Source organism: Balaenoptera physalus (assembly GCF_965194825.1).
Source record: "Balaenoptera physalus genome assembly, chromosome: 2".
Classification (NCBI taxonomy): domain Eukaryota; kingdom Metazoa; phylum Chordata; class Mammalia; order Artiodactyla; family Balaenopteridae; genus Balaenoptera; species Balaenoptera physalus.
Window position 1 is genome coordinate 160,687,995 of NC_138883.1, and position 144,179 is coordinate 160,832,173.

The 144,179-nt window shown below is 43.5% G+C and overlaps 1 protein-coding gene and 2 pseudogenes across 4 annotated transcripts; 2 read left to right on the plus strand and 1 right to left on the minus strand.

Annotated features, from left to right (window-relative positions):
- Positions 1-2,737: 2,737 nt before the first annotated feature.
- On the minus strand, positions 2,738-106,880 carry LOC309655005 (coiled-coil domain-containing protein 3). Of its 2 annotated transcripts, XM_082449884.1 has the most exons (4): positions 106,256-106,880; positions 102,100-102,274; positions 67,870-67,929; positions 2,738-4,657 (listed from the first exon to the last, which is right to left on the minus strand). In XM_082449884.1, exons 1-4 carry the CDS (start codon positions 106,627-106,629, stop codon positions 4,382-4,384), a joined length of 885 nt encoding a protein of 294 aa, XP_082306010.1. In that variant the 5' UTR covers positions 106,630-106,880; the 3' UTR covers positions 2,738-4,381. The 2 variants fall into 2 exon arrangements, with proteins under 2 accessions (XP_082306010.1, XP_082306011.1); XM_082449885.1 differs by lacking the exon at positions 67,870-67,929 and having other exon boundaries at positions 106,256-106,876.
- On the plus strand, positions 17,621-24,473 carry LOC309655082 (histone chaperone ASF1 pseudogene; annotated as a pseudogene). The gene has a single exon. The product of its transcript is annotated as a histone chaperone ASF1 pseudogene (transcript).
- On the plus strand, positions 79,792-84,366 carry LOC309655015 (large ribosomal subunit protein uL24 pseudogene; annotated as a pseudogene). Its single transcript has one exon. The product of its transcript is annotated as a large ribosomal subunit protein uL24 pseudogene (transcript).
- Positions 106,881-144,179: the final 37,299 nt, after the last annotated feature.

Genomic DNA, 144,179 nt, shown 5'->3' on the forward strand with positions numbered 1-144,179 from the left:
TTAGAAGCCTGACCCTCAGGCAGCAGCTTTTAAAGTATCCAAGTAGACCCCATTCAGGGAAAGACTGGGAGGTGAGCGTTTTTTGCCTGCTCCCTCTGCACTGACCCCGAGGCGATGGCTGAAGTGAGTGCTTGTGCCCTTTAACAACTGCTTCTTCTTTTGCTATAGTCTGTGGATCTCATGGACGCAAACCCCATTGGCTTTCAGAGCTAGGTGTTTGGAGGCCCACCGCTCGGGCAGGAGTCTTAAAACCTGCGGGTTGTAGATGTGGGGTCCAAACCCTTCACCCCTCAAGAAGAAGCTGGCATTCGGGGATTTCCTTCCAACTGTACAGTCTGTGCCGGGGCTGGGGTTTATGGCAACAGCATGTCTCAGCCTTTCCTACTCATACATAGGAAAGACATAGGTGTTTTCTTGGTCCCTCATCGTATAAGAGGTCCTTAGCCAGTTTGAGTTTCTTTCAGAGGGAGTTGCTCTGTGTGTAGCTGTTCACTAGGTGTGTCTGTTGGAGGAGCGGGGTCCAGGAGCCTTCTGTGTCACCATCTTTAAAGACAGCCTCAATACCTTCTAAACTGTTTTGTTTTGTTTTCTCCTGGGATGGATAAATCTGAGCACGGCTGGAGGATAAGGGCAGGATTCCCCAACGAAGAAAAGATTTATGATAAAAGAGGGAACATTGGTGGAGCCAGGTTTTGAGAGGAGCGATATGAACTCAGGATAACAGGGCAGGGGTTTGACCCTGGATGTGGCTCAGAGGGATGAGCCTTCCTTTGAGTTGGAAGGGAGGAGAGAAGGGGGCAAACTAGACAGAGTGAGTGACAAGCTAGTGTGGATGAAGAATGTCCCCTGCCATATCAGTAAACAAAGGATGTTGCGACCATCAAGCCATCGGCCATTGCAGCGGCCCTGACTGTGCACCCTGAGGGGATTCAGGATGGAGAAAAACAGGATACTGGCCCTAGCTAGTTAAGATGCATATCAAAGGAATGACTTCAATAAGCCCAGACTCTCGCATCTTCCCATACGTAGAAAAGCCCTCAGTTCGTGAACTTGAGATGTCTGTTTTTTTTCTTTAATTAACCGCCATCTTTCAGTGTCCTATCTGGTTGTGTTTTGCTCTGTTTCTGCAAAAGCTCCTATGTATTCTGGCTCCCATTCACCTCTTCAGAGCAGCCCCTCAGAGCGACCTGAGAGGCCCGTCCCGGGCTGAAGTCCTCAGTATGTCCACCGAGTAAAACGTAATTCTCAACTTTTAGGTTGTGCATTTTTTAAGTCGACCCTAGGAAGGTGAGCCAACATATTTCTGATGGACTATATTTTCTTGGTAAATTTGAAGGAACAACCAACTACTGAATGTGAAAGAAAAGGAGGTAGTTCAGAAATAAGGAAAATGGAAAGGAGCTGGAATATTGTATGGCAATTGGACAAGAAAATTACATGGAATCCCACCAAACACTCTGATTTCTGACATGCATTGGGCCTTTCTGGTGAGTACTTATCAATATAATATAGATGATGATTATGAGTAATATTATTGAGTACGTGTGGGGTGTCAGGTATCACGCTAAGCATCTGTATGAGTAATTTCAGTCCTCCTCACAGCCTTTACAGTAGGAATGATTATCTCCATTCTACAGGTGAGCAGGTGCAAAGAGAAAAGAAATAGGGTTGGAGGCTTGACTGGCCACCTGTCCTAGTTGCGTACACTGGGCAAGTTAATCTCTTGAAGCCCCAGATTCCTCTTGGAAAATGGCAGTCAGAATCACTGTTTATGAAATTATTAGGAATATTAAATGAGATGTGTGTGCGAGAGCCTAAAGCATTCTGGGTACTTAGTTTTCTTTTTTTTTTAAACCATCATAGAATGTGGGCATTGCTGAGCCAACAGCTGATCCATAGTCGTTGTGATTGGATTTTGCGTTCTCTCTCCCCAAAGGAAGATGAGGATTTGCACCACAGAAGCGGGAATCCCTGTTAACTTCTGCTGCCAGGCAGGTACCACAAATGCGTGATGTGTTTTAAAAAAAAAAAAAAAACCCAAACGGGGGTGGGTGCGATAGTAGCAGAGGCAGCGGCCTGAACCGTAGTCCAGGGAAGGCTGGCATTCAAACGCAGAAACCTCATCCCCACATGCGGTGTGGCCCACATGCCACCAGTTTGTAACTCCTGGGGACCCTGGTTTAAAGATGCTAGATTCTATCAGCCTCTTGCTTATTATATGACTTTGGTAAAGTCACTTAGCCTCCTTGAACCGCCGAATGGAACTAAACCATGGCCCACAGCTCAGAGATAGTGCTACGACAGGTCGGCCAATGTGTGTCAAGTTCTGAGCAATTCTTGGGTTTTACTTGCATGAACAATTCCTACTAGTACGAGCGGGTGGCGAGGGCTGCCATAAGATGACAACGTAGCAGATAATGGGGACCTGGGAGTTCCTGTTGGCACAGATCCTAATGTACTTTTGAAGACGTTGATTAATGAAGCTGCGTGTCCCTCGTGAGGTGAGGCCAGGATAACACTGCTCGTCTGCAGGTGTGTTGAGAGATGGGAACCCGGGGAGAGACAGGGTTGGCCTCATCCCAACGGGGAAAGCAGAGGAGGCTTGAGCTCAATCTCCTAAATGCCTCAGGTGTGACCCACAGATGCTTCCCCCAGAGGATCTAAATGGCCTTTTCAGGCCAAAGCTGGAAATCCTGCAGGCCTCCTGCTCCGAAAGAAACACGCATTGCTTTACTGCTGTGGCTGAACTATTGCTCATGTTTATTGAAAAGGCAGAACATAATGCATCCGAAGAGATCCAGCTTCCACAGTCCTCCAAACGCTGGCTGTAAATCACTGTTAGGCTTGTCATTCCCTTGGGTGGCAGCAAAACTGCTGTAATGAAACGTCCCTGGGAAGAATAAACCACAAGATGTGCCTTCTATTGTACCAGACCATGAAGATTACAGCTGATGAAGTGCTGGCAGAAGCTTAGCAGTAAAGAGCCCTTGGGCAAAAGTCCCCATGCTGTGCAGTCCAGGGCGTTGACTTCTCCTCTGAGGCCATCGCCTACCATCAAGACCCAAGTCTCACAAGGCTCAGGCCCCAGACGCGCTACCAGAGCAAGAAGGACATGGTTTTTCTAAAGGCAGTGGATGGAAATCTGACCCTCACTGCCATTTCCAATGGAGAGGACGGCATTGTCGGGCCCTCCTGTATCTGGGGTGGTAAAGGGGCAGCTTCTACCTAAAATAGCAGGGAAGGGACACTGGTTGGTTTGGAGAACCATCATCAGAAGATAACCAAGGGATGGGTACTTCTCAGTCACACAGCTGGGACGTGATCACATGTGGCTAAGGGAAGGGCTCAAGTGTTAGGTATTGTGAATATCTTTTACTTGCAATACTCTCTCTAGAGGTTTCTTCCCAAAGAAGGTGAAGCGATCGTACAGAGGATCTAATGCAGTGAGAAGCGGGCTGATGTGCAGACACTGCTCCCAGGGTCTGCCTGGACAGTCCAGGTGGGTGGAAAGCATTTGCATAAAGAAGCCAAGATCGGAATGCCCTCAACAAGCCCTCTTGGGAGCAGAGCCTGGATAGCAACGAGGCAAGGTCCCCTGACCCCAGTAGGTAAGGAGGTGTCTTTGCACAACAGAAGTTCACAACATATTGGGTCAGCTCGCCTCGAATTCAGAGAAGTTGGACGTAATCACTGAGCAAACAAACAGTAAGTTAGAATTTAGCAGGGGCTGAGATACTGTTTGAGCTCTTCCAACTTAGAAATGTGCTTTGATGAAACAGGACAGGCCCATAAAGGCAATTCCCCTTTAAAGTGGCCCATGGGAAACCTCTGTAACTCTGGATAGCTGAGGTTGGAAATCAGGTATAATTCTTCTTACTTAATTACCTGCCACCTCTAGCTCCACTCCCTGACTTGTGATGAGCTCCCTAAGTCTTAATGACACCAGAAGATTCCACGACCTATCACTCCTTCAAACTGACGGTTGTCCTGCTCAGAGCTGGGACCACGCTGCCTTTCTTCAGAAATGGAGGCTGAACCCCTTGAGTTCTTGTACCTGTAGAGATTCTAAAATGTTCTTTCCCTAATAAGTGCACTTTTTCCAAGCTGCTCCTGGAAGCCAGGGACAGGCCCCAGGCAAGCACATGGCACTGCCGGCATCAGAGCACTGGGTGTGGGACAAGGCCAGGGAAGGGCAGGAGGCCGGCAGCCAAGGAGATAGGAGACTTGCCCTGTAAACCAACTAGACGCTACCAAATGCACAGTAAAAATATCATCATCTACAAGAGTTCTTGAGCTATGTGCGCGTATAAGCCCAGTGTCCTTTTCCACTCCCTGCGAGAGGCCTCAGCGGGTACCAGGTGAGGCCAAGGCTCCATCCCTGCTACCCCCGCAGGTAGGCGGCGCCCGCGGGCTCGCGGCCCAGCGCGTTGATGTGCGGGAGCGCGCCTGCCGCGGCCGCCAGCTTCTCGCTCAGCTTCTGGTTCAGCAGCTCCAGGTGGCGGCCGTTCTTCCGCGCCTGCCGCAGGGACCTCTTGACCTTCTTCACCCGGTCCCGCAGCTGCTTGTTCCGCTTCTCCAGGGTGGCCACCTTCTGCTGCAGCTTCTTGACGTGGTCCTCCTCCTCAAACAGGGCCTTCTGCACCGAGGAACACATGAGCTGGGGAGGAAACACCAGGAGACGCAGGTGAGTTTCAGAAAACCTCCCCAGGTAAGCTTCCTGGTGCTGCCAGCCCGGCAACACCGACCCCGATGTCACCCATGGCCCCAGCCCGGGATAAGGACAGCCCTCATGCCCCCTTCGTGCTTTCACCCTGTGGACCCCAAATGCAGAGGCCCCCTCTTTTGATTTCTGTGTTTGGGTACCCTAGATAATTTTGTTTTAAAAAGATACTCCATGGTTTTGTCTTCTTACGTGCCTATTGATTTGCATCCTATTGAGTCCCTGTTGGAGCAGGTCACTCTTCAGTTTTTGCTCTCATTCAGCAGTTTTGCCTGTTCAATTCTAATCTGGCTCTAGAACATTTTACAGTAAAGCCAAAGCTTGAGGATCACCCACTTGGAAGCGAAACGGGATCCACAGAGGGCCTTCAGCGTATTTCCACGAAAGGGCTTTGCCTGCACTGAGACGCAAATACCCTCATTCTGGAAACCTTTCTAGTCATCGTGGGATGGGCTGGAAGTGAGTGTCTCTTTTGAAAAATTGAGTTTTTGTTTCTAACCTAAGCCACCTTGGTTTCTTACAGGAAAAAAAAGATATTCTAAATATGTCACTCTAGCAAAAAGGACAGAGCTCAAGTGACCCAAGAAGTAAAAGAACAAAACCCGAAACAGAAAGATGCACAGAGAATATGAATAGTCTACAGGAAAGGTAATATACAAATATCTCTTAAACATATGAAAAACTTAGCCCTACTCTTAATAAGATAAATGCAACGTAGATCCACAATGGATTGCTTTTTTTTAACAAAATGAAATTTTGATTTTACCCTTTGGTAAAATCAGAGTCAGCATTTGGGGAAATAGGCATTCTCATATACTGTGGGTAGAGTGTAAACTTCTATAAAGAGCAATCTGTGTCAAAATGAAAATTGCATATACCCTTTGATCTAGTCATTCTGGGACTTCATCTGATAGAAACACTCCCATATGTGCAAATATATATTTATATATTATATATAGTATAATTATAATTATAATATGTATTTATATATATACACACACACACACACACATAAAACAACTAACACTGTTATAAGAAGGTTGAGGAATGACATTGGCATCATGGCCATATGAGACATCCCTCTTCCCACTCCCAACAAAAATGGCATCGATCCATGAACAAAAGTGACTTTAAGAGAACTGGGATCCACCAAGGGACCCAGGAGGAGTCTTGCCCACCCATTGCATCTATGCATGCCTATCTTTCTGATTGCTTGCCTGTCTCTAGTATTCTATTGTGTCCACAGAACCTATTTTTCCCTGTATATGCAAATTGTATGTTTATAAGTGATAATGTTAATACATTAAATGATTGTTCATTTTAAAGCATAAAAAAAAAGAAACATCAGTCCTGGCTGTGGACCGTTCAGTGGTCGTGAGCTTCCTCCAGCCCCTCTCAGGCAAAGAACCTCAACAGATATTTCTCCAAAGATATACAAATGGCCAACCAGTATATGAGAAGGTGCTAGACATCACACATCATCAGGAAAATACAACTCAAAACCACAATGAGCAGCAGGCAAGCAAAGGAACCTGTTGTTTGTTCTCACTACACGCCCCCACCCCCTACCCCCGCTCCGCTGCAGCAGGGGTCCCAGTAAAGCCTTGACTGAATTCGGCCTCTGATCAATTTCTATTGATTTTAGGAGGCCAAGAACCCTAGTTGGTAACATATTTTGTGGTGCCTAACGCGGGGCTTGTCCCTTCTGGGGAGAGGATCTGGGCACCTCCGGGACCACCGAACGCAGCTTCCCCGTGGGTGACAAGCGGCTACCTGAACCTCTTGTTTCAGCATCACCTCGTTTGGTAAGTCTGCCTTTCTGGCCCCCGAGGGGCCTCAGTACACTCATTCAGGCAACGCTTCTCCCCTCCCCTTTGTCCCTCACCATTTTTCCCTTTCCCTCTCCTGAAATCTCTGTACTTCTCTCTCTGTCCTCTCCTCCTTCTGTCCTGTCCTTCCAAGAGAGTGGATGTCGGGCAAGCTACAGCTCTCTCTGGCCGGCAATGGCTCACCTTGATGGGTGACAAGCAGAGGTGGGAGAGGCTCCCTTCACACCTTGCAGACCTTGGTCCAGCGGGCTCTCCCTGACTGGAGATTTATGAGAGTGATAGAGGTTCAAACCTCATATCGTGTAGTGGGCTGTAAGTCCGATCGTCCCAATAGTCTCACCTTTATTTTCCTGCCGCCAAGAGAAGTCCCGCTGGGAACGAGCTGAAGCGGCAGATTGCTATATACTGGTGCATGCGTGGGTGAGAGTCCCACCTGTGGGTCGGGGACCCACAGACGACGTACAACTGGCTGGTTTCCGGGCTTGATCACCCCGCTGGGCGGTGGACAGTGTGCTCCCTCCTTCACTGGCCCTTTCTGGAAGCGTGCAGATTGGTACCTGAATAGACAGCCGCAGGGGCCGGGCTCAAAAGGCAATCTCTCCGTTTCTTTTTCAGTCTTTTCTGTCCCTCCTCCCTTTACCTCTCCCTTGGTCCTTACCCCTACCCTCCCATCCCCTTAATCCTGAAAACTTCTTGTTTGTGTCTTTAAGTTTTGCGATTGGTATCTTTGTGACGTAGTTTTTGTCTGTCCAGCTGTTCCTGCAAGTCTCTGCCGACATTGTGAGTGAGTACATACAAACACAGCCCACGTTGCCTGAGACTCCAGCCCTGGGTTACTTAGTGGGATTTTAAAGAACAGAAAGAAAAGACAGGAGCTTGCATCTCTCTCTCCTCTGCACTTGCAATGTCACTATTCTGCCTGAGCTCAAGGGGCTTGCATCTCTCTCCTCTGCCTTTGCAATGTAACTCTTCTGCCTGGGCTCTCAGGAACTACCTGATTCATCTGTAGTCCCCCAGACTGAGGGGGAAAAAAAGGCCATTTTAAATTCAAACGGGAAAACTATGAGATCTCTGCTTCTATAGAAATTAACTTGTCTAGCTTAAGCTGTGGGTTTAATTAATTAATACAGACCCATCTTTAGAGTCATCAACATTAAGTACAGTACCTTCGTTGTATCTAGGGTTACTGGAGGTCTGTAAGTGCATATTGTTCCTGTTATAAAAATCTGTCACCAGGGATAATAACCTGATATGATTAAATTTTTAAGTAAATGTAACAGGGATAAGAACTCTTTGCTAAACTACATAGGAATAAAAACGTCCATCTAAAACAGTCTCTCCAATTTTTGGTAAATTTGAAGCTAAAGAAGTAATTAAGATAGAAATTAATTGTATATTCAGGCCATTTCAAATAAGATAAACTATTGGAACATTAATTGCTAAACAGGTCTAAATTTACCTACTTTTGTCTTCTTGTGAGAGAGAAATTAAGCTGTTTGGTGCCACCTTGAGATGTTCGCTACCAATTTATGGAATGCTAATGTGAAAGACAGTTCATGGCTGCTTAAGGAAAGTAGGATGCGTAAGAAAAGAAGGTATGAGGAATGGAAATATATTTTGTTGAAAGGAAAAAGGATGACTTTGTCCTAGAGCTGGCTGTTTCTGAATGGGGAAAGAATAAGGGACAAAGTATGGCTACAGAAAGTTGCAGGTTTGCGGAAGAGGAACATTAGGAACTTTGTATGTGGTCAGGATTTTCTAAGGTTGGATTAAATTTAATTAGGTAAATGGATTTTAAGAGTAGGTTGATGCAAGACTGGCCTTGGTTTCTCTGTTCTCTTACGAGAGAAAGTTTTCCCAGGATCAGGTTCAAAGTCAGCCCCCACCTTTCCCCCCTTCGGGAAGTAGCAATGGCAACGGAGGGATGATTAGAGCGCACAGCCCCTTCTCAATGGGAGACTTAGGAGCCCGTAAGGAGAGGTTTGGCAGGTTCTCAGAGAATGCTGACAAATTTAGGGATGAATTTATCAGGCTGGGGTTGACATTCTCTCTCACCTGGCAGGACATCATGTTTATTCTGGCCCACTGCTGCACCCCAGATGAAAAGGAGCGCATAACTGAGAAAGGCCAGGGAACACGCAGATGGCCGACTGGCCACCAATCCACACGGCCAAATTTATCAGGTGGGTGGGACGCAATCCCAGAACATGACCCACACTGGGACTGTGAAAGATCGTGTAGGCCAGGCTAGGATGAGACATTATATTACTTGTCTATCAGAAAGAATGAAAAGGTGTATGGTGAAGCCAGTAAATTACGATAAGGTCTGAGAGGCTACACAGGAAGAAGGTGAAAGCCCAGCAGGCTTCCTGAGCCGGGTGACAGAGGCATTCAGGAAGTACACCAATACAGACCCTGAGTCCGCAGAAGGGAGGACACTCTTGGCCATGCATTTTATCACCAAGGCTACTCCTGATATCTGGAGACAGTTACAGAAGCTTGCGGCTGGGCCCCAAGCCCCACTGTCCACCCTGAGGAGGCCTTCAAGGTCTGTAACAACCGAGACTTAACAGAAGAGGCCGATAAGGATAAGAGGCTAAGAAAGAAAACGCAGCTTCTGGCTGCTCTGATTCACCCACCACCTTGAGGGGACCCTGGAGGGCTGAGAAGGCTGGACAGACCACTAAGAAGCCCCTTGGACCCAAACCAGTGTGCCTTTTGTCGGAAAGGGGGGCACTGGAAGGCGGAATGTCCTGGGCGCCCAAGGGGCAGCCCCAACCGGCCCCAGTTCCTTGCAAACCTCTCGGATGAGAGATTCCCGCGCACCAGCTGAAGGGGCCCGAGCACCTGCTCGGGTCACCCTTGATGTGGCAGGTAAGCGAACTGAATTTCTTGTAGACGCTGGCGCCGCCTGTTCTGCTCTGACTTGGCCAACTGGCCCCCTCTCCAGCCATGACTGTGCTGTGACGGGAGTCGATGGACAGCCAAAGGAAAGGCGATTTACATCCCCTCTTGCCTGTGGAATTGGGTCCATTATTATTACTCACTCCTTTTTGTACATGACAGAATGCCCTGTCCCTTTCCTCGGGAGAGATTTGCTAAATAAGTTAGGAGCTAGTATATTCTTAGGTCAGGGTGAAGTCCAAGAAGGTAATCTGAACGGAGAATGCATATATTAGTAGTCCCAGATGACCCACCTGTTGGGCATCAAAATATGCCCCAAGACAGACATCCCCCGAGAAATTACAGAACAGGTAGATCCTGCAGTTTGGGATACCTCGGTGCCAGGAAGGGCAAAACGTGTTCCCCCAATAAAAATAAGGTTAAGCCTGGGGAAAAATACCCCTGGAAGAGACAATATCCTTTAAAGCCTGAGGCCCTGAGAGGAATCCAACTGCTGCTCAGCAGATTCCTGAAACACGGACTCATTAGGCCCTGCCAATCCCCTTGTAGCACCCCCATCCTCCCCGTACAGAAGCCTAACGGGGAGTGTCAGTTTGTGCAAGACTTACGAGCATTAATGAGAGCTTTGCAATTAGGGAAGGATAAGAAATTAAATATTTTCACTGACTCTAAATATGGGTTCCACGTGCTACATGCTCATGTTGCCATATGGAAAGAAAGAGGCATGTTAACCACTAGAAGTTCCCCCATAAAACATAAAGATTTGATTCTGGTCTGTTAGAAGCAGTGTAGCTTCCTACCCAGGTAGCAGTAATCCACTGCAGGGGCCATCAGAGGGATGGATCTTTTGTGATCTTTTGTGAGCCAAGGGAACAGCAAAGCTGATCGAATTGCAAAACAGGCAGCTGAATTGCAGGAACCTGAACAAGTTAAGGCTCTAGTGATTGGCCCCCCCCGAACTCCCTAGCCTTCCCCAGTTTTCCCCACAGGAATAAGAAAATGCTGAGAAACGGAGCTATGAGAAGGGAAGCACAGGCTGGTATAAAAAGGAGGATAAGGTTCTAATCCCTGAAGCCCAACAATGGAAACTCACCAAGAGCTTACATGACGCCACCCACTACGGGAAGGATGTACTATGGGACTTGATGCAAAAGGCTTTTTCAGGAAAGGGGCTTAAGAGAACAATAAAACAAGTAACGCTTGCCTCGCCTGTAATAACCCACAGGCCCATCCAATGCCCCCTTCGTTACTCAGGCCAATTCAACGCCAAGGGACATACCCGGGGGAAGACTGGCAGTTAGATTTCACCCAAATGCCCCCACGATCAGGATATAAATACCTTCTGGTGTTTGTTGATACTTTCACAGGATGGGTTAAAGCCTTCCCCACCCGATCTGAAAATGCCATGGAAGTCTGTAAGTCCCTTTTGAAAGAAATAATTCCTTGGTTTGGACTTCCAAAGTCCCTGCAGAGCGATAACGGGCCCTCTTTTATAGCCAAAACCACACAGGGGCTCACAACAGCCCTAGGGCTAGACTACAAGCTACACACCTCTTGGCACCCCCAGTCTTCAGGGAAGGTAGAGAAAATGAACCATCCTTTCAAGAAAACCTTAGCAAAGCTCCGCGCAGAGACTCATGCACCCTGGACCACCCTGCCTCTTACTGTACTCCTCAGGGTCCGTGTAGCCCCCAGGAGTGGTCTGAAACTTAGTCCACTTGAAATGACCTACGGGAGGCCTTTTCTTACTACTGACATTCTACTGGATGAGGAAGTGAACCAGACCCTGAGATATATTATTCTAGGACAAGTTCAGAAAGCAATCCAGGACTATGCTTACAAGGCACTGCCAGCTCCCACTGAAAATACAGAGGAAGGAGCAGTTCCTTCACAAATAAACCCTGGGGACCCAAGTTCTTCGCAACACCTGGAAAGAGGGATCCCCCAAAGACCAACTATTGCCAAAATGGAAGGACAACTATGAAGTAATTTTAACCACCACCACTGCTGTCAAACTGCAAGGGGTATCTGTTGGGTACATCTGTCCAGACTAAAGCTTTTACTTCCAGAAACCCCACGGGTCACAACAGAAGAACAATGCACCTGTGAGCCAGCGGAAGCTCTGAGATACCTATTCCAAAGACAGGTACCATCAACACGTAAGTAAAATGATGTAGTGAGTTGGCTCCTATTTGAAGCCTTAATGGGACTTGGGACCTCTCTTGTTTCCTTGGCTGATGTGGTTCTTGACAATCGTCTGGCCCTTGAGTACCTTCTGGCAGAGCAAGGCAGAGTTTGTGCGATACCTAATACTTCCCGCTGCACTTGGATCAATGCAACAGGACAGGTAAAAGTTAATATTCAGGAAATATAAGCTCAGGCAGCGTGGCTTCATAATTTTGGCAGGGGTGATATCGCCTTCCTTGTCTGGTCAACAGTCAAGGAAGCCCAAAGTTAGCCTGGTTCCTTCCCTTTCTAGGCCCTTTAATGGCGATTGTTGTTCTCCTTTTTAGCCTTTGTTTGTTTAACCTTTTGGTTAAGTTTGTGTCTTTTAGGCTCCAACAGTTTGAAGTAAGGCTCATGATGGCTCAAGAAATTCAGCCCATTCCAGCAGAAAGTGGCCCAGGTCCCTACAGGTCCTTGGAACATTCAGCGAGGGACTTCTCCTCTAGGGTAGGGTAGGGTCTGTGGCCCCTGTACAGCAGGAGGAAGTTTCACAAGAAGAGACCTTCAGCCTCTTACCCCTTAATAAATGTGTAGAGTCTCTCAGGGGGGAATGAGACAGGCTGGGACCTGGGACCCTGTACTGCGGTGCTGCAATGCTTGCACCTGGACACACCTCTCCTCAAGCAATAAACTAAAAGAAACTGTATGGGACTAAAAATTACCGCGTGCATGCTCAGTTGGGGAAAATTCTAGACAAAAGATACAAAGAGACCAAAAAAACCCAACTGCCATTTTGAGGAGCCTGGAGCAAAAGCAGGGGGTCTGGAGCAAAAGCAGGGTACTTGTGCATGCCCCCTGCACACAACACCACCTAAGGGGTGGGCAAAACACCTAAGCTACCCCTTCGGCCCAACCCCTGGACACACCCCTACCCTCACCCCATATAAGGAACAAGCTCGCCCCCTCTCAGGGGGTGGGCAAGCACGGGAACCTGTTGTTTGTTCTCGCTCCCCCCTGCTGCAGCAGGGGCCCCAATAAAGCCTTGCCTGAAAAAACCAACCAAACAAAACCCACAGTGAGGTATCACTCACACCTGTCATCAAAAAGACAAGAAATATGGTTCCAGTTCAAGATGGTGACATAAGAGGATTCTGAGCTCACCTCCCACCATGGACATACCGAATCTACAGCTACATACAGAACATCTTCCCCTGAAAGAAACCCCAAAACTATGAGTGACCCCTACATACCAGGCAACCGAGAAAAAAACGCACATTGAAGCAGGTAGGAGAGGCTGAGACAATCTCATCTTAAACCCAGTGCAGCAACCTGCAATCAAGAGGGAACTGACAACTGAGCTTATCCCTGAGGAGCAAAGGGGTTGAACCCCACATCTGGCACCCCAACTTTTAAGACCTGCACCTGAGAGACGAGCCCCTGAAACTTCCAGGTTTGAAAGCCACCAGGGCTTGCCTCCCTGAGACCCACAGGCTATGAGTGAACTGAGAACAGTTCTTAAAGGGCTCACACAGACTCACCTAGCTACCCAGCACCAGGGCCCAGTGCAGAGGCAGCCAACTGAAAAGCACCCGATTCGCTTATCTGAAAGCTTTGGCCTGAGCGGCAGGCTTCTCATTGAACACACAACTAAAGGCCAACTGAAATACTCGACAAAGACTATGGCCTTCGGGAGGCACTGTCATGCTTCCCCTCTGCTCCACCCTAGGTTGTGGTGTTTCCGAGAAAGGGGCTTATGTGTACACATCTGACACCCTAGCTCTTGTGTCTGCCACCCAGAGAACACATCCCTTGATGGCGTGGCTCTGGTGGCCAGTGGGGCTTGTGTTCATGGGTTCATCAGGATGGTAGCAAACAAAGAAATAGTTCTTAACTGGCTATTACCACAGGGTTCGAGGCAGAGGGAGCAGACAGAAATGCCCATCTCCCAGTCTTCTCCTAAAAGAGGTATTTGCAAACTGTAAAAGCCTCTACATGAGGGCTTGGCTTCCAATCAGCCTGAATCTAGGTGCTGACTGAAATCCTCCCGACAGGTCTTGGCACACCCTCAACTACTGCGAGCCACTAAGAATAAAGTAGGCTTCTTGGACAATCAATCACAAAGGTTTGAGAGCTATCCAAGAGCTAGGGCAGAGTTGAGCGATAAGGTTCATCTCCTACACAAAGCCACTCCTTCAAGACTGGGAGAGGTAGTTGTTTCATCTAACGCATATAAGCCATAGATTGTCAAGGAAAAATGAAGAAACAGAGGAATATTTCCAAAGGAAAGAATAAGATAAAACCTCAGGAAAAGACCTTAATGAAATGGAGATGAGTAATTTGCCTGATAATAAAGAGCTCAAAAGAATGGTGATAAAGATGCTCACTGAGCTCAGGAGGAAAATGCATGCATAAAATGAGAATTTCAACAGAGATCAAAAATATAAGAAAGTACCAAAATAGAAGTGACAGAGCTGAAGAATACAATAACTGAACTGAAAAACACAATAGAGGTGTTCAACAGCAGACCGGATGAAGCAGAAAAAAAGGATCACTGAACTCAAAGACAGAGCAGTGGAACTCATCCAATCAGAACAGCAAAAAGAAAAGAGAATGAAGAAGAGTGAAGATAGCCTAAGGGACTTACGAGACAACATCAAGCAAAAGGGGTCCCTAAAGAGGAAGAGAGAAAGGGGCAGAAAACTTAATTGAAGAAATAATGGCTGAAAACTTCCCTAACCTAGATCCAGATCCAGGAAACCCAGAGAGTATTAAATAAGATGAACCCAAAGAGACCCACACCAAGATACATTGTAATTCAAGTATCAACAGTTAAAGACAAGGAGAGACTCTTAAAAGCAACAAGAGAAAAATAACTTGTTATGTACAAGGGGAACCTACAAGACTATCAGCAGATTTTTCAGCAGAAACTTTGCAGGTCAGAGGGAGTGGCATGATATATAAAGAGCTGAAAGGAAAAAAAAAAAACTGCCAACTAAGAATACTCTACCCTGGAAAACGGTCCTTCAGAACTGAAGGAGAGAGAAAGAATTTTCTAGACAAGCAAAAGCAAAAGAATTTCATCACTAGACCAGCCTTACAAGAAATGTTAAAGGGAGTTATTCAAGCTGAATAGAGAAGGTGCTAATTAGTAATAAGAAAACATTAAAAAGTATGAATCTCACTGGTAAAGGTAAATATATAGTAAAATTCAGAATAATGTCATAAAGGCAGTGGGTTAATCACTTGTAAAACCAGTATGAAGGTTAAAAGATAAAAGTAGAAAAATAACTATATAATTTGTTACTGGATACACAAGATAAAAAGATGTATTTGTGACATCAAAAGCATTGGAAAATAAGTTATTAACTTAAAATGGACTGTTACAAGTTGTTTTACATAAACCTCATGGTAACTACAAAGCAAAAACCTATAGTAGATAAACAAAATATAAAGAGAAAGGACTCTACCACTACAGAAAATCATCAAACAAACAACACAGAGCAAGAGAAGAGAAAGGAACAGAGGAATTACAAAACAACCAGAAAGAAATTAACAAAATGGTAATAAGTACATACCTATAAGTAATTACATTAAATGTAAATGGACTATCTCCAATCAAAAGACAGAGTGGCGGGACTTCCCTGGTGGCACAGTGGTTAAGAATCTGCCTGCCAATGCAGGGGACACGGGTTCGAGCCCTGGTCCAGGAAGATCCCACATGCCGCGGAGCAACTAAGACCATGTGCCGCAACTACTGAAGCTTGCGTGCCACAACTACTGAAGCCCGCACACCTAGAGCCCACGCTCCACAAGAGAAGCCACCGCGATGAGAAGCCCATGCACCACAACGAAGAGTAGCCCCCGCTCGCTGCAGCTAGAAAAAGCCCACGTGCAGCAATGAAGACCCAACACAGCCAAAAATAAATAAGTAAATAAATAAAGACAGAGTGGCTGAATGGATATACAATATGATCCATCTATATGCTGCCTAAAAGAGACTCACTTCAGCTTTAAGGACACACAGAGACTGAAAGTAAAGGGATGGAAAATGATATTCCATGCAAATGGAAACCAAAAGCAAGCTGGGGTAGATGTACTTATACTGTAAGACAAACTATAATAAGAAACAAAGGTCATTATTATAATGATAAAGGGATCAATTCATCAAGAGGATATAACATTTGTAAATATTTATGCACTCAACATAGGAGCATCTAAATATATAAAGCAAATATTACCAGACCTAAAAGGAGAAATAGACAGCAATACAATAATAGTAGGGGACTTCAGTATCCCCCATCAATAATAAATAGATCATACAGACCGAAAAATAAGGAAACATTAGACTTAAACTATATGTTAGACCAGATAGACTTAACATTTACAGAACATTCAATCTAAAAGCAACAGAACACGGATTCTTCTCATACGCACAGGAAACATTCTCCAGGATAGATAATATGTTCGGTTCCAAAACAAGTCTTAATAAATTAGAACGCTGAAATCTTATCAAGCAGCTTTTCTGACCACAATGGTATAAAAGTAGAAATCAATTATAGAATAAAACTGGAAGATTCAAAAATACGTGGAGATTAAACATGCTCCTGAACAACAAAAGGGTCAAAAGAGAAAATCAAGAAATAAAACATAACTTGTGGGATGCAATAACATCAGTTGTAAGAGGGAAGTTCATAGTGATAAATGCCTACATGATGAAACAAGAAAGATCTCAAACAACCTAACTTTACACCTCAAGGACCTAGAAAAAGAAAAAATAAAGCCCAAATTTAGTAGAAGGACTAAAAGCTGGTTTTCTGAAAAAAACAGTAATCCTCGGCTAGATTCGGCAAGAAGAAAAGAGACATAATAAATAAAATCAGAAATGAAAGGAGGTATTACACCTATTACAGCAGATCATAAGAGACTATGAACAATTATACACCACCAAACTGGACAATTTGAAGAAATGGATAAATTCCTAGAAACATACAACCTACCCACACTAAATCAGAAAATAAATAGAAAATCTGAACAGACCAAGTACTAGTAAAGAGATTGAATCAGTAAGTAAAGAGATTGAATCAGTAATCAAAAACTTCCCAAGAAACAGAAGTCCAGGACCAGATGGCTTCAGTGGTGAATTCTACCAAACGTTTAAAGAAAAATTAATACCAATCCTTCTCAAACTCTTCCAAAAAATAGAAGAGAGAACACTTCCAAACTCATTTTACAAGGGCAGTATTACCTTAATACCGAAACCAGACAAGGACACCACATAAACCACAAGCCAGTACCCCTGATGAATACAGATGCAAAGATCCTCAACAAAACATTAGCAAACTCTTTCCAACAATATATTAATAGAACCATATACCATAATCAAGTGGCATTTATTTCCGGGGTGCAAAGATGGTTCAACATCTGCAAATCAGTTAATGTGCTACACCACATTAATAAAATGAAGGATAAAAATCCTATCAATAAATGCAGAAAAAGCATTTGACAAAATTCAACATCCATTTATGATAGAAACTTTGGTGGGGGATTAGGCCTTGAGGGCAGAGCTCTCATGAATGGGATTAATGTCCTTAGAAAGGAGGCCTGAGAGCTCCCTTGCCCCCTCTGCCATGTGAAGATACAAGAAGAAGTCTGTGACCTGGCAGAGGGCCCTCACCTGTCCATGCCAGCTCCCTGACCTTGGACTTCCAGCCTCTAGAACCTTGAGAAAAAAATTTCTGTTGTTTATATAAGTCCCCCAGTAAGTGGAATTTTGTTACGGCAGCCCAAACAGACTAAGACCTCCTGGTACATAGTAAATGTCCACTAAATGTTGGTCATTATTATGGTATAGAGTTCAATCTCTTAAAACCCTTAAGACCTTTGTGACTGGACCCAGCCTGCATCTCCAGCCTTACTTATCATCCTTCTGTTCACACACTTTATGCCCAAAGCATCCTGGCTCTAGTTGTCCCCCAGTATGTCTTGTTCTTTCCCATCTCTGGGCCTCTGTGTGCCCTTCCTTCCTCCTGGAGGGCTGGTCGACCCCAGCTCTGTCTGGCAGTCCTAGAACCATTCTGCAGGTCCACCCCCACGACACTTTCCATAGGTGTCTCTCCAATTACACATAACGTTTCCTACTCCCCCATCTCCATAGCACGCAGAGCTAGTCATACAGCACACACCAAGCACCACACAGCCCCGGGGGTACGTGCACTGCCCTCGTCACATCGCAAACTACCGAAGGCCTATTTCACCATGGTCTTTGTAGCCTTGTTGCCCTGGCCATCTTAGGCATACACTAAAACATCTGAATCAAGTTAAGTGTTCCAAAAGTACCTGTCATTTAACAAAGAGCTTTTGCCACTGTTAAGGGGGTTGGGGGGAGGGAACATGTGCCACACTGCCCTCTTCTGGCCAAAACGAGCCCCTCGACGAGAAGGTGCCACAGGAGACTCTAGAGAACTCATTATTTATATAGTATATGACCAGATATCATCTATATAACTTTCTGACAGTTTAATATGGCCACATACTAGGCTCAGCACTTTATAGCCACTCTCACTAAGTCATGATCGTTCTCTAAGTTATGACAGATCCTTGAACCAAGAACAAGATAAAAGAATCCAAGCAAAATCTATTAAAAGAAGAGGACTGGGTTTTGGGGGGGATCGACATGTACACACTGCTGTATTTAAAATGGATAACCGGAAATAGGAAAGCTGCAAAACACTGTGGAGTGTTCCCGTGTAAATAAAAAGAGGAAAAAAAAGTTTCTCAAGTCACCGCTGCACGACGTCGGGCCGGCGCCGGGGCGGGGGTCTGCGCTCTCCCGAGCGGCCGCGCGCTGGACTTTACTGTGCCGCAACAAGCCCCCGTTCCCATTGTTTGTGTTTTTTTCAAAATATGGCAAAGGTTCAGGTGAACAATGTAGTGGTGCTGGATAACCCTTCTCCTTTCTACAACCCATTCCAGTTCGAGATCACCTTCGAGTGCATCGAGGACCTGTCTGAAGACCTGGAATGGAAAATTATCTATGTGGGCTCCGCAGAAAGTGAAGAATACGATCAAGCTTTAGACTCTGGTTTAGTGGGCCCTGTTCCTGCAGGAAGGCGTATGTTTGTATTTCAGGCTGATGCACCTAATCCGGGACTCATTCCAGATGCAGATGCAGTAGGTGTAACAGTTGTGCTAATTACATGCACCTATCGAGGTCAAGAATTTATTAGAGTTGGTTATTATGTAAATAATGAATATACTGAGACAGAATTAAGGGAAAATCCGCCAGTAGAACCAGACTTTTCTAAGCTTCAAAGGAACATTTTGGCATCCAATCCCAGAGTCACTAGATTCCACATTAATTGGGAAGATAACACAGAAAAACTGGAAGACGCAGAGAGCAGTAATCCAAATCTACAATCACTTCTTTCAACAGATGCATTACCTTCAGCATCAAAGGGATGGTCCACATCAGAAAACTCACTAAATGTCATGTTAGAATCCCACATGGACTGCATGTGACCACCTGCCATCCCTATAGTACAAATTAAGCTATAAAAACACACAGAACTATTTCCCTGAAATTCCGTAAGTACATAGTCAAGATACAATGTGAAGAATTTGTTTAAAAAACATCCTGTAGAAAGTGTATAAGAAAACCAGTATTTGAGCAAATTGTGGAATATAAATACAACTATTTTTAAGTAATTTTTTTCTCTAATGTGTTATTTGTTCTGAAACTAATCTGATTAAAACATACATATTATTTTCTTTTCCTCTATATGTAATTAAAGCATTTATAAAGAAAAATGAATCATTAGACCAGGTTGTAAAGATGTCTCAGCCTCTTGGACAATAATCTTTGGACCACTATTTTACTAATCTTTGAAAGAACAAAGTTAACTTCAACTAAAATGTGTCTTCCTGTGATAACACATAACTTGGTTTGATTTAATGGGCAAGTTTTCATTCTTTTTATGGCATGCCCTTAAAGAACGGATTTGAAGTCAACTGTATGCTACCAAGAACTCTAGGATCTGATTTTCCAGGCCACCTTGAAGCCTCTTATGGCTACTGTTCAGTTCATATAATGTTAGACAGCACTCAGTTTGGTTTCTAAGACAACAAATGTGGTTAATTGTTTATAAGGTCCTCTGGCTATGATTTTTGTTTTTATAACAGTTCAGGACATCAGAACACTCCTTGAATCATACATCATTATTACCCAGTGAATTCAGCAGGTCAAGAGCAGATACAAACTCCCTAAGTTTAAGAACAGGAGAGTATAATGACTCCGTTCCGTTCGTTAGATGTATAATACTATGAACTTAACTCTTTAAAACTTTTGCTAGGTCATCTGTTGTTGGCAGCATTTATATAAAAACTGGATTTGGAAAGATATATTTAGCTTTATCATAATAGATAAGTTACTATTTTGGAACTATATGTATTTTCACATGTAGTACTCTTCTCCATATCCCCTGACACTCATGCACAATAAGATTAGGCATATTTGTGGTGGACATATGTTAGATAGCTTTTCCAGGTAAGTTTTTTAAAAGCAGTCTTGGAAAGGAATGCATTAACTAAATGGGCCAAAAAGTTCTTTTTCTTTGATGAGAGCTAGGTCCTTCCTCAAAAAGTTTCTTATGCTCCAGTAAATTAAATGTAGAATATTCTCATTACTCTTGCTGCTAAGCAAGACATTAGCCATATAATGCAGAGTTATGCAGTGCCTTCATATCTAAAACTTTTATACTGCACTTTTTAAAGCTTTTATTTTGAGAAAGGGAAAGGGGCATTTGTCTGAATATGGATTCTAAGTTGTATATATTTCCTGTCATTCTAAAAAGTGACTTTGTGGAGCAAAATTTTGCTAAATGTTAAACTTTGAAATTTAATATACCAGATAATTAAAATACTGTCCCCTAACTAGTTCATAGACTTTAAAAGTAAAATACATCCGGCTGTTAAAACAATATGAAGAAAATTTCACTCTTGTCTAATTGCAATTAAAAGAAAATGTTAAAATATTAAAGTGAAAATAAAAGTAATACTTTCCAACCAAAAAATAAATAAATAAAAAATAAAATGGATAACCAACAAGGTATTGCACGGGGAGCTCTGCTCGATATTACGTAACAACCTAAGATACATGTATATGTATAACTGAATCACTTTGCTGTACACCTGAAACTAACCCAACATTGTTAATCAACTAGACTCCAATATAAAATGAAAAGTTAAAAAGGAGGACTGGGTTTTAATATGGCCGGCTGTTCATTTTGAAAGGACAGAATCCAATTGTGGGTTGGAACATAACATCAAAGAGAAGGCTGAGTTACATTTTATGACGTTCTTCACACGCTGCATTTTAAAATAATAAATGAGAGCAAACATGGTGGGATGCAACAAGCTCTGTGCTCTTGGTGGAACGTTGGTGCACATCTAAGACATCAACACTCTTCGCAGGCATCCCTCAGACCCAGGGGCCAGCTGTTCCCTACTCTAGGGGGCTAGAGCAAGAGGAAGACCACCTTGACAATGGCCTGAAGAAACCAAGATGGAGCAAAGGGACAGCTGGAAAGTGTGTCTGTGTGTGTGGGGCGGGGGTGGGGGGTAGTTATTAACATGGGATGAATGGGATGACTGGAGTTCCTTGGTGAATAAGTCACTCTCAATCCCTTAGCCTCTCTTTGACATGGGTAGGGTTTGAGCTGGAGCAGAAAGACATAGAAGGACTCTTGTCCAATGTCACCAATAGCAAAGCTGTGACCCAGGACCCCTTACCAAGCAGAAGGTCTTTATCTCTGTGGAAAGTGGGCTCTGCCTGCAAATAGGGAGGGCTTAGGCCCTAGAAATAAGAGGCTAACCCCATAAAATGAAGAAGCCATTGTCACAAGTGTCTCAAGCAGGCCTCCTGAATCCTGGCCTTCACCTCTTGAGAAAGCATGAATTTCTACGCAAGACCTGTGCTTTCAAATATATGTTTCTTTAAGAAACTATCCTTTCTCTGGAATGCTTTCCAAATGAAAGCAATCTCTTTAGAAACTGCTTTTAAAATATACATATAAAAGGTCAACACACTTGCTCATTTAATTTTGTGTGCTTTATAAGAGGCTGAGAAGAGGAGGGGGAAAGGCCAGACCAAGAGGAAACACATATTGCCACGTGTTCTTTGAAGAAAAACCAAAGAGAAGCAAATGATCATTTGGGGCAACCCCCAAGCAAATGATTCCTAATGGGCAGCCCCATCCTCAGGACCACATCACACCAGCTCTGATTGGCTACAGAGGAGAAAGCCCTTGCCTGTCAGATGTCTAAGCCCCCAGCATCTACCTGTGGCTGAGTCGCTTTTCTCTAGAAAGCTCCACTGCTTCAGGGTGGACAGGAAGGCTGTCATAGGGGAGCCTGCCCTTTTATTCTCAGACAAAAGGTAGGCTGGGATACCCATTCTTTGCCTTCTTTTTAAAGTAACGTCTTTTTAAACTATAAAAGCAACATTTTATTGTAGAAAAACTTTTTCAAATTGAGACCAAAAAAAAGACAATTAAGATCATCTGTAATTCTGTTGCACTGAGATAGCCACTGTTGACATTTTAATACATCTCTTCCTAGGATTGTTTCTATTGGTATACGTAAATATTTAAACAAAGTTGGACTCATGCCATTATTAGACTTTCTGATGTAACTTTTTCCCTTTGCTATTTTATCATGATTATTTTCTGGACACTTGTACATTTCCATTGAGCATTTCGATGGAAGCTGGGGGAGGGGGAGTCAGGTGGTTCTGCCCAGCTGCCATGAACTGCAAAACTCATCACTAGTTGTTAATCCTCCTCCATCCTTATAACCACAGGCCGACAGGGAAGGATGCCAAGATGTGCGTTTTTGCATCTGTGGGGCTGAATGATCTTAGGGTGGCCTTTCGGGTTGTCACCAGCCTCCAATGACAAGACAAACCCATGAGAGTTTCTCACCTGTGCTCTACCTAAAACCTTCCCATGTGTTCTCTGCTGTCCCCAGGAATCTCAGGTGCTGTGGGAAAGTTTCGCAATCAAGATCTTGAAGGGATAAGGAATTGAAGCCATGTTACCATATAGAATCCATATACAATACAGAATCACCTCTAAATGATTAAAGAAATCATTTCTAAATGGTTTACACTTCCATATGTTCATTCATTCCAGCAAGAAGCATTTATTATACCATGCCTGGCACCGTACGGTGCAGAAGGTTCTCCCTGAATTATTCCGCAATATACCACTAAGCTCTGTATCTACTTAACAAAAAGACAGTGCATTAAAAATTACTATTTCATGGCAGCAGACATATCAAAAGCTCCCTGAGAGGATTCTTGCCTTCACAGCTGCTTTCAATTTAAATAACCCTATACAGACAAGGCAAAATGTACTTTCTGAAATGTTAAAAATGAGGCAAGTCCCAAAGTGGTAACACTGACCAACAGCTTGCCTTTTTAACACTTCGCTCCTGTTCTTGAGATTCAAAAAAGAGAAAGGAAAAAAAAAGAAGAGAATTAAAATCTAGAACAGAGGCCAGCAAACTATGGCTTGTGGACCCGATCCGGCCCACCACCTGTTTTTGCTAATGAAGTTTTATTGGAACACTGCCACGTTCCTTTGTTTACATATGGTCTGTGGCTCCTTTCCCACTACAATGGCAGAGTAGTTGCGACATAGACTGTGTGGTCCAAAAAGTCTAAAATGTTTAGTACCTAGCCCCTTGTAGGAGAAAATTCTGGAACCCTCATCTTGAGAGAAGCTCAAGGCAAACGGAGATGCAAAGGCAACAGCTGACAACTGGATGAGTTTGGAGGGAAAACAGCCAATAAAGAATGGAGGAGGGCAAAGGATGGAAAAAGCATCGGGTCCCAGAGTTTGCCAAGAGCCTCACTGCCCACCCTTCACCCTTTTCACACCATTTTTGAACACCGATGTGCAATCACTGCTTTGGGCTGCCAGGTCGCAGCTCAAGTTCTCAGTGATTCTTGTCAAGGAGCCTTTGACTCTCAGCAGACTGCTGCCAATTTCAAACCTCCAGATGGAAGTTCACAAAAGAGCTCTTTCCAAAATGGTTATCCCACTGTTTCTAAAGTGCTTCCCCAGCGACACTGGAAAGATACGCTTTCTGGAACCTACCCATGTGCACTGCCCAGAAGCAGCCACTCTCAGGGTGAGAGGCACTCTGAAGTGGGTCGCTGGTCACACAATCTGTCAGTTCTGAGAAGCTTAGACTGCATGGTGCCTTCTGACCCAGTCACGGCCAGAGGCCAAGACTCCTTCATTCTCCGTGTGATGCAGGAACTCGTGGAGGGTTGATGGTGAGCCCACAGGCCTCAACCCAAGTTCTTGCCAGTTCTCTCTCACCCTGTCTCTTCGTTCCACCACTGTTTTAAGCCTCTTAGAGACAGAGGGATGAGGAGGCGAGCAGCAGAGTCAAGTCAAAGCAGAATGGTTTCCTAAATGATTCGACAGTAACAGTTTGGATGACACCCAGCACTACTGAGAAAACTCCCAAGCCACAGAAGCGACAACAGGGTGGTTCTTCTGCGGACTCTCTGGAGAAACAACCTGAGGTTCCTATGACTGTATTTGACTTGGCATCTGGTCCTTCCTCTGCTCCACCCAAAGTCAAAAGCGTTGTCTCCCTGTGCCAGGAACCCAGCAGAAGGGAAAGCAGATGCCCCAGACAGGCTGTGGCTGAAGGCGAGGGGCGCGGAGAATGGGCAAGTGGAGGTGGGAGCAGGCAGGCGGGGGGTCAGGGGACAGAGCTGGGGCAGGAGCACCCTCCCCACTGGGCAGCACTGGGCCAAGGGCTCCCCAACCCTCCCTTCCTGCTCCCTTCCCCCCACCCTCCCCAGACAAGCCAAGGCTGTCTGGCATCCTGGGCAGTACTGGGCCAAGGGCTCCCCAACCCTCCCTTCCTGCTCCCTTCCCCCCACCCTCCCCAGACAAGCCAAGGCTGTCTGGCATCCTGGGCAGCACTGGCTCACGGGCTCCCCCAACCCTCCCTTCCTGCTCCCTTCCCCCCACCCTCCCCAGACAAGCCAAGGCTGTCTGGCATCCTGGGTAGGAGCCTGGGCTTCAGAACCAGGCAAAACTGGGATTGCCTCCTGGCTGCTCCTTCATCCTATGGCAGGGCCCCCTCGCCTGCATCAATGAAGCTGCCTTCGTTCACTCTCCTCATTTACACAACGGGGGTAATAATGCCTCCACCATCGACTTGCTTGGAGGATTAAAATCAGATAACAGATGTAAAAGCATCTGACATAGCACCTGACATACAGTAAACATACAGTAAATGAATCTTTATGACTGTTCCTCACCTGAACTTGAGCTTTCCTGATTGAACTACTCCTTCATAACCACAATGGGCTCCCTCAAATATCTATGCCTTTGCACGTGTAGTTCCTTCTGCTTAGAAAATCTCCACCAACTACCCGCCACATCCTTATCCAACTGACGAAATTCTACTTATTCTCCAGGCCTGGGTTCAAGGGTCACCTCCTCTGTGAAGCCTTCCCTGGTTCCTCCAGAAAGAGCCATGTAATCTTTCCCCAATTCTATTGTCAAGTTTATCCCACTGTGAGTCTGACTCTCTCCTGGACAGTCAAAGCCCCTCAAATGCAAGGGTTCCATCTTTTCATCTTTGTATCCAGGACCTGTCATGGAATAAAGCACTTAATGAAGGAAGGGATGCAGGTTGAAATAAAAACAAGTTCAGTGACTTAAAAATGAGCAACAAACGGAGAAGCAGGAAAGTAGGTGCTGGGTTCATTGTGATCCTTGTGAAGTCCTATCCCAAGTCTGTTCTGACTCCCTGTTCTGGTAAGATCAGGAACTGGCTTTAATGATCCCTGAAGTTAATGCATTTTCTTTTCTGATTCTCTCCCAGGCCCAGCTGACTAGGTTATTTTGTGTATCCTATACCAAATCCATAAGAGCTGCAGGACATAATGGAGGTGAGAAAAGACTGAATTTTCACGGGGAGATGCTGGGTTACAGGAAGCCCAGGTAAATTTAGGACACAGATCATGTTTCAGAAAGACTCCACAGATGGCGGAAGAAGAGGACAGGGTCTTCAAAGGCCAGGGCTTAACTCTTGAATCGACCATGATTAAAATCAGGAGAGACTGCGCCGCCTTGGGTCCATTCTGTGCCATCACAGAAAGGGAAGTTTACCGATTAAGTTCAGTTACAGAGAGATAAAGGTAAATCTTCAGATAAATGCACTAGAAAGCACTGCCAAGGTGAGGTCTACATAATGCTCATCTCATGATGCTCGCATGGGGACAAAAGGGGGTTTTTTGGTCAAATAAAGTTCAAAAATTCTGCATATTATGTCTCCCTCTTTGATATGATACACATTAACCTATCAACCATACACGTTGGTCCTGCATTAAATCAACCTCCATAAATGTTTTACACCCATTCTCATTTGACTATGGCAGAGCCCTCCAACAGGCAACAAGAACTGATTTCACGTGTTGGGGGGATGTCCGTCTTCTCAGGCCTGGAGGCAGCCAGTCCGCTCAGCTATGAGCAGCCTGCTGCATTGTCCTCAGGGCTTTTTTTATCAATGTCCATTACAAACATCCTTTACTGTTATGGTTGGAAAAGGCGTCATGGGTCTAGGAGTTGAGTAATTTTTAAAATAAATTTTGAAGATAATTAATGATATTTTAATTACCACTCATACATAAATGAATAAATGTCCTCATTGCATCCCACTACACACACTCTCTCTATATATATATCTATATAGAGATAGAGACATATATCTCTATAAAGAGAGAAAGAATATAAATCACTCAATTGTATGCATGTGGACCTTGCTGATGGGAACTGAACTTGTTCCATTCTGTGACACTTCGATCTAGGTTCTAAGCTTCTCGCGGGGGAAATCTGTATCTCCCCAGGGAGTTTTGCAAACATCATTTTCTACTGTCCATGATGGAAGGAGGACTGGGAAGCACTAGGTCATGGAAGACTGATTCCAACCCCCAAGGCTTTTCTAGACCTACCAAGGGAGGTAAAACTGAAACCACAGATCCTTGCGTGAGAAGGCTGCTAGCAGCTCTTACTCAGTTCCGAGCACTTTCCATGGTGCAAGGGAGAAAAGACTCCCCGGTAAAGTGGAAAGGAGGGTGTGATATTTTTAGGTTCCCAGAAATTCATTCCAGACAATTGGCATCACAGTAGAAGGATGGGCACCTCCATCTAGTCCCAATCCTGCCATTGATGAGTTGGTGACTTTGGCGAGTCATGGTCCTCCCTGAACCTCAGTTATAGCCTCAAAGACATCTTCCAATGCCTTTGAATGTTTGGTCAAAGCCTCCTTGGGCATTTTAGTCCCTAGTTGTCCAGTTCTGGCCGGGGCTGGGATTCTCTCCCATGAAAACAGTGGGAGGAAAACAGACCCACAGTAGACTTGCCAATGCAGGAATTCCCTTGGGAGGCATGGGTGCTATTCATGGTCACTGGGATCTCAGAATTTTATTTAAAGATCTGACCACTGGCCTTCTGAGGTGCGTGCTCAGCTTTCATGGCATCTCGGGCTATGGGAGAGGAAGAATGAAAGGGCCTGATGGTGTGGGCACCTCCAAACCCAGCGGTTGACAGATGTGCGACTACTGGCGATGGGGGCCAAGTTCATTCCTGCCCCAGCCCTGGGTGTGCGGAACACTGCTGAGTGGGGCTCACGGAGCCACCGACTGGCTCCTTAAGCTCCAGGCCTCGGGTCACTGCTGTTGCCCAAGGGAACAGCAGGCCAAGGTGAAGCTTCGCCCTCGCCCTGTGGACCTCTGAACTCGGTCCAAGGTGACCTAAAGGTAGCCCCTCTGATTTCAGGGCATCCGGGTAAGGCTGCTGAGAGTAGGAAGGCTGAACCATGGACCACGGGGGGCCCACCAGGGAGGGGAAGCCTAGAGCAGAAACTGCCCCAGAGGCAAGCCAGCCCGCTCTGCCCCTGCTCTCTCTCCAAAGGCATCACTGGCCTGACCCATCTGGGTCCGAGGCTCATTTCCCTGGGGCCTTTCACACTCACAGGTTTCAAACATTCAGTATTGTCTCCAGCCCTTCTGAAAAGGGCACCTAAGGACCAGGCTCTACTTTTCCTCCTGATGTGTGGTGTATTTTCCTGGCATCATCAGTACTGGCTGAAAAACCCAAAGGGTTCCCGCCACCAGCCCAGCCCAACTGGGAAATGCAACAAAGATTTATAAGCTGTGAGCATGCTCTTATTTACTTCCCAGAGACTGATGACTGGTCCACGGCCACATCCAGGGTCTGACTCAGTCCAAAGTCTGTTTGCTTGGGAGAGTTTATCAAACCCAGATACTGGACTTCCTGCTACTGAATCAAGACAGGTAGCCTCGGAGCCACCTCTCCTTAGAGGAGAAAGAGCTGGGGGTGGGATTCAGTGAGAGCTAGCTTCAAACTTAGCTCAGGCTACGCAGCTATTTTTTCTTCTTTCAGAAAGTGGAGATACAGATAATGGTGAGACTGTGCATGGTGGTATTTGGGAAGCTGTCCATCCACTAAATGTTGACCATTATAATTACATACAGGCTCGGTCCATAACCTCATGTCCCAGAATCAGTTCTCAGCTAATATTTTAATAGGTAAAAATATTATTGGAAAATCCTTAAACCCACAAACAGATGACAAACAGATACTCAAGCACAGTGATGTGTTTCTGCCAACTTTCAAGGGCCGTCCTTCCTGCCTTGGTATCTGGCACAAGTCCCTGCAAACTTGAAAGCTTCAATAACATGGTCAGGGCAAATTTTACATGTGAAAGGCATTAGGTTACAGAATCCTACCCACTGCATGGTTATGGCCAGATTCTATGACAAATGAAAAAGGAATATTAGCTCGGAGAAGAAAATTTAAATATGCCTTAATTATTGTCCCATTATACAAACAACCAGAGTTATTCCTAGCCACCTCTTTAACAATTTGCTGTTCCACCTTCCTGAAATGCTGTTCCATGACTCTGCACATCAGGCTCATTGTCATCCCTCTGGTTCCTGTGTCACCGCCTCAGATGTCTTTCCTTACCACCTTGTAAGTAACCTCCCCTAATGACTACCTCAGCAACCTGCTCGTGCCCCTAATAGCATGATCAGTTGACTAAATAATGATTATCTCTTTCTTCCATTACACTATAAAACAGGGACTCTGTCTCTCATTTTTACTGCTATGACCCTAGTGCAGTTATTACCCTAATACAGTGCCTGGCATACAGTAAGTGCTCAAAAGAGTTTTGACTGAAATAACGAATTATAAAGCTATTACATGCTAATTATTTAAAAAACTGGAAACTACTTCAAAGCAGAAAAAAACAAAGTCACCACTCAAAAACGACTTCTTTTACTGGCATCATTTTTTTTTTTAACCTGGTTATAAACTACACTGTATTTTCAATTTTGAATTTGGCTTTCTCAAGCTTTCATTTCATAAAGACCTTACAATCTGAGAATTTCGTTATACTGATGGTTGAATCTATTTCATTATAAGATTACTCTTTAATTTATTTAGATATATTCCTTTGATTGGGCACACAGGCTGTTTCTAAACATTGTACTATTTTAAATAATGTTCAAGAAAATAACACGCCACATTTTTCTTTATCAGGATTATTTCTTTAGGGCTGACACTTGAAAGTGAAATTCTTAGGTTATTAGACTGGAAGTAATGGACATTTCTAAGAATTGTGCTCTATGTTGCCAAATTGTTTTCTAAGAGTATTATACTGATTTAAGGTTTAATTTTTCATATTTCTTTCTTTGATTTACCTAGAATCTATTTGGGTATATGGTATGATGGGAGTATATAAATACATTTTTTTCCAAAAAGCAAATCAATTATTCTCCCACATTTTATTAAATACTCCTCCCTTAAGCTGGGGGGTGGGGGGTGTGATGAATTGGGAGACTGGGATTGACATATATACACTAATATGTATAAAATAGATAACTGATAAGAACCTACTGTATAAAAAATAAAATAAAATCCAAAATAAATAAATACTCCTCCCTTTCCCACAGATTATATTACCTCCTTCCTCAGGATTCTAACTTATACTAAGGTCCGATTGGACCTACTTCGACCTGTTTAGCTGTGGGTTGGTACACCAGTCTCATGGGGCTTTTATAGTATATCATGTGATAGGATATTCCTCTTCTTTTTCAAAAAGTCCTTGGCTAAACTTTTAAAATCAGATGGATTCTATAAGGATCTTAAAATACAGTATGAACCCATACAGCTCTATACATATTTTGAGTGTATCAAAAACTACAGACTAGTATTTATTACCTACCTTTAAAAACTGCTTCAAAGTATATGCTTTTCTGATCTGTCTCCCTGCCCATTATTTTTTCTTAAATACACCCTTGATTCATCTGTCTTATTCTTACTCAGGGAATAAAGCTATGAAAGTTTATGTTTTGTTCTGGATTTAACCTATAAAAGTTGTATGTTCCCCTCTTCTCATTACCCATCTAGAAAAATACGCACAGATGTTCCTAATGGGGATAAAGAAGGACGGTCACAGCAGAATTATTAAAATTGAAAAAGTAGCAACAACTTTCATGCCCGTCAGTAAGGGAAGGGCTAAATAAACTACAGCCTGTCCACCCAATGAAATACTATGCGAAATTAAGGGGATGAAAAGGGAAAAAATCTCCGACACGTATTATCAAGTGGGAACCTCCCCCCAGTTGTAGACCCATTCATATAGTATTACACCACTTACGAAAACAAAAAAAGCCCACCGAACTATTTTTTAGGGTCCACATGTGTGCATGTAAAACCCTGGTCTGAGGTCTGGAAGGATCTTGACTGTTAACAAGGTTGCCTCCGGGGAGGGGCCTGGGACTCAGAGTTGTAAAGGAAGCTGTGCTTTTATCTGTAGCGCATACATTTTAATACAAATACCATATGCGTGCGTGTTTCACTTGTGCAATTAGAAACGAGTGCGTGTTTTTAAAGTCATACTCTTGGAAGGGATGGTCAGCTCTTCGGTGCATTTCTCTCGCACACGCCTTGGTGCCATGAGGTTCCTTCCGAAGGTGCTCGGCACGACCTAGCCCCACGGAGCACCCAGGGCATCCTCACCCCGCAGGAATCACAAAAGACTCTGCAGTCGCCATTCTAGGTAAGAAAAGCCACTCTCGGGCAAGGGTGGGGGGAGCTTGATGAGGATTAGACTAGCAGCCGAGTCACGGGTGACACTTCCCAGCCACAGTCATAAAGGAGCAGGTGCTAAGCATGTAACCGGCTGGGGCCATCACACGCGACCCATCGGAACCGGGTCACGGCTGTGGAAGGGGGCTGTTATTTACTTGATGCACCAGGATCCCCACACTTGGGGCTCTATCATCCCTAGATTCTGGCGTTGGAGAAAGAATAATAACTACCATTTATCAAGGCATCCATGTGCCAGGCACCGTACTACCTGTTTTGGACACACTCTCATATTAAATTCTGACATTTGACCCACAAGGTAGGTTGCACTATTTGTCGCATTTTAGAGGTTAGAAACACGAAGCTCAGACAGCGGAAGCAACTTGCCTACAGCCCCATGGTACGTGATGGGACTTGAACTTGGAATCAGACCATCTCTCTTCAAAGGCTGTGTGTCCTTTGCTCTTAAGCTCTCTGACAGAGGTCTTCAAATAAGGAGATTTCATCTGCAAACCAATAGCTCAAGTGGAGGTTTCCAGGGGCCTGGCTTTCCTCCCTGGCCCTCGGCAGTGTGCACAAGGCCATTCCCCTCCCAGAACCACCACCTTCCAACTACTCCCCACTCCTCCGCCTGCCCCCCCCGCCCCCCAAAAAACCAGGGGCAAATGAAACATGACAATATTTGCCTGTGACACAGTGGTTTCAGTTAACAAAAAAGAAAACTGAGAACAAGCGTTCAGCTGCCCGCCTCCTCATCCGCATCCGTAACCCCACTTGCGAGCAGTCTGGATACTCAATCTAAAATGAATTAAGGAGGCAACTTTAGTGAAGAAGGACATCAGCTCAGCTTTTAAAAACTCACAGTTAATGAACATCAAATTCCACTCTAGTCCCTGAGAAGGTGACCTTCTGACTCATAAACTTTCTACATCCTGTGGCCAGAGCCGCCTCAGTGCTGGAATCCTGTCCCCAAGGCTGGGCGTGTGCGTCCGCTGTGAGGTCGGCCCAGAGGCCCAGAGGCCCAGAGTGGGCAGCCAGCTCCCCACTCACCCCCTCCCTGAGCTGCAAGCCAGGAAGCCCCGCCCACTGATAGACTTGACTGACCAGGGGAAAAGCCAGGCCTTATTCTCTTTTCTCTTTTTATTTATTTATTTACCTACCTATCTATCTATCTATCTATCTATATTTTATATTTGGCTGTGTTGGGTCTTCGTTGCTGTGCACAGGCTTTCTCTAGTTGTGGCGAGCGGGGGCTACTATTCGTTGCGGTGTGCAGGCTTCTCATTGCGGTGGCATCTCTTGTTGCAGAGCACGGGCTCCAGGCATGCGGGCTTCAGTAGTTGTGGCACGTGGGCTCAGTAGTTGTGGTGTGCTGGCTTAGTTGCTCCATGGCATGTGGGATCTTCCCGGACCAGGGCTAAAACCCGTGTCCCCTGCATTGGCAGGTGGATTCTTAACCACTGCGCCACCAGGGAAGTCCCTCTTTTTTTCAAATAATTTTTTTTTTATTGTGGTAACATACACAGAACACCATTAATGCATCCATGTTTACATGCACTGCTCCGTGGCATCAAGTGCATTCCCACGGCTGTGCAGTCCCCCCTGCCATCCATCTCCAGGCCTCACCTCTGAGCTCCCTAAGCGTTTCCACTCCCCCTACCTTCCCCTGTCATCTGCTCTGCTTCTGCCCTTACAAACTGGCCTCCACTTCTCCACATGGTCCTTTGCTTTCTGCAGCGGTACCATTCTGGGGAATAAAGCCCGCACCGCGACCAGCCCACATGGCACAGGCTCCCAAGCAGCCCCGCTCTGATGGCCTCCGGGGCCTCCTTCCAGAGCCGGGCTGGACCTCCCTGCCCAGAAGCCTCAGGATCTGCCCCCTGAGCCAACTCCTGGGCCTCCCCCTTGGACAGCCCTGCATCCACCCGCTCCTCCCTCCAGGCTTCTCTGTGTCAGGAGATGCTTTGGAACCCGGGTTACAACCTGGCACCTCCTTGGGCAGCTAGATGATCCTGGGCAGGTGGCCGAACCTCAAGGAGACAAAACACCCCTCTACAAAATGGAGCCCCTGTATCTAACTGCTACAATGGATGTGAGGACTAAAAAAGAGTCTTGTCAAGGGCCCAGGATCTGGAAAGCTCTGTTAGCTGCTAACTGACATGCTCCTTCTATAAGATGATACTGTCTCCCTCCTACTGATTCTTACTCCAGCTCCCTCGCTCTCTCCATCACTCTCCTTCTCAATTCTCACTTCCCTCTTCCCACAACACCCCTGTCCACCCACTCCGCACTCTCTGCCTTTGGTGGGAACCCGAAAAGTTGATGTTATCCCAGCACGTGGTAGGCTCCCTGCTGTCTGAATCCCAAGGAGCTTCTGTTTCTAACCTCTTCCCTTGACTGAGTCTGGCAGAAAAAATGCCCACTTAGATGTCACATCTCATAGGAGGGAATGTACAGAAAGAGACAATTCCCCAAATGCCAATTTACAGCCTGGAAAGGGAGCCCAGAGCCTTCTGGGCTCGGAAAACATACCCTTGCTCTGATGCTTGCCAAATGTTCGATATACAAACATAGGACATCCTTTCCTTCCCTTCCCCCTCTGTGAGAGAGATAAGAAAGACAATCCCTTGATAGATTTGAAGAATGAATTACTTATTTCTAAAAGTCACTGGGGGGAAAGAGACCATCTGGAGGCTTTGAAAGCCTTAAACACAGGAAAGAAACCAAGTAGACAAAACCAGATTGGAATGGGCTTCTACAGACATCCCCTGGGCCTGTCTGTAACCTTAATCTCCTAGAAGAGAAAGTAATCTGATTGTTCCCCTGCAATCCCCTGCTTGGGAAATACATGCCAGGGCACTTGCATTACATCACTTCTCTGCTCAGAAACCTGCAAAGGCAACCAGAGCCCACCAGGAGGTGGTCCTTACTTGGCTTCCCGATTTGACGTCATTAGTCTTTTCACAAGCACTAAATTACAGGCACCCTGAACTAGTCTTGCTGTTTCCCAAACATACCCCAACCATCACTTGTAGAGTCTTTATTACCGATGTGTTCTCCACCTGGCATGTCTCGCTACCGCCACCCACTTAAAAGGTACCCTTTCCAAGGCCAGCCTCTGATGCCACCTTCACAAAGCCTTTCCTGGGTCCCTCGACTGCATGTAATCCACGCCCTTTGGCCCTCCCATGGTGCTTGGAACCCCCCTTTTGGCATTTATCTTGTGGAGGCAAGAATTAAAACCCATTATGTGATACCTTATCATAAGGTACATAGATAGGTTCACCCCAGGGATACATCATGGTCATGTAGATACTTGTCTTCACCTCTGTGCTTGATGATGAACCTTTGGAGGCAACACCTGTGTCTGCCTCCTGGTCTCCATCACTCAGCACCCCCGGCTCCATGCCTGGAACTTTCCGGGTACTCAGTAAACATTAGTCTATTAAGCTTTACAAGTTGATAACACTTCTCTAAGCATACAGCCTGTGGACACAACCTCCGCTGCCATGTGGATCTTTGCAAATGTTTATAAGGAGCCTGAATTCAGCAGTGCACACACCCCCATGGAAAAGCTGCACTTTGCAGTGAAACCAAGGGAAAGTGGAATTCCCTCCCTCTGACAGATTGATGACACACTAGGTCTGGTCTGAGATTCATCTATGAGCTCAGTTCTGTACCTTGGAGGAGACTGGTTTCAGATGCTACAGAATTATCATCCCCTCAATTTCTGCTTGAAGCATCTGGCATGATTAGCTTAGGCTATGCAAATTTCCAGGTGAAGCTCTGAGTTTTTAGAGCCCTTCCCAGTCTCCCGGAAAGCTGTGAAGCAAAGAGCTTAACATTCCCTATTTCCGATTCTGTCTTGAAACCACCTTCCCACACGGTGTGGCTTAAGACACAAAAATCATTGCATTAGGCTGCAGACTTTCGAGCACGAACGAGCTCGTTAGGTCCTTCTGACCTGTTTCAGGAAATCCTACACTTGTGGGTTGAAGTAGAAATCCTAGCATGCCTTCTGAACTGAAAATTCATTGCCAAAAGGGAACTTATAACTGTGTTGCCATGGCAGCCAACCTGTCACGTTTCACTCAGCCTAAGAATATCTAAACCCTGATGGTTCTGAGAACAGGCTAAGTGGAACGGCCAGGTGCGATCTCCACAGGGACCTGGGGTAAGACCCGTTTTCCTGCTCTTAACCCACTGTGTCTCTCTGTGGATCTCTAAATGCCCTGACTTCCTCTGAGTGTCATTGTGGGGATCCAGGCTATAGCTCCTGCTTCTCCATCACGTTCTGTATGTACACATGTGTGAATGTGAGACTCCCCAGAATACACGGTCAGTGTGGGTCTCCGGAGTGTGAGGCACCATGGAGAACAGTGGGAGAGAACAGACAAAGAGGAGCTAGAGATTTTCAAGGGAGACTGGCAGTCCCCCAAGGTGGGAACCGGATGTGACGTGGCGAGCAGCCCCTGGGGATCACTGAGCACAGGTGGAGGGGATGCAGTAAGCCTGAAGTTCTAGAAGCTTCTGTGTGCTGAAGGAGAGGGCACCACCCATAACTTTTCGGGGAGAAGGCAGATTTGGGAGGCAGAGATGGTCCAAATGAAACACAGGGTCCCAGGAGAGCCCAACTGGGGAGCAACAGACCTCGGTCAGACCAGTGGGTCTCCATCAGGAAGCAGGTAGGTGGGAAGGGGATTCCAGAGAGGGGGATAAGCAGCAAGGCCTGAAGGGATGCCTCGAGGTGCTGAGAAATCCCGCCAATGGGAGTGCTATTGAGGTCACCAAACTAGGGTGTCCTCTTTGCCTCCCTGGCTCATATTCAGTAGGTTACTGATCCTAGTCAGAAAGTCACCCAGATCACCTTTCCCCTCCTTAAAATCCCTGGTGGCCCACTATTAATCAAGAATAATTTGAAAATTCAGACCCGCGGAATCACATGTTTCGAGGTCCTGCAGGCAACCTCTTACCCAGTGAAGGCAAATGCTTCTGACAAGTGGCCACTGGGGAAAGACACTCTGACCACACCTGGCATCCAGCTCACTTTTTTTTTCTAGCACAACTACCTATCCCAAAGGTAAACATACTTACGTACCTTATAGCAAAATATAACATAAATGGTTTCAATTCTTGCTTCTGGAGTCACGCAGAATAAAACCGTTTCCTCTTCTCCAAGGTAGCATGCCAAAGGTTTGTACTACACAGAATCATGCCTTCTTTAAGCTCTCCATCCCAGGGTAAATATCGCCAGCTCCCTGGACCATTTCTCACATTACATTTTTCAAGACTCCCTCATGGTCTAAACTCTACATCTCAAGAAACCCTCCAATCGATCCATCCATCCATCCATCCATCCATTCATTCTACCTAATGTGGTGTCCAGAGCTGAGCACTGTGCTTCAGGGATGGTCTGATCAGGGCTGTTAAAGCCCAAACCTTATGTATGAGGCAAGAAGGAGCAGGGAGGGGTAGAGTTGGAACTCCCATACAGCCAGCTCACTAAGGTGGGATAGGCCTGAGGAGGCCTTACCTGGCTGTAGAAGGAGAATCTGCAGATGCAGTGGGTATTTGAGGTGCTGTGCCCAAGAGAGAGGTTGGGCAGGAGTAGAGAAGGACAGCTGGGCACCCAGTGATACATCTGGAGTGCTGGACAGTGTGGGGTGCAGAGTGCAGTCCTGGGTGGGGTCTATGACACCGGGTAGGGTGGAAACAGGTGGACAGTCAGTAGTAGAAACCAAAACAACAATCAATATCAATCCTTGCTATGGACTGGGGAACACAGGTGGAGTGTGAAGACAGCTGGAAATTAGTGATAATAGGCTGGTCTCTACTCCATACACTGGGCTGTGTGTAACAGGTAGTGATCATCAAATTCTGAGCCTAAGAAACTGACATAACCCTAAGATCCACTGGATGGGGTACCAAAGCCATGTACTTAAAGCCATTAATGTATTTCTCATATACACGAAGAACTGTGGCTAAATGGAAAAGGATGGCAGGCAACAGCAGCCTTAGCTATGAGGTCCAACGAAAGGACGGCAGGACAGACATGAAGCCCTGGCTCCAGGATGCCTCATTCACGATGCACTGGAATTGTGATCCAGCAGCACTCTTTTCAAGATTGTGATGTGAATGACCATACAGAGAGCGCCTACTTTCTTTGCTCTGCATTCTGTTTTTCTATTAAGGTGGAAACAAAGATCGAATAACAGGTAAGACATAGAAAATGATAAATAGCAAGATGGTACACTTAAACTCAACCATTAAATATGGATGGACTAAACACTAATTAAAAGGACAGAGATGATCTAACTGGATAGAAAAGCAAGACCCACTACATGCTATTTATAAGAAGTGGACTTTAAATACACAGACACAGATATATCATGGAAACACGCAGCACAAGAAAGCTGGTGTGGCTACACTGATATCAGGCAAAGTAGACTTCAGCACATGGAGTCTATTACTCGAGATAACAGAGGACACTTCATCAAGGGTCAACTCATCATGAAAACATTATGATTATATATATTTTACCCCTAAAAACAAAAAATGTAGGAAGTAAACTCAGGGAATATTTCTTTAATGCTGTGAGCATTAGAAAGATAAATAAGATATAGTCACTGCCCCCAAACAACTTCCATCTTGTAAATAAACAAGTATTTAAAGATTTTCAGAGTAGAGTAGGAATTCTGTCCTCTGACCACCATTCCATCCCTGGAGCACCAACTGGGAAGTCAGTCCTTGAAAGGTCTCTATCACAGGACCGTTGGCAAGACCAGCTTTGCAGACACCTGGTTGACCTCAAATGGAGATGAATTTGATGATTAATTTTATGTGTCAACTTGACCAGGCTAAGGGATGCCCAGAGAGCTGGTAAAACATTTCTGGGTGTGACTTTGCGGGTGTTTCTGGAAGAGATTAGCATTTAGTTCGTAGACTGAGTAAAGAAGATCCCCCTCCCCAATGTGGGTGGGCATCATCCAACCCCTTGAGGGCCTGAATAGAACAGTAAGGTGGAGGAAGGGTGAATTCTCACTCTACTTGAGCTGGAACATCTGTCTTCTCCTGCCCCCAGATAGCAGCACTCCTGGTTCTTAGGCCTTCAGACTCAGGGCAAGACTTACACCACTGGACCCCTGGTTCTCTGGCCTTTGGGTTGGGACTGGAACCATACCGCTGTCTTTCCTGGACCTCCAGCTTGCAGACGGCAGATGGTATGAGCCAATCCCTCATAAGAAGTCTTTCTGTTTTCCTACATTTATCCTCTTGGTTCTGTTTCTCTGACTGATACAGTGAAGATCCAGGTCATCTGGGGCCATCAGACTAAAAGATGACTCAGAAGTGCAACAGGAGAACGTTGCCTAAACAGGACCCCTGCCCAACTCTGAGTTTTATTTTTGCGCCCTGTTACGTTAGAAAAAATACTCAACCTGCCTCCGCCTCTTCTTAAGGTCACTAAAATCAAGGTGCAAAGGCTGCCAGGGACTCTGATGCAGGACTGTCACAGGAACAGAGCTTGTGAGCATGAGGTGAGACAATGCTCCCTCTTCAAGGGCTCCATCATTTTCGCTGGGAAGCCCAGTCCTTGCACTGAGGGGTGACACGCACACACCCACATGCCAGTTGGAGCCATGGGGAATGCAGCCCTCTCTGCCACGGATCTTTGCCACCACTGTCAACCACATGCCACCGAACAGCACAATGATGCCCTCACCCATCAAGGTGCCCCAAAACTGGTGTTTACCCTTCTCCATTGGTCCAACATGCCTCAAGACTGACCCCACTGAGACAATCCAACACCATTTGATCCTGAGCTGGTAAACTTTAACTCTTGAGGCTGTTTCATTATTTTTTTTTTTTAAAACATCTATTGGAGTATAATTGCTTTACAATAGTGTGTTAGTTTCTGCTTTATAACAAAGTGAATCAGCTCTACGTATACATATATCCCCATATCTTCTCCCTCTTGCGTCTCCCTCCCACCCTCCCTATCCCACCCCTGTAGGTGGTCACAAAGCACCGAGCTGATCTCCCTGTGCTATGTTTCATTATGTTTAAAATGAAAAGTCCTGATGCCGGTCTGATAGAATTGGGGATTACATCATGCATGAAGACGTATACGGAAGGTCTTTGTAAACTATAAAATGCTATACAAAAGCGAGCTAAGAAGTCAAAGTGGGAGGGGGTACAGTCCTATCCTGCAGGGCACAATAACAGAAAACCTAGAATGAGAAAGAATTTTCTGGGCTTGCTTTAGCCACTGAAATTTCTTTGTGTAGTAAGTAGATGAAAGGTGAAGGGTATTATAAGGTAGTCCGCAAACATAAAATGGGAACGACTTGACGATTAACAGCTATGTATTGTTTTAAAATAAAAGTACTGTTTATGCATCTATATGTTATAATGGGAGATGCTAACTTGGGAGCAAGTTATGATGATTTTTTAAAAATTAACTTATTTATTTTTGGCTGCGTTGGGTCTTCGTTGCTGCCCGCGGGGCTTGCTCTAGTTGCGGTGAGCGGGGGCTACTCCTCGTTGCGGTGCATGGGCTTCTCACTGCGGTGGCTTCTCTTGTTGCGGAGCATGGGCTCTAGGCATGCAGGCTTCAGTAGTTGCAGCACGCGGGCTCAGTAGTTGTGGCATGTGGGCCCTAGAGCACGTGGGCTTCAGTAGTTGCGTCACACGGGCCCTAGGGCGCATGCTCAGGAGTTGTGGCGCATGGGCTTAGTTGCTCCGCGGGATATGGGATCTTCCCGGACCAGGGCTCGAACCCATGTCCCCTGCATTGGCAGGCGGATTCTTAACCACTGCACCCCCAGTGAAGCCCCAGTGATTTTCTTTGTTCATTTTTTCCTTTCATAATTGCACAGTTGGAACAGAATTCCAGATGTCATCAAGCTCATGCTCCAGGCAGAACCTCAGCCAAATCACTTTCATCAAATAGGTCTCTAATCCTTTTGAAAAAGCTTTCCAGGAGAAGAGATTGTGAAGTTTCTCTGTGAATGGTTTAACATTTTTCACTTTCTTTTCTAATCAGTGATAATGGGTCACCGATTTGCAATGTGCCCTCAGAAAGCATATGTGTCACAAAAGCAATCTGTAGACATTTAGCAGAGTGGTGAGTATACTTAGACATTATTTTGAGGGGAAGTATTACCCAGTTTCTAGTGGCAAATATTGTGAAAAATGGAAAATGTTCTCTTCCCATGACTGGGATGAGAGTTCCCCTCAATGTGTGAATGTTTCTCTGTATTATTGGTAAGAGGTCAGTCTGCCATTGAGGGGACGGGATGCCGTTTTGATATGTGAGGTAGGACTGTCCTCCTGTGCAACTGACAACGGCCACAGCAGACAGTGGCTGCTACTATTGGGTTAACAGCTGAAACCACATTCTAGAGTAATTGTTCTCAGATGGGGTGGGGGGGATTTTACCGGCCAGGGGACATTTGACAGTGTTTGCAGACATTTTGCTTGTCGTGACTTAGGAGATAATACTACAGTCATCAGTGGACGGAGGGCAGGGATGCTGCAAACATCTCACAACGCCCAGGACAGGCCCCCCCAGCAGAGAAGTAACCATCCCGAAATGTCAACAGTGCTAAGGTTGAGAACGCCCATTCTACAAGGAGGCCTGGAGCACAGAGCAAAGGAGGGGCTTGTAAGGATGGGGCTTCAGTGGGAACTCCAATGACATGTGTCTGTCCCAGGCTCTGGTCCAGACCTGACTCTACACAGCGAGGGGTACAAATCCATTTAAAGCTCTGACAAGTGTACTGTGTTCACAAACCTTTATGAATGAGGTCCACCCATGAGTACAACAATTATCAACTTTTTTAAGGCAGACATGGTGGAATGGGAAAAGCCAGAAGTCCTAAACTGTCTGCATTTCAAGAATTGGGTCCTATGTGTATGTTTCTTCTATGGGGGTTCTTACTCAGGGGTTCCTGCCCACCAAAGGTCTGTGAGTAGAATTCAGAGGCTCTGTGGATTTGGGTGGGAAAATATTACATATTTATTTTTCACTAATTTCTAACTGAAACATAGCATTTTGCTCTATTCTGAATTCAGTCAACAAGCCCCAGCAGTATTAGCAACACCGGACATTCTGTCACTGGTGGAAATCAGACACCTTCATCTCACCTTATATCTCAATAAATTACTGATGCTCATCATTACTTTGAAATTATAAATGTTATGAGACTTGCAGCTAGTTCTTATTCTGTAATGTGTCAACAATAGAGCATGTGTATTTCTATATCACAAATTTGCTTTTTTTCATATTCTGATAACTTACGTACATAAAACTGGTTGCCTTTGTAACCCTGGGCATCTTATTTTCTGCATTTAAAGATATTATTCTGAAAAGGGGTCCATAAGCTTCACCAGACTGTCATAGAGCTCTATGGCACAGAAAAGTTTAAGAATCCCTCTTGGTGATATAGTGAACAGACTTGTGGTTGCCAAGTGAGAGGAGGGGTAGGGAGGAAAGGAATGAGAGTTTGGGATTAGCAGAGGCAAACTACTATATATAGGATGGATAAACAATAAGGTCCTACTGTATAGCAGAGGGAACTATATTCAATAACCTGCGACAAACCATAATGGAAAAGAATATGAAAAAGAATATCTATCTATCTATCTATCTATATAACTGAGTCACTTTGCTGTATGGAAGAAATTAATACAACATTGTAAATCAACTATACTTCAATAAAATTAAAAAAAAAGAAGACTCCCTCTTGGATAGGGACAGAATATGACTCAGAATAAGCCCATTCACAAATTGTTGCCACGGCTAAAGGAAAGCTGATGGTCTGTGGAAAGCATGTTCATTGGCCTGGCTCTGATGGAAGGCCAACCTGGGCCCTTTGGATAGTGATCACAACCTGGGGCCTTGGCCTGCTGGAGGCCCATGCAACTTCACACCAGGCCTCACTTGGACCCTTGAAGGCAAACAGTCCACCCAGGTCTGGCATCACCCAAAATGTTGGCCCCTCCCATCTCCCATCTTCGGCCCTGCTCTCACTCCAACTTTCTCTGTGTTGCTATGCTTTGATCCAGGCTGCCCCCCCACCTCCCAGATCGCTGGAACTCTACAGTATAGAAAATAAATCCTCAAACACCTTCACCTCACGGGGAGAATCCTCCTTCCATCTGCCTGCCTGCTTGAAGCCTCGCTCTTCCCCAAGAACACAGCTCCCCAGTCCCTCAGGCTGCAGGGCTGGGAGGAGGGATTCGCTTTTTCCTCCCCCAACAATGGCATTTCCAAACTATTCCTCCTCCACTCACATATAATAACCCTGGAGCTTTCGGACTCAGGCCATCTCATTGTATCACAATCTCCACCTCTTCATTTGTCATCCACTGGTCTTCTAACCATCAGCCTACACTCATGAATGCTGGTAGCCCAGACTTCTCTCCCACCAGGAATCACATGGATAATGGACCCTTGATCTTGCCTCCAGTGACCTTCATCCACACCGGGCTTTAGCCACTTTCTCCTACGGATGTCTCCAGTAGTGAGTCATCACCTGGAACCACCCCACCCTTAACATTCTGCACCCATTATGCACCACAACTTCCTAGACGCAGTATAAGTACAATGTGGAAAGCTCAGGCTTTGATGCTAGACTATCTGGGTTCAAATTCCAGTTCTGTACTAGTGGGGAGACTTTGGACAAGTTACTTAATCTCTCCATGCTTGTAAAATGTGAAAAATAAGAGTCCTTTCTCATACGGTTGCTGTGAGAGTTAAATGAGTTACTTTGCACCAAGAATCTAGAATGATGCCTGGCACACATACAGAGCTATTTATACACCGGCTCCCACTATCATCCTTCCAGATTGCTCATGCCATCACTTCCTTTGTTGGTCCTTGACTTCCTGAGGTTCCTCATCTCCTGACCTCTCCATTTTCTCCCGAAGTATCCATTTACTCCTGTCTTCACCTCCTTCCCTATCCAGCCACCCTCTCTCCCATGGTTGCTTCATAAATATTTGCTTAATGGATGAATGAATCAACGATCCATAACTTCAACTGTGTTCTCGTCCATACCCTCAGCCCCGCTGCCTTCTTGTCCTTTTAATAATCACCCCAACAATACACCAGCCCCAGATCTCACCAAAGATGTAACTTCTCCCCTTCTACCCCCCAGATGTTGACTGCTTCCACTACAAATTTAGCATCTCCAGCTTCAGCTCTGCCCAGTTCTTCCTTTATGTGTCTCAAGTCAACTCTTTGCTATCGCTCACAACAGTGGTGCCAGCCTTCAGTGCTCCCTCAAAGCCCTCTTCTCCTACCACCTCTTTCTTCACTCCTGGCAGATGACTTTGCTTCCTGCTTTATAGAGAAATAAAGACTTCCATGCGTGCACACTCACGTGTGTATGAGACAGAAAGGAAGAAATGAAGTGGGGCAGAATAAAGGCTCCTCAACTTTCTTCCCCATTCCTTAAACATATCTGCATCTTCTAATCTCCCCGTTCCAGGAGAAAAGCTGCCCTTCTTTGGAGTAAGCTAAATTCCTACTCCAGTGCTCAACCTCCATCCAACCCATCCAACTGTAGCTTTTAAGCTGCCTGAGAAGGAAGCTTTATATTTTATAATGAAGATTACTACTATGTAATAAATGGTAGAAATGGATCAATCCTGTCCAGATATCAGCTGGCCTCTAAGAATAAATTAGACACTCTGGGAAGGTCAGCTTTCTCACACGGGGTCACACAGAGACATACTGGAGATACTAACCAAATCATGAGAATTACCTAAAAGAACTATGAAATCAACGCCTGAGCAATCCCATTAAGAGTGACCAAAATCAGTAACTTTTTACAGCCAATGACTTAATAAAAATCTTAACTAATTGGCAAACCCAAAGAACTTCCTGAAAACAAAGACTGTTAGGTACCAGCATAGTTCGTCAAAGTGAGACTGCAGGCCTTTAAAGATAGGATAGACCTGGCTCAGATGGATCAAATGCCCATTCCAGGGCCTTCCCTGTCTCCAATTTTACTTCTGTGTTAACATTATCAGACCTAAATATCTGAAAACAGGCTGTTTTTTTCCGACAAAGCAGAGAACCCTGCTGGCAGATGTTTTACAGAGAAAAGAAAATAGCTTAAAATACATCAGACTATTTCAGTTAAAGAAGCAATGACACAAAAAGAAAAAATAAGGCATCTGGAAAAAGAGTAACTGAAAGAATTTTTTCCCCTTAAGCCAAGTCCCAGTACACTGTTTCTCCTGGGAGTGAGATTTTACAGTTGGGAAACATGATGTGGGGATAACTGCTACATTTCAAATATATTACTGGTGCACAGAAGGCTGCAATGAAATGGTCTTCAAGGACTTCAAAATCGTATAACCCTTTGAGAGTTACACTAATAAGATCCATGTTATGAACGAGCTTAGATGTCTGCAGAAGTCACCTTTGGGTCAGGGTGGTTCCCTATTCAAAGGGATGAGAATTGGATGTGGCTGAAGGAAGGAAGGTAATATACATACAGGATGGAGGAAAGGGCCACCTTCAGCCCACATCCCTTCCTTCTCTCTCTCTCTACCTGCAGGACTTTTACTAGAATAGCAGATCTCTCTCTTCAACCCTAATTTGAAGGTCATTGTTGGATAGGGTTTGCCCTTCTTAGACCCTAGGTCCAATGCCTTAAATCACTGGGAGCACTAAATAAATATCTGGTGACCAACTGAAGACCAACAGGTCTGGCCAGAACTCAAGTCCTTGTCCTTAGGCCTGTTCATATATATCTTGTGACATTATGAGGATACCTGGGAAGCTGTGGGGCTGTGAGCAGACTGCGACATCACATTTGAATTTTAGGGCCCCTGGAAGACTCTTTTGGTTATTTAAATAGCAGAAGAGCCAAACACCACTGCCAACGGTCCCTCGATATGGGTTCTCTCTTTTCCTCAGTAACAGAATCCTACGAGAACTGTGTAACCGGGCACTGGGTTGCCCAGGTGAGAACCCAAGTTTCCCAGCCTGCCTTGAGCCAACTGCAGCCATGTGAACAAATTCTGACCACAGGATATGAGTAGAAGTGGTAGGTAGAGTAATATAATGTACAACTTCTAGGAAGTGCTTCATAAAAGTAAAAGCATGTCCTTCTCTTACCCTTTATTCCTTCCTGCTGGCTGGAATGCAGATGTGATGGCTGGAGCTGGAATGGACATTTTGGGCCATGAGTTGAAGTTAGTCACAGAGGCCATGCACAGGGGAGTAACCAGATGGAAGGACCAGACCCCAGGGCGCTCCATTCCAGTCTGGCCTGCCTACCTGACTTTCACATGAGTGAGAAACAAACCTCTGCCTAAGCCTCTTGGGTTTTCTGATCCTTGACCTGAAACTAACCCTAGGAATACATACTGATTTATATAACACGGCAGGACTGGGCTAGTTGCCATGCTCACTGGGAAAGAAGGTATAAAACAGACTCATGCTTCTAACTCCGTGGAAGTAATAACCTGGCAGGACTCTTTGAGGAGGTCACATCAGATTCTTGGACAAAGACTCTTCCTTTAATACCAATATATCTGGGTTTTCTGACCAGGGGAACCATGGACTTCTCTGGTTGTAGATCACTATAAGTGCAGCCTGTCAAGCAATCAGGTGCTGACGTTAGGCTGAGGTTGTATACACATGGTGACCGTGCAGGCCCATCGGAATGGCGGGACATCCAGTGGAATGGACAGCCATTGGAGTGGCTGGGCATCACTCTGTACCTGTTTCTGAGCACGCTTTAGGGGCACACACCTGTGCTCTCTCCTGGCTACTGCTACCCCTCACCCCTCATGCACCATCACGTCCTGCGCTCCCCTGGCTGTCTCCTCTCCGGGGCAGCCCCCTTCCCGCATCCACCATTCTCCTTACGACACGATTCCAGCCCCATCCCCTCCTGGAAGCTGGTCCTTTCTTCCTCCAGCTCTTACCTGCACACTGACTAACCCAAGGGCTCCCCCTGACAGGTCAGGGCTCAAAACATATGTATTGAATGAATAAATAAACTAAATATGCTCAATAAGGCCTCAGGCCTGAGAGTTCAAGCTAACAGGAAACTCTCTCCAAAGCACTCCCCAGAAGCCAGAAAGCAGTGCATATTTAAAAGAAAGAGAATCAGCCTGAGTCATCACTAGGCTGCTCTGTCCACAGGATTGTTTCACTTGAAGAAAAGAGGGGACACTGCCTGCTGGAATGCTAAGCAAGACTCTAAAGGAAGGAATTCATCCCTCACCCTTTCAGATGCTAGCTATGGCGCCCGAGACCAGCTTCGGAGCAAACAGAATGAGGTGAATTGTTCTCTATTAAAATAAACAACATGGGGGGCTGCCCTGGTGGCACAGTGGATAAGAATCTGCCTGCCAGTGCAGGAGACACAGGTTCGAGCCCTGGTCCGGGAAGATCCCACATGCCGCGGAGCAACTAAGCCCGTGTGCCACAACTACTGAGCCTGTGCTCTACAGCCCGCGAACCACAACTACTGAATCCCACGCACCTAGAGCCCGTGCTCTGCAACAAGAGAAGCCACCGCAATGAGAAGCCCGCATGCCGCAACGAAGAGTAGCCCCCGCTCGCCGCAACTAGAGAAAGCCCGAGCGCAGCAATGAAGACCCAACACAGCCATAAATAAATAAATAAATAAATAAATAAATAAATAAATAATTTAAAAGTAATAATAAAATAAAATAAACAACATGAAATGCTTTAACACGCTGGGGTTGGTGAACCCCAGAGAAACATGCATTTGATTGTCATTTTCTCCCCTTATCCTAGATTTTCTGGCTAAATCTCCTGTACGCCATTAGAATAGAGAAGATAAACATTTCTCAATTTCCCACCTCGTCGCCCACATCTGAAACCCTTAGAAGAACCCACACACCCCAAGCAGAGCCGACTGCACAAGTTCAGACCCGCAGTGCTGCCCAGGGAAGGTGTCAGTCATGATCGTTTTTTCACAGCTGACAGCGAGATCCTCTATAAGGAAGGGTCTGACTCCATCTAATGCCCAACTGGAGTAATTATGACCAGGCAGCCTGGGTCACCTCAGGAGGGGCAAGACATGCAGGGGGCATGTATGGCTGGGCTTCCTCGGTAACACAAAGACCGAGTGATCTACGGCTCAGTTTGTGCACAGTTGCTTGGATATCAAAGGCCAAGGAGAAAAAAAATTAAAAAAAAAAAAAAAAAAAAAGGCCAAGGAGGAGCTGAAACAATCCATCAACAAGTACTTAGTGAGAACTGGGAGAAATAAAGACAACTGAAAACCCTGTGCCAGCCAGCAAGGAATGTTCACCTTGACACAGTGATTCCAGTCACGGTGGGTTGTGAAATCAATTTAGCGGGTCTCTACCTACATTTGTAAATAAATCAGGACAGAATAGAAAGTATCAGGGCAACACTTTCATAACTTTGTGAAACTTCTGTTTTGGTTCTAAAATGTTCTTCTTTGTGGGAGCTCCAGCCAAAAATGTGTGGGAGCCACTGCCTGAATAAATGATGAATAGTTCACGTTCTTGTGGGAACTCCTCCTTTATGTCTCGTGCACTCGCCTTCCGTGGAATTCGACCCCACCTGCACAACCCCCAATATCGTTCTTCCAGTGTGTTCGAAGATGGCCACAATTATACCCTTTAATCAGATAATGGATGCAGGTACAAAACAGAAAATGACTTCTAGTGGCCACTCAGAGGACACGGCCAAAATGGAATGAATTAGGACAATCCCCAAAGCTCAAAAATCATGATGTAGTGACATGGACATTTACCTAACCCTACAAAGAAATCATGTTTCACTGAGGTGCAATAAAGATACTCAGCTAGACTTAGAGAACTGAGTTAGAACCAAGATTATTTAACTCCAGCTTGAAATGCTCCGATGGCATCATTCGGACTGAACACTAACCTGGCCTGGGGCATCACTTCATACCCGAGCTCCCTCCTAGCTTTCTAGCTACAGATTCTTCTTCCCTCTCAGCCCATCTTGAAACTTCTTCTTTAGCAATAATGAACTAATTGAAATTCTCCGTCGCATGGGACTGTTTTATGATTTGGTGCCGTTGCACGTTCAGTGTCCTTTGCCTGAAATGCTAGTCTTCTTTGAGAGCCCAGCCAAATCGTCCCATCCTCCTTTAAGTCCCAGGTCAGGTATGATCTCCTCAAAGCCTGCCCTGATCACCTGCCCTTAACCCCAGCCTCTGCAGAGTACACCAAGCTCTCATCCACGCTACCTCTGTACTGCAGACAAATCCAGTACAATTGTTGTTTGGCTAATATATCCTGTTGCAATTTACCTGGTTACGTGTTTTACTCCCCGACTGGATTTTGAGCTCCCTGAGGTCTACAGCGGCTCTTATTCAGTAAGTGTTTATTGGAGGTATAAATGAATACATGAATGAATGAGTAAACGAGTCAGTCCTCCTGGACCCCTCTTGCCCACCTTCAGCCCATCTCATCCTATCCCCATAAATTACGAGAAAATTAAAAAGATTAAAATATGTACATGCAAATAAAATACTGATACAGCCTGAAGCAAATGAAAAATAGGAAGTCAACGGCTAATGGTGTTTTCACAGGTAGACCACGGAGAAGTCATTGGTCTGTGACTCTGGCACCACCTGTTTGAACGTGGGCAGGGAACATTCTCTCCCGAGTCTCGCTGCTCACTCGCTGAGGGACGAGCTGAGAGGGTGGCTCGCTCAGGTTTAACCCTGTGGAATTGTGACTTAGGAAGAGCCTGGGGGGCTCATGGGCACTCAGCACAGGGAACGCTGACCCCGAGAGAAAGGACCTCTCACGCGGGAAGAAGAAAATAAGGGAAGTCATGAAAGGATCCGGGGCAGGGGACAGCAATCTTTTTTGATAAAAGGCCAGTGAATAGATATTTTTGGCTTTGTGAGCCACACGGCCCGGGACATTACTCATCCAGGCCATTGTAGCCCAGAAGCAACCACACACAATCCCTAACACCAACCAAGGCTGTGAGCCACTAAAACTTTACTTATACACACTGAAATTTGAATTTCGTACAATTCTCATGTCCCAAAATATTCTTGTTTTTTTTTTTTTACATTTAAAAATGTAAAAACCATACTTAGCTCAGGAGCCATACAAAAATAGGCAGTGGGCCGGAGGTGATCAGCTGACCAGATGTGGCCTGAGGGCCGAAGTTTGCCGACCTCTGGCCTAGTGTGGAGAAATCATGCTAGGTAATAACGTCTGAAAATCTTCACTCAGAAAACAAATACTGCTATGTATATGTATAACTGAATCACTTTGCTGTACACCTGAAACTAACACAACATCGTAAATCAACTATATTCTAATATAAAATAAAAACTAAATTAAAAAAAGAAAAAGAAAACAAATACTGTTGTAGTTTACCCAGAATGCCCATGATCTGACCTATGCCAAATTATCAGTATTTCCAGAATTTGGATATTTTAGGTCCAAACAAACATGATGCTCATAAAAGACTTCATCCAACTCAAATGTTTTTGATTTTGAATGAGCTTATGCTTCCTTCTATGACACAGATTATTGAATGGGGTACTTAATATATATTTGCCCCATTAGAATCCAACACTCCAAAAAAATGAATATCATCCATGAAAGCAAATAAGGGGCCCAGACAATCAGTGCATGTGTCACCTGGGAGACTCCCAGGAGTCTGACGTCCATCGCCATCTGCCTTCGCGTTTTTAGCGTGTGGACCAGCCCACCTAGACATCACCAGCTGTCACTCACAGCCCAGCACTTCACGCAGTCACCACACACTGCCCACAGCAGCAACCTGTGCTTCAATTGTTTTCGATGACTCATCATTTACTTTTAAAACATTTAGAATAAGTGTATTTTTGTTCAGACACATCTGGTATTTAGACCCCTCAGTTGGTATACCAAATGGAGTTACGTGTTCCCAAAATTGTTTACTTCCATTTCCCTAAAGAGTCACTGTAAGATTCCGTTAAATACTAAGCTCTCCTAATTCAAATAAAATATAACTTAGTTCACTTTTCAAGGACACCTCTGTTAGGCAACCTGTAGAATTTCACTTAAGAAAATCTTACTACCTGCCCTCTGATTGGGATTCCACACACCCCGCCCCCAATCCTACTCCATCCATCACTTGATTCCTGTCTGAAAACACCACCGTTCTGAGGCAAAGCCCAGTTATTTCTAAGTCTGTCCACGGTTGTTACAGGGCAGGATGTTGGGAGTGAAGAGAGGGAGAAAAGTTTCAAGGGAGCCCCTGTGGATCACCTGGTTTGTAACCAAGATGCAGATTCAATAACTTCATCCTTGCTTCTGTGACTTGTGACCACTACATGTTGCTGTTCTGCCAGACCACCACAATCAGAAAGAAAACTTCCTCATCCATCATTCTATGCCTCTCAAGATATACTGAGCGATTCCTAAAACTCAGTATTATACTCTTCAGGCCAATTTTCCTCCATCGAGCCTGTCTATGGAGCAGGAATATGGTTAAGATGGACATTAATGGGCCTTCCACCCAACACAGCTGGGGAGTCAGCACCCAGACCCAGTGGCACACCCGAAAGCCACTCCTCACCCTCTTCTTCCTGCCTATGGAACCCTGATTTTATTCACCTTCCTCCTGGTTCCAGGCTCAGAGAAAAGGGCTTTCCCACCTCCAGGAGATGTATCTTGATGAGTCTAAGGTTAGACTCTACACTAATAGGGGAAATTACACTTCTTTTGCCACAGTATAAGCCTGGAGCTTCCGGTGGATTGATCCTCATGGGCCAAGAACACAATTCTGGCCAAGGAAATGACAAAGACCTCTTGTTGACGAAGCTTTCGTCAAGCTCCTCTGAGTCTTCTTCTCCACTAGGCCTCAGCCTTGTGCTGAAAGGACTGACTTTCGGCACAAACGATCTTACCCGCCGCACCCCACTAAGGGACTCAAAACAAACTATAACGCGGCTTCTAGCAGCCTGTGGTCACGTCCCTGGGTTGAACCAGTGCCCTGTGAGTTCCCACCAGAGAAACCTCAAAGCTGCCAAATCAATTTACCATTTGTTCCAGCCAACAGCCTGATAGGCCACTGACTCCCTTCTCTTAAAGCATTTATTTAAAAAACAAAACAAAACAAAAAGCCTTACAATTGTAAATCCTTCTTCTGTCCCTTTGAGATGTATATGTATCTCCTATAACCAAGGAGTGTCTTTCTCAAGGACCTGAGAGCCATTCCTTTCAAATGTAATCATCAGGAAAGATAGCACCCCCCACACACACACACACCCACCGTCCCGGGTCTCCCAGGCTCTATGGGAGGCAAGGAGCCTCACTTCAATTAGCAGCAGTTAGTAAACCCACATGGCCTCATCACACTGACTAACCAGCGTGCTTTTTATGATTTTTCTACCTCTCTGTCTGCGCTTGAGCCTCTGCTCATTCTCCTCTTAAAACTCACAGCCACCTCTACCCGGATCAGAGTTAAGCCCAGCTCTCCACATACTCAAGTCTCTTTCTCCTACTGCCATAGTACTGCGTGAAATCTGTCTTTACCACCTTTACCTTTACCTAGTGTCAGGCTTTGTCTTTCTTTACCAGAAGCATAAGGAAAGCCTGCTCAAGGGCTGCTAGAACTTTTTCTTTCTGATCAAAAACAAAATGAAACCAAACCAAACGAAACAAAAACAAACCAAAAAAAACCCCCAACCATCCAAGACTATGAAGGAATTTGGAGAGAAATTTCCATTTGGGATAAAGCAGCTGTGTGAGGAGGTGATTCCTAAGGCTATAACCTTGCACCACAAGGGGACAAATTCAAAGGCCAGGCTGAGAGCCGCAGGTGCCAAGACCCTGACAGCCTGAGCCTCCGATGACACTAGATACCAACCTTGGACCTGCACGGCCCTGGGCTTCTTGTTATAGGAGACTGATAAACATCCTAGCATTTAGGCTGCTTTGGGTACAACCCTGAAGTCAAACACATCCTAACTGATTCAATCCACAGGGTGAAGAGCTGCCCAGAGGGTGCGGCAGAAACACAGCAGTGCCCAAAGAGCAACGGTGATCATGACAATTGCAGGTAACACAAATGCAACCCAAAACTCCAGTAGGGAAAAAGGAGTCTTTGGTCTATGAAACGGACAAGTCCAAGACTCACTTTAGGTTCTGGCAGAGCTGGACTCAGGTATGCTGACAATGCTATCAGAAGGCTTTCCTGTCTCCTCTGCTCTGCTTTCCCCGGCATCAACCTCATCCTCAGGCGCTTCGTCCCATGTCGTGGTGAAGACGCCAACAGCAACAGGTGTACATTCTTCCGAATGGTAACCCCAAAGGGAACGGGGAGCCTTTGTCCTTATAGTTCCAGCAAAGGTCTCATTGGCCTGGCTTAGGTGTCTGCCCATTTCTTAAACACTGACCATGGCCAGGGGATATGAGATCTACTGGGCCAGGCCTAGATCACAGGGATGCAATCAGTTCAATGAGAAAGGGTGGCCACAGGAAAGTCAGGATGCCACTGCCAAAAGCGAGAGGCAGGCCGAAGCAGCAGATATCCAAAAATGACAGGAATGAAAATTAAACCTTAGACTCTGACCTGCCCGGCTAGCTTAGTCGGTAGAGCATAAGACTCTTATATCTTAGACTCTGAGAACTATCCTACAACTGCCCTAATTCACTGTAACCTGGGGAGGGCTACCACTGCCATCTCACCCACATTAGTAGTATTAGTAGTAGTATACAAGCTACAAAGAGTAGGACTATGCCTTATTATTCCTTAGCACAGTGCCTGGCTTGTAATAAGACACTCAAATACTAGTTACCCAAGTGTTCTATCATTTGCATATACAGGGGTCAGGGTGAGCCAAGGACCAGCCCATAGGAAACCATCTTTATGGACTTCGTTATCTCCTCCACTCAAAAAATAGGATGTCAGAGCTGAAAGACACCTTATAAATCATCTAGTCCAAACCCCTCGGATTACAGTCAAAACACCTGAGCCTCAGACAGGGTTGGTGGTGTGGCCTAGATCTCAAGGCTGGTCAGGGTCAAGGTCAGGGCTAGGGCCTCTTTCCAGCCTGGTGTTTACCACTGCACCATGTAGTACCCAAAACACTTACACAGGTGAGTCTTAAGGAAAATTAAAATGTTCCCTCCTTTCTTAAGGGTTTTCTCAGCATAACTGTACTGTCCTTGAGAGGGAAAAGCAATGAAAATAACAGACATAAGATTTCTGAATCTCTGTTGTGTTTTTATCCTCCAGTTCCACAGACCTTTGGGATTACTGTATTGTTTTTTAGTGTTTCATTTGCGTGTGTTTGGAAAGAGCTGGGGGAAAAGAGCCAGAATAAAGAAAGACTGGGGCAAGAAAGATCACTGGGAGCGAGAAAGATGTGTCTGGGTCCTGGTGCAGCAGAGGATGGAAATTCCCTAACCCTAGGTTCAAGGCTTATCTGCTTATTGGCCCAGAGAAGGCAGCTGCCAGGCATGGGAGATTTATAATGTGACATTCCAGCCCTGATCTCTGTGGAATAAACAGGCCAAAGCCCACAATACTCAGTGTACGTCTGGTGCTTTTGTACCGAGCTCAAGATCTTTTCCACCACAATGGCAAACTATGCAGAATGGAAACACAGGGCGGGCGGGGGGAGCTCGGCAGTGGGGAGAGGCGAGAATTGTGGGAGATGACGCCGAGGCCCCTGAAGGGGCCTGCACAACCCTCCCTAGGCCCAAGGGCTTGGAGAAGGCCACACCTTTCCAGAGTAACTGTGCTGCCCCAACCCCGCCCGCCACATCCCAAGCTTGGGATTTCTGCTCTGACACCCAGAAGCAGCCCTACTGTCCACACCAAGCAGGATGGAAAATGGAAAGTTTTCTATGGGGTATAAAGCTCTGTGCAGAAACACAAGGGAGATTTTGGTGGTCTTCAGACTTGGTCTGCTTAGAATGTGACATCTCAGTGGAGGAAAAGTAGGCAGGAGGGGGAACAGAAGTGCCTAACAGCAGGGAAGCGCCCACAAATACCACCACCACCCCCTTGGCAATATGGATGCCCCCTAAGGTGCTGGCAGAGAGCGCCACCATCCTGAAACAGCTCTGCGGTAAGCACGGGCTTGGGATCCCCTACACCCAGGCCCTGGCCCAGACTCTGCCTTCACCAGCTCGCTGGTTTCAACAAGTGGCTTCAGCCCACCCTGTCTCAGTGTCCACGTCTATGACAGGAGGGTCCTAAGAGTATACACATCGCAGGGCTGTTGTGAAAACCTAGTGTCGCCAGAGCCTGCCGAGTGACTGTCACCCACTTTATCCACCGTTCCCAAAAATGAGTCAGGAAATGGCAGGTGGATCGACTCCTTGCTGAAGACCAGTATTTCGTTCAAAGCAAAGAAGAACCATAAAGCCAAAGAGCATGAAACGTGCAGAGAGGGAAGACGCTTCCATCAGTCTTAAATTATCCGAGCTACAGTCTATGTAGCTAATCTATTCATAGAAATGGTCCTTGTGAGCATCAGGAAAGGTGTTGGCATACATAATTGGGGTGTTTTTTCTGTTGCTTCTTCCTCAAGGCTCTGGGACTACCGTATACCTGTAGCCTAGCTCCCCGCTCTGTGTTTGCTCTAAAGCCTGGAGCAACTCAGGACAAAGGAGGGCTTTGCATTAGGAAGTTAATGGAAGCACCTAGGCTCAGAGTGCTGGGGATGCACAAAGGATCTGCCACTCCCAAGAAATCAGCTGAAATCAGTACAGTTTCCATTTCAACCTTGGTGATCCAGGTTTGCACTAAAGACCTCCTTAGGAGGCTTCCAAATAGTTACTTGCAGTCTCAACTTCAAAGAAAATACTCCAGCCGTGTAGAGGAAGACCCTCTGACCCCTCTTTGAGGGCATGAGCGTGAGGAAACAGCTTCTGAGAAAGAAATGACTATTTGGATTTGTGGATGCTAAGTGTCAGACCAGATAGATTGGCAAACATCAGACTTTAGGAGGTTGATGATAAATAATGGAACGCAGCTTTCTGAAATTCAAAGTCAAATTTGATAAAAGGCCAAAAAGAAAGAAAACAGAAACTGCTGTTTTCACACCAGAGTAAGAGCTCCAAAATTTCTCCCTGCCTTCTTTGGCTTCCCTGAAGTGGAAGGATTTGATATGACAAGTTCTACTGTCAGATGGACACCTACCCTTTAAAGAGATTTGCTTTGGATCTAAGAAAAATACCGAACAATCAGCACACCCCCCAAATCTCTGCCAGCTGTAAGAATGAAACGATGCATTAACGTGAATGAGCTTTCCCATTTAGAACTGGTTCTTCCTTTCTTCTTCTAAAGACCTGTAGTTTTGCAGTTGTCACCTGTTACATTTAAAATGCCATATCAAGTGGCCAGTACAAAAGCCTAAGTCCCAAAGGACATGAAACACCATCAGATACAACAGGGAGCTTAGCTTCTTAAGTCACATAGCGTGAAAATGAACTCCAAAATCATTTGGGATACACAGAATAAATTTTTTCTTGAGTAATGTATCAAACATGGACTAGGAAGATTATTTTTAGTTCTAGTTAAAAGCTTCAAGAAGCCAAGTTTTTTCTTTTCCTTTTTCTTGGCTAGAATTGCCATAGCTTTTATATGTTTCTTATAAGTGTATGTTGTATGCTTTTCATAAATTTACACACAGATACACAACACACTATTTTCCAACTCCATTCTCCCATCAAGAGTAATGGAATCTAAGCTTTTTATTTGGTTAAGAGACCTCTGGCTGTGTTAAGAATACTTCTGCAGTTAAATACCACTTTCAACTAGTGAAAGAAAATAGCTGTGGGAAAGAGGAGACTTCTGAGACTGGAATTCATTAACACATTGGACAATAGTATTTTTCCTTTATTTAGAAAGCTGCTCTAACTCCTCCCAAGATAAAGACGATGACCAAATATAGGCCAAGTGCTCACTCTGTCTCCTCTTTGGCTCTGAGCACCAACTAGATTTCCTTTCTTGTTTACCTTTGGCTTTCTCTCTTCTTTTACCTCTAACAAAACAATACCATTCATAATGCTACTTTTTATTGGTATGGCACTCAGACTCATCAAATACACATATTCAGCACAATAAGCAAACACACACATAGTGGTGCCCACGTCCGAAGCACTGTTCGAAGAGTTTTGTATGTGTTCACTCATTAAACCACGTTACGTCAACATTCCTCACAATGATCCTACAGGCTTCATGGTGTTGGCTGCCCGAATCCTTCCTCCCTTCCCGTTAAATCCCAACTTTGTTAAAGTTCCACCTTTTTCACATGGCCATTACTTCAGGAGGGGCTGTCCTAGGGGGTGGGCCCTTACTGGTCTAAGTTAAGTGGCCCACTGGGTACAGGTATGTGACACACTTCTGGCCGAAGACACATGAGAGAAAGTCTGCCGGGTTGTGGGGAGGGGGAAGTTCATGAGAATAATTTTTTTGTTCTTAATAAAAGCTACACAGGAAGAGAGAATGTCTCCCTCTTTTGGATCTTGTTGGGCCTGGAGTTGATGCCTTGAACTGCTGCAGCCTTCTTGCAACCATGAGGGAAGCTAGCCTGAGGACAAAGTCACCACAGAGAGAATGCCAAGCCAAGAGAGTCACCCAGAGGGGTCCGAGAGCCCCGATTGTACTGTTTCTACAGCTGCCATAGCTTTTGATTTCTTGCCTCCTGTGATAAGACATTTCCTCATTGTTTTATTCTTTTATAAACTATTTAATCTAGTATTAATTTTTTTATTATTATTATTTTAAAATTTATTTATTTTTGGCTGCATTGGGTCTTCGTTGCTGCATGCGGGCTTTCTCTAGTTGTGGCGAGCAGGGGCTACTCTTCGTTGTGGTGTGTGGGCTTTTCATTGCAGTGGCTTCTCTTGTTGAGGAGCATGGGCTCTAGGCACGTGGGCTTCAGTAGTTGTGGCACGCGGGCTCAGTAGTTGTGGTTCGCGGGCTCTAGAGCGCAGGCTCAGTAGTTGTGGCACATGGGCTTAGTTGTTCCGTGGCATGTGGGATCTTCCCGGACCAGGGATCAAACCCATGTCCCCTGCATTGGCAGGCGGATTCTTAAGCACTGTGCCACCAGGGAAGTCCCTTCCTCATTGTTTTAAATTAGGTGAGTCCAGAGTTCTCTCTTACTTGTAGCCAAAGGCATCCTTAATTGTAAATTAAGAGATGAAGAAAGAAATAAAGAGTAAGAGGGCAAGTGACTTACCTAAAACCACAGTGCTAGTAAATGTCCTAAGAACACGCAGGCACTAAGGGACTACGGTTTATACACAAAACCTAAGAAAAAGGGCTAAAAGAAAGACTTCCAAATACCAATGTTTTATAAATTATATGTACATATACTTTCATAATGACACACACACACAGTCTCTCTCTCTCGCACACACAAGCACATCACAACTAATCTTGAAATTATGGTTAGCAAGTTCATTAAGTAGAGCTCAATATATATCTCTGACTCCTTTCTCCAAAGATTATTAGATTTTGATGTTGTGTGAGAGAGAAAGAGATTATAGGTGCAAGTCACTGAAAGTGTCATAGGCACACGAGAAGGCAAATATATTCTCTTTTTATTAAACTCCTATGGTTTTGACTCTAAACTGTTTATCTTTGTAAAATCAAGCGATCAGCCACCATAGTCTAAGAATATAAACCAGGCAGCGATCTGTTGTTCATTGTTAATGCTTCTTTTCGCCCGTGATCCTGAGTCACTGACTCCTGGATGCTAGCTGTGTGGGGATTTCGGCTAGAAGGAGGCATCATGCAAAAGAGAGCCCAACGCTGGCTCTCCCCAAGGAGAAAGCTTCATTACTACAGATGCTGTAGAATGACACATGGAAAAGGCAGACTCCACACAAGCGGGACTCGGCATGGAGTTCACTCTGGATGATAAACCATCGAGTTCCATGAAGCAAATTAAGAGTTCACTCTTAGTGACTGCCCATCAATAAGAGTCTCCAGCACAGAAAGCGAACCCTCCACCCAGGCACCAGACTTCCAGGTCCTTTGTAAGCCTTTCCCCAGAGGCTCCTAAGGCGATGTCTCAATAAATCTGTCATGGTCTGTGAACAAGAAGCATCTGGGAGTGAGGTAAAAAAGCGCTAATGAATTCAAAGCCCACAGCATTAGTTCTGGGCCGAGTTACTTCTAAATGGCAATATCTGTCGGGAGGAGTCTCCTTCCCTGCTGTCTAGTCTCTCTGTAGAGGGTCCTTCAGTGGAGGTGCGCTCCTGGTCTACCCAGGGCTCCTCACTCACGCCCCCCCGGGGGGCGGGGAGTGAATTCTGATTGGTTTATTTGAGAACGGAAACTGCGCCTGCCTCTCTTGGTCCCACCCTCTCCCCTTACCCTTTCGGGAACTAGTTGACCACAGGGAGCTCCCTGTCCAGTCTTCTTATCAAAGCTGAAAACATTAGAGCATCACAGCCCACAGACACAGGCTGTGGTTTTCCAGAGCCATCTGTGCCTGACTGGGTGGGCGAGCCCATCGAATCCTCACCTGGGGAAACAGCCCTCTCACCTGCAGGTAGGATCACATTTTCCTACACCACCTTGATCCGTTAAAGGAAAAGCAATCTTCAACTCAATCTAGAACATGGGTGACGAGGCTGGCGGCTCTTTGTGGAGCACGCTCCGACCCCAACATTTTCCAAAAGCAGAGAGGCTTCACCACCCTTGACTGTGTATAGTGCCTCATGGCATTAGAAGCACTCTCCCATATCCTCTCTCTTTGGGCCTTTTCAACAAACCTGGGAGGAAGACAGCGTTTATCATCCCAAGTGGGCTCCAGTGTGGAAACTGGGACTCGGAAATTTTAAGTGATCTGTCCAGAGCCCACAGCTCTGCGCAATGTCCCAGATCGCTAGCTCCAGGCTTCTGTTCTTTGCGGAATACCTTTCCCTCCCAGCTCCCTCCAAGGTTCTAAGTATCCATGAGCTGCGTGACTGAGCCGTGATGGGGCAGGACGTAGGCCAGGCCTCTCTCCACCTCCCCCGACATGGCAGTCCTGCCTTTTAAAGGCTGCTTCAGTACAACACCGTTTATTGATTTTGGTTCTGTTTCATAGAGAGCTTAATTTACAGAAAGCCCAACTTTAAATTATTCCTCGCTTCAGAGGCTTCGACCAGGCACAGAAGATAATTAGATGAATTCTTCTGTTATTTCAGTGACCTATTTTTCATTCTGACAAACAGCGTGTCCCTCCCCAAATTAGAGACTCTTAAAAAGTTCTTTAAAAGCCACTCCACAAACTAATAAACTAAGCAAATAGAAAGCACTTTGCAAAGGCAGGCGTGTCATCAAACCGTCTACTTCTCAGGGTCTACACCCTAAAGCGGGAGCCTGTCTACTTATAGATGCAGTGTCAAGGCAGGTAATCACTCTAACACATGCATCTGCAAAGTTGTAGTATTCTGAAGGGAAGAAAAGTCCTTGACTGTCATGATGTGGAATCAGACTCCGAGCCGTCAACTGCCCTCGGAAGCCTCCCTCCCTGCCTCTCTGTCCCGGGGGGCTCGTAGACTACATTTACGCAGTGCAGCAAAACTCTGCCTCACTGAAGCCGGCAGGAGAGGAGCCTCGGTGGTCAGCCGAACCAAGGCCTGAGCGGAAAACACAAGTGGCTGCTACCCTTCCTCCCATGACCGAGGACGTTTTCTTGCCTTAACTGGCCCTGCACAGCGAACACAAGTGACTCTCTGAGGACCTCAGGTCTCCCACTCAGAGCACAGCTTCCCAACGGCGACCATGGTAGGCGGCAATGTGGACGAGCAGGAGTGTGCACGCTGCAGTCCTAAAGGACCTCTTTCTTGCCAAATCCAGCATCTTTCCGCCCCCTGAACTTCAGTTCTTGGCACCGCTGCCCTCCTGGTTGTCTCTGCGAGAGGGTCCCGCCAACTGCAGTCTCCTGCTCTCCCACCCACATTCCCCATGGCTGGTTGTCTGTCCGCCGGGCTGAGTCTTGTCCCTCTGTCCTCCCTCAACTGCAGCCAAGCCCCAAGCCTTGGTTCTCAGCCTCAGTTCTCTCCTGTCTCCTCCGAGGTGGCCTCATTCTGCCTCGTGGCTGCAACCATCACCTCCCAGGCCAGGCACATCAACTTCTCTCTGCCTCTCATCCCACTGCCTGCAGGACAGTAACCCTCACTGTCAAACCATGACCTCGTGCCGTCCACAACCCAGACCACCCCCTACCCAAGCAAGGCCTCCAATGCAACCTCTCCCCCCAACGTTGCTTGTGGTTTTGCTTTTGTTGTTCTATTTTTGTCATGATACTTGCAGTCAAGCAGGCTTCACCTCCAAGAATGCACAGCATCCTTGGACCTCACTGGCACCTCACCCCCAATTTCTAAAGCCGGCCAGAGGCAAGCATCCCCTTATCTCAGCCACAGGTCCAGGCCATACAGTTGGTTTCTGCCATGTTTCCAGTCTGGCATCCTGGGTTTCCTGCTGGACCAGACCGCCTACCCTAAGCCACATCCTATTCTAAGCTGGAGTCCTGATATGTTCCTAGTTCCTGCCAAGTCCCCATCCACCAGGGCTGGGGGACAAGCGTGTTCCATAGCCACCTGGAGACTCTAGATCACATTCCAGATGCCTCTAAAAATGAGGAATTCCAGTATGGAGGTTCCTTAAAAAACCAAAAATAGAACTACCATATGATCCAGCAATCCCACTCCTGGGCATATATCTGGAGAAAACCATAATCCAAAAGGATACATGCACCCCAATGTTCGCTGCAGCACTATTCACAATAGCCAAGACATGGAAGCAACCTAAGAGTCCATCAATGGAGGAATGGATAAAGAAGATGTGGTACATATATACAATGGAATATTACTCAGTCATTAAAAAGAATGAAATAATGCCACTTGCAGCAACATGGATGGACCTAGGGATTACCATACTAAGTGAAGTAAGGTCAGACAGAGAAAGACAAATATAATATAATATCACTCATATGTGGAATCTAATTTTTTAAAAAATTAAATGAACTTACTTACAAAACAGAAACAGATTTACAGATATTGAAAACAAACTTATGGTTACCAAAGGGGAAACGTGGAGGGGAGAGATAAATCAGGAACTTCGGATGAACAAACACACACTACTATATATAAGACAGGTAACCAACAAGGACCTACTATACAGCACAGGCAACTCTACTCAATATTCTATAATAACCCATATGGGAAAAGAATCTAAAAATGAATGAATATATGTATATGTATAACTGAATCACTTTGCTCTACACCTGAAACTAACACAACATTGTAAATTAACTATACTTCAATAAAACTAAAAATTTTTAATTTTTTAAAAAATAAAAATGAGGAATTCCAGAAGACAGCTTGGTTTGGGGTAAACAGCACAGCAGAGAGAAGTAGGGTGGTGTAGTAGAAAAAATCCCAACTTTGGGTGCGGACAGGCCTGGGTTTGAATCCCACCAACTCACCAGCTGTGACTAGACAGCCTTCTCCTCTAAGCCTGGTCCCTTCACTGTGAGGTGGGGACACCACTACCTGGTTTTTGGAATTGTCATGAGGAATAAAGAAGTTCAGAAGAACAATGACAGAAGCTACCATTTATGGAGTCTTCAGGGGAAGGAGACCAGATGAGACCAACCCTTAGGGCTGCAAGAAACAGAACATTTGCACTCCATCTTGCGAGAGCACCAGAATCACAACTAACTGCTGAACAATCATTGAAAGGAAGACACTGGATCTCACCAAAAAAGATAACCCACATCCAAAGACAAAGTGGAAGCCACAATGAGACAGTAGGAGGGGCGCAATCACAATAAAATCAAATCCCATAACTGCTGGGTGGGTGACTGACAAACTGGAGAACACTTATACCACAGAAGTCCACCCACTGGAGTGAAGGTTCTGAGCCCCATGTCAGGCTTCCCAACGTGGGGGTCCGGCAACTGGAGGAGGAATTCCTACAGAATCAGACTTTGAAGGCTAGCAGGATTTGACTGCAGGACTTCGACAGGGCTGGGGGAAACAGAGACTCCACTCTTGGAGGGCACACACAAGGCAGTGTACACATCAGGACCCCAGCGGAAGGAGCAGTGACCCCATAGTAGACTGAACCAGACCTACCTGCTAGTGTTGGAGGGTCTCCTGCAGAGGCGGGGGGTGGCTGTGGCTCACCATGGGGACAAGGACACTGGCAGCAGAAGTTGTGGGAAGTACTCCTTGGCGTGAGCCCTCCCAGAGTCCGCCATTAGCCCCACCAAAGAGCCCAGGTAGGCTCCAGTGTTGGGTCGCCTCAGGCCAAACAACCAACAGGGAGGGAACCCAGCCCCACTGATCAGTAGACAAGCGGATTAAAGTTTTACTGAGCTCTGCCCACCAGGGCAACAGCCAGCTCTACCCACCACCAGTCCCTCCCATCAGGAAACTTGCACAAGCCTCTCAGATAGCCTCATCCACCAGAGGGCAGACAGCAGAAGCAAGAAGAACTACAATCCTGCAGGCTGTGGAACAAAACAAAAGACACAGGCTCACTGAATGGATATGAAAACAAGACCCAAATATATGCTGTCTACAAGAGACCCATTTCAGACCTAGGGACACAAACAGACTGAAAGTTAGGGGATGGAAAAAGAGATTCCACGCAAATGGAAATCAAAAGAAAGCTGGAGTAGCAATACTCATATCAGATAAAATAGACTTTAAAATAAAGAGTGTTACAAGAGACAAGGAAGGACACTACATAATGATCAAGGAATCAAGCCAAGAAGAAGATATAACAATTATAAATATATATGCATCCAACACAGGAGCACCTCAATACATAAGGCAACTGCTAACAGCTATAAAAGAGGAAATTGACAGTAACACAATAATAGTGGGGGACTTTAACACCTCACTTACACCAATGAACAGATCGTCCAGGCAGAAAATTAATAAGGAAACACAAGAGACCAGAGAGATTTAATTGATATTTATAGAACATTCCATCCAAAAAGAGCAGATTACACTTTCTTCTCAAGTACGCATGGAACATTCTCCAGGATAGATCACATCTTGGATCAAAAATCAAGCCTCAGTGAATTTAAGAAAATTGAAATCATATCAAGCATCTTTTCTGACCACAACGCTATGAGATTAGAAATGATTTACAGGGAAAAAAATGTAAAAAACACAAACACATGGAGCCTAAACAATACATTACTAAATAACCAAGAGATCGCTGAAGAAATCAAAGAGAAAATCAAAAAATACCTAGACAAAAATTACAACGAAAACACGACGATCCAAAACCTATGGGATGCAGCAAAAGCAGTTCTAAGAGGGAAGTTTATAGCAATACAAGCCTACCTCAAGAAACAAGAAAAATCTCAAATAAACAATCTAACCTTACACCTAAAGGAACTAGAGAAAGAAGAACAAACAAAACCCAAAGTTAGCAGAAGGAAAGAAATCATAAAGATCAGTGCAGAAATAAATGAAACAGAAACAAAGAAAACAATAGCAAAAATCAATAAAACTAAAAGCTGGTTCTTTAAGAAGATAAACAAAATTGATAAACCATTAGCCAGACTCATCAAGAAAAAGAGGGAGAGGACTCAAGTCAATAAAATTCGAAATGAAAAAGAAGTTACAACAGACACCGCAGAAATACAAAGCATCCTAAGAGACTACTGTAAACAACTCTATGCCAATAAAATGGACAAACTGGAAGAAATGGACAAATTCTTAGAAAGGTATAACCTTCCAAAACTGAACCAGGAAGAAATAGAAAATATGAACAGACCAATCACAAGTAATGAAATTGAAGCTGTGATAAAAAAATCTTCCAACAAACAAAAGTCCAGGACCAGATGGCTTCACAGGTGAATTCTATCAAACATTTAGAGAAGAGCTAACACCCATCCTTCTCAAACTCTTCCAAAAAATGGCAAAGGAAGGAACACTCCCAAACTCATTCTATGAGGCCACCATCACCCTGATACCAAAACCAGACAAAGATACTACAAAAAAAGAAAATTACAGACGAATATCACTGATGAATACAGATGCAAAAATCCTCAACAAAATACTAGCAAACAGAATCCAACAACATATTAAAAGGATCATACACCATGATCAAGTGGGATTTATCCCAGGGATGCAAGGATTCTTCAATATACGCAAATCAATCAATGTGATACACCATATTAACAAATTGAAGAATAAAAACCATATGATCATCTCAATAGATGCAGAAAAAGCTTTTGACAAAATTCAACACCCATTCCTGATAAAAACTCTCCAGAAAGTGGGCATAGAGGGAACCTACCTCAACATGATAAAGGCCATATATGACAAACCCACAGCAAACATCATTCTCAATGGTGAAAAACTGAAAGCATTTCCTCTAAGATCAGGAAGAAGACAAGGATGTCCACTCTCACCACTATTATTCAACATAGTTTTGGAAGTCCTAGCCACGGCAATCAGAGAAGAAAAAGAAATAAAAGGAATACAAATTGGAAAAGAAGAAGTAAAGTTGTCACTGTTTGCAGATGACATGATACTATACATAGAGAATCCTAAAGATGTCACCAGAAAACTACTAGAGCTAATCAATGAATTTGGTTAAGTTGCAGGATACAAAATTAATGCACAGAAATCTCTTGCATTCCTATACACTAATGATGAAAAATCTGAAAGAGAAATTAAGGAAACCCTCCCATTTACCATTGCAACAAAAAGAATAAAATACCTAGGAAAAAACCTACCTAGGGAGACAAAAGATCTGTACACAGAAAATTATAAGACACTGATGAAAGAAATTAAAGGTGATACAAATAGATGGAAAGATATACCATGTTCTTGGATTGGAAGAATCAATATTGTGAAAATGACTATACAACCCAAAGCAATCTACAGATTCAATGCAATCCCTATCAAATTACCAATTGCATTTTTTATGGAACTAGAACAAATCATCTTAAAATTTGTATGGAGACACAAAAGACCCCGAATAGCCAAAGCAGTCTTGAGGGGAAAAAACGGAGCTGGAGGAATCAGACTCCCTGACTTCAGGCTATACTACAAAGCTACAGTAATCAAGACAATATGGTACTGACCCAAAAACAGAAATATAGATCAATGGAACAGGATAGAAAGCCCAGAGATAAACCCACGCACCTATGGTCAACTAATCTATGACAAAGGAGGCAAAGATATACAATGGAGAAAAGACAGTCTCTTCAGTAAGTGGTGCTGGGACAACTGGACAGCTACATGTAAAAGAATGAAATGAGAACACTCCCTAACACCATACACAAAAATAAACTCAAAATGGATTAGAGACCTAAATGTAAGACCGGACACTATAAAACTCTTAGAGGAAAACATAGGAAGAACAGTCTTTGACATAAATCACAGCAAGATCTTTTTTGATCCACCTCCTAGAGTAATGGAAATAAAAACAAAAATAAACAAATGGGACCTAATGAAACTTCAAAGCTTTTGCACAGCAAAGGAAACCATAAACAAGACGAAAAGACAACCCTCAGAATGGGAGAAAATATTTGCAAATGAATCAACGGACAAAGGATTAATCTCCAAGATATATAAACAGCTCATGCAGCTCAATATTAAAGAAACAAACAACCCAATCCAAAAATGGGCAGAAGATCTAAATAGACATTTCTCCAAAGAAGACATACAGATGGCCAAGAAGCACATGAAAAGATGCTCAACATCACTAATTATTAGAGAAATGCAAATCAAAACTACAATGAGGTATCACCTCACACCAGTTACAATGGGCATCATCAGAAAATCTACAAACAACAAATGCTGGAGAGGGTGTGGAGAAAAGGGAACCCTCTTGCACTGTTAGTGGGAATGCACATTGATACAGCCAGTATGGAGAACAGTATGGAGGTTCCTTAAAAAACTAAAAATAGAATCACCATATGACCCAGCAATCCCACTACTGGGCATATACCCAGAGAAAACCATAATTCAAAAAGACACATGCACCCCAATATTCTTTGCAGCACTATTTACAATAGCCAGGTCGTGGAAGCAACCTAAATGCCCATTGACAGACAAATGAATAAAGAAGATGTGGTACATATATACAATGGAATATTACTCAGCCATAGTAAGGAATGAAATTTGGTCATTTATAGAGACATGGATGCATCTAGCGACTGTCATACAGAGTGAAGTAAGTCAGAAAGTGAAAGACAAATATCTCATATTAACGCATATATGTGGAACCTAGAAAAATGGTACAGATGAAGTGGTTTGCAGGGCAGAAATTGAGACACAGATGTAGAGAACAAACGTATGGACACCAAGGGGGAAAGCAGCGGGGGAGGGGGAGTGGTGGTGGTGTGATGAACTGGAAGATTGGGATTGACATATATACACTAATATGTATAAAATGGATAACTGATAAGAACCTGCTATATAAAAAATAAAATAAAATAAAATAAAAAAGTAAGAAACAACATCCTAGCACAGTGCAAGTCCCTCCGCCAGCTATGAGTCCTGATACAGGGCCACTACAGCTGCCCACCCTACGGGGTAAGTCTCCAGCATAAAGAGAAGAAGGAGGAGGCCCTGGAGAGAATCCAACCAAGGCGGGAGGCCTGAGCGATGGAAGAAGGCAGGGAGGCAACCTGGCCTCACCCCTGAGTCCTTGGGGGATGCCGCCGGTTCTCGCCTGTCTGGACCAGCACTGTCCACCTCTGGGAAAGGTTGGGGGCGACAACCATGCTCTTCCAATATGGAAGTCTCCTCCAAGAGGTCAGAGGCCGAGGCTATCTGCTAGGTTCCCAGCGCCACCAGAAGGCCATTGCTGTCTCCGAGTCAGTGAGAAGGGGTAAGTTCCCCTCTCGCTCATGCACGTTACCCAATTTCCACTGCACTTAGGGCTTCCAGGTAAACCCAACCCCAGTCCCACACCCCCAAGGCCTCTTGCATATAACCCCAGCTTTTCTCCCAGGAGCACGATGTAGTTTTTAAAAAAAGTCACTACACCAGACATTTGGGGATCTGAATTATTTTCCTACCTGCTAACAACCTCTGTGCCTTTGAGTTGGTCACTTACCCCCACATTCTCATCTGTAATGACATCTGTGGTTGTGAAAATGAAATGAGAAATAAAAGCATCCCCAAACTAGGCAGCACTACAGAAAGATCCAAGATGATCTTTGGAAAGGTCAAAGACATAGACAGTAGCCCCTTTAATGGCAGGAGATTTAAGGGGCAAGGGACAGAGCATCCCAAATCTGAGATACCTAAGCCTCCATAATGAAACACGTTGGATAGGAAATACCTGCTGGGTACAGCGAGAAAAGCCTCATCCCATGCAGAAACCATGGCCAGGTTTTCAAACTTCCTGTCTGGACTTTCCATTTATGAGACAGGCTGCTTTCGGAACCCGGGCAAGCCAGCCAGTGTGTTCCATACATCATCAACAGAGCACAGGAACAGGGCAGTTCGGTGCAGGCCAGCGGTCTCCACTGCCATCAAAATGATGATCCTGCTGGCAGGGACTGGCCACATGCCTCTCCTCCTGTTTTCCTCTCAAAGTGTGTTTTTATAGCTGTTATCTTTATCAGCAGAGGGGATGGAAATGACTGATGGTAGATTGATATATTGAAGTGATAGCAATTATATAGAATTTGGAAATCCTGCATGTGGCTATTTTATCCACCTAAACCCGGCCTCAGAATACCCTGCAGAAGGGGAGGGAGGGGTGGGATGGAAAGGGAATTACGGCCCAGCCAGAACACGAGGTACTGGGAAGCAGAGGGCACGGGGCTGAAGGCTGAGTGAGCTCTGACTATGAGTCACAGTGGAGCTGGGAGCCGAGCTCAGTCAGGAGACCCAAGGTGGGCTGGACCCCCAGGCCAACAGGACACCCCCATCTTTCTAGGAGAGAGAAGAGGTGGGTGAGTGGATCAAGAAGAGGCCCGGTTTTTCCCAGTGATATGATCTGCATCCTTAATCCCAAAAAAGGAATCAGGAGGGTGTTTTATGAGAGTTCTCCCTGCAGCCCAGAGAAGCCCCATGGTCTGCTCACTTCCTCTCTGTCCGGAGGCCCATTCTTCAAGGTCAGATGAGGACACTCTCTCACCAGCTCCTGCAATGGTAGGAACCAACCTTATGCAGAGCAAGACCTGATTTCTGCCAGGCGCAAGGGAAGAAAACTGGGCTGACTCAACCCATCCGAATGGAAGTGGGTGGGAGGAGGCGGGCAGGATGAACCCAGCTTCTCAAGACAGTCCCGACAATCCCCTGCCCTTCCTGGAAACTTCTTGGAACCCAAATCAAAGGCAGGAGACGGAAAGAGAGGATGGAGATGTAGGAGGAGAAGATGGAATACAGAATAATCACAGTAAGAACAACAGAGCCAACATTTATCGGGGCTTTACTCTAAGTGTATTAAGTATATTAACATGAGTTAATACATTTAACTCCTAACAACCCTATGAAGTAGAGTCTATTATTATCCTATTTTTTTTCATGAGGAAACTGATCCCACAGCTGATACTGTTCACTTTCATGCCAGGTGTTTGAAAAATGTCCCCAAGGCCTTTAAGACACGAGTTAACTGTCACTCCGAGTAGCCAAGCAGAAAAGGGCAGCATGGCTGGGAAATGCCGTTCCATGTGGCGAAACAGGAGTGTGGCGTCCCGTTGTCGAGAGCTTTTGTGAGAGTGCAGGGAAAAGAAACAGACGCAGCTCTCGGAGCCCTTGACGCTGACCCACCAGCAGAGGCACCCGCCTTTGTGAGCAGCCAGGTCCTTGCTGCCGGCTCCACGGGGGGCTTCCATCCCCCCTGGGTCACTGCCTAACTGCGGGGGGGCGGGGTTCTGTGAAGCTTCGTCCTTTCAACGTCTTGAATTCTTCAATGGGTCTTATTTCAGTCGCATCCAGGGATGAAGGTGGATGGCCAGATCTGGATTCCCTCAGGAGAGGCCCAATAATGTGTTCTCCCAGTTTAACAGTTACCATTTTTTGAACACATACTGTGTGTCAGAGACGTGTAGTAGCTAGGCTTTTATACACATTATCTCCTGAAATCCTAACCTCTTCAAGGTAAGTAATGCCTACCCTGTATATTGTGCCATGACAAATGAAGAATCTGAGACCACCCTCCTGCCACCACCTCCACGATGAAGGGATTCCCAAAGGTCAAATGTCTGGTGAGGCCAGGAGTCAAGTCCATGCCTGACTGACTGACCTCAGGTCATCATGTGGGCTTCTCTGGCCTTCATTATTAGGTTTAAATTGTTTTAACACCATGGACTTCGACCCTGCCATCCACACCCTCTTCCCAAGCCCCTGACCCAGCAGGAAGCAGAGGCATGTCTCCCTTGGAAATGTCCTCCACCTGACACACACACACACACACACACACACACACACACACACACACACACACACACACACACACACACACACACACACACACTCTCTCTCTCTCTCTCTCTCTCTCTCTCTCTCTCTCTCTCTCTCACTCTCTCTCTCTCTCTCTCCCTCCCCCTCTCTCTCTCTCTCCCGGCCTCCCACGCCCTCCAATGGGAACAAACCAAGGCTCCTTTTGGGCCTAGCCCCCAGCCCAAGTTCTGAACAGACAGGAACCTTCCCATGTTCTACTCAATTCCAACCCCACCTACTGCACACAGGTCAGCCTTGTAACCTGAGTTTCAGCAGCCTTTCACGAGAAAGGCTGCAAGTAAAAAAATCCACTGAGCCAATTCACCCCTAGTTGTTTCTCCAACTAGAAGAAAGATGGGCAAATCAATACTCAACAACCTCTCCCATGGTCTACAGCACTCAAGTCTCTCTTTGTGCACAAGGCCAGGCCTGCAGCCAAGGGCTCTCAACAAGCAGCTGCCCACCTGCTGAGTATTGGGGGACAAGTCCTGCTAACATTCCTTCTGTTGCCAGCACCCTCAGTCACACAAGGGGTGCCCCTGGCAGGTGACAAGAAATGGACACACTGTGCATTTAACCAGCAACTCTTACAGACAGCCTCAAAGCATTTCACTCTTATCATCCTTTAACCTTGTTACCAAGGGTGGTAGAGTTATCCCAACCCCAGTTTGCAGGTGCTAACCTTCATTTCCCCAGGTTTCAATGAATTGAGTCAGGCTAGAAATTCAGGACACTGCACAGTCATGGGACCCTGGGCCCCAAGACACACCCTTCCACGTTGCATCCTACTGACTTAAAGACAGGAGGTGAGAATCCCTGCAGGGGTAAGATGGCTGCTATTTGCATCTAAGCCCCCAGGTCTCCCCAGATGGGGTCCAGACATTGGAGCAAGGCCACCTCAACCAGCCACAAGCCCGGGCTTGGTGAGAAGCATGTCTCTGGAGAGCAAGGTCTCTGCCCAGTTTCCCTCAGATGGATGAGTAGAAAGATGAGCTGGAGCAGCAGCGTAAGTGAGGGACAGGTGGTCAGCAGCAGCGCACGGACCAGCGTAAATGAAAGGAAGTGGTGTTTCTGGAGCTGGTGCTTGAGCATTCATTCTCCCATTTGCTGAGCAATTTCTGTGTGTTAAGCTACAAGGATGACGAAGACATGGTCCCTACCCTCAGAGGAGCAGGTATAATGGAGAAGCGTAGGATGAGGAGTGGCAGGGATGGGGAGCAGGAGTAGCCAAGAATTCTAAGTGAATTCCACCACATAAGGTTGAATTTTCAAGACAAGAATCCACAACCACAAAGAAATGTATGTTATAGAATTTATTTTCCTACATCTGATCCTAACCTGCTTCTAACTTATGGTCTTATGATGTAAGTAGATAAAAACAGATGCATGCACCTCTACACATGCCCTGTCCCCTATGCAAAATAATGTAATTCTCACTGAAAATCCAGTAAGACTAGGGGGAGGGAGGGATGAATTGGCAGAGCACGAGGGAATCTCAGGGCAGTGAAACTACCCTATATGACACTCTAATGGTGCATACATACCATTATGCATCTGTACAAACACATAGTATGTACAACACCAAGAGTGAACCCGAAGGTAAACCATGGACTCTGGGTGATTATGATGTGTCAATGTAGGTTCGTCAATTGCAACAAATGTACCATCTGGAGAAGGATGTTGATAATGGGGAAGGCCATGTATGTGTTGACGCAGCGGGTGTATGGGAAATCTTTCTATCGTCCCCTCAATTTTGCTGTGAACCTGAGACTACTCTAAAAAATAAAGTATTTAAAAAAAAAATTCGATAAGACCACCACCGGATCATAATATAGACGGGTATTTAGTCCAGTACAGCTGCTAAAACAAAGTACTATAGACCGGGTGACTTGCACATAACAGAAATTTACTTCTCACAGTTCTAGAGGCTAAGAAGTCCATCAAGACATTGGCAGATTCGGTGTCAGGTGAGTGCAGCCTCCTGGTCCATAAGCAGGCATCTTCTCGCTATGCCCTCACATGGAGGGACAGGGAGCTCACTGAGGTCTCTTCTATAAGGGCACTAATCCCATTCATAAGGCTCCACCCTCATGACCTAATCACCTCCCAATCCCACCGCATTGGGGGTTAGGGTTTCAACATGTGAATGGGGGGAAGGGCACATAAACATTCAGTCTATGGCAACAAGAGCCCTGGGCAGCCAGCCAGCCTACCCACCCTGAGCCCTCTCTCTGCTCAGAGCCTTCTCCGTGGCAGCAACCAAAATGAGACATTATGCAGTATGCCAGGCATTTGAGCCTCCATGGCCACCCTCTAGGGTCCCAGATTTAAAGAGACGTCCACTTGGAAGCCCAGATTTCTCAGTCTGCAAGCTCTGCCTTCACACACCATCCTGAGACAGAAGTTCAGTGGGCCAAAATGCAAACCATTTGGGGATTTGCCAAATTACAGAGCTCCATTCAGCAGCTAGCCACTTCTTAGTCTGTGCCAGAGTCTCTGCATACACAGCTCATTTAAATCTTAAAACAGCCCTGTGCAAAGAGATCATTATCCCAGTTTTACAGATAAAGCAGCAGAGACTCGGAGAGGTTGAACGTCTTACCCACAGTCACAGAATGAGTTAGGAGCAGTACCAGGATTCAGCGCCCAGGTCTCCCCAGGCCAACAGTCAAAATGGTATCCACCACTTTTTAGTGTCCAGAGGAGAGTAAGCAGTGCCTTTGACATATTTCCTTGGTGTCCCTAAATGCCTGTAGATACCAGCGTTGGTGAAGCTTTTCAAGGGAAAAGAGCAAACCTGCCACCCCTGCAGAGTTAGTAAGCTGACTGCAATGTTGACAATGACAGCATCTCAAGCTAATTTCCTTGGATAGGTCTCTCCAGAAAGCATTCAGTTCCAGCCATGAGAGCAACATGTTTGCAACACGAACTGACTAAAGGGAGAAGAAATGCCCTCCACTTGAGGGTTTCAATTAATTAGTGTTTCTCAAAACAAAATCTAAACCCTCATAGGGCCTTTCCAATAAGGCCTTGTAAGCGGTTTTCTAACCCTAGGAAAGACTTACTGCTGACTCCTTCAGGCTTATTAATATTTCATCATTAACAGATACATATTAAGTTCCTATTGTTCGTGAAAAGAATTGGATTTAAAAGAGAGGATTCCTTTTCATTAGTAGCTTATGACCTTATTACAGACAGATAAAAACTTACAAAAGACACGTCTGGGGACTTCCCTGGTGACGCAATGGTTAAGAATCTGCCTGCCAATGCAGGGGACATGGGTTCGAGCCCTGGTCCGGGAAGATCCCACATGCCGCGGAGCAACTAAGCCCGTGCGCCACAACTACTGAGCTTGCGCTCTAGAGCCCACGAGCCACAAATACGGAGCCCTCGTGCCACAACAACTGAAGCCCGCACGCCTAGAGCCTGTGCTCCACAACAAAGAGTAGCCCCTGCTCCCTGCAACTAGAGAAAGCCCGCACGCAGCAACAAAGACCCAATGCAGCCAAAAAATAAATTAAATAAATTAATTAATAATAATTAAAAAAAAAGACACGTCTGGAATAAAGCAGGTTTAATCTTCCTTAGGAACAACTGGACAGAGGAATGACCTCAGGCCTGGGCTTGTTCATGGTTGGTGTCTGGATGGTATCAACTGTGTGGTTTGAGTGACCCAATGTATCGTCTAGAAAAGAAAAGCTATTTTCCCACTCTTGCTTGAGTGCCCTATTCCACTCATTTTTTTTTTCAACTGAAGTATAGTTGATTTATAACATTATATTAGTTGCAGGTTTACAACACAGTGATTCAATATTTTTATAGAGTATACTACATTTAAAGTTATTATAAAATATTGGCTATATTCCCTGTGCTGAACATTACATCCTTGTGTCTTTTTATTTTATACATCTTTATTGGAGTATAATTGCTTCACAATACTCTGTTAGTTTCTGCTGTATAACAAAGTGAATCAGCCATATGCACACATACATCCCCATATCCCCTCCCTCTTGTGTCTCCCTCCAACCCTCCCTAGCCCACCCCTCTAGGTGGTCACAAAGCACCGAGCTGATCTCCCTGTGCTGTGCGGCTGCTTCCCACTAGCTATGTATTTTACATTTGGTAGTGTATATATGTCAATGCTACTCTCACTTTGTCCCAGCTTCCCCTTTCCCCCCACCCCGTGTCCTCAGTTCCATTCTCTATGTCTGTGTCTTTATTCCTGTCCTGCCACTAAGTTCATCAGTATCATTTTTTTTAGATTCCATATATATGCGTTAGCCTACAGTATTTGTTTTTCCCTTTCTGACTTATTTCACTCTGTATGACATACTCTAAGTCCATCCACCTCACCACAAATAACTCAATTTCGTTTCTTTTTATGGCTGAGTAATATCCCATATGTACCACATCTTCTTTATCCATTCATCTCTCCATGGACATTTAGGTTGCTTCCATGTCTTGGCTATTGTAAATAATGCTGCAATGAACACTGTGGTACATGTCTCTTTTTGAATTATGGTTTTCTCAGGGTATATGCCCAGTAGTGGGATTGCTGGGTCATATGGTAGTTCTGTTTTTAGTTTTTTAAATATCCTTGTATCTTATTTTATACATAGTAGTTTATACCTCTTAATCCCCTTCCACTATCATGTCCCTCCCCACTCCCCTTGACTCATTTTTTTTTTAAGAATTAAAGGATCTAAAGCTTTAAAATGTACATGTTTATGGAAGGCAATAAATAATGCCACTAATCTCCCTTACCACTTTACCCTGAATTAGTCTATGAGATCAGCTTCAACTGTCTAGCAGAGCCTTGGGGTTACACAACACAGGCAGGCAAAGGACAGGTGGGGCAGAAGAAATCTCTGGGGTCTGGAGAATGGGACTCTGAGAAAGACATAAGGTGGGAGCCATGGGCACCAGGCAGGCGGCCAAACGGGGTCTGCAGGGAGAACCCAGAGATGAAAACAAAAAGACAAAGAGCACATAGAGACTAACCCTGGTCTCCAGATGCAACTATGACCATTTCCCAGAAAACTGAGAAACCGACCCTTCTCTCTAGCCACAAAATAAGGAAATGAAAAAAAGGACCCTTTTCTCAAAGCAAACAAATAGAAATGATTTAGAAAGCACCTACAGGGTTGCCACCTGACACTGTGCAAAAATGTCCTTCCTTTACTTTTTATGTACGTATGTATGTATTTATGCACACATGCATTGGTTTATTATATTCCTTTGACCTGTATTTATGACCATTTTGCTTTACTACAAAGCTGCGACAGAGGCTACACACTTTTGGAACCCTATGCTAGCTTCTACTAATATTTTAATAGTTTTAGCATTGAAATTACAGTTACCGTATTTAAAATCAAAACAGCATCACTCGGCCACATGATAAGAGCTGTAGCTGTGGGGTGGGTCTTTGTTTTCCTATAAAATTCTTCCGCGATGTTGCATTAAGGGGTTGACTAGATGACTCTTCAGCTCCCTTCTAGCACTGACATTCTTCTCCTTGTGTCTGTGCAGAGTAAATGGACTGGCCTTGAGTGCACTCCGGGGACACCGATCCCCAGAACAGGCTGGCAGCATCTGGGTTTGCCTAGGCCCTCAGGGGAAGCACGGCTCTGCCAGGTGTCACAGCTGATTTAACTAAAAGAAAGATGAAAACCAGCCATGGGAACTGAAGCTTGACAGCATTCCCTGAGGGTCTGGCGAGTGAGAACCAGAGCAGTATGGAGGAGACTGAAGAATCTCCTCTGGCCCAAGACACCCAGGCAATGTCTGCTCTAACCACTGAGATCCGTCCCCAGAAATGCCCCCAGCTGTGTGCAAAACCACAGTACAAGCTGAGGAAGGTGAGAGTTAAAGCTGCTGGTCAACTCCTGGGACAGGACGATGCAGAAGCAAAGGGCCTACTGGGAGAAGGGGGTGTGGGGAAGAAAAAAGGATAAAGGCAAAGATACGTTTTCCCTTCCCAAGAGAAGTTTGCATGAGCTAATATGTCCACAGGGAGAGCTCAGATGGTGGCAGATTTTTTGCTTCCAAGTCAAGAAGGGGATAAATGATCATCCTGTCTTATTTAAGACCACAGCTTGATGGCCAGAGATCTCTCTTCCAAATCTCTCACGCTGCTTTGTCAAGGACAAGGGCAGTCAACACATTCAGCCTCCGTGTCCACATGGGAACAATGAAACACTGAGAAAGAATTTAATGAAGAAAGCAACTGCAGTAGACTTTGGGAATAGATGTCAGAACGTCCATTTCCTAGCCTGCAAGACTCTCGGAATGCTTTATTTCCTTTCCTCCTAGCACCAGAGCACATTTCCATAGCGACTCCCAGAGAACTGGGTGCCTCATGGGGCCAGGTGGAGGTTGGCTTAAAGATCCTCTTCTTTGGGGGCATAGAAGACCCTTAACAAGAACCAGATCCCTTGTTGGATCCTCCCCTTTCAGTTTCAGGATATATGTGCTGAGGTACTCCGGAATGATTTGGGGATTAAAGGGTGAACATTATGCAAGAAAAGAAATTAAAAATTAATGAAGAAATGAGGCCACTCAGTGAAGCCTCTTCAACAAACCAGGGAGAACCTTCTCCTGCTGACTTCTGACTTTTTGGCGAAGACGCATAACTGCCATCTGTGAGGCGGTCCACAGGACGAGAGTATGGATTATTCACAAAGCTCTGAGTTTAGTTACCAAGTTCCATACCACTATGACCTACTGTTATCCATTTTGCTGATGGAGAAACTGAGTCATGGTGAGATCACATGGTTATTAATGAGATAAAAATGAGCACTGGTCTAGCATGGAACCAAATCTACAGCTTGGCAGCTCTATTCACAACAGTCAAGATGTGGAAACAACCTAAATGTCCATCAACAGATGAATGGATAAAGAAGATGTGGTGTATATATACAACGGAATATTACTCAGCCATTAAAAAAAAGAATGAAATAATGCCATTTACAACAACATGGATGGACCAAGAGATTATCATACTAAGTGAAGTACGTCAGAAAGAGAAAGACAAATACCATATGATATCACTTATATGTGGAATCTAAAATATGACACAAATGGGGGATTCCCTGGCAATCCAGTGGTTAGGACTCCACACGCTCACCGCCAAGGACCCAGGTTCAATCCCTGGCCGGGGAACTAAGGTCCCACAGGCCACGCAGCATGGCCAAAAAATAATAATAATTAAAAAATAAAATAAAAAATAAAATATGACACAAATGAACTTATCTATGAAACAGAAACAGACTCACAGACATAGAAAACAGACTTGTGGTTGCCAAGGGGTGGGGTGGAGAGATGGATTGGGAGTTTGGGGTTAGCAGATGCCAACTATTATGCATAGAATGGATAAACAACAAGGTCCTACTGTACAGCACAGGGAACTATATTCAATATCCTGGGATCAACCATAATAGAAAAGAATATGAAAAAGAATGTATATATATGCATAACTGAATCACTTTACTGTACAGGATAAATTAACACAACACTGTAAATCAGCTATACTTCAATAAAATTTTTTAAAATCTACAGCTATGGTCACATACTACAACACGGATGAACCTTGAGGACACTATGCTAAGTGAAACAAGGCAGTCACAGAACGACAAATAATGCATGATTCCACTCATTTAAGGTATCTAAAGTAGTCAATCTCACAGAAGCAAAAAGCAGAATGGTAGTTGCCAGGGGCAGGGATATGTGGGGAATGGGGAGTTACTATTCAACGGGTCTAGAGTTTCAGTTTGTGCAAAATGAAAAAGTCTTAGAAATCTGCTTACAACATGTGTATAGTTAATAGTTGCACTGTACACCTAATGGTTGAGGGTAGATTCCATGTTATGTGTTTTTTAATCACAATTTTAAAAATCTATAGCTATGAGCAGCTTAACAGCTGTGTCTCATCCATCTTAGTGCTGCTGCAAAGAAGAGTTTGAAGACATATATACTATAAAGGAAAATGTCTACAGCCATAGCTCTAGTAAGAGGAAATGACAAACATGGGCAAAAGATATGAATAGGCATTTCACCAAAGAGGCCATACAGATGGTAAACCTGCAGATGAAAAGATGACCAACATTGGCAGTCATTAGGGAAATAGAAATTTAAACCACAGTGACAAGACAGACCACAGAATGGGAGAAAATATTTGCAAATCATGTATCTAGTAAGGGTCTAGTATCTAAAATATGTAAGGAACTGTTACAACTCAACAATAAAAAGACAACCCAATTGAAAACTGGGCAAAAGCTTGAATAGACATTTCTCCAAAGAAGCTACGCAAATGGCCAATAAACACATGAGAAGATGCTCAAATCATAACTCGTGAGGGAAATGAAAAATCAAAACCAGGGACTTCCCTGGTGGCGCAGTGGTTAAGAATCCGCCTGCCAATGCAGGGGACACGGGTTCGAGCACTGGTCCGGGAAGATCCCACATGCCGCGGAGCAACTAAGCCCGTGTGCCACAACTACTGAGCCTGCACTCTGGAGCCTGCGAGCCACAACTACTGAAGCCCACGCACCGCAACGAAGAGTGGCCCCCGCTTGCCGCAACTAGAGAAAGCCCGCGCACAGCAGTGAAGACCCAACGCAGCCAAAAATAAATAATAAATAAAATAAATAAATTTTAAAAGAAAAAGAAAAATCAAAACCACAATGAAAGACCACTTCACTTCCAGCAGAATGGCTAGAATCAATAAGACAGATAATAACAAGTGCTGACAAAGATGTAGAGAAACTGGAACCCTCATACACTGCTGGTGAGAAGGTAAAATGGCGCAGCTCCTTTGGAAATCAGTTTGGCACTTCCTCAAAAGGCTAAACATAGAATTACCTTACCATATGACCCAGCAATTCAACTCTTAGGAAAATACCCAAAAGAAAACACACATACATACGTACAAAAACTTGTACGAAAACGTTGTTAGAAATATTATTCATAACAGGCAAGAGTGGAAACAACCCAAATGTCTATCAACTGATGGATAAACAAAATGTGGTAATCATACGATAGAATATTATTCAGCCATACAAAGGAAAGAAGTGTTAATTCATATTACAACATGGATGAACCCGCGAAACATTATGCTTAGTGAAAGAAGCCAGTCACAAAGAGCCATATATTATAAGATTTCATTTCTATGGGCAAATCCATAGAGACAGAGGATAGTGGTGGCTGGGGGCTGGGAAGAGGGCTGAATTGGGAGTGACCGGTAATGGGTACCAGTCACTCTTTTTGGAGGGATGAAAATGTTTTGGAAATACAGATAATGATGATAGTTGCACCTACCTGAGAATATACTAAAAACCATTGAATTATATACTTTAAAAGGGTGAGTTTTATGGTGTGTGAATTATGTCTAAAAAAAAAATTTAAACACAATGAGAACACACCTATCAGAATGGATAAAATACAAAATAGTGATAATAGCAAACAGCAATGATGCAAAAAACTGGATCGCTCATACATTGTTGGTGGGAATGTAAATGATTCAGCCACTTTGGAAAACAGTTTGCAAGTTTCCTTTAAAATGACAAATGGACTCATCAGATGACCCGGCATATGACACTCTTGGCCATTTACTGTAGAGAAATGAAAACTTTTTTTTTTTTTTAAGTGGCATACCCAACCTTTTTTTTTTTTTAAAGTTATACAATTTTTATTTATTTATTTATTTATTTATGGCTGTGTTGGGTCTTCGTTTCTGTGCGAGGGCTTTCTCTAGTTGCGGCAAGTGGGGGCCACTCTTCATCGCGGTGCGCGGGCCTTTCATTATTGCGGCCTCTCTTGTTGCGGAGCACAGGCTCCAGACGCGCAGGCTCAGTAATTGTGGCTCACGGGCCTAGTTGCTCCGCGGCATGTGGGATCTTCCCAGACCAGGGCTCGAACCCGTGTGCCCTGCATTGGCAGGCAGATTCTCAACCACTGCGCCACCAGGGAAGCCCCCCAACCTTCTTTTTTTAAAATTAATTAATTAATTTATTTTTGGCTGCACTGGGTCTTCGTTGCTGCACACAGGTTTTCTCTAGTTGAGGCAAGCGGGGGTTACTCTTCCTTGCGGTGCTCAGGCTTCTCATTGCGGTGGCTTCTTTTGTTGCGGAGCACGGGCTCTAGGCGCGCGGGCTTCAGTAGTTGTGGCACGTGGGCTCAGTAGTTGTGGCTCGCGGGCTCTAGAGCACAAGCTCAGTAGTTGTGGGGCATGGGCCTAGTTGCTCCGCGGCACGTGGGATCTTCCCGGACCAGGGCTCGAACCCGTGTCCCCTGCATTGGCAGGCGGATTCTTAACCACTGTGTCACCAGAGAAGTCACCTTTTTTTTTTTTTTTATTTTTGGCTGCGCTGAGTCTTCGTTGCTGCGCACAGGCTTTCTCTAGTTGTGGCAAGCGGGGTCTACTCTTTGTTGTGGTGCACGGGCTTTTCACTGCAGTGGCTTCTCTTGTTGTGGAGCATGGGCTCTAGGCATGCAGGCTTCAGTAGTTGTGGCACATGGGCTTAGTTGCTCTGAGGCATGTGGGATCTTCCCGGACTGGGACCGGGGCTCAAACCTGTGTCCCCTGCACTGGCAGGCGGATTCTTAACCACTGCGCCACCAGGGAAGTCCGAGAAATGACAACTTCTGTCCGCTCAAAAACCTATGCATGAATGTTCAGAGCAGTTTTTTTCATTATAGCTGATAACTCAAAACCAACCAATGTCCTTCAGTGAGTGAATAGTTAACCAAATGATGGTCCACCATACCATGGAGTATTACTCAGCAATAAAAAGAAAAACAACTTGGATGAACCTCAGGAAAGTTATGCTGAGAGAAAGAAGATAATCTCAGAAAGTTCCTTAAACTGTATGGTTCTACTGATATAACACTTGAAATAACAAAATTCTGGAGATAGAGAACAGATGAGTGGCTGCCAGGGTTTGGGAATGGACAACAGAGAAGTTGTAGCCATAAGGAGTACCACGAGGGAGCCCGAGGTGATGGGACGGTTCTGTATCTTGACTGTGTTGATAGCAACAGGAAGCTACAAACACACAAAGAAGTGCATTATGTATAACTGGTAGCATGCGACTCAGCTCTGTGCATTTTACCAATGTCATTACCCGGTTTTGCTATTGCACTAGTTATACAACATGTTCAATTGGGAAGAATGGGTGAGGGGTACCAAAGACTTCTCTCCATTTCTTTGCAACAGCCAGTGAATCTATATTTATTCCAAAATAAGAAGTCTGTGAGGTTTTTTAAAGTAACTACATGGGGTATTAGTCAACGCTTAAAAGTAATGACTGTGTTTCAATAAAGCTCAGAATTGAAGGCAGAAGTCAAGAAGAAATGACAGGCTGCACGGTACAGCCACAAACCATCACCTCTACAACATGTCAGAGGAATCCTCCTTCTAGTGTGAACTGCATATACCTGATAACAAGTCAAGAACTTCCGGTGTAGACCCACTAACTTGTGTGTCCTCACTTGTCCTCTAATCCCCCGCATGCAGCTCTGCTATCCTAACCTACCCTCATCCTCATCTCTGGGCTTCCATTCATGCTCTTCCCTGTCTGACTTCATCTTCTCTCCACTTATCCAAATCCTTCCCACTGGGTCATAAGGCCCTGCAGCAGTATCCATCTTTCCACGTGGGTTAATTGTATCTCTCTAACTAGATGCTTGAGTTCAGACACCAGGTCATCTTCCTCTACCACATCCTCCTTAATACACCATACAATGCTGAGAATGTAGGGAGTATCAAAAATCTCTGTTGATGGAATAAAGGCCTGCCTGCCTCAAGATCTTTTATTCTCACTCTTGCAAGCTAGGTGATGGAGAATGGGTACACACAGGGGCATGAAAGCCAAGACAGCGTTTCACACGTAATCGCAACTGTGTACTTTTAAAATCATCATCTCAGTTGCTTTTTATTACAGGGCTATGAATGATGCATAGGCGGTATAATCTGATCCATTTTACGGATAAGGAAACTTAGTTCAGAGTGGCTAAGTGATATACAAAATCACAGTTGGTTCTGAGTCAGGGTTAGAAACCAAGACTCATCCTAAAACCTTACCGAGATGCAAATTGCCACTTTAAACTTTGTTTTTAAAAGAGCAAATTATTGCTCTCTTCCCTTTTGCGGCCATTGCTGAAGCACCAGTGGCCAAAATGAAGTGCAATCCCTTTGTGACTTCTGACCCAAGTGAGAACCGGAAAAGGCATTTCCATGCACCTTCCCACATTCGCAGGAAGATTATGTCTTCCCCTGTTTCTAAAGAGCTGAGACAGAAGTACAATGTCCGATCCATGCCCATCCGGAAGGACGATGAAGTTCAGGTTGGACAAGGGCACTACAGAGGGCAGCAAATTGGCAAAGTAGTCCAGGTTTACAGGAAGAAATGTGTCATCTACGTTAACGAGTGCAGCGGGAGAAGGCTAATGGCACGACTGTCCATGTGGGCATTCACTCCAGCAAGGTGGTTATCACCAGACTAAACCTGGACAAAGACCGCAAAAAGATCCTCGAACGTAAAGCCAAATCTCACCAAGTAGGAAAGGAAAAGGGCAAATATAAGGAAGAAACAATTGAGAAGATGCAGGAATAAAGTAATCTTGAATACAACTTTCATTAAAAACTGTTAAAAATGAAAAAAGGGGCAAATTATTAGTAACTTAAGATGCAAATATTCCCAAAATGAAGTGTAACTTTTGCAACCCAAAATATGGTACTTAGCCAACACCTTGGGGTGGCTGGGGCCCTATATGAAGAGGAAAAAGGAAAAGCCTTAAAAAGTGGGGATAGAAGAGCAGACTGTGATCAGGGAACAATTGGAGGAACACAGGAAAAGCCCCACTTCCAAACATATCCTGAATCCAGCCATTCCTCTCCAGCACCACTGCTGTCCCCTAGACCCTGCCTCCATCACTCAGAGCACATCACTCCACTCAACAGCTCCCCGAAGCATAAAGATCTAAACTTCTTGACCTTGCTTAGAAAGCTCTAAATGGTCCAGCTCCTGCTCACCTCTCTAAACTCATCTCATTCCATTTGTCCCCACCAACAATGCTCCCTTCACACCTTTCCATCCCTCAAGCATGCCTAGCAGGGTCTGTCTTGCACAGCGGCACTGGCTTCTTCTCCTGCCTGGCATGCTTTGCCACCTGACCTTTGTACAGCTTGCCCTGTCATTCAGACTTCAGTGTAGGTGTCACCCCCTCAGCCTAAAGTAGTTACTAATTCCTCTTTGTCATTTACCACCCTCTTTTAATTCTTTGCCAAACATCATTAACTGACATGTTTCTTATTGACTGATGTATTGATTGATGCATTGATTATCTCTCCCTCATCCAACTACAGTGTAAGCTCTAGGAGGGCAGGGAACTCTTTTCTCTTTTTTTTCTTTTGTATTCCCAGTGCCTGACATATAGCAGGTATTCAATAAATATGTGTACAGTGAAGGTCTGAATAAATGAATGAATGAAAAAGACCACCACCCTACCTCCTTCAGAGTTCTGGTTCTATCTGGCCAATGAATGACCTATTAACGGCAATCTAAAAGTTACTAACATTCAACTAGAGGATAAGTAAATAGCATGACCCTTGATATCACAAAAAGTACTTTGAAAACAGTAAACCGCTGACCCTTGAACAACACGGGGATTAATCCACGTATAACATAGTTGGCCCTCTGCATCCTCAGACTCAACCAACCATGGACCGTGTAGTACTGTATTTACTACTGAAGAATATCTGCATATAAATGGACCCGTGCAGTTCAAACCTGTGTCGTTCAAGGGTCAACTGTATTACAGATCATCTTACAAGGTCCAGATCAAGCCCCCTCTCTTCTCTGAAATCTTCCTGGGGTACTCAAGGCCCCATTGATCCCCCCTTCCTCTGACTTCCTAAATCTTTTACTACCTACGCCACTCATGTGATACTTTACAACCCCCTTCTGTATTTTGGTACCCATGCCTACCATGTGAGGGAACCATGCTAGATCCTGGGAATACAACAACCAGTAAAAAGGAGTTTATATCCCGGTTGGGGACATGAATAGAAAACCAGTATTTTCATAAACCACTGTATTTGTGATAAGTGTCACACACACACAAAAAAGTGTGCACTAACAGCATAATCAAAGGACAAAACCAGACCAGCTGCATAAAGGAAGGATAGCAAGTAGGAAGTGGGTCAGGGAAGTAACAGTCTATGAGAAGAAAATTTCTCAGCTTTGGGAGGCAGGAGACCAGGGAGCAGGCAGGATGGAGAACATAAATAGCATTAACTTGAAGCCGGGAGACCCTGATCTCACTTCCGGCTCCTTCACTGTCCACCCACATTCCTCAGTTTGTCTGAATTTCAACTGACTCAACTGTGATAAGAACAGAATCATGTTCAGTGTTTACAGAACTCTCAGAGAAATAAAATATAACCCCTTCATTTTCCAGAGATGAAATTATTTAATTTCAATGAACAAGATACCTACTGAGCATATATTAATTACGTGTTCAGCATAAAGATCCATCAAAGTAAATGGATTTGCCCAAGATTAACATTAGTTAGTGGGCACAGACCATATTAGAATCCACATCTGCTGAATCCCAGGCCCTGAATTCTTCTCATAGGTATCCATCACCCTCCACAATCTGGTCTATGCAACTCCCACTACTCTCACTGCTAGAAGCCCATTCCAAGCTGAAATGCTGAAACCACTCCAAGCTCCATGTTGACTCCAGGCCTTCTGAAATTCTGGGCCCCTTTGTGAGGTCACATATCCCCCTTTCCCAGCTCAGAATGTGAAATGTCCCCCATCCACACTCAGCTCAGGTAACACCTCCTAGTTTGCCATTCACCTAGCCGGTCTAGAACAGTAGTTCTCCAAGTCTGCAGATTCCTGGGGGATCCAGAGATCCTTTCAGGGGAGCCCATGAGATCAAAACTATTTTCAGAACAATACTAAGATGTCTTGTTCACTGTGCTGACATTTGCACTGTTGGTGCAAAAGCAAAGGTGAGTAAAACTGCCGGCACCTAGTGCAAATCAAGGCAGCAGACCAAATGACACTAATAGGCATTATATTTTTCAGTGCCTTGTGTGGGCAGAAAAGAAAAAGGCAGTTTAAGAATGTCCTTGGGCTTCCCTGGTGGTGCAGTGGTTGAGAGTCTGCCTGCTAATGCAGGGGATGAGGGTTCGAGCCCTGGTCTGGGAAGATCCCACATGCCACGGAGCAACTGGGCCCGTGAGCCACAACTACTGAGCCTGCGCGTCTGGAGCCTGTGCTCCGCAACAAGAGAGGCCACGATAGTGAGAGGCCCGCGCACCGCGATGAAGAGTGGCCCCCACTTGCCGCAACTAGAGAAAGCCCTCGCACAGAAACGAAGACTCAACATAGCAATCAATCAATCAATCAATCAATCAATCTTTAAAAAAAAAAAAAAAAAAAAAAAGAATGTCCTTGATGATGGGACTTCCCTGGAGGTCCAGTGGTTAAGACTTCACCTTTCAATGCAGGGGAAGATTTGATCCCTGGTTGCAGAGCCAAGATCCCACATGCCTCAGGGCCAAAAAACCAAAACATAAAACAGAAGCAATATTGTAACAAATTCAATAAAGACTTTAAAAATGGTCCACATCAGAAAATCTTAAAAAAAAAAAAAAAAAGAACGTCCTTGATGAAGCAGTAAAAACCATTAATTAAATCCTGACCCTTGAGTACACACATGTTTTTAATATTCTGAAGAAATCAGAAGCACACAAAGCACTTCTGCTGCTTAGCAAAGTACAGTGGTTGTCTCAAGGAAAAGCACTTGGGCGATTGAGTTCGGAGTTGAACTAGTGGCTTTCTTTGTGAAAGACTATTTTTACTTGAAAGGATGAATGACAGACAAACTATAATTTTGAGTATTTGATAGACATTTTCTTGAAAATGAATAAAGTAAGCCTCTCACTTCAAGGAAAACTAGCAGTATTTGTTGCCACTGATAAAATTTGAGCTTTCAAGCAAAAATTAGAATTTCAGAAAATTTGCCACTGCATGCTTGACATTTTTCCATTGCTTCAAGACTTTCCTGATGAGATCAATGGTGATACTGATGAAAAGGGTTTTTTAATATTGTATAATTAAAAGTCTCAATGTTTTCAACATCTGTATAACTCTGAACGAGTATTTTTCACATGGTCAATTCATCATGTTACAAAAATCATGCATGGACTAAAAAAATCCATTCAAAGTGCAAGAAAGACTATTGGCTTTTCATGTAGGAATACAAAAAGTTCATTGATAAGGTTTCTGATTCTGCACTGTAACTTTTAAGAAACTATCACTTTTTGAGTTTTGATGAGGTATCAAAGAAGACTAAATACAGAAAAAGTACTTAACTTACACTCAACAAGTCACAAATACTTGTTAAACTGACGTTATACTCCATCTCTAAGGAATATCTTTGTTCTTGAACAAATAATGTGGTAAACTAGACTGCCTAAGCAAAGTTCCAGGGACATTTTAAATCAAATACTTCTAGGGCTTTATGGAAGATATGGATGAACTGAATTATGATTTTCTTGACCCATTTGGGCTCGAATTTCACTTTAAAAACTACAGATCCTCTTTCCCATTCCTATTTGCTTTTGATCATCAAGAAATAAATACTGTTCTTTCCCTCCCTGCAGTATGTCCTATGCAAGATTGACCAGATGTTCTTGATGGGCCCAGTCAAATAGGAACATCAACTTCCAGTGGCAGTCAAGATGAAGGAAACTGAATGTAGCCTATGATTCCTACTGATGTTAAAATCTCTGCACATAATACACAAAGCAACTACCTGAAGACTGAAAACTAAACAACTAGAGGCTATGGGACCTGAATCAAAGGGGGCAGAATCATTGAACTATGCAGCAAAAACTCTAGAAGAAATCTCCTATTTCTATCTAGAAGATCAAGTAAAGGAGCCCCAGTGTACTACACAGTAAGGGGGAAGTCCCTGGTTTTCTTCTCTTTTTCTTTTCTTTGCTCACCCAGCCTTGCACTACAGCCAACCCCAGTCTCAGATCTGCATTGCCACGGTGGCACAAGAAAAATAGACACCCTAAATAGTCCTATCTATTAAAGAAATTGAATGAGTAGTTTAAAACCTTCCAACAAAAGAAGACTCCAGGCACAGATTATTTACTGATAAACTTTACGAAACTGTTATGGACTGAATTGTGTCCCTCCAAAATTCATATGTTGAAGCCCTAACCCCAGTACCTCAGAATATGACTGTATTTGGAGATAGGGCGTTTAAAGCAGTCATTAAGTTAAAATGAGCCTGTTAGGGTGGGCCCTAATCCAACCTGACTGGTGTCCTTATAAGAAGGGGAGATTAGGACAAATGGAGAGCCACTAAGGATGTTCACACACAGAGCGGGGACCCTGTGAATAGGCAGCAAGAGGGAGGCCATGTGCAAGCCACAGACACCTCAGAGGACCCCAACCCTGCCAGCACACTGATCTTGGAATGCTGGCCTCCAGAACTGAGAGAGAATAAATTTCTGTTGTTTAAGCCACCCATTATGTGGTATATTGTTTCCCATAGAAGGCTAATACACAAATATTTAACGGAAAAAAATACCAATTCTACACAATCTCATCCAAAAAACAGAAGAGGAAAGAATACTTCCCAACTCATTTTGTGAGGCCAATATTATCCTGATGCCCCCTTTTATATTATAAGAAAACTACAGGCCAATATTCCACATGAACATACATGTAAAAAATCCTCAACAAAATATTAGCAAATTAAATCCATCAATATATAAAAAATGGGATTTATTCTGAGAATATAAGGGTGGTTCAAAAGTTAAAGACAAAGAGAGTTTTGAAAGCAGCAAGAGAAAAGCAACTAGTTACATAGAAGGGAACCCCGTACCCACTGCAATAAGACTATCAGAGGATTTTTCATCATAAATCTTGCCAGGCAAAAGGAGTGGAATTATATATCTATTTAAAATATTGAAAGAAAAAGAATTGCCAACCAAGAACAATATTCTTGCAAAATTGTCCTTCAAAAACAAAGGGGAAAAAAAAGGGGGGGGAGGACAAACGGAATGTAATTGATATAGCCACTGTGGAGAACAGTATGGAGGTTCTCTAAAAAACTAAAAAAAGAACTACCATACGACCCAGCAATCCCACTACTGGGCATATATCCTGAGAAAACCGTAATTCAAAAGGACACATGTACCCCTATGTCCATTGCAACACTATTTACAATAGCCAGGACATAGAAACAACCTAAATGTCCAATGACAGATGAATGGATAAAGAAGATGTGGTACATATATACAATGGAATATTACTCAGCCATAAAAAGGAATGAAATTGGGTCATTTGTAGAGATGTGGATGGACTCAGAGACTGTCATACAGAGTGAAGTAAGCCAGAAAGAGAAAAAGAAATATCGTATATTAACACATATATGTGGAATCTAGAAAAGTGGTAGAGATGAACCTATTTGCAGGGCAAGAACAGAAACACAGACGTACAGAACGGACATGTGGACACAGTGGGAGAAGGGGAGGGTGGGACAAATTGATAGATTAGGATTGACATATATATACTACCATGCATAAAACAGATAGCTAGTGGGAACAAGCTACAAAGCACAGGAAGCTCAGCTCGGCACCCTGTGACAAGCTAACTGGGTGGGATGGGGGGGTGGGAGGGAGGTCCAAGAGGGAGGGGATATAGGTATACTTATAGCTGATTCACTTCCTTGTACAGCAGAAACTAACACAACATTGTAAAGCAATTATACTCCAATAAAAAAACAAAAAAAACAAAGGAGAGATAAAGACTTCCTCAGACAAAGGCTAAGAAACTTTACCACCTCCTTTATAAGACATGCTAAAGGCAGTTCAAGTTGAAATGAAAGACACTAATTAGAAATAAGAGAGCGTGAGAAAGTGTGAAACTAGTTGATAAAGGTAAATATAGAGACAAAAACAATATTATATTACTATATACTATAAAAGACAAAAGTATTAGAAACAACTAAAACTAAACGTTAACAAATATATAAAGGTAAAGTAAACAGTGACATCAAGAATATATAATGTGGTGGGGAGGAGAGGGAAAAGACAAGATTTCTTGTATGCTAGTGAAGTAAAGTAGTTGTCAGCTTAAAACAGAATGTTATAACTATACGATATATGATATATTATTTAAGCCCTTAGTAACCACAAAGAAAATATGTATAGAAGTTATACAAAAGAAAAAAGAAAGACATTTCCACTAAGATCAGGAACAAGACAAGGTTGCCCACTCTCACCACTATTATTCAACATAGTTTTGGAAGTTTTAGCCACAGCAATCAGAGAAGAAAAAGAAATAAAAGGACTCCAAATCAGAAAGGAAGAAGTAAAACTGTCACTGTTTGCAGATGACATGATACTATACATAGAGAATCCTAAAGATGCTACCAGAAAACTACTAAAGCTAATCAATGAATCTGGTAAAGTAGCAGGATACAAAATTAATGCACAGAAATCCCTTCCATTCCTATACACTAATGATGAAAAATCTGAAAGAGAAATTAAGGAAAGACTCCTATTTACCACTGCAACAAAAGGAATAAAATACCTAGGAATAAACCTACCTAAGGAGACAAAAGACTTGTATGCAGAAAACTATAAGACACTGATGAGAGAAATTAAAGATGATACAAACAGATGGAGAGATATACCATGTTCTTGGATTGGAAGAATCAATATTGTGAAAATGACTATACTACCCAAAGCAATCTACAGATTCAATGCAATCTCTATCAAACTACCACTGGCATTTTTCACAGAACTAGAACAAAAAGACTGCACAATTTGTATGGAAACACAAAAGACCCCAAAGAGCCAAAGCAATCTTGAGAAAGAAAAACAGAGCTGGAGGAATCAGGCTCCCTGACTTCAGACTATACTACAAAGCTACAGTAATCAAGACAGTATGGTACTGGCACAAAAACAGAAATATAGACCAATGGTACAGGATAGAAAACCCAGAGATAAACCCACACACATATGGTCACCTTATCTTTGATAAACAAGGCAAGAACACACAATGGAGAAAAGGCAGCCTCTTCAATAAGTGGTACTGGGAAAACTGGACAGCTACATGTAAAAATATGAAATTAGAACACTCCCTAACACCATACACAAAAATAAACTCAAAATGGATTAAAGACCTGAATGTAAGGCCAGACACTCTAAAACTCTTAGAGGAAAACGTAGGCAGAACACTCTATGACATAAATCACAGCAAGATCCTTTTTGACTCACCTCTTAGAGAAATGGAAGTAAAAAGAAAAATAAACAAATGGGACCTAATGAAACTTAAAAGCTTTTGCACAGCAAAGGAAACCATAAGCAAGACAAAAAGACAACCCTCAGAATGGGAGAAAATATTTGCAAACGAAGCAACTGACAAAGGATTACTCTCCAAAATATACAAGCAGCTCATGCAGCTCAATATCAAAAAAACAAACAACCCAATCCAAATATGGGCAGAAGACCTAAACAGACATTTCTCCAAAGAAGATATACAGATTGCCAACAAACACATGAAAGAATGCTCAACATCACTAATCATTAGAGAAATGCAAATCAAAACTACAATGAGGTATCACCTCACACTGGTCAGAATGGCCATCATCAAAAAATCTACAAACAATAAATGCTGGAGAGAGTGTGGAGAAAAGGGAACCTTCTTGCACTGCTGCTGGGAATGTAGATTGACACAGCCACTATGGAGAACAGTATGGAGGTTCCTCAAAAAACTAAAAATAGAACTACCATACAACCCGGCAATCCCACTACTGGGCATATATGCTGAGAAAACCATAATTCAAAAAGAGTCATGTACTACAATGTTCACTGCAGCTCTATTTACAGTACCCAAGACATGGAAGCAACTTAAGTGTCCATCGACAGATGAATGGATAAAGAAGATGTGGCACATATATACAATGGAATGTTACTCAGCCATAAAAAGAAATGAAGTTGAGTTATTTGTAGTGAGGTGGATGGACCTAGAGACTGTCATACACAGTGAAGCAAGTCAGAAAAAGAAAAACAAATACCGTATGCTAACACATATATATGGAATCTTAAAAAAAAAAAAGAGGTTCTGAACAGCTTAGGGGCAGGACAGGAATAAAGACACAGACATAGAGAATGGACTTGAGGATACAGGGAGGGGGAAGGGTAAGCTGGGATGAAGTGAGAGAGTGGCATAGACATATATACACTACCAAATGTAAAATAGATAGCTAGTGGGAAGCAGCCGCATAGCACAGGGAGATCAGCTCCGTGCTTTGTGCCCACCTAGAGGGGTGGGATAGGGAGGGTAGGAGGGAGACACAAGGGGGAGGAGATATGGGGATGTATGTATATGTATAGCTGATTAACTTTGTTATACAGCAGAAACTAACACACCATTGTAAAGCAATTATACTCCAATAAAGATGTTTAAAAAAGGACAAAGGAATCAAAACCTATCCATACAAAATAAAACATAGCACAAAATATTGAAGATAGCAAGAGAGGAAAACATGGGAAAAGGAACTATAAGACAAACAAAAAACAGTTAACAAAATGCCAATAGTAAATCCTTATCAATAATCACTTTAAATGTAAATGGACTAAACTCCCCAATAAGAAGATATGGGATAGCCGAATACATACAAAAATTAAGATACAATTGTATTGGGACTTCCCTGGTGGCGCAGTGGTTGAGAATCTGCCTGCCAACGCAGGGGACACAGGTTCAAGCCCTGTTCCAGGAAGATCCCACATGCCACAGAGAACTAAGCCCGTGTGCCACAACTACTGAGCCTGTGCTCTAGCGCCCGCAAACCACAACTACAGAGCCCTTACACCACAACTACTGAAGCCCATGCACCTAGATCCCATGCTCCGCAACAAGAGAAGCCACCGCAATGAGAAGCCCGCGCACCTCAACGAAGAAGCCCCGCTCGCCACAACTAGAGAAAGCCTGCGTGCAGCAACAAAGACCCAACACAGCCAAAAATAAATAAATAAAATAAATTTATTTAAAAAAAAGATACAATTGTATTGTATCTAGAAGAAACTCACTTTAGATTCAAAGGCACAGAGACTGAAGGTGAAGGAATGGAAAAGGGTATTCCATGTGAAAGATAACCAAAAAAAAGTAGGAGTGACTATCCTAATATCAGACAAAGTAGGTTTTAAAAACTGTCTCTAGAGATAAAGGTCAGTACATAATCATAAAGTGATCAGTTCAATAGGAAGATATAATAATTGTAAATATATATGCACTTAATGTGGAACACCTAAGTATATAAAATATTGACAAATCCAAAGGAGAAAGTGATAGAATACGATAGTAGTAGGAGACTTCAGTATCCCACTTTCATAATGGAGGTAACACTTAGATGCAGAATCAATTAAGAGTGGACTTGAACAACAGTATAGACCAAATGGACCTAACAGACATATAGAAAACTTTTCACCCAACAGCAGGAGAGTACACATTCTTTTCAAGTGCACACAGATATTCTCTAGGACATATCACATGTTATACCACATGTTAAGTAACAAACAAGTCTTAACAAATTTAAAAAGATTAAAAGTATACCAAGAATCTTTTCTGAACACAATGGAATAATCAATAATAGAAGCAAAAGAGGGAAATTCACAAATACACCAAAATTAAACAACACACACTTGAATAACCAATGGATCAAAAGGGAATTTTTTAAAATCTTGAAACAAATGAAAATGAAAACACAACATACCAAAACTTATGGGATGCAGTAAAAGCAGTACTAAGAGAAAAGTTTATAGTGATAAATGCCTATATTATAAAAGAAGATCTCTAATAAAGAACCTAACTTTACACCTCAAGGAACTACAGAAGAACTAAACCCAAAGTTATCAGAGGAAGGAAATAATAAAGATCAGAGAAGAAATAAATCAAATAGAGACTAGAAAATAACAGAAAAGAACTAAAAGTTGATTTTTTGAAAGAAATAAACAAAATCAATAAACCCTTACCTAAACTAAGAAGGAAAGAGAGAAGACTGAAATAAATACAGAAATGAAAGCAACATTACAATAGATACCTCAGAAGTAAGAATGATCATTAGGGACTATTTATGAAAAATTATGTGAACAAATTGGAAAACCTAGAAGAAATAGATAAATTCTGAGAAACATACAACCTGTCAATACTGAAACAAGAAGAAACAGAAAAACTAAACACACCAGTAACAAACAAGGAGATTCTAATAGTAATCAAAAGACTCCCTAGATCAAAGTCTAGGACCAAATGGATTCAAAGCTGAATTCTACCAACATTCAAAGAAGAATTAACACAAATCCTTCTTAAACTCGTCCAAAAAATAGGAGAGGGAATACTTCCAAACTCATTTTATGACAGCAGCCTCACCTGATATGACACTGCAAGAATAGAAAACTACTGACCAATATCTCTGATGCACGTAGATGCAAAAATCTTCAATAAAATACTAGCACACTGAATTCAACAGTGTATCAGAAAGATTATACACCACGACCAAATGATATTTATCCCTGGGATGGAAGGTTGGTTTAACATATGCAAATCAAGGTAATACAGCACATTAACAAAATGAACGGTTTGAAACACATGATCATTTCAGTATGCAGAAAAAGCACTTGACAAAGTTCAACACCCATTCATGACAAAAACTCTCAATAAAATAAGTATAAAAGAAATTTCCTCAACGCAATAAAGGCCGTTTATGAAAAGCCCATGGCTAACATCATAATCAATGGGGAAAACGGAAAGCTTTTCCTACTCTTGCCAATTCTATTAAACATAATGCTGGAAGTACTAGCAAGAAAAAAGACATAAAAGGCATCTAAATTGGAACAAAGGAAGTAAAATTATCTGTTTGCAGATGTCATGATTCTACATGTAGAAAACCCTGAAGACTCCACACACAAAAAAATTAGAATATATGAATCCAGTAAAGTTGCAGGATACAAAATCAACATATGCCCAAAATAAGCAGTTATATTTCTTTACACCAACAACAATCTATCTGAAAAGGAAACGAGGAAAACAATCCTATATATGATAGCACCAAAAAGAACAAAATACCTAGGAATAAATTTAACCAAGGAAGTGAAAGATCTATGCACTGAAAACTTCATAAGATTGCTGAGAGAAAGACAAAAAATCAATAGAGAGATATCCCATATTCATGGATTGGAAGAATTAATATTGCTAAAATGCCCATATTACCCAAAGTGATGTAGAGATTCAAAGCCATCATTATCAAAATTTCAATGGTATTTTTCACAGAAATGGAAAAAACAATTCTAAACTTCGTGTAGAACTACAAAAGATCTTGAATAGCTAAAGCCATATTGAAAAAAGAACAAAGCTGGAGGCATCATGGTTGCTGATTTCAAATCACATTACAAAGCTATAGTAATTAAAACAGTATGATACAGGCATGAAAACAGACCAGTGGAATAGAATTGAGAGCCCAGAAATAAATCCACACATGTACAGTCAACTAGTCTTCAGTAAAGATGCCAAGGACACACAAGGGGGAAGAATAGTTTCTTTAATACATTGTGGGGCTTCCCTGGTGGCGCAGTGGTTAAGAATCTGCCTGCCAATGCAGGAGACACGGGTTCAAGCCCTGGTTCAGGAAGATCCCATGTGCTGCGGAGCAACTAAGCCCATGCACCATAACTACTGAGCCTGCGCTCTAGAGCCTGCAAGCCACAACTACTGAAGCCCACGTGCCTAGAGCCTGTGCTCTGCAACAAGAATAATGAAAAGCCCACACACCACAACGAAGAGTAGCCCCCGCTCGCCTCAACTAGAGAGGGCCCACGTGCCACAACGAAGACCCAGTGTAGCCCAAAATAAATAAATAAATAAATAAGTTTATTAAAAAAAATACATTGTGTTGGGAAAACTGGATTCACATGCAGATGAATGAAATTGGACCCTTATCTCACACCATATACAAAAATTAACTCAAAATAAAGACTAGAAAAAAAATACTTCTTGACATTGGTGTGGGCCATAATTTTCTAGATAGGACCCCAAAAGCACAGGCAACAATAGCAAAAATTGATAAATTGGACTGCATCAAAATAAAAAGCTTCTGTACAACAAAGGAATCAATAAAATGAAAGGGCAACCTACGGATTGGGAGAAAATAATTTGCAAACCACCTATGTGGTCCAAAATATACAAGGAACTCATACAAGTAAATAGCAAAACAAACAACCTGATTTAAAAATGGATGAAGGAATTGAACAGACATACATATGGCCAGCTAATCATCAGGGAAACGCAAACCAAAGCCACAATGGGATATCACCTCATGCCTGTCACGATGGCTAGTATCCAAAATACGAAAGATAACACGTGTGAGCAAGGATATGGAGAAAAGGGAACACCTGTACACTGTTGGTGGGAATGTAAATTGATACAGTCATTATGGGCAACAGTCCAAATGGAGGGTCCTCAAAAAATGAAAAATAGAACTACCATCCAGCAAACTCTCTTCTGAGTATATACACAAAGAAAATGAAATCAGTACCTTTCAGAAATCAGTACCATGTTCATTGAATCATTAATCACAATAGCCAAGACATGGAAACAACCTGTGTCCACCAACAAGTGCATGAAGATAAATGTGGTATATACACATACAATGGAATATTATTCAGCCATGAGAAAGAAGGAAATCCTGCCATTTGTGACAATACAGATGGACCTTGAGAGCATCACGTTTAGTGAGATAAGTCAGAAAAAGGCAAATACTGTTTGGTCTCACTTTTATGTAGAATTTTTTTTAAAACCCAAAATGAGATAGCACCACACACCTATTAGAATATCCTTTTTTTTTAAACTGACAATACCTAGTACTGATGAGAATGCAGAACAACTGGAAATCTCAAACAGGGCTAATGCAAATGCAAAATGGTACACTCACCCTGGAAAACAGTTTCACATTTTCTGATAAATTTAAACATACACTTACCTTATGATCCAGCAAACCCATCCAAGGTATTTACCCAAGAGAAAAGAAAATTTATTTTCACACAAAAACCATACATCTCTATTTAGAGCAGCTCCAGTAGCCTAAAACTGGAAACAACCTAAGTATCTCTAACTGCTGAATGGATAAATAAAACTGTGGTACAGCCCTATAGCAGAATATTCCTAAGCAATAAAAAAGGAGTGAACTACAGATACATAAAACACAGACAAATCTCAAGTGCTAAATAAAAGAAGCCAAACTAGAAAAAAAAAAAAGCAACATACATGATTCTATTCACATGACATTCCAGAAAATGCAAAACTAGTTGGAGAAGCAACCAGAGGTTCCCAGGAGTTGAGGCTGGGGAAGGGTCTGACTATATGGCAGCAGCTCAGGGGAGGGTTTTGGCAATGATGGAACTTTTCTATATTGTGGTTGTAGTTGTGATTATACAACCATGTGTATCTGTCAAAACATAATGGTACATGAAAAAGAGTGACTTCTGCTACATGTGGATTTTAAATATTAATTTAGAAAATAGAAATAGAGAGGAAGAAAGAGGAGGCCTCTGCTTACTAAGGCCTCAGAGCTCTCTGAATGAGAGATAATACATTCAACAAATGTGTAAGACACCATAAAAACATACCAAATATACAATAGTGAATAAAATAGATATCCCTGCCCTCGAGTAGTTTAGTCTACTTGGGAAGACAGCATCTGATGACTAGGAAAACAGGGACCAAGAGGCTTTGAACAGGATGGCTGCCATCTTTATTTATTTATTTTGGATGGCTGCCATCCTTAAATACAACAGCTGCCCCCCATCCCCATCCAGCTGTTCTGCCCCCTTCACCTGCAGCCTCATCTGTATTCAACCCTTCACAGCCAAGCGTCCTGAAGGAGTTGCCCACTCCCAATCTCCATATCCTCTTGTCCCACTCTCTCCTCACACCCCACAACCTAGATTCTCCTCCCTCACTCTATGGAACTGTCCTCATTTCTGCCACCAAAGTCGAGTGGTTACTTGACTTCATCTTACTTGACTTCTCAACAGCTTTTGGTTCTGTCGATCACTTATCCTTCCGGAGACATTCTGGGCCGTTGACTCTCCTAGTTTTCCTCGTACCGGTCTGACTGCTCTTTCTCCACCAGTGTTAGCGTTCTACACCACTCGGTCCTACCCTAGGGCTTCTACTCTTACTCTAAGCCCTCTCCCTTGGAAGTCTCATCCGTGTCCAGTTTCAGCTGACATCTAGTTATCAATCAGACACAAAGGTATATCTTCTACTCAGAGCTCTTCTCAAAGCTCCAAAGTTACAGACCCAACCACCCATTCAAGATCTCACATGGATGGCTCAAGGGCACCTCAACTCAACATGTCCAACCCTAGACTCATGAATTCCCTACCAAACCTGTCCTATCCCCATTTATCAAGTGTTAGTCCTGGCATGCAGTCAGCCAGGAACACAGGAGTTATCTTTGACCCTCCCACCTCTTGTACCACCCAAATCCAAACCGTCAGGAACATCTACTGATTTTAGTTCCTAAATCTCTCTCAAGTTTGCCTACATCGCTCCACCCCCATTGCCTCCACCCTGGTCCAACATCTATCTGGTAGCTTTCTAACAACCACTACCTGTTCTTACCATATCATTTGGATCCCCTCCAATCCAGTTCCCTACTCCTGCCACTTTGGGTGGTGTGTGTGTGTGTGTGTGTGTGTGTGTGTGTGTGTGTGTGTGTGTGTGTGTGTGTGTGTGTGTGTGTGTGTGTGTGTGTGTGTGTGTGTGTGTGAATTTGCTCCCATCACCCCTTGCTTTCAAAACATCAAGGGTTTCCCATTACTGTAGAACGAAGCCCAATCCTCACGAGGATCAATCCCTGCATGGTGTGACCCCACCTACCGCTCTGGCCTCATTCTTCTCACTCACTCCCTTTCCTCCAGCCACAGGAGCTTTCTTTGGTTTCCTCAAAGGCACCATGGACCCTGCTACCACAGAGCCTTTGCACAGATTCTTCTCCCTCTCTGGATTGCTCTCATTTCCCAGTTACCTCAACATTAACTAACATACCTCCTCATCCATCAGATTTTAGTCCCAGTATCAATTCAGCAGAAAAGGCTTTCTTTACCCCTAAGTCTAGATCAGACACCTTGATTATTTCCTTTCTTTTCCTTGGAGCATCTATTTCCATTTTAAATTATAAAGTCATTAACGTGGTCTTTTGATTGTGGCCACCACCAACACTAAGACTATAAATTTCATGAGATCAGGGACTTTGTATTTTGCTCAACACTGAAACTCTAGTATCTAACACAGCAGCTGCCTCACGGTAGGCACTCAATAAATATTTGCTAAAGATTGGACTTGGGACTTCCCTGGTGGTCCAGTGGTAAAGAGTCTGCCTTACAATGGAGGGGACGTGGGTTCGACCCCTGGTCAGGGAACTAAGATCCCACATGCCACAGGGCAACTAAGCCCGAGTGCCATAACTACTGAGCTCGTGCACCTCAACTAGAGCCCATGTGCTGCAAACTAGAGAGCCCAGGCACCCTGGAACCTTCGCACCACAACTACAGAGCCCACACGCCCTGGAGCCTGTGCACCACAACGAAGAGCCCGTGCGCCACAACAAAAGATCCCGCATGCCTCAACAAAGATCCCACATGCCGCAACTAAGACCTGATGCAGCCAAAAAAATATAAAATAAAATAAATACCATAAATAAATAAATAAATTTTATAAATAAATAAATAAATAAATAAATAATAGATCTTAAAAAAAAAAAGATTGGACTCAACAATCCCACAAAATGAGGTATGTATAATGTTATACATGTCCGCATTCTATGTAATATCAATGAATTGGAAACAGCGTAACTACCTATCGACAGGGGACTTGATTAAATATATACAGTGAGGCATTCATACAATGGAATACTATGCAGCAATTTAAAGCAACTTACGTGCATTGATATGGAAAGATTTTTAAGATCTACTTATGAATAAAGCAGAGCACAGTAAAGTGTGCATAGTGCAGTGCCACTGGTGTCAAAGACGACAATAAATCATGTTTGAATTGTTTGTTGGATGAGAATACTCATCGAACGTTTACAAGAAACTGTTAACAGTGGTTACTTGTTTGGAGGGTAGGTGGGAACTGGGTGGATGGGTGTCAGAGGTGGGAGGAAAAAACTCTACTGACTACCATTTTGTACTTTTAGATTTGGGAATCCACATGAACATGGTTTATAATTCAGTAAACGAATTTTTTTAAGTGCTCCCTGGCTGGAACCCAATAAACTCTATTGAATGAATTACGGCACACATGACAGCTTCCCCATCACTGTTCCCATCCCCAACACGTATCTCTGTCACCACTGCTGCCACCACTCTGCCACTGACCTGGGAAGAAGCAGGAAGCTTTTTAAAAGCTACATATCCTTTAAATTTTAAAGCCCTACTTTCTAATTACCAATTTACAGTCATCACTCTTTATACTTGACAAAGTGCTTTCAAACATGTGCTCTAATTAGGTACTTATAACAACCTGAGACAGTTTATATGTTTTTAGCCCCATTTTATAGATGAGAAAGCTGAGGTTGTGAGAAATTAAGGGTCCTGCGTGAGGTCACGCCTCTGGAAATGGCTGAGCCTATCTCAATCTCCTGATGAAAAGTCGATGTTCCTTCTGATGCAGCTTGGAGGATGACAACTCCCCCACCATCCTTCCTGACTCCAAAATGGGAAAAAAGAAAGATGGCAGCAGGTCTTTCACAGATTTTACTTCAATCCCATGACGTTCTAGAACAGATTGATGTAAGTGTGGATCAGTCTGGGTATCGGTCCTAGGGGACAGGACTTGCTGAGAGGGGAAAACAGACAACTTCTGTTTTGATTGTTACACTCACCCAGCAGGGAAGAAAAGAAGGAAAATCTTCCTGGCTGGCGTGGAGAGAACCCTGCCAGAAAATGGGATGGATGCTCTAACTTGCCAAAGACATCCCCCGGTGCAATTAACACCATGATACTGCACCAGAGAGACACTAAACACATAGGAACGCTGCTGATTTCCTGGCAACTTTTGAAAGCAAGATTGTGTTTCTACTGTCTGAGGCGTGGGTGGGATGTTTGAGGATGGAACTAGAGAATGGGAGGATTTGGCTGCTGAGGACGAGTTGCGGGTCACCCTGGGTGTGCATCACAAAAAGTTTCCCTACATAAGATTTTCCTCTGGTTCCATTTCTTAACCTCCGGATGGACCCTAGAGTCCCAGATTCATGTGATGCTCCGAGAGAGTGAGAACTATGAGAGAAAAGAATGAGATGTGCCCTTCACAACCAGAGCCTAGATCAAGCCTAGTTCAAGCTGACTGGGGGCTTAGAGACGAGGAGCAGCAACAGTGGAAAGAACAAGAACTCAGTGTTCCTCCAGGATTTATCATCATCTAAGATACGGCACGTAATTCAAGAAAGCCATGTTAACGTGCCACATCCAAGGCCATTCATAAAGGTCTCAGAACAAATGAAGGATTCGTGTGTTCCGATTAGCAAGAGTCTAACTGCAGTAAAAAGGTGACCTGCACAGCTCCTCTGATCCCTCCTAAGACGGAGAACCCACCACCTTAGGAAAAACATAGCTTCTGCTGTAATATGATGTGTTTATCCTGTGTAGGAGGGAAAATAGCATGCTCACCTTCAGACAGAAAAGGCAGAGAATTTTTAGCCTTTTTTGGAAGAAAGGAGCAAGTAATTGTCAATAACTCTTCATCTAACTCTGAGATCTTCAATTCACAGCTACTTTAATCACTCCAGAGGCCATAAAAATTTCTCAAGGAGTGTTGTAAAATGTAAATGCTAACATTTACCAGAAAGCCAACTTAGTTTTAGTTTAAACCTAAATTCTCAAAGGAACTAGCTAATTTAATTTAGCTCTAATGTGGTACATTTCAAAATGGACCAGGGATAAAAATGGAAAGAGCCAAGGTGGTAAAAAGTACAAGGTCCATCAATGCCTTCAGCTACACAGCAGCTCAGCAATCTGGAACAATTAATTTTCCTCCCCAGAAGCTTCTGACTCTTAGAGCAAATGCACACGCCCACCCTTTGTTGTCTAAGAGACCAGGGTGATGAAAGGGAAAAGGAATTCTTCCCAAGATCAACATCTGACCACCAGAAATAGGACTGCCTTCACACTGAAACAATTCTCCATGGTCCTATTGTTCTACTTTTTTCTAATGATGGAAAAATCTAATTCCAGGGAAATTTTAAGAGCTTCATTATGTGACCACAGGGCTAATCAGTTATATAGCTAAAGAGTTTGGGGGCTAAGCTATAAGGTATTTGTGGAACAACATCTGATCTCTTGATATAAATCTATTGTTACCAAGGATTTAGTAGTTTAAGCAAAACTCCCACAGGATGGAGACCCAAAGGACCAAGACTAAAAGGATTTCATTCAGAACATGCTAAGGACTGACCCAGGCTGGGGATACTTGGTAGGTCCAGTTCAATGCGGGGTGGGTGCCAGCACAGATGAAGAGCAGAAAAACAAACTAACAAACAGGTGCTTGGAACCATGTTGGGAGCAAAATATAAAACAAGCACTCAGAAAATTCTGGCAAACCATGGAGGAAGGGTCAGAGGAGTCTAGATCTCTGTCAGTAGAGTAGGCCTAAGGAAGGAATCCTTGATCATGTTAAGGAAGTAAGAATCAACATTTTTCCTTAGTTGGACGCACCTGCCCATCAATGAGAACACTTTCTGGGCAAAGAACATGAAGAAAGCCTCCAGGTGCCAGGGAGCCCTGGGCAAAAGGTAAGGAGGTTTGGGCAAACAAGGCCGCTCCCCTGGGCCAATCCACCAGACAAGAGAAAGTCACATCCCCCAATGCCACCCCAGATAGGAGAAAAGAAGGAAGCCACCTAACATGTGCAAATTGACCCATAAAAAAAGTCCTTGTTTCAGGGGACACACACATCCCCACATCAGAACTCTCTCCAGTGGTCTGTCACATGGTCCTAAAAACATCTGATGGGAGACTGGGAGCCATGGGCCACCACTTCCCCTGACCTGGTCCCACAATCACCCCAGGTCTATTGTGGCAATGCCACTGCTCTGGGAAAGTGACAATCCTCAAAATGTCCCTAAAACTCTGGAAACTGCCTCAGATTGAAAGATCCCTTTTATATTTTCATGACCAAAACTACCCGACCCTTACATTCCACAATTACCTTGGTCACACTGTACCTCTACGTCTTAGCAACTATAGATAAGAATCATGAAAGTGTTAGCTATGATAATTATTTAATTCCATTTCCTTAAGGGCTTTTTCTTTCCTCTTAGAAAATTCCTTAGAGCCCTATGCTATCAATAATAATGATAATAATAGTGGTAGTAGTCATAATAGCTCACATGTATTGAGCACTTACTGTGCTAAGTACTACGCTAAGGGCTTTACACATTTCCATTTCCTGCCTAGTTAAATCATGTCCCATCAGCCCTATGGGGTAGCTGCTACTATTGTTTCCATTTTGCAGAAGAGGAAACTGAGGCACAGTGTGCCAACCGTCATCCCATCTTGTTCCCTCACTTTGTGAGGAACCCCACACCAAAGAGTAAAGCCTCAGAAATCCAAAGTTTATGCGCAGTGTTTGTTAACTGCTGGCAGGGAAGGGAGGAAAATACTCTTTGGTCTGGGTTTTTGGAAGAGGACTCTTGACTCCCTTGGTCACAAAATGCACACAAGATGTAGCTATTCTATTATTTTGCTGTAGATCAGGGTACAGCCAATTCTTACCCTAGTGTCTTCTTGGACTTCCCAGTCACTGGAGAAAGTTGCCAGTTGCTGCCCTTGGGAACAGTTTGAAAACTGGAAAAGGCTGGAAAACATCCTTCTGTTCTCTTGAGTGTCTGGAAAGATGGCATCTTGGAAATTGACTCCATGAGGCAAGAGGTTATAATTTTCATCCATCCTAATGGAAAAAAGGAAAAAAGCAGAGCTGTAGACTGGATACCTATGGGGTGTACCATCCTGAATCAAGAGTCAATAGAAGACTGTGACAGTGTTGCCAATTTTATGACAATGCCTTTTTTTAAATTAAAGTATTGTTGATTTACAATGTTGTGCTAATTTCTGCTATATAGCAAAGTGACTCAGTTATACACGTATATGTACTTTTTAAAATATTCTTTTCCATTATGGTTTATCCCAGGAGATTGGATATAGTTCCCTGTGCTATACAGTAGGACCATATTGTTTATCCATTCTAAGTGTAATAGTTTGCATCTACTAACCCCAAACACTCAGTCCATCCCTCTCCCTTCCCCCCGTCCTCCTAGGCAACAAGAAGTCTGTTCTCTATATCTGTGAGTCTGTTTCTGGTTTGTGGACAGATTCACTTGTGCCATATTTTAGATTCCACATGTAAGTGATATCATATGGTATTTGTCTTTCTCTTTCTGACTTACTTCAATTAGTATGATAATCTCTAGTTACACTCATGTTGCTGCAAATAGCATTATTTCGTTTTTTTATGGCTGAGTAGTATTCCATTGTATATATACCACATCTTCTTTACTCATTCATCTGTCGATGGACATTTAGGTTGTTTCTATGTCTTGGCTATTGTGAATAGCGCTGCTATGAACATAGGGGTGCATGTATCTTTTTGAATTATAGTCTTGTCCATGTATATGCCCAGGAGTGGGATTGCTGGATCATATGGTAGTTCTATTTTTAGTTTTCTGAGGAACCTTCATACTGTTTTCCATAGTGGCTGTACCAACTTAGATTCCCACCAACAGTGTAGGAGGGTTCCCTTTTCTCCACACCTTCTCCAGCATTTGTTTTTTGTAGACATTTTAATGATGGCCATTCTGACCGGCATGAGGTGGTTCCTCATTGTAGTTTTGATTTGCTTTTCTCTAATAATTAGTGACGCTCAGCATCTTTTCATGTGCCTACTGGCCATCTGCATGTCTTCTTTGGAGAAATGTCTGTTAAGGTCTTCTGCTCATTTTTTTGATTGGGTTGTTTTTTGTTGAGTTGTATGAGCTGTTTTTATATTTTGGAGATTAAGCCCTTGTCTGTCACATCATTTGCAAATATTTTCTCCCATTCCATAGGTTGTCTTTTCTTTTTTTTAATGGTTTCCTTTGCTGTGCAAAAGCTTGATTTTGATTAGGTCCTGTTTGTTTATATTTGTTTTTATTTCTATTGCCTTGGGAAACTGACCTAAGAAAACATTGGCACGGTTTATGTCAGAGAATGTTTTGCCTATGCTCTCTTCTAGGAGTTTTATGGTGTCATGTCTTATGTTTATGAGAGAAAGTCTCATAAAGGCGCAAAGTCTCTAAGCCATTTTGAGTTTATTTTTGTGCATGGTGTGCGTGTGCATTCTAACTTCACTGATTCAGATGCAGCTGCCAATTATACGACAATGTCTTACATGGCTCTCATTAGAGGAGTGACTTTGTTTCTCTGCCTCACATCACATGAGTCTATTCTTAAGGTTTTCAAAAAATGTGAGTTGGGGAATGGGGGAGTGTGCACATGTGTCTGTTTGTCTATTTGTGTCTCCCAAGTGGTCTTCCTTCTCAGTGTTTCTTGGTGAAAGGAAAGCCAGTTGTAATAAGCCGGGATTCAAGTCCTACCATTGCTACTTATCTCCTGTCTGACACAAAGTGAATTTCTTAAATTCTCTAAGCTTCAATTTACAATCTATAAAAAGAGGGTGACAACAGCACCTTACTATTTAATGGTGGTGTAAGGACTGCATTTTAAAAAGTAAGTAAAGCATCTGGCACAGAGTGAGGACAGTATGAAAGTTAGTTAACATTTTTACAGAGCCTCACGTAAAGTACCTGTTGGCAAGATAAAGTCGAGAAAAGGAAAAGGAGAGATGGGAGTTACCCTCCAGCCCAAAGGGGGCATTTAGGGGTCACCAGGGAGTCTCCACTGCCACTTTCTCCTGTGACACTGACCAGAATCTGTTCTCTTCTCAGTGGGCCCCAGAATAACAGAAGAGGAATGATTTGTATGCGGTTGTTAACATACATCAGGGCAACACAGCCCTGAGAAATAGAAATCTGTCAGACTACCATTTGACTCTGTATTTCTGCCCTAACGTTTTATAAACATGTCAGAGCAAAAGATGAAAGAGTTGGCTGACCACCGCAGAGCCAGCAGACAAAACCGTATTTCATTATAAAATCGGAAAAGAAAATAATGTCTTCTCAAGTACTCCAGCTCTTTTTTCTTGGGAAAATAAAGTTTTATTGTTGAATAGTTTTATAGCTGGGTTCCCAGTGTTTTCCCTAAATAAAGGCATGAAAAAAATCTATGTGAAGTTTCTCCATATCAAGGAGATACCGTCTCACTCCTTGCTGACTTCATTTAGAAACTGTACTTCTCAAGCAATTAAAAAAAATTCAGCTTAATCTAGCTAAACCACCCAAGCCAACACAAAGCACGCCATGTATTCTAAACTTAGATATTCTAGCTTCAATATGGAAAACATGTGTTGACACGAGCTTACCGACGGCCCTCTGTGGAACTTACTGTTTTCTTTCTCAGTGACATGAAATCTCGAGAGCTAAAAGTGAGTCTGCAGGCCAAGGTCATGGTCATTCCGTATATCCTTACTGCTACTCCAGGGGCTGGGAAGACTGGATCTATTGCCCATCACAGCCGTGGATTCACTCGCTATCTTGATAGATACGTTAGATTCCATTTTGAGGTTCTGTATCAGTCTTCTCCTTCAACTGGAGACAACCAATGCATTTAGGGTTCCACCTGCTGTTTTTTACTTCAAACTTCAGTTGAACCCATCGCCTGAATTCTTATCCACACGCATTTCATCGTGACCACAAGACCAACTTTCATGGAACTGCACGAGATTCCAGGAGTCTCCAATCAGACAGGGCGTCCTACCTAATTCACCTCTGTATTCTTCAAAGCCCTGTGACACCTCGCCCCCCCCCCGCCCCAAGCCCTTACCGCCTCCCAGGTCCCACCTCCATAAACCTTTGCTATTTCGAAGAGCCTGGCATTGAGGTCTGCTGGCAGCTGATACGAGCTAACACGAGTAAAACAACAGGACAACAGCTGGGTTGCATTCCACACCATTCCCATCTTGGCATTTAAGCAGGTGCGCAGAATAGAGTAACTGTTCGTTCCCCATAACCTGAACCAGGTGTTTTGCATGAGTTACTCTGTTTTAGTCTCAACCAGCCTTGTTTCTCACATTATGAAGGTGAGGCTATTGAGGTTCTCGACAAGGTCAGTAACTTGCTCAAAATCATAGGGAGAGCAGAGCCAGAATTCCAGCAACAGTCTGATTTCCAAGGGGTTTTGTTTTGACCACCGCCCAGCCCAAACTACTCCCACCGAATCCAGTTTAAAACATAGGGTCCCACCTATATTACAGTTCCACCTAAATTAGGGTTCCACCTGTTCTTTATTTCAAACTTGAGTCGAAGCCATCACCTGAATTCTTATCCACAAGCATTTCATCTGGACCACAAACCAACTTTCATGGAACTCAGAGAGGGCTCCTGCGTGATTTACCTTTATATTCCTCAAAGCACTGTGACCAGGGTCTCCCCGCCCGCCCCCCGGAGCCCCCCGCATAAACCTTTGCTCTCTGGAATAGGCTGGCTACTTGCTGCTGGAAACCACCTAGAGCTTTTGCCTGAAACACTCTTCTGTCCTTTAAGCGCAGGAATCACCCCTCTTTTGCCAAGTCTTAGCCAGAGGTACCCAGGATGTTGTAGACAGGTCGGGAGGAGCAGGAAAGAGTCGAGTAAGGGAAGGAGCCCAAGGCATCATCTAACATCGCCCGCACGGCCAGGATCCCGTGGGAGGTCCTGATCCGGCTCCGAATAAAGGTGACCTCGGTTGGTCACACGCAAATGGCCGAGGGGGTGGTGTGGGAGGGAGGTGGCGGGCTCACCTGAGGAAGAAGAAATAGGAGTAATCCTGGACCACGGTGTGGGAGTGACAGGAGAAGTAGCCCAGGCCGGTGAGGTTGAGCCTGGAGCCCGCGGGCACTTCGAGCATGCTGCCCCACGCCTGGTCGCACAGCATCTCGATCTCGGCCGAGTAGAAGAGCCCCGCCTCGCCGGCCTCATACTGCCAAGGCAGGTAGTTGTACAGGCCGTGCACCTCTTGGTGCAGCGCCAGCACCTTGGCGTACACGATGATCTCGGCCAGCTCGGCGCGGCAGCCCTCGCTCAGGGGTCTCCACTCCGAGGGCAGCTGGCAGCTGCGGGAGGTCCCCAGCCGGCCGGCCAGGCAGAGCGCGGCGAGCAGCAGCGGGCGCAGCATGCCGGCGGCGGGGCGAGCGGCGGGACCTGCCGGGTGGGCGCTGCGCCCGAGGCGCACTAGCCGGGGCGCATGGCGAGGAGGCCCGGGGCGGAGCTGGGGCGCCGGTGGCGTCGGGGAGCCCGGAGCGCCCGGCCCACGGCGCCGCCCCGCCGGCCGGGTAAGCGCAGCCCTGGGCGCTCGGCGCGCCGCTCCCTGCGCCGCCAGGATCAGCCGGTTGGCCCTAGCCCGTGACGCTTTAAAAGGGCGCGGGGAGGGCCGACCGCCGCCTCCTCCTGCCCCCCGCGGCTGGGGCGTGGGCGGCGGCGGGAGGGGCGGAGGCGGGACGCGCGGAGGCGGGACGCGGGCCAAGGGCGCGCGAAGCTCGGGAGACGCGGGGTGCTGCACCCGTAGCCCCTGGCCAGGCGCGGTGTTTGGGGAGCACCGGGCTCCGCGGAAGAGCCAGTGCTGGGAGCGGCGGCCCAGCCCTCTTGCAGCGCCCCGCGGACTGACTGGTCGAAGCTTTCCAGGCGCAAAGCCTGTTCCAGATGTGGCATCCTTAGAATGATCGCTGTCAATTGCCATGATTACGCTGTATACGTTTTTGCATTTTCTGTAGTTCATTTAGAGTCAACTACATAGAAATCTAACTTTACCATCGCAGAGGTCTACTGGGAAATTCAATGTGATATAACAAACTTTTCTGGATTCATTCATTCTCTCTCTCTCTCCCCACCCCCCCCCCTTATTTTTTAATAATGCTCTTAGGAAAGCCTTAAAGATTTGAAAAGCCAAAGCCAGACTGCTCTGATTTTCCTACAGTTACATGATGTCATGTTTTACATAATTCCTACATTCAGATTCTGAATATCCTTCACCTGAGATAAATTCAGAAGTAAATTCCAAACAGCTTTTCACAAGTCAATGAGTGACTGTGAGGAGAGCCAAACTCCACAGTTAAATCTTTATTCCTAAACTCAGCAGTTCCTTTTATCTCCAAATTGCCTTAACTGTTCCTAATGTAGTAAGGAGAAAAGAGAGGATATTATTCATAAATATGTAATATTTTATATAGGCAATACATATACATAATATCATGCATATAATATACATATCATGCATATGTCATACATATTATATAATATATATTTATAATAAATTTATAAGCAAAACACACTTAAAATGGAAGGCTCTTTTTTCTGAAGCATATTAACCAGGGTATCTGCAAGTGTAAATCTTAGAATCCAGCTGAATTCTTCTCTGTACTGAAGGGAAGAGTCCTTAGGGAATTCTGGAAGGAAAGGTAAAGAGAAAAGAGTGTAGAGAAGCAGGAGAGAAAATCCCAAGGCTGGGCCTCACCTCCCATGATCCCCAAATCTTCTTACTGTGATCCCTGAATCTTCGGTTAGGACAACTAAATTCGTGAGTGCTTCTTGTGACTGAAGTTTTTGAAAGGCAACTCTGGGGCACAGATCCAGCCAGTGTGGGACAAGGAATGGGGAGGAAGAGTCTGTGAAAAGGGCAGCCTCAGGGAACCAGGAGACATCTTAGGGAGGGCTTGGGCATCCCAAGAAGTGCAATGACCGGGACTCCAGCCACTGCTGCCCAGCTCCTGAGAGAACGGAAGGCTCCAGCCGACATGAGGTCACACTGATCCAGAATCTCATCAGTGACTCAATGGACCAAATTCTTATTCCTACAAAATCATCTGTGATGGGCCTAAAAGAAGAAAGAAATAAGAGTAAGAGCTCCTCACAGATAATAACTAACCCCTGCATAGCTAGTAGTCAGCCTGAGGCCTCAATTAATTTTGTAGAAAAAGTAGTTATATTGAGGGAAGCAAGTGGACAGTAGTCCCGATGGTATATGACTCCTCACGGTGACCCCGCCCCCCCATGGTAGGTACCAGACTTTCCCACGATGGGGAAATGGTATTGGAGGATGGCATCAGATGTCGTACTTCAGGACTGCTCATTTGTCTCTCACTGAAAATGTGAGTTAGAACATATCATAGTCACTGTCTTAGTCTGATCAGGCTGCCATAACAAAATACCACAGCCTGAGGGGCTTAAACGACAGACATTTATTTCTCACAGTTCTGGAGGCTGGAAGTCCAAGATCAAGGTGTCAGCAGGATTGGTTTCTGGTGTGGTTGCTCTTCCAGGCTAGTATACGGCTGCCCCCCCTCCCCGCATCCTCACACGGCCTTCCTTCTGTGTACCTGTAGAGAGAGAGAAATCTCTGGTGTCTCGTCCTCCTCTTGTAAGGACACCAGTCCTATCAGATTAGATCACCACCCTTGTGAACTCATTTAACCTTAATTACTTCCCTAAAGGTCCTATCTCCAAATACAGTCTCATTGGTGGTTAAGGCTTTAAGATATGAATTTAGGGCAGGGAGGAGGGGGCGGGAACAGGGGACACAATTCAATCCATAAGTTATTTAGCAGGTGTTCTGCAGGTTTGCTAGAGAAAAAGAGAGAGAGGATATAAAAGGGTTTATATTCCTGGCAAGACGACACAGAGCAAGCATTGCCAAATTATAATATTAACAACTGCTAACATTTATTCATCGCTTACTATGGGCCAAGCACCATTGTAAGGACTTTGCATATTGTAATGCTTCAAACAACACTTTGAAGTAGGTACTGCTTATACAGAATAGATAACTAATAAGAACCTACTGAATAGCACAGGGAACTCTATTCACTACTCTGTAATGACCTATATGGGAATAGAATCTAAAAAAGAGTGGATATATGTGTATGTATAACTGACGCACTTTGCTGTACAGCAGAAACTAACACAACGCTGTAAGTCAACTATACTCCAATTTTAAAAAATTAATTTAAGAAAAAGCAGGTACTGCTATCATCCTCATTTTAGAGATAAGGGACTTAAGAACAGAGAGGTTAATTGACTTACTAAGATCACAGAGCTAGAAAGTGACTAAGCCAGGATTCAAACCCCAGCATCAAATTCCAGAGTCCATGCACTTAACTACAGCATTAAAATATGGACAAAACAAGCAATGTTTTAAAGGCATGAGTGGGCCCTTTATCAAGAAGTAAGTAGAGTATATGAACAATAATAACCTTCGCAGAATCACCAGTGGTGGTTAAATGAGGGTGTAACTGGACTAACATTAATTTTGTTTTAACCAGCAGCCCTGCTCTATAAGTTATTAAGTTTATTTTAAGTTAGTGCTATAACTTATGCAGACAAGAGAATAAGGAAGTTTTTCTTTTTAATTGTATCTTCAAGTGCTTCAGAGGCCTGGAAAATGTTTGTCCATTTCTACAGACCTTAAAACCTTGACTTTTCTTTCCATTTAGATGAACAAATAAATAAAAATCAGTATGCATGGCTGATGTCTCTCTTGTATAAACTTGACAGAATCAAAACTCTTCCAATACTGCCCAGAATGTATTTTCCAGACACGAGGGCCTTTGAGAGGTTGTCCTTCCCCTAGATTCTTCACAGACACATGAGTCATGCTTTTCTTCTCTGTGAAGTCTGGCAGAGGGCCTCGCTGATTGGGGTTCTTCACCTGGAGCCCTGGGTGTGAGCGTCCCCTGGTGCGCAGCTCCTCTTTGGGGACTAAGAACTCCAAACAAGCAGAGCTCAAGGTAGTCGGGATGGGAAGCAAAAACTCTATGACTGAATCTATGGGTTCAGTGGCAAACAAGCCACTTCCACCCCTGGATTCCAAGACCCGTATGTTCTGGCTATGGGGAAGATAGCACCATATATGTTCTCTGTTTCAAACGTGTACAATATCCTTCACAGCATTTACAATATCCTTTAAGATAGCACCCTATCCTTTCAGGATGTTGACTCCCATCTGACACAGGAACTGAGTCTTCATAAGCCATTACATTGCATCAGTAAGCTTTCAAAATTTGCTCAGTTGCTTCTAGGTGATGTAGCACATGGTTAGACCAGTTACTTCCATGGCCAAGAGCCCATTGCTGCATTCGCTTTGCTGTGAGCGAAGAGATGCTATGGAAGTCACTGATCAGAAGCAATGCTACGGAAAGTACCATGACGGTGAATAAGGTGTTCTTTGGTCCATAGATAGTGCTCCTGGCAGAAGCACTGTGGGGCAGGGAAGGAGCATCCACACCTAGAATGTATCTACTCCAGTGAGGACAAGTCTCTGCTCCCTTCAAGATGGAAGAGGTCCAGTGTAGTCAACCTGCCACCAGGGCATCAGTATTGATCTCTGGTGCTGACATAGTAAGCCCTCAGCATTGGTGTTAGCAGGGTCAGCCTTAGTAAGGTAAGTTCAGAAACACAAAGGGAGCAAATACTGTTGGAAAAATCGCACAAATAGACTTGCTCAACACAGGGTTGCCACAAACCTTCAATTTGCAAAAAGACATAATATCTGTAAAGCACAGTAAAGTGAAGCATAATGAAACGATATATGCCTGTATCCTAAATATATATAAATGTAGATATATCCTAACATATATATTATATATTCTAATATATATACATACATCTCGTATTGGTGATACATATAATATATATATTCATCTGTTTTTCTGGTGATGCCTAACACGTATCCAATCAAACCACTATCAACTGCCCAAGAGTTGGTATCCATCTTATTACTGGCCATCTCTCAGTCTAGACATTGTGTACAACTAAATATGTTGCTCAGAGTTCTACCCATGGGAATGTTTTCCCTCACCAGCATCCTTCAGCATCAACCCTGAGTGGCAGGCACTGAGTGATACTAGCATACAAGACAGAACAATCTGTAAACCAGGCTTATAGTTGATTCTATAGGTGGGTCCAAGTAGCACATTCAAATGTGATATATACAGTTGACCCCTGAACAACAGGGGTTTGAACTACACTGAGGTTGAGTTTGAGTCCTCTTATAAGGGGATTTTTTTCAATGAATATGTATTATGTTTTGTGGGACCTATCTCCCACCTTCTAATTTACAGACACATTACTAAGGCCTCTAAAGTATCTGCTACTTTATGAACATCAAATCTAATCATCATAATGTCATAAGTGAGCTTGGAGTATGATGTTTTGTGGAATGTCAAGATAATCAAGATCTGTCCAGAATAATATGACAGAAAGTAGAAGTGGTATAGCCCGGAGGCAAGCCTGTGAAAGTGCACTGTTAGCCCTGACAAGTAAAACCAAACTGTTTCTGGTGGTCTTTACAACTTGGTATAGAGAAAAGGGCATACACCAGGTCAGTAGCTGCAAAGCAAGTGCTCAAGAACATGTCAATTTGCTCCAGGAAAGATACTACATCTGGGGCAACAGGTGGAGTTTTAGTCACCACTTCATTAAGTTTACAGTAGGCATCACTCATTCTTCAAGATCAGTGTGACTTTTGCACAGGTCAAACTGGTGAGTTCAATGGAGATGTGATAAGTGTCATGTTTTGTGCAGCTTTCAGCCTATATATAACTAATATTGTGGCTGGACCGGCCCTTGTGGTTCTTATTATAATTGTAAGATGCTCTCAGCAATAACTAATGGGAAACTTGGAAAAAAAAGAAAATCTTATTACTTTCAAGTCCTAGAAATTACATGGTACACATAGGGTCATACAGCAAAGTCACAGGTAGAGAGAGAGAGCACAGGCCTGGAGTTCTGTTATCTATCTATCTATTTATCTATCTATTTATTTAGCTAGCTGCGCCAGGTCTTGGTTGTGGCACACGGGATCTTCAATCTTCGTTGCGGCATGTGGGATTTTTTTTTTTTTTTTTAAGTTTTGGCATGCGAATCTTTAGTTGCAGCATGTGGGATATAGTTCCCTGACCAGGGCTGTAACCTGGGCCCCCTGCATTGGGAGCACAGAGTCTTACCCACTGGACCACCAGGGAAGTCCCTGGAGTTCTGCTTTTATTGGGGTTGAGGGTGGGCTGCCTAGCATTTTGCAGGCTATTTATTGGTGAGTTTAAAATGTAAGAGCAGGACTAATAAGAACCTGCTGTATAAAAAAGTAAGTAAAATAAAATTCAAATATTCAAAATAAATAAATAAAATGTAAGAGCACGAACCTAAAGCGCAAGAAGAGGAAAACCAGGAGCCCAGATGGTCAGTTATCGAAATCAGCCAAGATCTCTAACAAAGGAGCTGGTGGGCTGGAGTAGGGACAGCCTGGCTTTTTACCTAGTCTTGCGGCTGGCACTGTGTTTATTCAAGATAGCTGACTTTGAAGAGGATGCCTTGGCAATCAAAGCTTAAATCACACACTTGCACTACAAAAAACAAACAAACAAACAAACAAAAAACTGTCAGGGCCTACACTACATATCATCACCCAGACTTCTTTCAAGTCTTTGATGGCAACATTAATTTTTGCACTCCTCCCAGGGATGCAGTACTGTTTCTGATTTACTCTCTTGATATGAATGGAAACCTTAGGGGCATCTACTTAGCCCTTCCTACCATAGTGGCCATCACCCATGGGTCAGAGACCAAATGTGGGGATTCTGCCCCTTGTCAACTACGTCTATTCCAATTACACCTTCAGAAACTGGGGAAATAACCACTAGCTGAGTCTCTGGACTCCCTAAAGTTAACAAATGAACAAACAAAAACTCCAGCAGCTACAATTCAGAGTTATCCTACCTGAATTAGGTTCAGAACGTTCTTTCACTTTTGCCTGTTATTTTAATGTTGTACATATGGAATAGGCCCAGAAAGGCTGACCAAAGACCAACAAGTTAAAAATAAAGGACGTTCTTCCCATTATATCATATTTCCCAGTTGTACGGTGTCTTTCTTGGAGGCTCTCAATGTGCTATGTAAATATTAACTCATTCTTCCTTCTGGTTCCCTTGGAAGGCAGGAAGCCAATGTTATTTCATAGATAAAGAAGCTGGAGTCCCAAGGGGTTAAAAGCCTTGCCTGGGATCACATAACTACAGGGAGCTGGGGGTGCTGGGAATGGGGCCTGGGGTCAGGAATCCCTGCCTGGTGTCCCCTGGCTCCCAAATAGGGCCTTCTTCTTAAGAGACAACTTTGTGTGTTAAAACTCTGTGGGAATCTTGTTCTATAAAAGGAATGTTATGGGATGCTGAGATGCGACATACATTATTCTTCCCCACATTCATGCAGAGTACATTTCCAGGAGGCAGGTTTAGGACATGTAGGTATTGTCTATAATATTGATAGTTCCAATTGATCCAATTTGGGGACTAATATTTAGCCTAAAAGACCCTTTCAGTGCTGAATCCATGACAATTCTATCAAGAGAAGATAAAAATAAGGAGGCTTAACTCTTGACAGACATCTTAATCTATGCCATTTTATGCGTCCGCATTCAGAAAAAGAATGAGCTTAGTTTGGGGTTGACAAGCACCCCGTAGGAATGTATGGCTCTCTGTTAGGTTTTAAGAACCATGCTTACTTCCTCACTCTACTGGCACAATGAAGACTTGGCCAGACCCCTTTTCACAGCTGGCAAAACAGAAACAGAGAGACTAGTTGATTTTTCAAGTAACTGAGCTGAGGCTGTAAGAATTCCTGTTGTAATTTTAAGTACATCAAACCAAATTCCCAACATCCTTTTGTGTAAGTTTTTAGATGCTAAATGGAAATGTTAGGCATGGATTGAGCACCTTGACACTCTAATATCATCAATCAACATGTACATTTCAACAAATAACTTTCAACATTTACCTTTCAACTACCATGTGTCAGGCACTATTCTAGGCCCTGGAGATATACCAGTGAATAAAACAGAGACCCCCTCCCTCTTGGGGGGTACATCCACCAAAAGTCAAATTGGTGCCATTGATAAATTGGGGAGAGAAAGGCTTGCCTTTGAAGACAGAGCCTTTACCTGGGAAAGAATGGCTTGAAAACCTCGTTCAACATCCTCTGAAACAACTTCATTTAAATGTCCAAGTAACTGACCAGGTTAAAATTCAGCACTCTAGGTCTCAGATGAGCCTCTGAGAAGTCAAGTTCCCCTTTCTATTTCAGAGCGTAACCAACCCTCAGCCTGAGAGCAAGGTGGGTTTCATTGACATTAGTGTCACATCATTTCCTTCACATCATTTCCTTTCACATCAGTGTCCTTGGAAGGAAATGAAAACAATAAGCCACAGTTGAGGAGGAGGAGTGGAGAGAGGGTATCTGTGTGATTATCCTAAAGCCGCTCTGACTTTCCCTGAGATGTTATCAACAAGTGGTTCTTTCCCATAGGAAGTGAAGTCTCGTGGGGAGGTGGTAGAAACCATGGTGGGTAGAGAGGAACAAAGTTCTTAAAAGGGAAGAGCCCTCCTGCTGAAGAGAAGACACACAGCTGGGCCCACTCAACAGACTGTAAATTCACAAACTGTGCATCCTGGACCAATTTTCACCTCTCAGCACTTGCCTGTTAGCTCAGCTTATCAGTTCCTGCTCCGGGAATGTATAAAACTGATAGAATAGCATGCATGGGAAATTTTATTTAGACCCAAACATATAAACCACTGGGTGTTTTCAATTTGCTGGTTCAATGTTTTTGCCAGCTGCATAGAAGAGTTCAAATCCTGTTGAAAAGCTTGCTGGAGAAACAGGCTTTTATTCCAGAGGAAGGATCTCATAGGATTTTTGGCTTGGTGGGACATTGCGATGACCATTGAGAAATGAATAGAAAGTTTGGATTTCAGGTATTCTTATGTTTACTGTGAAAGCACTGCATTAAAAGGGTCAATAAATATGGCTCTGAAACATACATAAAACTAGATTGCAGCCCTTTTCTTGGCATCAGGAAGAAGTCCAACGGGTTCATTTATAGCAAAACCCCAAAGGCATCACAATTAGAGTCTTTTTTTTCCCTAAGTGATTTTTTCACTTGCATTCTGCATTTATTAACCTTTCTATCTGTGCTCTTATTGCAAAGGCATAATGTGATCAGTATTTCAGCAACTTCTACCCCTAAGGTAAAGTACTTTGCAGAAGAATATCTGCTTTTTCCAAATTTTCCATTACTGATTTTGTTCCATTTAAAAATATTATGGGGGCTTCCCTGGTGGTGCAGTGGTTTAGAATCTGCCTGCTAATGCAGGGGACACGGGTTCGAGCCCTGGTCTGGGAAGATCCCACATGCCGTAGAACAGCTAGGCCCGTGAGCCACAATTACTGAGCCTGCGCATCTGGAGCCTGTGCTCCACAACAAGAGAGGCCACGATAATGAGAGGCCCACGCACCGCGATGAAGAGTGGCCCCCGCTTGCCACAACTAGAGAAAGCCCTCGCACAGAAACGAAGACCCAACAAAGCCATAAATAAATAAATAAAATTTAAAAAAAATATATTGACTTACTGCCAGTGACCCCACTTTATACATTATAGCCTTTAAAAATAAGTTTTCCAAACCTGCGTTAATAATGGGAGCACTACATGTAGTGACTAGCAGTGAACAGGCACTACTGAGTTAAATGAATGAATGAATATATATGTTCTGTATCTATAAATGTACAACTTCAGCTGAAAGATAATCCAACACTAAAACTATTTATTCAATTTAAATGTTCCCTTATCATGTATTTAATTTTTGTGTTCGAACTAAAAAATGTGGGCTTTGGGGGTGGATTATAGCTATAAATGTTCTACTCATTATTTACAAAAATGAGTTATTTGTGGGAGTAACTAAGCTTAACACTTAGCAATAGAAGCAGATAACTCTTCTGAAATAGTTTTTTTAAAGAAACCAATTCCAAGTACAATAGGTTCCCTTCTATCTTTCTCTTCTTCTCAATCTCAGCTTAATCTTGCACGAATCTCCAGATCTTCACTCAAGAGCTTCTCACTCCACTTCAATCCTTCCTTGGAGTCAACTCCCTCCTATTTCTAGTAACACACTTTGGGGGAAATTGGCTTTAAAAAAATCTTACAGCTTTTTTCAGCAATAAGTTCTGAACTTCAACTTGCATGAGAGCTCATTCCTGTGACCAGCTTCTATCAGTCTGTGGCTAAAGCAATTCTGCCCAGAAGTGTGGCTTCCTTTACTCAGCTCTCTTATCTTCTTTCCACGGGGGAAAATTAGGAGAGAAATAGAGAGTGATCTGCTCTCAGAGTGTAACACCTGCCTCCCTTCTCTGCTTTGTGACTTTCCAACCTCCCATCACCTAATGGGTAGATTGATTCTCTCCAGTAAGATGGACACTGTAGAGGGAAGGGATTCTCCAGCCCTCTTTTCCTGCTTTTCTATTTCCCTAACCCCTCCTTCCTCCATCCTCTCACAAGAGATGAGGATTTACTAACTTTACTGGTGAGAGCCCAGGACATTCATCAGGTCACATCTGCCAGTGAGCAGGTTCATGGTGCCTTTAAGGACAACACAGGTGGGCAGACCTCTCTCATCAGCCCCCTCCTGTAGACTATGCAGAAGCTGTCTTCTCAGAGCATTCATTTCTTTTCTCCACCTCTTCCACCTCTAATGGCATGCTAAAATGGGCCAGGGGATCTATACTTCTCTCTAGTTTTCTCCCTCCCCGAAGTTATATCTGAGTGGCTTGTGCCAAGATTTAGATTCAGGGTAAAACGTAGACGATCCTCTTAGACTGTGAGCTGAAATCACATGCTTCAACTCGGTTTTACCAGAGAGTCAAGCATTGTCTGGTACTAGGGCCTGTTCAGCTATAAATAGAGTGGTACAGGGGGCCTCTCATTATATGAGAATCCATTGTCTGGGTTATTTAAGAGAAGCAAAGTCATCTTAAAGCAAACCTATTCATTAATAAACCGACTACTTATAAAATTAATGTCCAACCAAAGACCCTTTCTTTCAAGACATTAGTATCCATCCTACCAACATTATAGCAGATAATAAATTCAAATATAGAAGAAGTGAAGAGAACTTGTAAATATTACAAAAGATGCAGGATTTCATGAAGTTGATGAAAGCAATATTGCAGAACTGCTTGAAATATATGTCAAGCCAATAGTAAATGGGGGGGCTTCCCTGGTGGCACAGTGGTTGAGAATCCGCTTGCCAATGCAGGGGACATGGGTTCAATCTCTGGTCCGGAAAGGTCCCACATGCTGCAGAGCAACTAAGCCTGTGCGCCACAACTACTGAGCCTGCGCTCTAGAGCCCGTGAGCCACAACTACTGAGCCTGCATGCCGCAACTACTGAAGCCTGTGCGCCTAGAGCCCGTGCTCCGCAACAAGAGAAGCCACCGCAATGAGAAGTCCGTGCACCACAACGAAGAGTAGCCCCCGCTCACCGCAACTAGAGAAAGCCCGTGCACAGCAATGAAGACCCAACTCAGCCAAAAATAAAAATAAATAGATTTATTTTAAAAAATAATAATAATAAATGGGGATAATTTGACCAGTTGACAATTGAAGAAGAGAAAATAAACAAAGATGATGACATAAAAGATACAAAGCACGTGGAAAAATTAAATAAAATTTTTGAATATTTTTGCAAAAATAGCCCTTTTTCTGATTACATCAAAAGTCAAATGTGAAGTCAAAGATATTTTATCCTACTATTATACAAGTGCATCTAAAAATCATTAGCTCCCTGTTTGGCTTATCTATTGTTGCCTAACAAACCACCCATACATTTAAAGATTTAAAACAATAACAATGTAACATTTCTCACAGTGCTACTGGATGATCTGGTAGCTCTTCTGCTTCACATGGTACTTTTAAGATTCTTAGAAGTCTTCTTGTCTAGCTGAGAGGGTCATTGAGATAGTCCTTAAATCTTTCTGACGCCTTAACAGAGACATTGACCCGGAGGTCATATTTTACTAATAGCACCCTGTATTTCATCCTCAAACCAAGGCCATTTTTTACTTTGAGAAATTTTTTTCTTGGAGAGACTAAGTATGGAAGCAATTTTATTATCAAACCCACAAGTTCTAGTGCCTTTTTAGTTCTTCTAAATTCTGCTTGAAATCTAAACCGTTCCTTCTTTGCCTCAGCTGGCTCTTCCTGGACTTTACCATAGGCATCTAAAAAGAGCCAGATTTCACTTTCAACATACTGTCCAGAAATCCCCTTAGCCAGATCCCAAGTTCATAAGGTACCCTTTTCTATTTATTTCGTATATTTCCACAGGCAAATAGTTTTGTTAATTGTTCTACCAATACATAACTCGGGTTCTCTTTCCTTCAGCTTCTAGTAGGATGTTCCTTACTTCTCTTCAGTCTCCACTAACAGTCTCTTCGTCATTTCTCCAAATTTCTCCATTCTTCCAACAGACTCAAAATCAATGCCACATGTGGTGGCAGGACCCCACTTTGAGGTAACAGTTTCTGTTTTAGCTATCTATTGCTACATAACACACCACCCCAAATTTAATGGCTTCTCACAATTTATTATGACTTCTTACAACTCTGTGGGTTGACCAGGAGGTTATTAGGCTTCACATGTTGTTGGCTTGGAGCTGGATGCCTAGAAGATCTAAAATGGACTCACACACATGGCTGGAAATTGGTACTTGCTACAGGCTGGGAGCCCAGCTGGACTTGGCTAGAGGCCTTGATTCTCCTCCAGGGAGGCTTCTCTACATGGTTGCTTATGCTTTCTCACAGCATGGTGGATGGGTTCCAAAAAGAAGCATTCTAAGAAGACAAGGTCCACTGTGCAAGGACTAACCAGTCTTTCACTTGCATCACTCTTGCTTATGTTCCATTGGTCAAAGTTAGTCACACGGCCAAGCCCAGAATCAATGTGTGAGAGGACTCACAGGGATACAAATAAAAAGAAGCTTGGTTCATTGAGGGCCACTAAAGTAACAGTCTATCACATCCTTCAAAGCAACACTCCATTTACTTTTGGTTGAGCAAATGATTTAGTGTACAATTGTCATTATAAGATCATTTTGTTGATTATGAAACAAAATAAACTAATTTTTCTAAATTTGCATTTTATTCGTCAAAAATCATACCCGTGAAACCTGTTTTACATTGTCTACTATGAAATTTTGGTCCTCACTTTAAGTGAATTCCATTTGAGTGGCCTTTTTCTAGTATTAGTTATCCTCGGATATAAAGAGTCCTGTATTTTGTTTCGCATTTAGTTTTTGTGCCTTGAGTCTAACTCTCAGGTCAAGAACTCTTTGCAGAAAAGGAGTGAGTCACAAAACAGAACTTGGGCCATCGCTTGTCCCTGGAAATATCATAACAGCACCAAAACATCACCCCTCATCCTGACATATCTTTTTTTACTTTACTCATAAAGAAGAATTAAATGGTCACTTTCCCACCAGTTTTCTAACTAGGCACTGATAACTAGGTGTGGCTTGAAATTATTTACAATAGTACTTTCCTTGTCAAGCCTTAAAAACCTACAGCTCTTACAAACTGCTTCAGTAGGAGAATTCTACAGATATTAGTTCTAAAAGGCCCAGAGTCTTTATAAGGGACATTTTGAACAAAGGTATACTTTTTAAACAGAGGTTTAATTTTGTTCTCTGATACATGTTTAAGCTTTGAAGGAGACTTTAACGAATAAAAGTACTTTATGTTTCATAATGCTATGGAGTCTACACTTAGCATTGAATACCTGGGATATGTCTTCTTTATATAGAGATAGAAAAATATCTAAAATGTTTGAATTCACTGAAACTTAGCAAACACTCTACATCCTTATTTAATCCTTCATGAAACGACAGGTAATTTTTTTTAAGGGATTTAAAATCTAGCCAGGAAACATGTATGCTGACCATTTTAATTACCTCCCCAGAGATTCTCAGTTTAATCATATAGTAGTCAATGTAACACAAGATTTTTTTTTTACCCCAGCATGAATCTGAGAGGTAATGTAACTGAAACTCTCTAATCAAATCTAATCTCTGCTTCCACAGAGCCAACCATTTCAACAGTGCTGTTTGGGGCCTCCCCAAGGGTGTTGTTACCTATTCTTTCATTTCCTCCTCTTAGATAGATCCGTCATTTTGCCAGGTCTGAACTTTCTGTTCCTTTCACATACCTTCATAAGCACTTAACAAAGGATACCCCTCAACCTTGGAGTTTTGTCATTCTGCCTTCAGTTTCCATGACAATCTGGGTTGTTTTTAAAGGAACTATAATTGCTGCTTCAGTACTAGCTCTGCTTCCATCAAACTTGAAAACAAAACTGCCAAAGGCCAGTGAGCTGGTATATCACCAACCTGGAAGGTAGGACCATTATTAGGGATGAGCTTATGAGAAAGGGTCAGGGTCTGGGTTCATGGGTGAATTTCAATAGCAATTCCTCTGCTAACAGACATTTCCCAGGACCCAAAGTGCACCTCAGGAAGTAATCCATCCTATAGTGAAACTCTTTCAACAGATGGATAGTGTCTTATTTTAAAGAATCTAGTGAGAAAGAGAGTCAATGGCTTCCTTCAGAAATGTGTCCCATTCATCATGCCTTATCAGGAATTCCTTCACATCCCATAATAATATGAAGTCTTCCCTTTGTCCCCTTTCTCTCTGACTCCTCACTGCGCTAAAACACTAATTGTCAGCTCATTCACAGCTACCATTCATGGAGCGGCCGCCACCTGCCCACAGTACATGCTGACACTCTACCAGGGACTTTATCATTTAACCACTACAACACAACAAGGTAAATATTATTAGCCCCATTTTACTGATAATGAACTAAAGCAATAGTTCAGAGAGGTTATATTAACTTGCCCAAGTTCTCATGGTCATACAGCTAGTAAATGCTAGAGCCAGCGTTTAAACCTCATATTCTTTCTTCTCAATTAGTGATGGAAACTAAGGAGATATCATGATTCCTCTTAGGGAGTTATCATGATTCTGCCGTAGAATGTTTACCGCATGTTTGACAAGGACCCTTGGTTTACAATGGCCAGGTTGACATAAGACGCAGTGTCTCCATGTCGATAAGGCAGTGAAATAGCTCAGAAAAGAATTTGGAACACATGTAACCCAGACCACCCAGACACTTGAACAACCTCACTGGGAGTTCAATTTTTTTTTTCTATTTTTTTCTAATTTGCAGTTCATAGAGCACTCACAGATGCCACAGCAGAATCAAAACTCTAGGGATTCAGTGGATTATACTACTTCACCCACCAAAAAAATGGGTATTGGAGTCAATTTGTAGACTACTGCTGGGTTCTTGGCCCCATGCACTAAATAACTGGTCTAAGTTGGAGTCCTAGGAGGACAAATTGATACAAGAACACAGATATAGAAAATAGAAGGGCAGTAAAATCCAAAGGGCACTGTCTCCCTTTCTGATGGTCAAATTCACCAAAACCAAGTTTCTGCCTCTTTACAAATGAGGTATTTCTCCAGACACTGCTGGAACAAATGACATGAGGATAGGAAACCTGGTGTCTCAGTCCCTACCATATCACTGCACTCTGCAAAGTGGTGGCCATATTGTCAGCTCTCAACAGATACTGAATGAATCACTGCATAATCTAATAGTGTGTGGAATTTCCCTCCGATTTAGAGTCACTTGTTCTACAACTAAACAAGGTGTGTGGTACGTGATCAAGGATGAAAGTGGAGGCTGATGGGATGCCAGCCTCTCCTCTGTACTCCTGTGGTGGGCTCTGATACCACTGCCCCTACTGCGGATTCCACTTCTAAGTCTCAAACTTCTGGAAATTTCTGTGACATGAGGAAAGCTGTTTTGATACTGCCTCAGGAAACAGTTTCATCTTGTCCATTTGAGTTAAAAACAGAAGAGATGGAAGGAAATCACTATAACACCCAGTTCTGGGATTATTTCAGGATGCCCAAGTAGAGAGAGCACCACTGCTCTATTTCTGGGTTGCAATCTTACATATGGGGCCTTTACTAAGTGGAAGTGGCCTCTGCAAGCTTCAGTGCTTTTTGCTCCTGTTTTGCTCCAGCATGTCTTACATTACTTTTCTGCTAACTTCCTGAAAGCCAGGCAAAAGAAACTCACCTTTTGGCATGACCGCTATGATGGGTTTTGTAGCTCAGCAGCTAAACAATAGGTATTAGCAACCAAAAAAAAAAAAAAAAAGGAATGAACACCACCTAGTAAAGAAGGCCAGAGAAGACAAGTCTCAACTTGGCTCTGGAATGAATGGCAATATCCTTCAAAAACACTTTGCCAAAACAGATATCCTACTCTACGTGAGTCTTTCAAAAATTTCAATTTTCCTGTGGTTCCACATTGTCTTTTTGGTTAGACCCGTGATATTGTTAAGGGCAGGAAACATATCATGTTTATATACATTCCAGTGAACCAAGTATATTCTGATTGTTTGATTCATGTTAAGGAATCCAAAGGCATTTTTAAAAAATATCAAGGAGCTCTTAAATTTATAAAACAAATATTAACAGACCTAAAGGGAGAAATAGACAGCAATACAATAATAGTAGAGGACTTCACTACCCCGTTTTCATCAATGGATACATCACCCAGACAGAAAATCTATAAGGAAACATTGGACTTAAATGACACCTTAGACCAGATAGACTTAAGAGACATTTACAGAACATTCCGTCAAACAGCATCAGAATACACATTCTTCTCAACTGCTCATAGAACATTCTCCAGGATAGAGCACATGTTAAGCCACGAGAAAGTCTTAATAAACTTGAGATTGAAATCATATCAAGCATCTTTTCTGACCACAGTGGTGTGAAACTACAAATCAATTACAAGAAGAAAACTGGAAAACTCACAAATATGTGGAGGTTAAACAACATGCAACTGAACAACCAATGGGTCAAATAAGAAATCCAAAGAGAAATCAGAAACATCTTGAGACAAATAAAAATGGAAACACAACATACCAAAACTTATGGGATGTAGCAAAAGAAGTTCTCAGAGGGAAGTTTATAACTATAAATGCATCAAGAAAAAAGAATGATATCAAATAAACAACCTAATAAGGAACTAGAAAAATAAGAACATACCAAGCCCAAAGTTATTATAAGGAAGGCAATAAAGATCAGAATGGAAACAAATGAAATAGAAACTAAAAATAAATAAATAAAATAAAAAGCTGTTTTTTGAAAATGTAAGCAAAATAAACAGATCTTTAGCTAGACTAATCAAGAAAAAGAGAGGAGTGAAATAAAATTATAAATGAAGGAGGGACATTACAAGTGATGAGATACAAAAACAAAGGAGCATGAGAGACTACTATGAACAATTATATGCCGAAAAATCTGATAACCTAGAAGATATGGACAAATTCCTATAAATATACAACCTACCAAGAATGAGTCTTAAAGAAATAGAAAATCTGAACAGATCAATTCCTAGTTAAGAGATTGATTGGTCATGAAAAATCTCCAACAAGGAAAAGTCCAGGACCACCTGGCTTCATGAGTGAATTCTACCAAATATTTAAAGAAGAATTAATACCAGCACTTCTCAAACTCTTCCAAAATACAGAAGATATGGGAATTCTTCCAAACTCATTTCATGAACCATCATTACCTTGATACCAGAACCAGACAAGAACACTGCAAGAAAAGAAAATTATAAGCCAATATTCCTGATAAACATAGATGCAAAATTCTTCAACAAAACATTAGCAAACTGAATTCAACAATACATTAAGAGGATCATACGCCATGACAAAGTGGCATTTATTCCAGGAACGCAAGGATGGTTCAACATCTGCAAATCAATAAATATAATACACCACATTAACAAAATGAAGGATAAAAATCATATGAACATCTCAATAGATGCAGAAAATGCATTTGACCAAATTTAAGGTTCATTCATGATTAAAAACTCTCAACAAAGTGAGTATAGAGGGAATGTACCTCAACATAATAAAGGCCATATATGACAAGCCCACAACTAACATCATACTCAATGGTGAAAAACGGAAAGCTTTTCCTGTAAGATCAGGAACAAGACGAGGATGTCCATTATCACCATTTTTATTCAACATAGTACTGGAATTCCTAGCCAGATAAATTAGGCAAGAAAAAAATAATAAAACTTATCCAGATTGGAAAGGAAGAAGTAGAACTGTCTTTATTTGCAGATGACATGATATTGTATATAGGAAACACTAAAAATCCCTCAAAAAAACTGTTAGAACTAATTAAAAAATCAGTACAGTTGCAGGATACAAAATCAATATACAACAATCCCTTGAATTACTTGAACAAATATCAGAAAGAGAAATTAAGAAAATAATCCCATTTATAATTGCATCAAAAAGAATTAAATACCTAGGAAGAAAATTTAGCCAAGGAGGTGAAAGACCTGTATGCTGAAAACTATAAGACATTGACGAAAGACACTAAAGGAGACACAAACAAATGGAAAGCTATTCTGTGCTCTTGGATTAGAAGAATTAATATTACTACAATGTCCAACTACCCAAAGCAATCTATAGACTCAATGTGATTCCTACAACATATAAATAATTCATAAAACTCAATAGAAAGAAAAACAATCCTATAAAAAATGGGCAGAGGATCAGAATAGACATTTTTCCAAAAAAGACATACAAATGGCCAAAAGGTACATGGAAAGGTGCTCAACATCACTAATTATCAGGGAAATGCAAATCAAAAGCACAATGAAGTATCACCTCATAACTGTTAAAATGGCTATTAACAAAAAGACAAGATATAACAAGTGTCCATGAGGATGCAGAGAAAAGTGAACACTTGTACATTGTTGGCAGGAATATAAATTGGTGCAGCCACTATGGAATACAGCATGAAGGGTCCTTAAAAAATTAAACATAGAACTACCATATGATCCAGCAATCCCCTTCTGAGTATTTATTCAAAAGAAACAAAATCACTATCTGTAAAACACATCTGCACCCTCATCAAAATTCATTGTAGCATTATTGACAATAGCAAAAACATAAAAACAACCTAAGGGTCCACTGATGCATGAATGGACAAAGAAAAATATGATAAATATATAATGGAATATTATACGGCCATAAAAAAGGAAGGCCTGCCATTGGGACAACATGGATGGACCTTGAGGGCATTATGCTAAGTGAAATAAGTCTGTGAAAATTGATAAACAGAAACCTCATTTAAAATGGAGTCAGGGGTGGGGGGACTTCCCTGGTGGTGCAGTGGTTAAAAATCCGCCTGCCAATGCAGGGGATACAGGTTTGATCCCTGGTCCAGAAGGATCTCACATGCCGCGGAGCACCTAAGCCCATGCGCCACAAATACTGAGCCTGGGCTCTAGGGCCCACATACCGCAACTACTGAGCTTGTGCACCAGAGCTACTGAAGCCCATGCGCCTAGGGCCCGTGCTCCGCAACAAGAAAAGCCACTGCAATGAGAAGCCCACACTGCAATGAAGAACAGCCCTCGCTCACCGCAACTAGAGAAAGCCCACATGCAGCAACGAAGACCCAAGGCAGCCGAAAAAATAAAAAGTAAAATAAAATAAAATGGAGTTGGGGGCCAGAAGGGGGAGCTCTCACACCCTACCACTCAATGTCAATTGCAGATCCAACAGGAAGAGAGGTACATTTTCATCTCCAACAGGAGGAAGGTTACTACTTTACTACACAGCAGAAGGAAGAATTCCTCCTTGCCTGGTAACAGGCCAGCCAATAATAGACTGTCACAATTCAGCCAGTAAAAAGCCAAAACACTCAAAACTTCCAGTTTCCTCCAATGGCCTCCTTGTTTATAACAGCCCTTTCCAACTCCCCCTTCTCCTCTATAAAAGAAGGTTCCTCTTCTTTGTTCTCTGAACTTGCCTGTGGTTCACTACAGATTGCATGTCCCAAATTGCAATCCTTTGCTCTTCCTGAGTAAACCATTTTGCTAGTAAAATAACTGGCTGTTTTACTGTTTTATTGTTTCTCAACAAGTCACAGGAAGACAAATACTGTATGATCTCACTTGTATCTGGAATCTAAAAAACAAAAACTGAACTCATAGATACAGAAATAGTTTGGTGGTTGCCAATGGCCATGGGTAGAGGAGTGGGCAAAATGGGTGAAGGTGGTCAAAAGGTATAACCTTCCAGTTATAAATAAATAAGTCCTGGGGATGTAATGTACAGCATGGTGACTGTAGTCAACAATACTGTATTGTATATTTGACAGTTGTTGAGAGAGTAAATCTTAAAAGTTTTCATCCCAAGAAAAAAATATTTGTAACTATGTGTAGTGTTAGGGGTTAACTAAACTTATTGTGGTGATCATTTTGCAATTAATACATGTATCAAAGAATTATGCTGTATACCTAAAACTAACACAATGTTATATGTCGATTTTATCAATCAAATGTATATTATTTAAAAAAGAAAAAATATCGAAATCTTGTGGTAACCATTCACATATAATTTATGGTTCCATGACTTAAGGGGGCCCTGGAATTGGAACCACTTGGGAAGATACTTCAGAAAATGAACTTGAATAGAAACACACCACCAAACAAAATTTTCCCCTAGGAAGGAAAGCAAAAAGGGGCTTAAGTGTCTGATACCACTAGGAAGTAGCCGTCCACCAGTATGTAGTAATAAAAAAAAGTACTACCATATGACCCAGCAATTCCCACTCCTGGGTATATATCCAAAAACACAAAAATACTAATTTGAAAAGATACAGGCACTCCAACGTTCATAGCAGCATTATTTACAACTGCCAAGATATGGAAGCAACCTAAGTGTCCATCAACAGATGAACGGATAAACAAGATGTGGTATACAGACACACACACACACACACACACACACACACACACACAATGGAATACTACTCAGCCATTAAAAAGAATGAAATTTTGCCATTTGCAACAACATGGATGGCCTTGAAGGGAATTATGCTAAGTGAAATAAGTCAGAGAGAGAAAGACAAATACTATATGATATCACTTATATATGGAATCTAAAAAATGAAAGAAACTAGTAAATACAACAAAAAAGAAACAGACTCACAAATATAGAGAACTAATGGTTACCAGTGGGGAGAGGGCAGGAGGGAAGGGCAAGATAAGGGTAAGGGATTAAGAGGTACAAACTACTATATATAGAATAAATAAGCTACAAGGATATATTGTACAACACAGGGACTATAGCCAATATTTTATAATGGAGTATAACCTTTAAAGGTTGTGAATCACTATGTTGTAGACTTGAAACATATAATATTGTACATCAACTATATCAATTTAAAATTAATTAAAAAATAAAATAAAATTATTTTAAAAACTGAAAAAAAAAGAGAAGATGGCAAATACTGAATCCTGCTTGATCTCTTTTAAATTCAGTTGACATCACTGAATTTAGCAGTATTTCCAAAATGTAAAACAATCCATAAAATACAGAGATTTTAAACTCCAGGTAAACCATACGCAATTTGCAAATAGAAACCTCTTCTTCAAAGAGCTTAAGTCAGAGAAGTTCTAGAAAACCAGGCTCTCTCTAAACTAGACAAAAGGTAAAAGAAGCCTTAAATATGTTAAGTAACTTTATCCCATAACTAATTCTCATATTTTTATATAAACAATTTAATTTTTCCCTGTTAAATTGTTTTTTTTTTGTTTTTTAAAGATTGATTGATTGATTGATTGATTACTATGTTGGGTCTTCCTTTCTGTGCTAGGGCTTCCTGTAGTTGCGGCAAGCGGGGGCTACTCTTCATCGCGGTGCGCGGGCCTCTCACTATTGTGGCCTCTTTTTTTGCGGAGCACAGGCTCCAGACGCGCAGGCTCAGTAGTTGTGGCTCACGGGCCTAGTTGCTCCGTGGCATGTGGGATCTTCCCAGGCCAGGGCGCGAACCCGTGTCCCCTGCATTAGCAGGCAGATTCTCAACCACTGCGCCACCAGGGAAGCCCTGTTAAATTGTTTTGATTAAAAATTCCAAATATACCCCAAAATAGAGTATAACAAACCCCCAGGTACCAGTTATCCAGCTTCAATAACCATCAACATTTTGTCATGCTTGTTTCATGAATAGTTGTTTTTTCTTAAGCTAGGGTATATTAAAGCAAATTCGAGTTTTCGAGTCATTTTGCCACTGAATACTTCATTAGGCATCTAAAAAGAAAATATTGTATCACATAACCATAATGCCATTAACACACCCAACAAAATTATGATACCCAACTTCGTAAAAGTTCCTCAAATACCTAAAACAATCTTTCTTACCATAGGTTTATTTGAAACACTGTATAAGGTTATTATGTGACTTAGGTCTCTTTTAAGTTTCTTCCACACTTAGAGCATTCCTCTCTCTCTTCCCTTTTTTCTTCCCATGCTACTGGGTAGCTGAAAAACACTGGGTCCAGAGTCCTGAAGAACTTGCCACACCCTGAATTTGGTTGCAAAGCCATTTCTTAAGCTGTAACCCCCCTGGCTAGCTATGATTTCCAGAGGAGCATCCTTTGATATTGTGGACACTCTGTATTGCCTCATTTGGTGAAACCGGTGGGTGTATAACCTGTGTCCACGCTACCCTACTCTTCCCCTGGATCCAGGTGGAGGAATGTAACTAACCACTTGGAGCCCAAGAAACTGCTTTTCTCCAGTGGAGATCCCTAATGGGTTTCCTAGGGGAGCTGGAAAGGAGAGAAGTGTTCCCACAATCCAGTTAAAGAAAGAGTAGCCCAGGGCTGTGTAGGCGCTCTGCCAGGAAAGAACAAAAGTTGATTGTTAAGGAAAAGAAACAACCAACAGTGTTTGTGTTCCAGAAGAGGAAGCTCGTATCACAGCCAAAGTTGTAGGACTTGCTGAGGCTCAGCAGTAGAGGCTCCACGTCTCTTGTTGGAAGGCAAGTAGCAAGAAGTAGCCTGCGGTGCTCGCATGTATTTGCTTGTCTACCCAGCCCTGCTCCTTTCTTTGTATTTACAGACACGGAGCCTGGATCTGCAGATTAGAAACAAGAATACAGATGACGTTCCTGGCAGCTCGGAGCACTTGGCAGCCAGCACCTTGCTCAGGATGCTGGAGCTCCTGGGAGGGAGGGGTTTATGGGCTGCCCAGGGAGCTTCTTCTCTATGCCTGCCCAGCAGCACTGGTGGCTCATTTTGACCACATCTTGCATACCTGCTTCAAGGTGATTCCTTCTGAGTTCCCACTCAATCTGGGTTGCTTTGAGGGTCCGGTTTCCTCACCATAATCCAGAGGAGCCTGGTCAGGAAGCCCTGGAGTAATTAGCAATGAAACTCCAAGGTACACCTTTTGACTAACTAAGAGAGCAGCTCAAATGCAAACATGCATGTGCTTTAGTTTGAATGAACACATGATGGCTGACTGCCAGCTTACTGCCAGGCTTGGTGCTCAGGACTGGGACATACAGAGAATATTCCAGACCTGCCCTCCCAGAGCTGTCAGTCTGGACACAGTTGTGCTCTATCCATCCCTGATCTCTTTTTTAAGTACTTCCAGAATGGATTCCAATTTAAATTTTTATTCTGTAATTTATACTCCTGTTGCTACTGCCCTACACTATAAATAGATAATAAATCATCTGGGGCAGTTATGTAGTATCTTTCGCACAGGACTTTAAAGCACTTCACAAACACTGACCATGAATAGTAAATTAATCTGTAAATTAATTCCTACTTTACAGATGGGTAGTAGCAGGAGGATGTTTAAAGTCAAGAGCTATCAGAGTAAACTTCCGACTTCACTGTAATTTGCATCATGGTCCTCCTCCCTGGAGCCCCGTGTCCTCCCTGTACGCAGCATTGGCAGCTGAAAATAATATGACCCTCTCCTCCTCTCCCCGCCTCCCCAGTACCTGAAAATCTGGGAGAGGTGATTTTTAGTTATCATAATAATGGTGGCAGACACATTAGTAATATGTAGATGCCAGAAGCCTGGATGCTGTTTCTTCTGCACAGCAAAGTTTTCACAGAAAGAGATTTTCCTGCCCCAAATGCCAGGAGCCCTCTGGGTGGTCATTTACCCTGGTAAGTGATCTCTTACACCCTTCCCAGTTGGACAGTCTATGCATATCGGTCACTGACAGTCCAGTCACAGAGAGATGAAGGTCTACACTCAGCTGGTCCAGCCCAGGCCTGATGAGAGGAACCGCAAGGGAGCAGACAACTGGCACCAGGGGCTATCATCTGCAAGTTTTTCAGGTTACTCAGCTTCTGCTTGGGAAGGGCCCCAATGTTTCACCCAGATTTGCTTCTAAATTCCACACAAGAATCTAATATTGGCAACCCTGTCAACTTGTGTTAAAAATATCATCAGCCCAAGGTCAACTCTTTTAGAAGCCAGTGGGTCCCAGCTGCCAGTGGAGCCTGACTAACCAGCAAGTTGAGCTGTACTCAGAAGTAAACAGCTGGAGCCAACCAACAAGGACAGGCAGAATAAGTTCCAGGTTGCTAAACTCCTGGCCATCTGTACACTTGAACTTCCAGGTGGTCTTAGAGGGTGACCTTGTGCTGTTTATGATGCTGTAGTCCTTTAGTAAATTACGTCCTGCGTGCGCTAAGTGGACTAAAATTATTTACTGTGTATCTTACCTGCAGACTGGCTCCTTTAAGTCCTAGAGAATCAGTCACTCTTAGAGATCCCAATTAACTTTATAATGTTCTCAAGGGCTCAGCCTCAAATGAAATACCTCACACCGAAGAATAAAAAAATCAAGCTCCAAAGACAGAGCAATTATTTTTCCAAACTGTATGTCTGAATGCACACACACACAAAAGGTATCCTCAAGAGTTTTCCAAAAAATAACACAAAAGCATAGGTAAAGTCAACTTAGCCAGAAATAACTATTAATTTGGGTGCTTTGAGGTAAGTTGAAACAGATTTAGTATTTCTCTTGGTTTCTAAAAGTTGGTGTCTTTAATTAAAAATAAAAACTAGGGACTTCCCTGGTGGTGCAGTGGTTAAGAATCCTTCTGCCAATGCAGGGGACACAGGTTTGATCCCTGGTCCGGTAAGATCCCACATGCCATGAAGCAACTAAACCTGTGCACCACAACTACTGAGCCTGCGCTCTAGAGCCCACGAGCCACAACTACTGAGCCCACATGCTGCAACTACTGAAGCCTGCGTGCGCCTAGAGCCCATGCCCCGCAACGAGAAGCTACCACAATGAGAAGCCCACACACCGCAACAAAGAGTAGCCCCTGCTTGCTACAACTAGAGAAAGCCCACGCCCAGCAGCAAAGACCCAATGCAGCCAAAAATAAATAAATAAATATAAATTTAAAAACAAAACAAAACTAAAGCTAGATGACTGGTATTTTACTAATCAAGTCTTATTTCTGGTACAGCTATACAAACTAAAACACCACTCACGGCAAATCTTGCACATTTTTATGTGAATGTTTGTTTATACTCAGCTCGTCTTGGCTCCACACCATAATATCCTGTTCTGAGTTAAGTAATCTTATTCCACAATAAGTACGCATATGTGTTGATTTCCCCTCGCAGTAAGTCCTTTCCAAATGTCTGGCAGAGAATCTTGATGAAGTGGGATGGCCCCAGACAGTGGCCATCAGACAAGGACCACATGCTAACACCTACCACCATCTCCGGAGGTGTGACCATTAAGGGTGCTAAGTGGGCCACCCCAGACTCAAAAGATTCCAATTGGTTTTCTTTGACCTTGGACTTGGAGCAGTGAGATGTTGTGCATAAAGCAAAGAATCTGAAGACAGGTGACCTGGGTCCAAATATCAGCTCCACCATTTCCTGCTGTGTCATCACAGGAAAATCACTTAAATCCTCTGAGCCCCAGTTTCTCCTATCTATCTATCTATCATCTATCTATCTTCTATCTATCTATCTATACATCCATCTTCTTTCTATCTATCTATACATCCATCTTCTTTCTATCTTCATCTATCACAGCAGGTTGTGGTAAAGAGTAAAAGAAGATAAAGAGGGAGGCACTTTGAAAACTGCAAACCTACAAATTAATGCTAATTGTTGAGATGGTGATGCATGGACTAGGGCTTGGGGACCAGGACCAACCCTGGGCTTTCTACCTTCTGAAGGTTTCTGGGATTTGGGGGAAGAACAAGGCAAGGAGCATGGGGCAGGGGACCATGAATCCCAGGATGGTTCCATGAGGTGGTCCCAGGGCCAAGTCAATGTGGTTGGTTATTTAGTATGAAACAAATGAGTGCAACCTCTGGGAGGAGGAGATCAGTGGTAACGTGGGACATTAAGTTGGACTTGAGGGCACCAAGTGCTGGATAGACCTGGACGCTACACTAGAGGGACGGCAGAGGGAGGAAGTGTGAAGTGAGCCTGATTCAGACCTAATGTGGCCATTTCTGGACCCCTATTTTTTCATTCTCCTTATGTGCTGTTGGATGCAGAGACCTTCAACTTCCTGCTTGTTTACCCCTTAAAATAATTTTTTAAACTATACGTCTTTCAAATTATTCACTTGTGCATATTTCAAAATGCATATTAATACTGTCATTTGACTAAAAAACAACTATATGTCTTTTCACACCTATTTAACATCTAAAACATTTCTTCATCAGTTTAAAGAGCTGCAAAGGATATAATTTCTGGTGAATTGGAAATACTAAACATTTAAAAATAAAATCTTAATATGACTTTTTTCAATGTTTCCAGTACAATCTAATACAGCCATGTGATGTCCACCATAATTCATTTTAATATACACCAACAAGCTCGTCTTTAATAGGCAAACATTATTTCATTTACTCCTTAAAGTTGTATTTCCACTCCACTTTCTTCACATAATTTTATGCTAATGTGATCTATTTTATGCCTAAAATTCTTTTATTGTTAACCCATAATAATTATCTGCAGCAAAAATATGTATATAACTTGAAATTAATCTTGCACATTTTAATTAATTTGAAATTAATTTTTAAATCCTGTAGCCAAATAGCTCTAGATATCAAAGAAGTAATTCTGGACTGAATTTTACTATTAATTCAGTCCAGAATTATTTATATGTGATTTATCAAATTAATGTGATTTATAGATACTATTAATATGTGATTTATCAAAATAGAATTCTTATAATTACTAAACACAAAAAGTACAATTTTATTGGAAAAACTACTTTTCATCAGACTTCTTACTAAAATACAAGGGGTTCCTCATCAACATTATTCCCATTTTACAATTATTGTTGTTACAGTTATTGTAAGCACTGTGAAAACTTTTTCATGAAAATAAATATATGAGAATGAAAGGAATTTTATCATAGAAATGTCAATTACTGAACTCCTTCTAATAGGGTAATCCATCATCAAAATTATTTTTAATCTAATCTCTGACAGCTCAATTAGGTCTTCCCTCAATTTTCATGAAAGCAAAGAATCAAAAATCATCTGAGTTGCAAAAAGACTACTAAGTCAATAGACTCATTCGCTTTCTCAAAAAACAGCATTTTGCCTGACACCCCAGAGATTTGTGGGCCCTGGGGCATGCATGATAGTAAGAAGAGGAGAGAGAAGCATGTCTCACCTTTATGAAGTGGCCTTTGTAGGAGGGGAGACCCTCTGCCCCACTGGAATGGCTTACTGACATTCAGCTCTCGGCAGAGTGATTTTAGGAAAGCGTGCACATGCAGGTTGTGGATCTAGAATTTTTTTTTAATCCATGTACCCTTAGCAAGCCTTCACACACCCCTATGGATGTGGGTGCCCAAATGTAAAGGCCACCCCCCTTGGAATGACCCCACTGACCTGGGAGCTGAGTCTCAGTGGAGCTGGTGACCCTGGACAGCTGGAGCTTCCCTGACTTCTCCAAATAGCCTTCTCCAAACTGGGTTTGGTGGGACATTAGTGCCCTTTGAAATGTTAGGGATTCCCAGTGAAGAGACACCTGTTTTTGACCTGTTTTTCCCAGGTCAAAAACATTTGGGAAAAGCTCCCTCTTATTTCCCCCTCTTAGAGATTTGAGATAAAACCTGAATATTAAAGGCTAAAGAAAGCTGTTTAACTTTGTTTAGTGCAGAATTTCCCAAACCAACTTGATCCTCCACCCCAATCTTTTTCCCCAAAGAACACATAGTTATATAGAGAGAGACTTTAAGTCATCTGCTCTGGTCCACAGAGCTCCAAGCTGAGTCTCCTGTGTGCTGCCTATGTGGCCTGACCTGTTCAGGACAAATACAGACCTCTTTAAACTCTCCAGGGGGACCTGAGATCAGTTTGTTTTCATGGACTGTTACCTGCTACCTGCTAAGGAAATGTTACCTTCTGCCCCAGCTTTCCTATTGATGTTATCCATTTTTAGATGGAGGTTCTGGCACAACAGGAAGCCTTCTGTGCTACTGATGTTGGGCAGCACCCACTGAAGCCATGAACTTTAAGTATTATGATCAACTCTCAAATAACCACCAGTGGACGGTCAGCTTGGTGCTTCCTCAGCTGTCTTTCTGGGCTCCACAGTCATTGACAGCATGGGCCAAGCCAAGAGAGGATTCTAATTAGATGCAGAGTAAAATTAAAATCCAAACATATATGAGTGGTGTGTATGTATGAGAGATTGTGCCTCATTACATGACTGTTTTTCATTACTTCCAGAGCCACGTGGATTTTAATCAACTGGTTTGAATTGTCCATCTTCTCACTGCAAAACACAAAGTGTAGGCTATACTATCATGATGATGTTGAGAATACACAGTTCAAGTATCACCGTTGGGTAGAGAAGCCCCTGAAGTTGTTTACTGCATGGGAAAGAGGGTAGGGTTACCTGACTTGGGTCACGTTCTGGGACATCTTAGGCATTTGATCTAAGACACCACCACTGAAGATACACAAGAACAAGCCCCTGCTACCCTTTCCCTTTATTCACCAGGAAGACCACAGGACTTCAAGTTAGAAATTAGTCAATATTCTATGCACAAGTCCTGAACATTTTGGTTAGCACTGAGATCCAATTAGACTCTCCACTCTTGACTGCAGCTCAAAATTCAAACAAATCAGTCATACCTGCTGGAAAAGAAGGTTGGAGAGTCAGCCTGTGGAGCACCTCTGTTCCTGGAACACAGGAACCATGAAGCCTGTCTGCCTGTACCTTCACTCCGCACACCTACTCAGAACAAGAGAGCTGGTTAGAGCCAAAGACCAACTACATGGATTACTGGTTCCGCCTCAGCGCAGACTGGCTTTGCTCTTTGGAAACCTCTGCTCTCACCTGTGAATCTGGAAAACAATGAATGCACTTTTATAAGCCTCTGCAAACCAAGGAGAACAAAACTCAAAATAGCTGGAAGAAACGAGATAAGGAATCAAAACTACCTTTTGATCTTACCACTTGAGATTTCTTGGGAAATTATCCCCCCCAAACTCCCTTTTATAGGAAGACAAAGGGAGCAAAAATTAAATGGTTTGCCTACAGTCGAAGGGAGAGGGCACAGCTGAAACATGATGGAAATAAGAGCTCTCAGCCCGTCAGGTCACAGGTTCTAGGGGTTAAAGTTCAGAGAAAACTGCCCACGAAGTACCGGGGAATAAACAACACGCAGCGAGGCCATCAGCTGGATGCTCATTGGAGGGGAAAAAAAGAGTTTGAAGCCCTCAATCACCAACCCGTCCCCACAGATTGGGGTGGGACAGCGGGGGGGAGTTAACGTACATGTAGGCGGGGGCTGCTATCACTGCCTCGGCACGGAAGGGACTCCCACCTTGTTGTTGAGGGGCTGACGCATTGTCTTCTGATTCAATGTCTCCCTGGTGTGGAGAACAGCTGTAGCGGATGTCCAACATGCCTCTGCCTAGTTCCCAAGAACAAGAAACAAGCTTTTGTTTTGTTTTCTCTCTCCATTGGCTCTTCCAGGTAGTAGCTAAGGCTGGGAAGAAGCAGAGAATAAATGTCTGCTCAAGGGCACTTTCAGATCCAAACCCACAGCGTGGCATAAATCTGTCATTTTTGGTTCCACAGGACGGGCAATGGCCAACCCGAAAGGCGGTGAAATTGGCCAGGTGTTGACCTGGGAGCGCGCGGGGTGAAGAGAGACATTTCTTTATCACGGCCACGGATGCGCCTGTGGTGGGGGTGAGGGTCTATTTTCAGCCTGTGAAGGAGGCTGAGCGACGGGAGAATTATTTCTCCATGACAAAGGGAAGTGCAGCCTGCAGGTCTGTGCAGCCCCTGGGCTGCTGCATCCACGTGGTCTCCCTGGTTAGTTGCTGAAGCTGTCAGAGCGCGAGAAATCCAACTGCCAGGAGGTGGGATGTTGGCGTTTAAATGCTTAAATAAACCACATCTGTAGGAGGGCAGAACCCATGGGTCGTTTCTGGGCCCTGGGTTTTGGGAAAAGTGGTAATAGTGATATGTGAATAAGACAAAGCTCTAGACGGTGGAATTCCTTTGAATTATTATTCTAACTCTGTCCCCAAATGAACCTCAAGTATTTCCAATGAATTTATTTTCTCTTTCTATCCATGCATTTATCTGTCTACTTTGATCACAGCCTGAAAATTAGATTGTTTGCTTGCAGATGAAGAGGGATAGTTCTCACCCAGCAAGGCCATTCCAGCACTGATTCGGCATTAATATAAACTAATCCCCACAGTGATAAAGAAAAACCATGGGGTGCGACAGAAAGATGCAGGCTTTGGTGACAGGCGGGCCATTTGTGTGCAAATTCCAGCTCAAATATTTAAGTTTAAACCCTCAGCCTCAACTGTCTCATCCCTAAGTGGGAATGATGGCATCACCTTACAAAACTGTTGTGGGCATTGGAGGTTATCCTGTAAAGTGAAGCTCAGGGCACCTCGTAAGCATACACATGGCTGCTGTCACTACTGTTATTATTGTATTGATATTATTACCGTTTCTGCAAAATCAGGGAAGCACTGTCACTAGGCGGAACACTAGTCTACTGAGGACGGACTTCAGATATTATCAAGGCGAGGCTGGGAGAAAGGAGGAGTCCAGCTGCCATGGAGAGTGGGCAGGAGGGCAGGAGGTAGCGGGCCTGCGACAGGTGGGTATCAGGCCCCAGACCCAGGGGGTGGTGAGGAGAGAGGAAGGGTAATGATGAAAGTTCTCGACTGGGGAGGAGCAGACTTCAGGCCTAAACAGTTCTGCCTGGACAAGACAAAGCAGAAATGGACCAGAGCCAAGGAACGTGCTGCCGGGGAGGGGACAGAAGGGAGCCCATTTCCTGGGTTCCTCTTGCAGAAGGTGTGCAGCTGCTCCCCTCGGCGGAAGGATGGGAGGGCCCCTCTTAGGGGCTTCAGGAGGAGGCTGGAAGGCACAGACGACAAGGGCAGTATATTCTCCAAACCTTGTTGACTGCTTACCTGACTTGTTCTGGTTACTTCCGTATACATATTTGTATGGATACGTTATTCATCTGTATTGATGATGTATTTGTATGGCTTAGGTAAAATTTCTTAAAAACACAAAGATCTGCTGTAAAACATTGTGCCTGTAGTTAACAATACTGTGTTATGCACTTAAAAAATTTGGCAACAGGGTAGATCTCATGTTAAGTGTTCTTACCATAATTTTTTGTTTAAATTCAATGTTTTTTTAAATAAAAAGATCCAGTGGATCTTCTTTCACATCCAATTTCAGATACTCCTGGCCCCCAAAACAGGTGGTAGGGCCAGGGGTAAAGTCTTTCCCCTCCACCCTTAGAAAGAGAACTCATTTCTCTTTCTCTAATACCACAGGTCTGAAAGTAGTGTTACGTACTTGTTTTTGTAGGTAGGAGGGTTAAAATTAGTGAGATAAAAACATTTGGCGACTATTGGTTTATGTAATAAAAGCACAGAGAGCCCAAATTGATGCTCTTTGTGAAAAACCATAGGTGATAGAAACAGAAGGGTTACCACTTGTACAAGTGAGGGATGTTGATTTTTTTATTCTCTTGTCACTTACAAACCTGAACCTGACACTTCATTTGTACACTGCTCAGACCAAAATAAGAGCTGCTTCGTTTGGCCCTGCTGAGCTGCGTGGGCAGGCATGGCGGTGACACAACTCCCGGTAGAGGGCGGCACCGAGCCCAGCCAGGCAGCTGTGCTAAGAACAAGGGCACTCTGCAAGGGTGGGCCTCACCTGGCTTGCCTGCTCTCAGCCCGGCTTCTGCAGGCTGCCTGTGCTCCCTCTTTTTACCATCACGATCCACCTCTTCCTGACTGTGTGTGTGATCTCCCCATGCCTGGAATGCTTCTGCTCCTCCACTGCAATCCCCTTCAGCTACTCATCAAGCCCTATTCATCTTATAAACTCAACTTAAGCTCTTAAAAATGGATTGCTCCCATTTTTTTGTCCCCCACTCAATAGCCAGTCCACTAACTACCTGTTTGTTTGCATTTCTGTCATTCTGCTTTGCCATGAGCTCCATGAGGGCAAGGATTGCATCTCAGTGGTCTTTGGGTCCTCCTGGCCCAGCAGATTCAATCATCGGGGATTCAGTAATTTATTGTTGAAGGATTTTCTTCTCTGCCTCACTGTGTCTTGTCCTCTGCCATGTCCTGAAGCATCTGCTCAGGAGCTTTTATGACTTTTCCTGCACTTCGGTTATCTATTGCCACAGGATAAACCACCCCAAAATGTAATGACTAAGAGCACGATGTATTAATTCTTATGATTCTGTGGGTTGGTTGACCTTACATCAACAATTCTTCTGCCCCATATGGTGTAGACTGTGGTCACTTATGTGGCTGCTTTCAGCTGGGAGCTCAGTTGGGCCAGAACAGCCAAGAAGACTTCACTCATATGGCAGGTGGTTGGTCCTGGCCATAGGCTGGAGCCTCTGAGTTCTCCCCACCTGGGCTTCTCTTCATCTCACAGTCTAGTTGGGCTTCCTCACACTATGGCAGCTGGGTTCCAAGAGAGTGGAAGCTGCCTATGCCCAGAACTTTCACTGCATTTGGTTGGCCAAAGCAAGTCACAAGGCCAGCCCAGATTCAAGGGAGAAGAGAGAGAACACCCCTCTTGATGTAGGAGAAACTTACGTATACAAGGAGGGGAGAAATTGTTTGTGGCCAGCTTTAAAGACAATCTCCCCACCATGGACAGTCCTTATTACAGTACCTTTATTCCTACTGAAGGATTTTCTTCACTCCAATATGCTCGGCAACTTGCTGGCTATCTGCTTTGCTCATAAATAAACTTGACCACATGCCATATTCTCTGTCTTTATCCTGAGTTCATTTGCAATCTCCCTGCTATCTGCCTGCCTTCCAGGCTGCAGATCAAGTCCTTTGTTTGCTGAAACAATTGGGGTGAGGAAGCCTTTGAAACCTCCTTTGACAGGGAACAGTCACCTCCTGTTTGGTGTCTGATGTGGGAAAAAGATATGCAATTGTGCAGAAATTTGGAAACTTCTTTAAACATCTTCCCCAAGAACATCACATGGAACAGTAGGTTTCACCAATTAATTTTGTTCAGTGAGGGTAGACTAACCACTGCAGCAATAAACTCCACAATCTCCGAGGCTTAACACATGAGGCTTTAATTCCTACTCATGTAACAGCCCAATGTGGGCCCAAGTCAGTGGGGTACCTGGCTCCATGCAGTCACTCAGGGACGCAGGATGGAGGCAACTCTGCCACCTTCAACCCATGATTTCCAAGGTCATCCTGGGCATACATCCAGCAAGTGGAGGGGAAAAAGCACAGGAGATTTTTATAGGTGAGCCCTGGCTACCTATAAAATGTTGGCTACATTTCAGTCACATGGCCAAAGTGAACTATGATGGAAACCAGGACATGTGGTCCTGCTGAGTAACCAGGAAGAAGAGGAAGCAAGTTCAATGATGAACCAGCAGTCCCTGCCACAATGTCCTGGACCATACAAATTACACACAGAGTATCACTCGTGCCTGTTAGTTCACAGCTCACACTCATTGTGAGCACACAAACCTGGGAAGGCGAGGGTGAGCATGCCTATAAAATTAAGGAGTGTTTAGCAAGAAACTGGAGCACATCTTCCCTCAACTTCCCCTGTGTATGGAAAAAAAAACGTTTCCAGGCTTGTGCACAGCGCCATCTGCTGCTCAGAAGAAAAAGCAGGAAGGGATCCCAGTAACCAGGCAGAAGAGTCAGAAATTAGTACACACTCTGGAATCGTAATTGGTTTGGTAACATAGGAGATTAGAGGAAATTCGTGCAGCAGTCATTTTCATTTAATAGGCGCCAACTAAAAATTGTGAGGACGAATGTTTGGTTTCTTGGCTTAGCTTACTTTTCTGTGAAATTAAAGTAGGAGGTCAACACAGGAATGAGAGTCAAGAGGAGTATGTGAACGTGCTCGTGTAGGAACGGAGCTGAGTCCAGTGAGGTGCTTGACTGGAGTTCAGAGACCTCGCTTTGAGTGCCAGCTTTGCCATTACCCGGGCTGTAGTTTCCTCAGTTTTAAAATGAGGAAATAAGATTTTTGTAGATCTCTTCCAGCGGGGAGTTCTAATCCAGTCATAGAGGTCGTATATGACCCATATGAAAGATGGCGGTTGAAGCCATATGAATACATTGGATCCCCCAAGGAGAGTGGCTTTGGTTTTTTTTTTTTCTTTAATCCAAATCCATACATTTGTTTTCTGTTTTTGTTTTTGTTTTTTTGGCCACGTCTCATGGCTTGCGGGATCTTAGTTCCCCGACCAGGGATTGAACCCGCACCCTCAGCAGTGAAAGCACCGAATCTTAACCACTGGACCGCCAGGGAAGTCCCCAAATCCATATGTTTTAATTTCCATGTAAGAAGCATTATTCCTTGCATTTAAGGAAACATAAATATGCGTGTATTTCTTAAGTACCTAAGTAGGACTCACTGACTTGGTGAAGTTGGTTATGGGGAAGAGAGCTTGTAGCCTGGTGCAACCGGGTGGCTGATGAATTCCTGCAACTGACTAATAACAATAGTAGTTAACCGACTTTGGAGCATCAACTATGAGTCAGGCACATTCTAATTGTCTTACATAGATTATCTCACTTATTACAACAACCCCTGTGAGGAGTACAACTGTTGGCCCGTTTTACAGAAGAGGAAACTGAGACACAGCAAATACTGGTGGAAGAAAAAATTAGAAATGGAGAGGAAGGGAGAGTGTGACAGACTCTCCACCAAACTTGGGTGCTATGCTCCCCTCCCACGCATTTAGGTGGCCCAACGGAGTGGGACAGCAGTAATGTGACACTAAAACCCAGATGGGCCTTTGCCATCCTCTTTTCTGCTCCCTCCTTCTCATACCAAGGCAACCTTGGAAGCCACATATTGAAGGCGGCTGCAACTCCTTGAGTCTGGATCCCTGAATAACCTTATGGAGTGGATCTCCTGTGCCCCATTTCACCCTCCGTCTCCTGACCCGGAACTTTTGCCTTGGACTGTTACACAGATGAGAAATACATTTTTACTGGTTAAGCTACTAAGAATTGGGAGTATCTTTGTCACAGCAATAATATAGAGTGCACATCTTGTTATAACTAATTAAAACTGAGTGGGAAGTGAAGACAATATATTAAATATTGGGCAAGTTGAGACTGAAATCTTGTGGGACAACCGAATGAAAATGTCTAATAGGCAAGCAGTGCGAGTTTGTTGAGACACAGGGAGTCATTTTTACATATGCAAATTCACCTGTGCGGGCTCAGTCTTAAATAAATAAATAATGGAGAGTGGGGAAGAATTATTTAAATTGTTTTCTTTATGCAATTTTACCCTATGGCTCCAGGCTCTAAACTGATGGAGAAATGGGAGGTGTGAATCTGCTCTTCCTCCAAATGGGTTCATTTCGCTTGTAGGTCTTCACAATATGAAAATCTCACCATTCTGAGTATAATTCGTCTTTAAAGAAACATTTTCCTGCATAATAGCTCCAAATTTGAGCCAGCTGTTTCATCTCTAATTCACCTGAGAAAACAATGAACAAGTCTCATGCTGACAAATGCTATTCTTACCTCTGACCCTGATCTTAGAACTCAACCCCCTACAAGATGCAACTACCGTGTAAGTTTGGGAATTAGTGTTTTCAAGATGGCAGCTGAATTCATGGGAGAGGATTGGCTTTCTTGGGGGAAATGCAGAGAGTAAAATGAGGAGAGGACAAAAGATGGAACCGTGGGGAACTCCAACCTATGGGAGGTGGGTGGAGAGGAGTAGGTCCTAAAGGCTAATGACAGAAGGAATAGGGGAGAGGGGGAGGAGGACCAGGAGTATTTAGTGCCCCCAAAGCCAGAGGAGAACAGAATGCCAAAGAGTGAATAATTGATCATTTCAAAACTAAAAAAAAAGCTGAGAAAAGGGATTTGACAATAAAAGTATCATTCGCAACTTTTGCCAGAGCAATTTAAATGGAGTTGCAGACATAAAAATCAGATGTTAATGGATTAAAAAAATAAATGAGAGGTGAGGAAGAGGGAGCAGGGTGCTGAGAAGTCTGGTGATGAAGGCACAGCCAGAGACGGGGGAGGGCTTGGGAGTCAGCAGGTCAAATCCTCCCCCACAGTTTTCTAGCTGTCCAACTACCCTCAGATTCGGTCTCTTATCTGTGAAATGGGCTTAATAATGCCTGTCTCACAGAGGTTTCTGAGGATGAAATGAGAGGACAGGTACAACTGTGCTTTAAGAAGCCAAACAACTCGGAATGGGTGTAAGTCATGGGTGTTGCAGACATTCTAAAATCTTCCTCTCCATAGAGCAGAATCTACACAGAGCTGAGCACTGCGCACAAATGTCATCTCCTCATAGAACTGCTACTGACATGTGCTTGGAGGGGGTGGTGATTCGAGGAATGTCATGGGAGTACCCTGTGAAACTCTGGTTCATTTGATGAAAAGATGTTAAAGATGTTTTTTATTATATTACACTGCTTCATCCTAAAGACGACTTCTGGGGGTATCCTCTCTGGTCTTAATTGCATAATTAATTCTGTAAGTAAATGTGTTTCTCCTGAACAATTGGCTTGTTTTCATCTCGTGAGTAACCAATCAGGTTTCCCTTTATGCAATGGTTACTAGAAAGCTCAGAGACAAAGGCCATGAACGCATTTTGTACTAGTTCTTCTCCAGTTCTCTTTCATGTCTCTACCTTGTTCTTCTCATATTTAAGACCTGTGTCATACGGCTTTTTATTGTGCATTCTTATAAATAGTCTTAAACGTTTCCTCTTACAAGGAAGAATATAAATAATGTTTCAGGGCGGATAAAAAGAAACAAAGTTGAGTTATTTGTAGTGAGGTGGATGGACCTAGAGACTGTCATACAGAGTGAAGTTAAGTCAGAAAGAGAAAAACAAATACCGTATGCTAACACATATATATGGAATCTAAAAAAAAAAAAAAAAAATGGGGCTTCCCTGGTGGCGCAGTGGTTGAGAATCTGCCTGCCAATGCAGGGGACACGGGTTCGAGCCCTGGTCTGGGAAGATCCCACATGCCGCGGAGCAGCTGGGCCCGTGAGCCACAACTACTGAGCCTGCGCGTCTGGAGCCTGTGCTCCGCAACAAGAGAGGGCGCGATAGTGAGAGGCCCGTGCACCGCAATGAAGAGTGGCCCCCACTCGCCGCAACTGGAGAAAGCCCTCACACAGAAACGAAGACCCAACACAACCAAAAATAAAAATAATAAATAAATAATAAATAAAAAATTTTTAAAAAAAAAGGTTCTGAAGAACCTAGGGGCAGGACAGGAATAAAGACGCAGACGTAAAGAATGGACTTGAGGACACGGGGAGGGGGAAGGGTAAGCTGGGACGAAGTGAGAGAGTGGCATGGACCTATATATACTACCAAATGTAAAATAGATAGCTAGTGGGAAGCAG

Coding starts and splice junctions, on each gene's coding strand:
- LOC309655005 (XM_082449884.1), bottom strand. CDS start 106,629: ATGCTGCGCCCGCTGCTGCTCGCCGCGCTCTGCCTGGCCGGCCGGCTG. Junction 67,930..102,099: donor AAGTCCAAGAAGACACTAGG/GTAAGAATTGGC, acceptor CTACCATTGCAG/GAGCTGGTGAGAGAGTGTCC. Junction 4,658..67,869: donor GGCCTCCGGACAGAGAGGAA/GTGAGCAGACCA, acceptor TTTCCTCCCCAG/CTCATGTGTTCCTCGGTGCA.